The 144,179-nt window shown below is 35.2% G+C and overlaps 9 protein-coding genes across 12 annotated transcripts; 3 read left to right on the forward strand and 6 right to left on the reverse strand.

Moving 5' to 3' along the window:
* Positions 1 to 7,326: 7,326 nt before the first annotated feature.
* On the reverse strand, positions 7,327 to 8,152 carry LOC149954293 (uncharacterized). The gene is made up of 2 exons (XM_090169876.1): positions 8,116 to 8,152; positions 7,327 to 8,040 (listed from the first exon to the last, which is right to left on the reverse strand). Exons 1-2 carry the CDS (start codon positions 8,116 to 8,118, stop codon positions 7,327 to 7,329), a joined length of 717 nt encoding a protein of 238 aa, XP_090026002.1. The 5' UTR covers positions 8,119 to 8,152.
* A 3,212-nt stretch (positions 8,153 to 11,364) lies between these two features.
* On the forward strand, positions 11,365 to 103,517 carry LOC149954294 (uncharacterized). Of its 4 annotated transcripts, none has more exons than XM_090170320.1 (3): positions 11,365 to 11,404; positions 12,098 to 12,196; positions 12,253 to 13,073. In XM_090170320.1, exons 2-3 carry the CDS (start codon positions 12,146 to 12,148, stop codon positions 12,964 to 12,966), a joined length of 765 nt encoding a protein of 254 aa, XP_090026446.1. In that variant the 5' UTR covers positions 11,365 to 11,404; positions 12,098 to 12,145; the 3' UTR covers positions 12,967 to 13,073. The 4 variants fall into 4 exon arrangements, 3 of the variants coding, with proteins under 3 accessions (XP_090026446.1, XP_090026447.1, XP_090026445.1); XM_090170321.1 differs by lacking the exon at positions 11,365 to 11,404 and having other exon boundaries at positions 12,095 to 12,196; positions 12,253 to 12,740; positions 12,808 to 12,883; XR_016480105.1 differs by lacking the exons at positions 11,365 to 11,404; positions 12,253 to 13,073 and adding an exon at positions 103,412 to 103,517 and having other exon boundaries at positions 12,095 to 12,196.
* LOC149954295 (mite group 2 allergen-like Ixo r 2) lies at positions 18,516 to 19,266 on the forward strand. The gene is made up of 4 exons (XM_090170316.1): positions 18,516 to 18,600; positions 18,673 to 18,774; positions 18,843 to 19,021; positions 19,107 to 19,266. The coding sequence occupies exons 1-4, from the start codon at positions 18,531 to 18,533 to the stop codon at positions 19,194 to 19,196; spliced, it is 441 nt and encodes a 146-aa protein (XP_090026442.1). The 5' UTR covers positions 18,516 to 18,530; the 3' UTR covers positions 19,197 to 19,266.
* On the reverse strand, positions 48,621 to 52,105 carry LOC149954296 (uncharacterized). Its single transcript, XM_090169877.1, has 5 exons — positions 51,678 to 52,105; positions 51,198 to 51,627; positions 50,362 to 51,138; positions 49,887 to 50,146; positions 48,621 to 49,230 (listed from the first exon to the last, which is right to left on the reverse strand). The coding sequence occupies exons 1-5, from the start codon at positions 52,103 to 52,105 to the stop codon at positions 48,621 to 48,623; spliced, it is 2,505 nt and encodes an 834-aa protein (XP_090026003.1).
* On the reverse strand, positions 52,116 to 53,522 carry LOC149954297 (uncharacterized). The gene has a single exon (XM_090169879.1). The coding sequence runs from the start codon at positions 53,520 to 53,522 to the stop codon at positions 52,116 to 52,118; it is 1,407 nt and encodes a 468-aa protein (XP_090026005.1).
* LOC149954298 (zinc finger BED domain-containing protein 4-like) lies at positions 58,044 to 59,927 on the reverse strand. Its single transcript, XM_090169880.1, has one exon. It carries the CDS (start codon positions 59,925 to 59,927, stop codon positions 58,044 to 58,046), a length of 1,884 nt encoding a protein of 627 aa, XP_090026006.1.
* On the forward strand, positions 68,564 to 69,320 carry LOC149954299 (mite group 2 allergen Gly d 2.02-like). Its single transcript, XM_090170317.1, has 4 exons — positions 68,564 to 68,657; positions 68,730 to 68,831; positions 68,900 to 69,078; positions 69,164 to 69,320. The coding sequence occupies exons 1-4, from the start codon at positions 68,570 to 68,572 to the stop codon at positions 69,251 to 69,253; spliced, it is 459 nt and encodes a 152-aa protein (XP_090026443.1). The 5' UTR covers positions 68,564 to 68,569; the 3' UTR covers positions 69,254 to 69,320.
* LOC149954300 (mite group 2 allergen Tyr p 2-like) lies at positions 73,418 to 74,167 on the reverse strand. The gene is made up of 4 exons (XM_090170318.1): positions 74,074 to 74,167; positions 73,900 to 74,001; positions 73,660 to 73,831; positions 73,418 to 73,574 (listed from the first exon to the last, which is right to left on the reverse strand). Exons 1-3 carry the CDS (start codon positions 74,159 to 74,161, stop codon positions 73,668 to 73,670), a joined length of 354 nt encoding a protein of 117 aa, XP_090026444.1. The 5' UTR covers positions 74,162 to 74,167; the 3' UTR covers positions 73,418 to 73,574; positions 73,660 to 73,667.
* On the reverse strand, positions 97,320 to 98,163 carry LOC149954301 (uncharacterized). The gene is made up of 2 exons (XM_090169881.1): positions 98,103 to 98,163; positions 97,320 to 98,033 (listed from the first exon to the last, which is right to left on the reverse strand). Exons 1-2 carry the CDS (start codon positions 98,139 to 98,141, stop codon positions 97,320 to 97,322), a joined length of 753 nt encoding a protein of 250 aa, XP_090026007.1. The 5' UTR covers positions 98,142 to 98,163.
* Positions 103,518 to 144,179: the final 40,662 nt, after the last annotated feature.

The raw sequence follows: 144,179 nt of genomic DNA on the forward strand, positions 1-144,179 counted from the left end.
CCCCTAGGAGGGGTTATACAATCACCGTGTCTGTCTGTCTGTCTGTCTGTGTGTCTGCCCTGCGAACGCGTTCGCATTTTCCGTGCAAAGGTTAATCATTGCGTACGCAGTTTCTCGAAATCTCTGCGTTCGCAGTTTCTCGAAGGGTTGGCAAAACCACCGTGTGACGGTGAGCGTTAACGGATTCATTTGCGGTTTGGTTTGGATGGTGTTTTTTCGCTCACCGTCGTGACGGTTTGGTGTATTACGTTTTTGTAATGTTTATGCGTAGGTTGTGAATGTTGAGTTCGTGTTATGACGGTTGTGAGTGTTGAGTTTGCTGTGTTTGTGTTTTGATGGTTGTGTATGTTGAGTTCGTGTTATGTCGGTTGTGGGTGTAGAGATTGTGGTGTGTCTGTGTTATGATGGTTGTGGATGTTGAGTCTGTTGTGTTTATACGGGCGTTTTATCTCCAACTTCTTCTTAATGACTTTGGGACGGACCGAGTGCTGAGAAATTAATACCACTAGGGACAATTCTTCCGAGGAGAGGTATATTTTGGCTTGCCAACTTGTTTTGTTATGATGTTTCGTACAAACATGAATTCTAAATTTATTTTAATGTCTGTCCCTTCTTAGCCGTAACACTTACAACTTTTAGTTCGTAGAAAGGGTTTTTGATTGCACGGGACTACAATATTTTATTTCAAATTTATCACAAGCCAAAAATTTAATTTAATTCTTTTTATAAATAATATCATTGCAATTTTATTAGAAAATAATCGTTGCTATTTGAACTAAACATTATCACAGCTTAAACGGTTAATTATCTACCGTCGTAATTATCACAGCTTTAATGCATTAGGCATCTTTGCTACAAATTTTAAGCTTTGTTCATAACTTGCGTAGCGGACCGCAATTTTCCTCGAAATTCTCGCTAGGCACCTTGTCAAAATAAACTTTTCGGGTTTTCTTATTTGCGACCCGTCCCTGGCGTTAGTTGGTAACATGGGGCCGCCGAGTGCGGGGTCGGGCTTCTGTAAAATATAAATTCAGGTCTAAAAGAGATCCATTAGTAGTGGATATAGCTTAAGATGTTGGGAGAGAAATCCGGGAATAAAAGTGGCCTTTTCTACGTCTCTGGAAACTGCGAACACAATGAAAACACTTTGCCCCTGTTTGCCCCTAGACTGTACGGGCCCCATAGGCTGCACGGGCCCGGTAATTTGTACCAGCTTCCCCCTCTCTTGTCGCGCCTGTACGCAAAACGAGTATCGAGTTGGTGAAGCATCGGTGGCTTGGTCTTATAAAGCTGGTGCCTAACACAAAAATAGAACCATACTCGACTCCCGTCCGGCACGAATGTATTCTTTTCCACCCAAGACTAAGTTTATTTTTCGCTTATATTATATCGGTTCGTATTCTGTGAAAACAATGAAAACGCTTTGCCCCGGGTTGCCAACTATGAACATAGTACAAACATTTGATCCGTGACGTCAACTACGAAGAGCGTGACAGATTCGGAGAAGATTCAACTTCAATCATGTTTGAAGTGTATGCCAAAATAAGAGAAGGGTTGCAAAGGGTTTGCTATTAATACCGAGGGATCGGGATAGTCGGAAAAATCCGGAGAAATGCACCGAAAAATCCACAGATATTCATTTCCTGCAATGACTTTAAAGTTCTGACACAAAATCCGACAAAAACCCAATTCAACCAGATTAAATTCAAATTGTTTCTCCAAAATATTCCTTCAAAATTTGAAGGAAACAAACAAATGGGCACAAAAATTAAAACCTCATCCATTTCACCATATTAATAAAATAATATTATAAAACCCAATTAGATTTCTCATCTTTTTAAATACTTTGAAAAAATTCAAACTGAGTGAGAAATCCACTGGTTTGGTAAATCACTTCACTAGCTATGACGTGTCATATCCCCAGCACTTAAAAAATAATGAACCAACGCACCACCCTAAGACCAAGTCTTCCAGCGACTTTTCAGGTATCCGCGTTGTAGAGGGCAGTTTATTGAGAATTTAATGAAGGCGCGAATAGTAAAATACGTTTTGTAAAATGATCGCAAATGATCTAACGAATTCTTCGTAAAAGTGTAATTTTGTTGCATTAGCCAAACCAATAGGAGAATGCAAACGAAGAAATGAACTACAATACAGTTTATTTTTCCAATTGAAACGTATTACCCCTACTAACAAGCACTAGTGTAATGTGTAATAATAAACTTTTCAACTGCATTCTATCAACAGTTTACAGTTTAGTGTAGTTATAGTAAAACTACAAAGCCAATATGCGAAAGTTTAAAAATTTCATTTCCCAATTTAAAATATTTACCATATCCAACTTGGTAAAAAGCTTCAATGCAAATGCCAAATTTAATGGAATGTTTGAGCGGTTTGAGTCTATTTGATCGATTCCCAAATGATCGAACGGGTCCCATTTGATCGAATTTCCATTTGATCGAATTGCATTTGATCGAATGGCATTTGATCGAAAGCTACTGTAGGGTAAAACTACTAGTTTTTGGGAGTAAATCGAAAAGGCAACGGTGCATACGCGCCTATGGCGCGCGTACATCAACCTAACCTAACCTAACTTAACCTGACCCTATTTATATATATCAAAAACAACGGGCCGTTATCGTCGATGTCATAAAAAATTCCATCATATAGTGTATAAAGGTAAAATCTCTTCATCTTTGTGGCTTAATACAGTTAAAGCAATGAATTATTCCATCATTATTCCTTCTGCACTTAAGCAATGAATTATTCCATCATTATTCCTTCTGCACTTAAGCAATGAATTATTCCATCATTATTCCTTCTGCACTTCATATTGACATTCGGTAAAATAAAAACATACCAACTGGTACTATAAAAATTTTGAATTCGATCAAATAGTATTCGATCATTTGAAGGTTCGATCTTATGAAACAAATGACAAATGGGATTCGATCAAATGGAATTTCGATCAATTGCAACGTATAATGATCGACTGTCGATCACATATTTTTCGATCAAATGGACCAACACCGTTTGAACACGTATGAAAACGAAACATCGTTTAAAAATATAGTTTTTTTGGCATGTCGCGTACCTCTATTTACGTGATGATAAATATTTACGAGAATACATAGTGATTAAAACCAAATAACAAAACTTAGAGATGCGAATAAATAACGTTTCATACCACCCCGTCTTTATCATGGAATTTCTTTTCGACGATGTTTCTGGCCTCTGGAAGGAAGCCGCCTTGGATGATTCCATGTCCGCGGTCATCATACCAAACCCATGGAGAGCTTGGAAGATGACCCGAGAGGTCTTGACTATGTAGCTTTCTGGTATGGGTTGGTTGTAGGCGGACTGGATCCCTTGATAACCTTCTTATGGGGTACGAGCACTTGATACGGTTGCAGGTTCACTTCTGGTCGGTGTATGATGAGAGTGAGGGGTACCTTGTAGATCATGGGCTTATGCTGAACTACGGGACTGGGAAGGACGAAGATGGCCCGAGGCACCCTGAGGAGGGCGGGTTTGGTCTGGGCAATGGGTTTCGGAGCCTGGATGACGGTTGAAGGGGTATTGAGGACCACCAACTTATCCTTTAAGATATTCCCTTAGAAGCCGATGTTGGCGTGGGGAACATCATGCACTTCTGGTGAGCCTTTAGGCATCTTAATTGTTGGTTGGACCAAGATGGTTGAGAAATGTCGAAGACGGCAGCCGGCAATTCTAAGGCCTGTTCCTGAACAGTGTTCAAGGGTGGGGCCATGTCCAAGGGCATTGGAGCTGCGATCTCAACATCTTGCGGAGCTTAAACGTCGATGAATTTTTGGCACATAACTTGAAGACACATGAAACATAAATAACGAACATCACGGTATCATTACGATAAGGATATAAATTAATTTATTATTACCCTCGCTGCCAACGTCAGGAAAGAGATTAGCCCAATCCTTTTGTTCCTCTTACAATTTCTTCCGTATAACACTAAATTATGTCCACGAGTAGATAAATCGATGATTAGTAACTCAACTGTAATTGACACTTAATATTTATAATACTCTTTCGTTGGATTTTTATTTTAGGAATTGTTTAAATATATACAGAAAACATATAATTTCTGTCCATACATAATGCTTGTAGAGAGAACACACTGCATTCATTCCGTTCACATTAGGATATATAACCTAAGACCATTTACACCTGGACTGCAATGAAGGTAGGCGTTGTTGTTAGGGTAGTGTCGCCGCTACCCCAACGCCACCATCGTTCACTTCGCGCTCCTTTCGTTCATAGCGTCGCCCTCCTCTCCCGACATTTTACTCGGTCGCCCCGCGAGTCGTGACCAATTTTCGCCCGTTATGTACGGCGTCAAGGCTTAAGTGGAAACCACATGGCAAAGTTTATTGAAATTACAACTAAAACCTTTTGGGAACTTGTTGAAGGTATGTTTAATTATGAATTATTAATGTGACGACCACACGTAAAATCGTTTAGGCTGGTTGTTCGAGTATCGACTCTTCAAATCTTTCATTGTAAGGTCTAACCTACCACAAGCCTTGACGCACTTATCACATTTGGCACGTTCCCGTTTTACATTGGGAAACTTAATTAACTTAATATTGTCTTGAATATACCGCTAATCGTTTTTGCATGCACCATTAGAGCACCGAATAGCCGGCATTATTGTTGCCTAGGGCCCTAGGCTTAACCATTTAACGGCCGAGAAGTTGCAGACCACCGAAAAATGATTTAGACCCCCCGCTAGAAATGAAGAGGAACCCTGAGTCCGAGAAAAACAGCGGAAGAGAGCGCGAACCGTTCGCCTCTTAAAGAAGGGGGATAAAAAAGGGGGGTTGCATGTTTGTGGATTACTTTCGCGGATTTTCTCCAGTTGGTGGTGTTTTGTAGCGGACACTCTGAAATCGGAGTTATAACGTTGGCATTATAGGTGTAAAAGGTCTTAGATATAACATAATCCCTCATAAGTATGCCACTGTCCCTCATAAGTATGCCATTACCCGTCATAAGTATGCCACTGTCCCTCATAAAATTATTTATCAGATTGTTTCTTAAATAAATTTCTATCGAATAATTATTCTCGTTACCACGATTAGTCACTGATTAACGAGAACTAATAATTTCCTAAATTCTGTACATCGATTAAAGTCATATGAAACTGATAATGATATAATTGTAATCAGTGACGTAATAAATTTAGTCCAGTCGAAGCTAACTAAAGCTTTGATTGACTTTTAGTATTAACTTGGTTGTATATGACTACTTCTGTTCCACCAACTGAGGAGGTGCGCTAAATATGGCGTTTTTAGGGTGATGTCATTCATACTTCTTAAATTATTTAGAGCGTCCAAGAGTTTTGATCGCTGGGTGATTGAAATTATTCAAGCTATAAAGTTCTAATCGAACGTAAAGAGAGTCGATGGGTAAGTGGAGATTTCGGGCGATTTTAGAGAGTGGTGAAATATTAGAGTTGTAGAAAAAGCATTTCTTATTTCACTAGATTATTATTGTAACGATGGGGTGACGGAATGGTTCGTAAGAGGAGCCGGGTTCAATACCAGACTGGGACATTGGAAGAAAACTCTAAACAACTCCTTCCGCGATCAGTTTCTTAAAAAACTTGTTGAGGTTAACGATACTAGAGGGTTTACGGAGCTGTTGGCTCACGTGGCATGAAGGGCTTGGCACCACCCTCCTACGCATTGTTACCTGGCCACCTAGTTTAAAAGGAATTAAAATTCTTAAGGCGTAGCCAAGAATATTAGCCTAGCTGATTATTTGTATTATTCACAAGTGAGGGTTTTCGAAATTCATTTAGAGCGTGATAATTCCTCAATATGTTATAAAACGTCTTAGAATCCACCTTCATCTTCACTTAGTAGTTTTCAGGAATGGATTGAGTGTAGGCGGACTTGGAACCCTTACTTTAGAAGCTTCATTTGGCGAAGGGCCACGTGGCACTGTTGCAGGCTCACTTCCTTTGGGTGTACCGTAAAGCCAGATCTCATCATGATGAAAGAGCAGACTATAAATTGGCTTTTAGACTGGAACGCGAATATTTCCCATTACACTTGATGGAACAGATCTTTTTTTGAAGGACCTTGAATTTTTATGGATACAACAAATGTGAGTTATTTTCTTAGGGCTTCTACGTCCGCCCCCACTATAGGAAAACATTGGTTTATTAACAAAATAAATTATGTCATTATATTCCATGCACCACTGTCCACAAATTGCTACAACAAAGACACGCGTTGAAATTTAGTTGACAACGGCAAATAAATGCGGTGGGCTCTAATGGGCTGATCATAAACCGGGCTCTAGGTTAGAGCTCTTTCAGGACACCTCCCAAGCTGGCTTTCACTTCGCCAAAGGCTCCTTTCTCTTGACAAATTCCTGTGCCCTATGCTTCACTGTACTTAATATATTGAGTAAATGTAGTCATGTAAAAAATCTTCTTGTACGTCATACTTTGATTGCGAAACACGGAAAAGTAACTAGTAAAGGTTATCGATACATCTTTTAAATATGCAATCAATTAGATACAAGTTGCATGGTTTCCGAATAAAGCCTGGTTTTCACTGGGCTAAAAAACGGCGGTAATTGTTTTACGCAAATAAATTTCCGGCGGGTTTTCCAAGGCTTTTCCGCAACTGGTTTGTAACTGGCGGTTTCGATAGCGCATGGGCTGAGGATTGTATCTTTACTAACACACAGAATCAAAATGGACGCCATAGATAGCTCCACCGATTTTCTTTCATTTCTTTGTTTTTAAAACAACTATTTGCTTGGTCATATAAAAAAAAAAGCGCGAACCTCATCTATGAATAACTCCTGTTGACTACCATTAATTCTTTTTTGTTTAAAAGTCATCGTGAAAAACTTGACTAAATTACAATAACAATGTTTATAAACTAAACGCGTCGCTTTTAGGCCTAACATATTGAATCAAACCGAGAGTAGTTAGCTAGTGACGTCAACGCACGATCTACACTTGGTTGGTTAGCACGTTGCGTTGCGTTTTAAAAATTCGTTAAAACAGAACTTCCATTCCGCGCTTGTTCGCGGAATATCGCAAGCTTTCCGTAAAAAAAAATTTCCGCAAACGTCGCGTAAGGCCAATTCCGCTGTTTTTTAGCCCAGTGAAAACCAGGCTTAACACCCCTTTAATCCATCGACTCATCTCTTCATTTTAAAAATTGTAATTTTATTTTGTAGAGGTAGGCCTATTTACACGAACGTAAATATTTACAGTAATAAATACATATTAAAAAAAAACCACAAATAACGCTATAGGACAGATTTCTAAACAGCGCCGTGTAAAGTCTTCGAGACGCGAGCCACCTTGTTATTGAAGCTCTTCTCGATCACATCCTTGGCCACTTGGAAGGAAGCTGCCTTGGACGCCTCCATGTCCGCGATCATCTTGCCAAAGCCCTCAACAGCTTGGATCTTAGAATCCACCTTCGTGAAAACGGGACCAGAGGTTTTAGCTTTATAGATTTCAGGGATGGGTTGGGAGTAAGCAGACTTTGATCCCTTGACGACCTTCATTTGCGGGATAGCCACGTGATATTGTTGCAGATTCACTTCTGGTCTGTGAACGATGAGAGTGTGGGGCACCTTGTACACCATAGGTTTGTGCTGGACCACGGGACTGGGAATGACGAAGATGGCCTGAGGCACCCTGAAGAGGGCGGGCTTAGTTTGGACGATGGGTTTCGGTGCCTCGATGACCGGCGAAGGGATATTGAGGACTACTTTCTTCTCCTTCAAGATATTCCCCGAGAAGCCGATGTCGGCGTGGGGAACATCGTGCACTTCTGGGGCACCTTTAGGCATCTCGATTGTTGGTTGTACCAGAGACAAGGACGGTTGAGGGATGTCGAAAACGGCAGCTGGCAACTCTAAGGCTTGTTCCTTTACGGTGTTCAGGGGCGGGGCCAAGTCCAAGGGCATTGGAGCTGCGATCTCAACAGCATGCGGAGCTTCAACGTCGATGGATTTTTGGCACAGGATCTGAAGTCACATGAAACATCAATTTCGCACATCACGGTATCAATAAGATAAAGATTTAAATTCATTTATTATTACCATTGCTGCCAACGTCAGGAAAGAGATTAGCCCAAACATTTTGTTTACCGTGAAACTTCTTTCGAAATACTTAGTAAGTTATGTTAATGGGTGGAACGATGGATGATCAATGATTCCGATATGTTTGACACTGGATATTTATACTACTCTTTCGTTTGTTCTTTATTTCCAAGACTTTTTTAAATATAAACCGAAAACCTAAAATTTAGTTTTTGCGAAATAAATGTTTTTATTCCGTTATTATCGCTGTTTATATTTTGTTTTTTTATACTGACTTCTGATAATAAAGATTTTAAGTGCGTACACAAATGCTTGTAGAGAGAACACACTACACTAATCCTGTACATATTAGGATATACAGGGTGTCCCGCAAAAGGAAAATGATAAATAACTGAAAAACATTTGTTGAAAATTTTTAAATTTTTACGGAACATTCCTCGTGCAGGGGGGCAATAACTAGTGTAAATTTGAATGACCTTGATTTGGCTCCAAACAAAAAGTTGTTACTCACCATATTATTAGTTCAAATAGTTTTAATATTACAAAATTTGACCAATCAGAAGCCGATAAATTGAAGTTTTGCGATGAATAATAATGAATTCCTTCCGTGAAATTTCAATTAAAATGTTGAACAACACTAAGAACTCCGTCGTTTAACGAGCTCAATCATGTATCGTAGCTGACGGTCGCATAATTGAACCGTTGTTTTTTATTGGATTTAGTAACCTTAAATAATATTATTTTATTATCAAACACTGAATTCATTAACCTTCAATTTCGCGGCTTCTGATTGGCCAAATTTGGTGTTATCAAAAATATTTGAACCTAGGAGAAACAAACACAGCACCCCACACAAAAAAGACATCAAATTTATTTTTTGATGAACGTGCTGCAATACGTTATCTTCTAGGTAGGTGTGATATCGTTATTAAACCTGCTGATAAGGTAGGTGCTATTGTAGTTTGGAAGAAGGATCTTTACCTCGCCGAAGCCTTCCGTCAGCTTTCTGACCCTGTCTTCTATGAGGAGCTTCAAATTGATCCGACACCTGAGCATCAAAAGCAGATCATTTCTGAAATCAGTGAAATCTAGGAGCAACAAACACAGCAACCCACACAAGGAGAACGCAACCCGTCAAAAGTCATGGATTTTCTCGCGTACATTTTTCATTGGCTAGACGCTTTAGCGCCTGCTGCCGTCGGAAGGGGAAAATTCCGAAATTGTCTTCCCCCCGCCCGTAAGACGTTCAGCGTAAAGGCTCGTGACGCTCGTCCAATGAAATTCGTACACAACCCTTCGTTAGCGTGTTTAAAGGCTAGCTGCGTTCTCCTTGTGTTTGTTTCTCAAAGGTGAAATGATCAAGGAAACAGATCTTCCCCCAATGGCGATTTGTCTTATAGTAGAAAACCACCGGACCTCTGGTTTTTAAATTCTGCCTAAAATCCAAAATGGTATAGAGTACATTTCGAGTGTTCTAAACGGAGAAATGCAGCCTTTTGTGACTTCTCTTCCGAGATACATTAAAGATACTAGTGATGCTCTCCGCCGTTTCTCTTATTTCTCTTTCATTGGATATCAAATCTTTATACACGGTTATTCCCGACTCTGATGGACTTCGCGCCCTTCAGCATTTTTTTGACCAGAGAACCGACAAATACCCTACCACCGGAACTCTCGTTCGTCTCGCGGAGCTGGTGTTGACATTGAACACTTTCTCTTTTGATGGCAAGTTCTACAGACAGGTTAGCGGGGTTGCTATGGGAACTAAGATGGGTCCTAGTTTTGAGAATTTATTTGTTGGTTGGGTCGAGGAGCGCTTCTTTTCAGGTTATGCTGGTCCCATTCCGGAATTTTATGGTCGTTTCATCGATGACGTCACACAGTTTGCCTCTTGTAGTCGTCATGACCTTGACACGTTCCTTACTGCCTATTGTGCCATGCATCCTTCTCTGGAATTCACTCTTTTCGTCTCTGAAACTAAGGTTGTTTTTTTGGATTTACCTATTTCTGGTGATGGCGTTTCAACCCGTTGTATCGCGAGCCAACTGATTCACGTTCAAATCTTTTGCCGACTTCTTCCCATCCTCGGCACACCACTAATGCTATTCCTTATTCCCAGTTTCTCCGTTTACGTAGAATTTGCTCTTCAGATGACGACTTTAATAAAAAAGGCTGCCGAGATGCCGGACACTTTCTCTGCAAGGGGTTTCTCTGATACGGTCTCGCAGTTGGCCATTAACAGGGTTTCCACTGTTTCCCGGAATGAGGCCCTTGCCATCAACCCAAAGAAGTCTACAAATGAGAGGCCATCTGTAGTTCTAACGTACCATCCTCAGATGTGTCGGATCGAGACTGTCATTCGCAAACATTACCACCTTCTACAACTGGACCCCGACACAAGCAATATTTTTACTGAACCTCCAAGACTTAGCTACCGTCGTGATAATATCCCGCATTCTCTCCTCGTTGCTGGGCCAAGATTCTCGCGTGACTGATGAGGGTACTAAAGAATGCAACACTTGCGCGTTTGTGTCGTCTGACCTTACCGTCCGTGGTCCAAGGCGTGATTTCCCCATCAAGGGGTCTTTCAGCTGCACGACTGCCAATCTAATCTACGCTCTCAGCTGCAAGGTTTTCAATATTCTTCACATTGGTGAGACGCAGAGGCGGCTCGCTGATCGTTTCAGAAAACATCTCGACGACATTAGAAAGTCTGCAGATAATAACTACATCAATGATCACTTTAACAACACGCATACAATCAATGACGTCTCCATTCGCGTCTTGCGTACAACTAATTTATCCACCAAGCAGAGCAGAGGCGTACTGAAGAAAATCGTTTAATTTTTAATTTGGGTACTGAGTTTCCCTCCGGTTTAAATGATGAGTTGGTTTTTAGGTAGTTCGTTTTTCCTGTTAGGTTTTTCGCGTGCGGTCATCCCGGTGGCGTGTTTTTCCCGCTAGCGTTCGACATTTTAACGTTTTCGTCTCTTTCGATCGGCAGTGGTTTTTTGGTCGCTGGTTTGGAGTTTTGTTTGCAAGCATTTGATGGTTTTTTGGTCTCCGGCCCCTTTTTGGTATTTGCCTTCCCCCTTCTGTTTTACCCCGTTCCCCTTTTTAACATCAAACTTATTGTAAACATCCTCCTTTTTGACAGTCCTTTTTTGTAGGTTTATTATTGTGTGTCACGTGGTCATTTTCGCGTGTTTTAATTTTTAAATCATTCCTTTAATTAGTCTTAAATTTTAACTTCACCCTGAAGGCCTATCGGCCGAAGTACCACGTATCGGTTTAACTTATTAAATAAATATATTTTAGTTTCCCCAAACGTTGTTGGTCTTTTTTACCTCTTCAACCGTGTCCACACAAGTAGAACGCAACCCGTCAACAGTCGTGCAATTTCTTTCGTACAGTTTTCATTGGCTAGACGCTTTAGCGCCTGCTGCCGTCGGAAGGGGAAAATTCGGAAATTGTCTTCCCCCCGCCCGTAAAACGTTCAGCGTAAAGGCTCGTCCAATGAAATTTGTACACAACACTGCGTTAGCATGTTTAAGGCTAGCTGCGTTTTTCTTGTGTTTGTTGCTCCTAGTTTGGACTAATAATATGGCGTTCTAATTGGAACCAAATCCGTGAACCAAACGTTTATCAAAATAGTTTTTGACTGACCTTGAACCATGTCTTCAAAGTCATTCAATTTTACACTAATACATTTCCCCGTGCACGAGGAATGTTCCATAGAATATTAAAAAATTTCATTTTCCGGAACACCTTGTATATCTTAATATGAACAGGATGAGTGTAGTGTGTTCTCTCTACAAGCATTTGTGTACGAAAACCGGAATAAAATCATTTTTTTCGTAAAAAATGGAAATAATAAATTATAGGTTTGCGGTTTATATTTAAAAAAGTCTTGGAAAAAAGAACCAACGAAGGAGTAGTATAAATATGCAGTGTCAAACCCAACTATATCATTAATTTCCAGGCAATCTAGCCATTAACCGAACTTACTAGGTATAACGGAAAAAGTTGTATGAGGAACAAAATGATTGGGCTAATCTCTCTCCTGACGTTGACAGCAATGGTAATATTAAATAAAATAATATCTTTGTTCGTTATTGATCTTGCACGTGACTTCAGGTTCTGTGTCAAAAACCCATCGACGTTGAAGCTCCGCATGATGTTGAGATCGCAGCTCCAATGCCCTTGGACGTGGCCCCGCCCTTGAACACTGTTCAGGAACAGCCCTTAGAGTTGCCGGCTGCCATTTTCGACATTCCTCAACCGTCCTTGTCTCTGGTACAACCAACTATCGAGATGCCTAAAGGCGCCCCAGAAGTGCACGATGTTCCCCACGCCGAAATCGGCTTCTCGGGGAATATCTTGAAGGAGAAGAAAGTAGTCCTCAACATCCCTTCGCCGGTCATCGAGGCACCAAAACCCATCGTCCAAACTAAGCCCGCCCTCTTCAGGGTGCCTCAGGCCATCTTCGTCATTCCCAGTCCCGTGGTCCAGCACAAACCCATGGTGTACAAGGTGCCCCACACTCTTATCGTTCACAGACCAGAAGTGAACCTGCAAAAATATCACGTGGCTATCCCACAAATGAAGGTCGTCAAGGGATCAAAGTCTGCTTACTCCCAACCCATCCCTGAAATCTATAAAGCTAAAACCTCTGGTCCAGTTTCCACGAAGGTGGATTCTAAGATCCAAGCTGTTCAGGGCTTTGGTGAGATGATCGCGGACATGGAGGCGTCCAAGGCAGCTTCCTTCCAAGTGGCCAAGGATGTGATCGAGAAGAGCTTCAATAACAAGGTGGCTCGCGTCTCGAAGACTTTACACGGCGCTATTTAGAAATCGGTCCTGTAGCGTTATTTTTTTAAAATCTGTATTTATTACTGTTATATTTACGTTCATGTAAATAGGCCTACCTGTACAAAATAAAATTGCAATTTTTAAAATGAAGAGTTGAGTCGATGGTTTGACGGGGTGTTATTCTGAAACCGAGTTTCGCAATCAAAGTATGACGTACAAGAAGATTGTATACATTGCATTTATTTGTACTTATTGTATCCCAGTCCCGCGCTTCCATGTCTAACAACACTTAATATCTTTTTTTATTCGGGATTGTAACGTGCGGAACAAATTCATTCCGCTCGTCCACCTGATTAATTAGGGCGAGATATATGTAACGGCTACGCCAACGGGGGGATACGTGGGGACAGGGGTGGAGACACCCGTGGCGGAAGTAATCCGACCACCCGTTACACTTAATATCTAAGCCTACAATTGAAAATATACGATATAGCAGACTATATTTTCATTTCGTTAGCTCACGGTAGATGGCGGTAGCGTTACCCAGCGTCCATCGAGAATCTTCTCTCCTCTTAAGGGGGTGGAACTTTCTACGAGAAAGAAACTTATCCCCCACGCTTTTGTCAGGCATTTGCGCTTCCAGAATTTCCGGCTCTGTAGTAACTTCTCCTAATCTAATTCTGGCTACACGTATAATTTTTACTTTCACTTTTTTTTAATGTAATAAGAGCCCCCTTACCCCTATATTGTAGTTTCTTATAATGCATTTAGGTTTTTAATAATGTATTAGTCTTATAAATTTCCAAATTATCTTAAATTATGTTGAAAGTCTACAACTAGTCTTTAGGACTGCGAGATGCTGATAAAAGGTTTGGCTTGCTTTGACTAGACAACGATATTTCACTTCACAAATACTGCCAAACATTCGTCTACTATATTCTTGTAGAAAATCGGGTTTTGGTATGTCGATTTCTATTTTTTTACAGGTTCTGGAGAGCTATTTTTCTTAAATATCACCGACTGAAAAATGATATTTAATTCGTGGTAATTGTGTTTGAATTGGGAGTTCTAAACGCGCCTTAGATTTAGTTGAATGACGACAAGGTTTTGTTTTAAAGTTAAGTTATATTTATTTTGGCGTGGTCTTAAGGTTTGGACCACTCTAAAATACTTCGTTCTCAGAGCGAGAAAAGTTTTCAAAGTGAAGAATTTTTACAATACAATATAAAGGAAGCCTCGGTTTTGACGTCAATGACTCAGTGCAGGGGCTCCTCGGACGTGATGGAAAGTTTGGGAAATAGACCAAGCGAACGACCTAATCCCTTGATGGGTTGTTACATTTGACATGCAGTAACACGTATACAATGAATATATTCTTGGATGAGTTTTACAAAGGATTATTTCCAACGGTTATTTTCAAGTTAAAATACTAATATTTTACAAAGATTAGTTTAGAAAGCTTTTAGTTATATTTTACATTCTATGTTTTCCTATAAACTTATACAAAATTAGTTATTTTATCTTATTACTATACATAAAATAACATTTACGAAATTAACATTAACTTCTTTAATTAATAAAATATTATATAGATTTTTAACAATGCTACTGTAACAATCAAGAAAGAAAAAGGTTTCGTACTGCGACATTACTGGATTTACAAAGAAAAACAGCTGTCATTGGACTAGTGCCATATATTTGTCTAACCAAAGAATTTAGACCCCAGGAATGGAAACTGCAGCTCTATCTAGTATAATTTGCTTGTCTCTAGCCTCCAAAGGCAAACCTAGGTTGACGGTCTTATTTCCGGTTCTATTGATTCGCCTAGCCGGAAGCTCACCCGTCAACTCGAGAGCCGATTCGGTTTTTCTTTCGATTCCTGGGGTCTATATTCTTTGGTCTAACTCATGAGACTGTGGGGACCAGATAATTTTTTGGGGTTCTTGAATTTCATCTTCCGTGAATTGCCCATTTGCTCCCAAAAATGGAGGAATATTTAGTTTCACATTTTTGTTAATCGAATCTAGCAGGTCTTGTATCTTGAAACCCTTGTCTGCCATAACAGAGTCATTTTCAGAAAAATCCAGCGCAAGAAATCCACTTCTTCTTGTAATTTCTTTGTCAGATATTCAACCGGTGTGAAGACTCGACACAAATGTCACATAACCATTAGGGCTAATCCCCACTAATCCTTTAAAAGTGTTTGTAGACTTATAGTAAGATTATGTACCAGACTGTATGACAAAAGACTGAGAGCTTTCACATTTTATTTCCGTCGCGTTGATCAGCACCCGAGTTGATGGATAAGCTTCTTTAAACGAAGCAGGCATGTACTGATCGAAATACTCCCGAGTTGGCCAAAGAAATATTTGGGAAAGTTGTAAGTACATAAAGTTTATCCAAGTGATAAATGTGTTACTAATAGTTGACATGGATACTCCAAATCTCTTAGCCAAATCTCTTTCAAAAAGGCCGAGGTGAAGTTTCATTAATACCATAAGAAATTGGTTAGGGGTTGATAATTTTCTGTTCCGCCCTCTTTTAATACCTACGGATGTACTGTCGTTTGAAATTTTGTTTTATTTCCATGATTGCTTCGATGTGTAGTACCACAATTTTATGTTTTCACCATTTTCTCCTGGTTTAAAAAAACTGTGTAAAGAAATAAGTCTCGAATAAGTTGGCATTCCTGTGTTGAAATTTACATCATCGTTCCGTTCTCTCAAAGAGTCCATCCTAGTTATGGGCTTAAGTTCATTTGCTTAATCTTCATTCGTGGTCTGTAAAATTTTCAGTTTCACATCATTCACTAATGAGACTCCTTTTAATGAGAAAATTTCCTTCTTTAAGCTACTAATTTCATCATTTTGCTTTTCAATAGTGCGAGTTAAGTTTTTAATTTCTTCACCTAACTTCACACTAGCATCTTTCACAATTGAAATTTCTTCCTCTCTCTCTGTGATTGCAAGTGTTAAATTAGCGATTCTCCCATCGAGTAACTTGATTTGCGCTTCTCTTTCCTCCAACGCGGTATCTTTGAGCTTTATTTACTGTCTAAGTTCATCATCACTTTTTTCTGTCTAAATACTGACATCCACTTCCATCGGTGCATTTCTAACAAAATCACCTACTCTACGTTCTTCATCAGTGTTTTATTCTAACTTATTCTAATTGAAGATGCTTAAGTTGGGAATATAAAGATAGTTTAATACTGGAAATGATATGACTAAGATAATTACACAAGTGGTGACATTGGAGGCTGGATGAGAAGTGCTGTGTAATCCCCTTGCTCTTAAGGCATTCCTTTTCTACCCCCCTCTTCGGGTGGATGGATGCATGCTTTTTATGGTATTTTTACATATACAACAATCAGATTCTACATTACGTAAAACGACTATGCATGGTTCTTCGTCAATACTATTAGGGTCTTCCGAAGATATGACATCATGACATTTAGTCTATGATTTTAGAGTAGGTTCAGCGCGGTTAAGAGTTCTTCTTTTCTTTACCTCATTATCTGTATTCCATTTGAATACTGTTACTTACTGTAGGGGCAGCATAGTTCTTAAGATGTTTGTGGCCATTAGCCATGTTTGGCCAATAATCTTTTTCGGTGAAGTGTAAAGAGCAAACTTTATCAATTGGAAACTTTTGAAAAGATACCTAGAATAACTAGGCTTAGGTAGGATAATTGATTCAAATCAACTTTTAATTTATTTAAAATAACGTTCTTACTTTAGAAATCACTCCATCAGATACATTTTTGTATCCTCGCTGTGTACACTCAGGAACACAACAGTGGGTTGGCATTATTAATTGATATTAAGTTGTACTACTCTGACAATTATTAATCTACTATTACGCTCGTTCAAGAAGGACGACTGTTTAATGGCGGACGCGTTCCTAAAAGTCGACTTTCCCTCACAGCTAGTCCTAGTTCTCAAAAGTACCGCTAGAGGCGCTTAAATTTAAAAAAACTTCTATAAGAGACCTTGTAAAAAAATTATCTTGGTCGGAGTAGTGGCGTATTTATTTGATACAAACGCACTTTGCCTGGGCCTACTTGAAATTTTGGTAGGGGCCTCCAAAATTTAATACATGGGCTTCCAAATTATTTAATATCAGAAAATTTTGAAATTTAATTGTTGGCGAAATAAATTAGTTATTTATTAGTTTTCCAATATTCAATGCGAGTGATTCGCTTAACGACACCGCTGTTTTTATTCCTTTCCAAGGTACGAGTAACTTTTCTTTGACAGTAGTTTATTTCATAGTTTTAATTTCTGGCGAGCGCTACTATATCCAAATTGTATCTTACTTACTTTACTTACGTCGTTAGTGTTTCTATGTACATTCTGATGTAAGGGATGTACATTCGAACGTAAATTGATAGACTTGAATTCAGTCGTAGAAAAAAGTAAATAACCACTCATTTGTTAAGTGTTATTAGTTATAATTTTTCGTCGCGTAGTCGGCCAAACGAGCAGTCGGCCAAACGAGCAGTCGGTCAAATGAGCAGTCGGTCAAATGAGCAGTCGGTTAAATGAGCAGTCGGTCAAATGAGCAGTCGGTCAGATGAGTAGTCGGCCAAACGAGCAGTCGGCGGCCAAATGGACTGCTCATTTGGCCGAATAGAATTTCGGCTAAAAGAGTAGTCGGTCAAATGAGTAGTCGGCCAAACGAGCAGTCGGCCAAATGGACTGCTCATTTGGCCGACCAGAATTTCGGCTAAAAGAGTAGTCGGCCAAATGAGTAGTCAGCCTAATGAGTAGTAAGCCATATGGTCTGCTCATTTGGCCGACCGAAAAGTCGACCAAATGAGCTGTCCGCCAAATGGGCATTCGGACATATGAGCAGTCGCCCAAATGAAAAGTCGGTCAAATGAGGAGTCGGCCAAATGAGGAGTCGCCACAAATGCACCCCACCCGAATTCTCTTGTGGATGAGAGTTGCCTCTATATAACGATGGTGGCGTTGGGGTAGCGGCGACACTAGCTTAACAACAACGTCTACCTTCATTGCAGTCCAGGAGTAAATGATCTTAGAAAGAACAGACATGTAGTGCCACCTAAATGTTAAGTTGTCACCAGGTGGCGCTATCGTCTCAAATCTTGTAATTTTGAAATCCTCTAACCCAAAACAAAGCCCAATATGTGTTATATAGATAGATACGCTGTAGATTTTGGGCCACAAATTTGATCTGTCAGCACACTGTGCATACCTCGAGGAAAATTATTAACCAAGAAGTTAGCGTATGAGTTTGCCCGTTTAATCAGTGTAACTACATAGTGAGTCAATTTATTGACTATATGTAAATTGATTTTCTATATGGAAAGCGAAAAATAAAAATATTTAACCATGAACAAAACCTCAAATTTATATTGTAGGAAAGAAGAGTAAATCAGTAACAAGTTAGCAAGCCAAAATATACCTCTCCTCAGAAAAGATTCAAATTTTTGGTCAGTAAGACCTCGGGTATAAAAGAAGTCGTTAAACGTCTAGGAACAGCATTTTATCAGCGGTGGTATCCCCCCCCCCATTAGGTTTCTTTTTTGCCTAATTTATTGTTCAAAAGTGATCGCGAAAATGTCCTCTGTTAGTCTAATGGTCTTAGCAATCGTGGTGTCGATATTCGCCATGGTCAATGCCGAAGCCGTTCAATTCACTGATTGTGGTAAGTTGCTGCGGTTGTAAATCAGTTGTAGTGGGTTAAGATAGGGCAGTTAATACATTTATTTGTTCGTAGGAAACGGAAGTCTGATGAAGCTGGTCGTGACTCCTTGCGACAGCGAACCTTGCGTCTTCAAACACGGCTCCACCATCAAGCTTCAAGCTGTCATCCGTGCTCGTAATTTCGATTAATTTCTTTGGGCAACTTGACCACGCTTGAATCTTATCTCATTCGTTTCCTCGCAGTTTTCGGTGCTCGTTCGGCGACCACCTCCATAACCGGCAACTTGCGTGGTCGCGAGATGGCCTTCCCCAAGGACAACGAGGACATCTGCTTGGGCAAGATCAAACCCGCCTGTCCCGTCAAGCCAGGGAACATCTACACCTACACATCCACCTTCCACATCCACAAGATGATCCCCGCCGTGAGTGCCTTCAATCAGTTTCAAGCTATCCGTAATTAATTAATATTAATCGCTTAATCACGAGATTGTTTTGGCCATCTTGTAGCAACTGATGGAAGTCACCTACAAGGGTGTGAACGAAGTCGGGAAAAGTTTGGCTTGCGCTCGTCTCAAGGTTCGCATCACGAAGGCTTAAATGATTGATAGTGTTGTAAATATGTTTTATCATATATTGTATTTTAGTGTACAATAAAACTGTCATTTTTACCACTTAAATATTTGGGTTTCACTTGGCAAACCAAGTTACTGGTAATTTTCACTTTTGGTGTATGAAAGAAGAATTAAAGGTGTTGTCGACAGCGCAGGTTTGGCGACTGGCGCGTAGAGCCTCCGTTTCAAACTAAAAATATTGCCCCATAAGATTATCTTTAAATTCATTACTTACTGTCAAAATGTGCTATTCGCAGTGGTTCGTTGTTATGTGTTTATTAAATTGACTTGTCCTCCCATTTAAAAACACTTAGCGTCGCGGGCTTCGTGAGACACTAGGGTTCGATTTAAAAAAACACAGCCCAAAAAACCCCATGGGTTTTTTTTTGGGTATTACCCACTTTAAAAAACCCACTTAAAAACCCACATTCAAAGTTTTGAATTTTAAAAAACACGAGTGGAAAATTTTTAGATGTTTATTATTTTAGACATCTAAAAATATTCTTACAACTTGTTAAGAACTTAAAGACTAACTTACTAAGAGTAGGATTATTATTACTTTTATTATCTAAACAACCTTATATCTAAATCTTTATAGAATAATGGCACTGTGACGTCCTAGTACGTCACCCATGCTCTTCCTATAGATAAAAAATTTGCGACCAAATTGCTACTACTCTTAGACTCTTAGCCTATTACCAGTGTTTTGGTTTAGCGCGGAATTATCGATAGACTTTAACAAGTTTCATTGCCTTTTCACATGTAAAATTGAAAATTAAATTGTTTCTTGAAAATATAATATATTTTCAAGAAAAAATATATTTAATAAACATAATATATTTAATAAATATAATATATTTAATAAACATAATATATTTAATAAATATAATATATTTAAAAAACATAATATATTTAATAAACATAATATATTTAATAAACATAATATATTTAATAAACATAATATATTTAATAAACATAATATATTTAATAAACATAATATATTTAATAAACATAAAATATTTAATAAACATAAAATATTTAATAAACATAATATATGTAAGAAACATAATATATTTAATAAACATAATATATGTAAGAAACATAAAATATTTAATAAACATAATATATTTAAGAAACATAAAATATTTAATAAACATAATATACTTAATAAACATAATATATTTAATAAATATAATATATTTAATAAACATAATATATTTAATAAATATAATATATTTAATAAACATAATATATTTAATAAATATAATATATTTAATAAACATAATATATTTAATAAATATAATATATTTAATAAACATAATATATTTAATAAACATAATATATGTAAGAAACATAATATATTTAATAAACATAATATATTTAAGAAACATAATATATTTAATAAACATAAAATATTTAATAAACATAAAATATTTAATAAACATAATATACTTAATAAACATAATATATTTAATAAATATAATATATTTAATAAACATAATATATTTAATAAATATAATATATTTAATAAACATAATATATTTAATAAACATAATATATTTAATAAATATAATATATTTAATAAATATAATATATTTAATAAACATAAAATATTTAATAAACATAAAATATTTAATAAACATAATATATTTAAGAAACATAATATATTTAAGAAACATAATATATTTAAGAAACATAATATATTTAATAAATATAATATATTTAAAAAACATAATATATTTAATAAACATAATATATTTAATAAACATAATATATTTAATAAACATAATATATTTAATAAACATAATATATTTAATAAACATAATATATTTAATAAACATAAAATATTTAATAAACATAAAATATTTAATAAACATAATATATTTAATAAACATAAAATATTTAATAAACATAATATATGTAAGAAACAAAATATATTTAATAAACATAATATATGTAAGAAACATAATATATTTAATAAACATAAAATATTTAATAAACATAAAATATTTAATAAACATAATATATTTAATAAACATAAAATATTTAATAAACATAATATATGTAAGAAACATAATATATTTAATAAACATAATATATGTAAGAAACATAAAATATTTAATAAACATAATATATTTAAGAAACATAAAATATTTAATAAACATAATATACTTAATAAACATAATATATTTAATAAATATAATATATTTAATAAACATAATATATTTAATAAATATAATATATTTAATAAACATAATATATTTAATAAATATAATATATTTAATAAACATAATATATTTAATAAATATAATATATTTAATAAACATAATATATTTAATAAACATAATATATGTAAGAAACATAATATATTTAATAAACATAATATATTTAATAAACATAAAATATTTAATAAACATAAAATATTTAATAAACATAATATACTTAATAAACATAATATATTTAATAAATATAATATATTTAATAAACATAATATATTTAATAAATATAATATATTTAATAAACATAATATATTTAATAAATATAATATATTTAATAAACATAATATATTTAATAAATATAATATATTTAATAAACATAATATATTTAATAAATATAATATATTTAATAAATATAATATATTTAATAAACATAAAATATTTAATAAACATAAAATATTTAATAAACATAATATATTTAAGAAACATAATATATTTAAGAAACATAATATATTTAAGAAACATAATATATTTAAGAAACATAATATATTTAATAAACATAATATATTTAATAAACATAATATATTTAATAAACATAAAATATTTAATAAACATAAAATATTTAATAAACATAATATATTTAATAAACATAATATATTTAATAAACATAATATATTTAATAAACATAAAATATTTAATAAACATAAAATATTTAATAAACATAATATATTTAATAAACATAATATATTTAATAAACATAATATATGTAAGAAACATAATATATTTAATAAACATAATATATTTAAGAAACATAAAATATTTAATAAACATAATATACTTAATAAACATAATATATTTAATAAATATAATATATTTAATAAACATAATATATTTAATAAATATAATATATTTAATAAACATAATATATTTAATAAATATAATATATTTAATAAATATAATATATTTAATAAACATAAAATATTTAATAAACATAAAATATTTAATAAACATAATATATTTAAGAAACATAATATATTTAAGAAACATAATATATTTAAGAAACATAATATATTTAAGAAACATAATATATTTAATAAACATAATATATTTAATAAACATAATATATTTAATAAACATAAAATATTTAATAAACATAAAATATTTAATAAACATAATATATTTAATAAACATAATATATTTAATAAACATAATATATTTAATAAACATAAAATATTTAATAAACATAAAATATTTAATAAACATAATATATTTAATAAACATAATATATTTAATAAACATAATATATGTAAGAAACATAATATATTTAATAAACATAATATATTTAAGAAACATAAAATATTTAATAAACATAATATACTTAATAAACATAATATATTTAATAAATATAATATATTTAATAAACATAATATATTTAATAAATATAATATATTTAATAAACATAATTTATTTAATAAATATAATATATTTAATAAACATAATATATTTAATAAATATAATATATTTAATAAATATAATATGTTTAATAAACATAAAATATTTAATAAACATAAAATATTTAATAAACATAAAATATTTAATAAACATAATATATTTAAGAAACATAATATATTTAATAAACATAATATATTTAAGAAACATAATATATTTAATAAACATAAAATATTTAATAAACATAAAATATTTAATAAACATAATATATTTAATAAACATAATATATTTAATAAACATAATATATTTAATAAACATAATATATGTAAGAAACATAATATATTTAATAAACATAATATATTTAAGAAACATAATATATTTAATAAACATAAAATATTTAATAAACATAAAATATTTAATAAACATAATATACTTAATAAACATAATATATTTAATAAATATAATATATTTAATAAACATAATATATTTAATAAATATAATATATTTAATAAACATAATATATTTAATAAATATAATATATTTAATAAACATAATATATTTAATAAATATAATATATTTAATAAATATAATATATTTAATAAACATAAAATATTTAATAAACATAAAATATTTAATAAACATAATATATTTAAGAAACATAATATATTTAATAAACATAATATATTTAAGAAACATAATATATTTAAGAAACATAATATATTTAATAAACATAAAATATTTAATAAACATAAAATATTTAATAAAAATAATATATTTAATAAACATAATATATTTAATAAACATAATATATGTAAGAAACATAATATATTTAATAAACATAATATATTTAAGAAACATAATATATTTAATAAACATAAAATATTTAATAAACATAAAATATTTAATAAACATAATATACTTAATAAACATAATATATTTAATAAATATAATATATTTAATAAACATAATATATTTAATAAATATAATATATTTAATAAACATAATATATTTAATAAATATAATATATTTAATAAACATAATATATTTAATAAATATAATATATTTAATAAATATAATATATTTAATAAACATAAAATATTTAATAAACATAAAATATTTAATAAACATAATATACTTAATAAACATAATATATTTAATAAATATAATATATTTAATAAACATAATATATTTAATAAATATAATATATTTAATAAACATAATATATTTAATAAATATAATATATTTAATAAACATAATATATTTAATAAATATAATATATTTAATAAATATAATATATTTAATAAACATAAAATATTTAATAAACATAAAATATTTAATAAACATAATATATTTAAGAAACATAATATATTTAATAAACATAATATATTTAAGAAACATAATATATTTAAGAAACATAATATATTTAATAAACATAAAATATTTAATAAACATAAAATATTTAATAAAAATAATATATTTAATAAACATAATATATTTAATAAACATAATATATGTAAGAAACATAATATACTTAATAAACATAATATATTTAAGAAACATAATATATTTAATAAACATAAAATATTTAATAAACATAAAATATTTAATAAACATAATATACTTAATAAACATAATATATTTAATAAATATAATATATTTAATAAACATAATATATTTAATAAATATAATATATTTAATAAACATAATATATTTAATAAATATAATATATTTAATAAACATAATATATTTAATAAATATAATATATTTAATAAATATAATATATTTAATAAACATAAAATATTTAATAAACATAAAATATTTAATAAACATAATATATTTAAGAAACATAATATATTTAATAAACATAAAATATTTAATAAACATAAAATATTTAATAAACATAATATATTTAATAAACATAATATATTTAATAAACATAATATATTTAATAAACATAATATATGTAAGAAACATAATATATTTAATAAACATAATATATTTAAGAAACATAATATATTTAATAAACATAAAATATTTAAGAAACATAAAATATTTAATAAACATAATATACTTAATAAACATAATATATTTAATAAATATAATATATTTAATAAACATAATATATTTAATAAATATAATATATTTAATAAACATAATATATTTAATAAATATAATATATTTAATAAACATAATATATTTAATAAATATAATATATTTAATAAATATAATATATTTAATAAACATAAAATATTTAATAAACATAATATATTTAAGAAACATAATATATTTAATAAACATAATATATTTAAGAAACATAATATATTTAATAAACATAATATATTTAAGAAACATAATATATTTAAGAAACATAATTTATTTAATAAACATAATATATTTAATAAACATAATATATTTAATAAACATAATATATTTAATAAACATAAAATATTTAATAAACATAAAATATTTAATAAACATAATATATTTAATAAACATAATATATTTAATAAACATAATATATGTAAGAAACATAATATATTTAATAAACATAATATATTTAAGAAACATAAAATATTTAATAAACATAATATACTTAATAAACATAATATATTTAATAAATATAATATATTTAATAAACATAATATATTTAATAAATATAATATATTTAATAAACATAATATATTTAATAAATATAATATATTTAATAAACATAATATATTTAATAAATATAATATATTTAATAAATATAATATATTTAATAAACATAAAATATTTAATAAACATAAAATATTTAATAAACATAAAATATTTAATAAACATAATATATTTAAGAAACATAATATATTTAATAAACATAATATATTTAAGAAACATAATATATTTAATAAACATAAAATATTTAATAAACATAAAATATTTAATAAACATAATATATTTAATAAACATAATATATTTAATAAACATAATATATTTAATAAACATAATATATGTAAGAAACATAATATATTTAATAAACATAATATATGTAAGAAACATAATATATTTAATAAACATAATATATTTAATAAACATAATATATTTAATAAACATAATATACTTAATAAACATAAAATATTTAATAAACATAATATATTTAATAAACATAATATATTTAATAAATATAATATATTTAAAAAACATAATATATTTAATAAACATAATATATTTAATAAATATAATATATTTAAAAAATATAATATATTTAATAAATATAATATATTTAATAAACATAATATATTTAATAAATATAATATATTTAATAAACATAATATATTTAATAAATATAATATATTTAATAAATATAATATATTTAATAAACATAAAATATTTAATAAACATAAAATATTTAATAAACATAATATATTTAAGAAACATAATATATTTAATAAACATAATATATTTAAGAAACATAATATATTTAAGAAACATAATATATTTAATAAACATAAAATATTTAATAAACATAAAATATTTAATAAAAATAATATATTTAATAAACATAATATATTTAATAAACATAATATATTTAATAAACATAATATATGTAAGAAACATAATATATTTAATAAACATAAAATATTTAATAAACATAATATATTTAAGAAACATAAAATATTTAATAAACATAAAATATTTAATAAACATAATATACTTAATAAACATAATATATTTAATAAATATAATATATTTAATAAACATAATATATTTAATAAACATAATATATTTAATAAATATAATATATTTAATAAACATAATATATTTAATAAATATAATATATTTAATAAACATAATATATTTAATAAATATAATATATTTAATAAATATAATATATTTAATAAACATAAAATATTTAATAAACATAAAATATTTAATAAACATAATATATTTAAGAAACATAATATATTTAATAAACATAATATATTTAAGAAACATAATATATTTAAGAAACATAATATATTTAATAAACATAAAATATTTAATAAACATAAAATATTTAATAAACATAATATATTTAATAAACATAATATATTTAATAAACATAATATATTTAATAAACATAATATATGTAAGAAACATAATATATTTAATAAACATAATATATTTAAGAAACATAATATATTTAATAAACATAAAATATTTAATAAACATAAAATATTTAATAAACATAATATACTTAATAAACATAATATACTTAATAAACATAATATATTTAATAAACATAATATATTTAATAAATATAATATATTTAATAAACATAATATATTTAATAAATATAATATATTTAATAAACATAATATATTTAATAAACATAATATATTTAATAAATATAATATATTTAATAAATATAATATATTTAATAAACATAAAATATTTAATAAACATAATATATTTAAGAAACATAATATATTTAATAAACATAATATATTTAATAAACATAATATATTTAAGAAACATAATATATTTAAGAAACATAATATATTTAATAAACATAAAATATTTAATAAACATAAAATATTTAATAAACATAAAATATTTAATAAACATAATATATTTAATAAACATAATATATTTAATAAACATAATATATTTAATAAACATAATATATGTAAGAAACATAATATATTTAATAAACATAATATATTTCAGAAACATAATATATTTAATAAACATAAAATATTTAATAAACATAAAATATTTAATAAACATAATATACTTAATAAACATAATATATTTAATAAATATAATATATTTAATAAACATAATATATTTAATAAATATAATATATTTAATAAACATAATATATTTAATAAATATAATATATTTAATAAATATAATATATTTAATAAACATAATATATTTAATAAATATAATATATTTAATAAACATAAAATATTTAATAAACATAAAATATTTAATAAACATAATATATTTAAGAAACATAATATATTTAATAAACATAATATATTTAAGAAACATAATATATTTAATATTTTTAAAATAAAAAACCCGAAAAAACCCGAAAAAACCCAAAAAAACCCACTGGGCTGGGTATTTAAAAAAAACCCGGGTTTTTTTAAACCCTGAAGGGTCGCGGTCTTCATGAGACACCCTGGCTGTCCACAACTAATAAGGTTCAAATTGACGTGTTAGTCACAACATTAACCAAGTCTTCCATAATGAGAAAGAAAAATGGATAATTTAGACTGAAGAGTTGTGCATATTCTATTTTAATGACTCTTATATTCCTTCAAATTTGCATAATTTGTAGATTGTGTGTTGCTTAAGAATGTTTCCTATCACTTCGAACTACTGTTAGTTACTTGAAAAATATTTTTTTTCTACCGAGTGTTGAAATTATTACTATTCAAAATAATAACCTTTAGCTTAAGAACGGCATAATTAATTGCTATAAATTTTATGTATATAAATTAAAATTAGAGTTTCTAAATTATTTTAAGAAATCTAATTTTAAACGTTGGGAAAACGTTAACACCAGATGTCGTTACTACTACACTTCAAATAATTTATCGTTGTTGGGCTAGCCTCCGTTAAGGCACCCATTGAAAGGCATTAAAAGTCGCTCGTTAACTTGGGACTAAGGTGGTGCCTTGGGTATTAGCCTAGCTGATTATTATTAGGTGGGTCTATGGTCTATAAAAATTAAACAGTGGACCTCCGCGATGCACTAGCTCGTGTTTTCTCTAAGCCTCAGTTACTTTCGTAACTACTGCAATGAAACGGAAAACTGCGATGTTAAGTGTGGTTAGTCATGTGTTTAGAAACGTATCTTCATTACTTTTCACCCTTGTATTTACGAATTCGAATCCTTGGTCCGTCAAACGTTTTAGGACTTAATTTATATGTTTAAATGGGGTAGTTTATATAAATTTACCAATTTTATCCATGAAAGTTTAATCGGTAAAGACAATTTCCTTTTTATTTGCCACTGTTGTTATGTTGGTAATAAAATATTGAGAACTTTAACTGTTTCATTATCGGGGAAACGAACCTCCTTCTAGTCAAATAATACGATCGTCTTTAGTATGATCAAGAATTGATAGGGTGTCTTCATTTGATCGGCCCAGGCATTTTTCTCAAAAACTATACCTTCTAGAAATGTCCGCTTACCCTCGAGCAAGTATAAGAATGGCATTTTCCGATTCGGACTTGTCAAAATATTATGTCTAGAGTGTCCTTAAGCACCATAAATTTCACCCATTTCGTACCACGCTCCACCAAGCACTTCACGATGGTGATCAGCGCCTTAGGTTGGATTTCGGTAACTGGTTCAGTACCGTGGCGGATGCCAACGAAGATTTCCTCCGTTTGATGCTGGCGTCCGACGAGTGTTCCTTTGGAAGGGACGGCCCATTTAACCGCCAGAATAACCATATGTGGAGCGATGTAAATCCGCACAGGGGATTTCCACATCACAATCAAGTCCGCTTAAACGTCTGGGCAGGTCTACTACGTCATTGGGCCATTTTTTTCTTCCGAATCGGCTTAATGGGGTGAGTTACTTGGCGTTTCTACGAAATGAAGTAGCAGAAGCATTGGTTCTTGCATGACGATACACCTCCTCACCAGGAACGACATGTGGTGCAATACCTCAACACCGAGTTTCCTGAGCGTTGAATTGGGAAGAATGGTCCAGTGCGATGGCCTCCTAGGTCCTCAGATTTGACACCGCTGGACTTTTACCTGTGGGGATTCGTCAAGGAGGAAGTATACAAGACGCCAGTCACTAGCGAAGACGACTTGCGCGTGAGAATCATTGCAGCGTTCCAACTTGTTACCTCAGATATGGTCCGTGGTTCGTTCCAGAATATGCTTCATTGCGTACGGATTTGTATAGCAGCGAACGGTGGCATTATGAACCGTATTTGTAAAAATCTTTAATATAATAATTTCACTTGTTATAACACTTAATTTGTAAAAGTAAAACAATGAGTTGGCTCAAAACATGTTTATTTTTCACAGATAATCATGAAAGAAATATCTACAGAGGGTATTTGTATTTTTCGCGCTTACGAAATACTTGCCGCATCTTTAACGCTCATTTTATTTCAAATTAAACATCTTAATCAGTCGAGAAAACGTTTAAAATAAATTACGAAGTAATGACGACCCAGTTAAAAACCAGACCAACATAAGTGTATGCGCACGATGTATACAACTCGATAAAAAGATATATATATATATTATAACGCATTCAAGCAATAAACTAGTTCAAATACTTAGAAATCAAGCAATAGAAAATATAATATCAAGAAGCGCAACACCTTACCATTCACAAATACGATTTTTCACGTTATTATAATGAAACCGGATAAGCTTTTGGGCATGACTTACGCTCTTAAAGGTTCCTCTAAGACTGGACGATTTTGCGGGTAAAAGGAAATAAACTTAAAAAATAGTAGATACAAATATAAGACAGAAAAAACCAACAATACCAAAGATTAGACAAACAAGATTAAATCAACATAATTTCATTCGTAAAAAAACCAGATTAGGCCTTCATAAATTCACTCATAAAAAATTCAAGACTTTATTACCTATTATGCTTACGATGAGTGTCTTATTTTCAGTGAAGCTAAGCTGCTATCGGTGGTTCTGTGATAGAGCGCTCGACTGCCAAGCCAGATGGCCTGGGTTCGAAACCTGGGTGGCGCATTTGTTTTTAATCAATAGAGAAAACGCTAAATTAGAATTTCTTCGATGCAATAATTTCAATTTCAATTCTATTTCAATTAAACCAAAATTTCGTACTGTATTAAATACGCTTCCGATAAAGCTGAAAGTCTAATTTTCAATGAAGCGTAACAAGTGTCGGTGTTTCTGTGGTAGAACGTCCGCCTGTTCAAATCCCGCTCGATACGACCGCAAATTGACACTAAGACGAATATCGTGAACAATTGGTAGAAACTCTGCCATTGGATGTTGAGAAGTTGCCATAACACTCAGCACTCGATCCGTCCCAAAAGTCAAGAATAAGAAGAAGTTGGAGAAAAAAAGCGCATACATACATACACACAAAACACAAACACAACCGTCATAACACAAACACAACATTCCCACCCAACACATAAACATTACAAAAAATATCAAATCAAACTGAGTTAAAACTGCCGCGACGGTGAGTGTTAACGAAAAGCAACAACCAAACTAAACCCAACCACAAATTTATCCATTAACGCTCACCGTCACACGGTGGTTTTGCCAACCTTTCGACTTCGTTCCCTAATTCCAAGCAATTGCGAACGCGGATTTCGAGATAATGCGTACGCAATGATTACACTTTGCTACACAAATGCGTACGCGTTCGCAGGACACACACACAGACACCCTGACAGACAGACACACAGACACACAGACACGGTGATTGTAAAACCCCTCCTAGGTTACAACTACCCTCGGAGAGGTAAAAAGACCAATTCTTGGTATGATGTTTTACGAAAACTATTAATTTCGATACTTAAACAAATCTTATCAAACATTATCGTCTTAGCTTTCTTTTATATATTTTTATCAGATAATTCACTGTTGGCGAGCTTTTAAAGTAAACACGGGCGAAACAATCATTTTAACCGTAATTATCCATTCGTTCGGACGCAGTGTTACGGTTTACCACGCTATTAGTAAAATATTGGAAAACTACTGTAGTACTGTTTAATTTTCGGAAAAAAACAAGCCCGTGGAGCAATGATCACGAAATCGAATTTTGAGGTTTTTATCATTTGTACTTAATATAATTAACTAGCCGAGAAGCTCACCCTACAGGCGGGCCCTAAGCTAGTTGTAAGCCCCCCTACCCCTCTTTCCCATGCGATAATTTCCATGGTACCCTTTTCCCCATAGTCGAACCACCCCAGTAAGACACTCCTCCCCCTTTTCCCCGTGCCAGAATTACCGGGGTACCCTTTTCCCCCCGAAAATATAACAAAAAACTCGCCTTTCTCTCGTCCCAAACTCCACAGTAAGGCACCCCTCTCCCTTTTCCCCATGCCAGAATAACAAGGGTACCCTTTACCCCTCGCTAAAATAACTTAAAAACTCGACTTTATCTCTCGTCCCAAACCCCCCTCCCAGTAAGGCACCCCTCCCCCTTTTTCCTATGCGATAATTACCGTGGTACCCTTTTCCCCACAAAAATTACTCAAAAACTCACCTTTCTCGCTCTTCCAAACCCCCCAGTAAGGCACACCTCCCCCTTTTCCCCATGCCAGAATTACCGGGGTACCGTTTTCCCCCGAAAAAATAACAAAAACCTTGCCTTTCTCTCTCGTCGCAAAACCCCCTGTACCCGTGTAAACCCCCTGTATCCAATGGCAGATTTGCCCCCCCCCTCATGACGAACAGAAACAAATACGCTAGTCCCTGAGCCCCGATTCCCCTCTGGCCCACGTTGTTTATGGTTGTAGAAATTGTTTTTGGTTTCGTTTAAATTTGTTTAAGTTTTATTTTTTGTAACCTTGGTTTATATTGTCTGTACACCTATAATTATTATATTTTCTTCTGATGTAACGCGTAGGCGCGAGGAATGGAAAGGGCCCAAGTCCATTTGTTTACCCCCATTTCTAGCCGACGTTACTGGTCGCAATTGGGCCGTGACTAAGTGAGGAATTATGGGTGCCCCAAAGTCTGTACTGCAGAAGCGCAGGGAAAGAGACCGGAAAGAATGTTTTCGTTTCAGTTAGCGTTTTTTAAAGCTGAAGCGAAGAGCGAGCGAGCGTAAAATGTAGAATAAAAATTTGGCGTGTAAAACTTTAAACTGTATATTCCCTTTTTGCTTAACTATTCATAGTTGTAATCAAATCCCCAGCGCGGACTTACATCACTCCACATATGGTTATACTGGCCGTTAAATGGGCCGTCCCTTCCAAAGGAACACTCGTTGGACGCCAGGATCAAACGGAGAAAATCTTCGTTGGCATCCGCCATGGTACTGAACCAATTACCGAAATCTAACCTAGGCGCTGATCACCATCTTGAAGTGTTTGGTAGAGCATGGCACGAAATGGGTGAAATTTATGGTGGTTAAGGACACTCCAGACATAATCCAAATCGGAGCATGGCTCGAGGGTAAGCGACATATTTCTAGAAGGTATAGTTTTTGAGAAAATGCCTGGGCCGATCAAATGAAGACACCCTATAAAGAGATATAAATAGATAAATTCTTCTATCAACTAAAGACGATCGAATTATTTGACTAGAAGGAGGTTCGTTTCCCCGATAATGAAACAGAAAAAGTTCTCAATTTTTTTATTGCCAACATAACAACAGCGGCAAATAAAAAGGAAATTGTCTTTACCGATTAAACTTTCATGGATAAAATTGGTAAATTTATCTAAACTACCCCATTTAAACATATAAATTAAGTCCTAAAACGTTTGACGGACCAAGGATTCGAATTCGTAACTACAAGGGTGAAAAGTATTGAAGATACGTTTCTAAACACATGACTAACCACACTTAACATCGCAGTTTTCCGTTTCATTGCAGTAGTTACGAAAGTAACCGAGGCTTAGAGAAAACACGAGCTAGTGCATCGCGGAGGTCCACTGTTTGATTTTTATAGACCATAGACCCACCTAAAAATAATCAGCTAGGCTAATACCCAAGGCACCACCTTAGCCCCAAGTTAACGAGCGACTTTTAATGCCTTTCAATAGGTGCCTTAACGGAGGCTAGCCAAACAAAGATAAATTATTTGAAGTGTAGTAGTAGCGACATCTGGTGTTAACGTTTTCCCAACGTTTAAAATTAGATTTCTTAAAATAATTTAGAAACTCTAATTTTAATTTATATACATGAAATTTATTGCAATAAATTACGCCGTTCTTAAGCTAAAGGTTATTATTTTGAACAGTAATAATTTCAACACTCGGTAGAAAAAAATACTTTTCAAGTAACTAACAGGAGTTCGAAGTGATAGGAAACATTCTTAAGCAACACACAATCTACAAATTATGCAAATTTGAAGGAATATAAGAGGCATTAAAATTGAATATGCCCAACTCTTCAGTCTAAATTATCCATTTTTCTTTCTCATTATGGAAGACTTTGTTAATGTTGTGACTAACACGTCAATTTGAACCTTATTAGTTGTGGACAGCCAGGGTGTCTCATGAAGACCGCGACGCTCAGTGTTTTTAAATGGGAGGACAAGTCAATTTAATTAACGGCCAAAACACAAAACGACGAACCACTGCGAATAGTACATTTTGACGGTAAGTAAGGAATTGAAAGATAATTTTATGGGGCAATATTTTATGGACTGACGTAATTAGCCTTTCTCAATGTGGGTTTGAATTAAAGCTAGACAAATTTAAAAATCAGTAAAGAATTATAAGGTTGGAATACAAACTAGTAAATAGTAAGTAATGTACTATAGAGACAGATACTTCATGGTTTAAAATAAACTTTTATTAAAAAGAATATTGGGGAAGCTTTTCGAGCCCACTCGCTCCTTTTCAACCCAGATAGAAATGGCGAAAAATCCAAATACAAACAGATAGCAAAATCCGCGTACAGTTATTTTTGTTGAACGTGCTCTTCCGTTTTTATGGCCTAAAAACCTTTTAAAACTGCTCCAATTATTCACTTTCACCTTTCCCCGTTTAGGTTCATACCCCCTCTGTCAGCAATAAAAATGCTTTCTTTGAAGGTCCGTCTGAACCAATGTTTTTCTTTTTCCAACACTCTCGCTTCTTCCCGCTTGATGGCGTGTCCGTCGCTGCCAGAACTCCACATGTGTTCGGCTATCCCGTTCTCCCTATTGCCCTCTTTTACACAATTCTTATGCTCTTTAATCCTTACATTTAAATACCACTTCGATTCACCTATATATTTTCTCCGCATTTGCAACCGATCTCATATTATTAAGAATTCTTATGAATTAGTCGAAACATTAAGAAGAATAAAAGTGGAAGATAATTATGAATTAGGTAGTTTAGATATTATAAAATTATATACCAGGATCCCGATTAATAAAGCGTTAAAAATATTAGAATGTAAATTAAAACATGAAACAAATTTAAAATCACAGACGAATTTAAGTGTGGATACAATCATAGAACTCTGTCGCTTATGTTTAGAAAACTCTTTCTTCAGGTTTGAAAATAAGTATTTTAAACAATTGAATGGGCTAGCAATGGGCAGTCCCTTATCGCCGGTAATAGCCAATTTATTTTTAGAAAATTTAGAGGAAGATATTTTTACGGATCCGCAGCTTAAACTTAACGAAAAAATATTTTTTTTTGGAAAAGATTTATGGACGATATATTAAGAATGACACGCTTTTGGGGCTAATGAATAATTTGGACGATGCCATTAAATTTACCTATGAGACAGAAAAGGATAAGAAGTTACCGTTCTTAGATATTTTAATAATTAGGGAAGGTGACAAACTAAAAAGTAGAATGTACCAAAAACCAACTCATGCACAATCTTTTATACATTTTAAATCTTACCATCTCAGGAGTGTAAAGGTAGGAATAGTGAAATCGTTAAAACTTCGGATTGAAACCATTTCGGATTCGCCCATAGAAGATAAAGCGCTATATAAAACACAATTATTGAATTGTAATTATCCTAAAAAACTAGTAGAAGACATTTTTGCGACAAATCTTGTAAAAAATTATAAAAACTACACGGTAACGAGAAATGATAAAATATTATGGTTACCTTATATAAAATCAATAACCGAAAAAACCAACCGCCAAATAAAACCATTAGGAATAAAACTTGTTAGCTCTAACCAAGGTTCATTGGGTTAACTCTTAATTAAAAATAAACCGGATAAAAAATTTGATAAAATGACTGGAATTGTATATGAGATCGGTTGCAAATGCGGAAAAAATATATAGGTGAATCGAAGTGGTATTTAAATGTAAGGATTAAAGAGCATAAGAATTGTGTAAAAGAGGGCAATAGGGAGAACGGGATAGCCGAACACATGTGGAGTTCTGGCGGCGACGGACACGCCATCAAGCGGGAAGAAGCGAGAGTGTTGGAAAAAGAAAAAAATTGGTTCAGACGGACCTTCAAAGAAAGCATTTTTATTGCTGACAGAGGGGGTATGAACCTAAATGGGGGAAAGATGAAAGTGGGTAATTAGAGCAGTTTTAAAAGGTTTTTAGGCCATAAAAACGGATGAGCGCGTTCAACAAAAATAACTGTACGCGGATTTTGCTATCTGTTAGTATTTGGATTTTTCGCCATTTCTATCTGGGTTGAAAAAGGAGTGAGTAGGCTCGAAAAGTTTCCCCAATATTCTTTTTAATAAAAGTTTATTTTAAACCATGAAGTATCTGTCTCTATAGTACATTACTTACTATTTGCTAGTTTAAATTAACCATGGTTAAATTTTGCGTTTACTCTTGGAATACAAACACTCGCGCAATCTATTTCCAAGTAATTCCAGAAGAACCTTACGAAGGAGTATCTAGCTTCTGTCCATTTTTAGTTTGAAACGGAGGCTCTACGCGCCAGTCGCCAAACCTGCGCTGTCGACAACACCTTTAGTTCTTCTTTCATACACCAAAAGTGAAAATTACCAGTAACTTGGTTTGCCAAGTGAAACCCAAATATTTAAGTGGTAAAAATGACAGTTTTATTGTACATTAAAATACAATACATGATAAACATATTTACAACACTATCAATTATTTAAGCCTTCGTGATGCGAACCTTGAGACGAGCGCAAGCCAAACTTTTCCCGACTTAGTTCACACCCTGGTAGGTGACTTCCATCAGTTGCTACAAGATGGCCAAAACAATCTCGTGATTAAGCGATTAATATTAATTAATTACGGATAGCTTGAAACTGATTGAAGGCACTCACGGCGTGGATCATCTTGTGGATGTGGAAGGTGGATGTGTAGGTGTAGATGTTCCCTGGCTTGACGGGACAGGCGGGTTTGATCTTGCCCAAGCAGATCAATTTACATATAGTCAATAAATTGACTCACTATGTATTTACACTGATTAAACGGGCAAACTCATACGCTAACTTCTTGGTTAATAATTTTCCTCGAGGTATGCACAGTGTGCTGACAGATCAAATTTGTGGCCCAAAATCTACAGCGTATCTATCTATATAACACATATTGGGCTTTGTTTTGGTTAGAGGATTTCAAAATTACAAGATTTGAGACGATAGCGCCACCTGGTGACAACTTAACATTTAGGTGGCACTACATGTCTGTTCTTTCTAAGATCATTTACTCCTGGACTGCAATGAAGAAAGACGTTGTTGTTAAGCTAGTGTCGCCGCTACCCCAACGCCACCATCGTTATATAGAGGCAACTCTCGTCCACAAGAGAATTCGGGTGGGGTGCATTTGTGCCGACTCCTCATTTGACCGACTTTTCATTTGGCTGACTGCTCATATGTCGGAATTTACAAATTTTGGCCAACAGCTCATTCGGCCAAATGAGCAGACCATATGGCCTACTACTCATTAGGCCGACTACTCTCTTAGCCGAAATTTTGGTCGGCCAAATGAGCTCGTTTGGCCGACTGCTCGTTTGGCTGACTACTCATTTGTACGACTGCTCGTTTGGCCGACAACTCGTTTGGCCGACTGCTCATTTGGAATTTGAACGATACTAAGTGAGTTTGGCTACGTACTGTCCTTTATATCCCGTTTTTGAGGCCCAGCTTGGTTAAAAAGAACGAGGCGGGGGGGCGGATTTGATTTTATTAAAGTGGAGGAGCATACCGGGGGCCCCAGCGGTTGGAATTGAAAAAACACTAAAAAAAATCTCGACATATTCATTCTTGGTATAATATAGTCCTACTGAAAATAAGATTTTTACTGACAGTGACTCGCTGTTAGGTTTTAGAAATTGTTGGTACCGTATGATGCGCGATGTGGCGATGAATCAAACTACTTTAGACGTAACTAAAAGATACATAATATTAAATGAGTACAAATAATATTTAATTAACTAATCCCTTACCCCTAGAGTAGAAGCGGTATGGATGGCCTTTCCGGGGCCCCCAAACTGGCTGGAGGCCCTGGGCTGTAGCCCACTTAGCCCATGCCTTAAGACGGCCCTGCTCTACTCTAGGGACATGTGTCAGATTTATAGCCCGGTGTACCCGGTAAGATTTAAACCACTCCACCGGAGGTCTGTCATCATTATGCCCTACGCCAGCGTCCACACGCCCGGACAGGCGGCAAAACCAGCATGGGTAGCAGAGCCCCACTACTGATGGTCGCGCCCTTGACGCAAGCCACTCAACCCAGCAGAAGGTGCAGCAATGGGTCGACCAGCCCCCACTTCGCACACAGCAGTGGGAATAAGAATGGATGCTCTGGCCAATCCCTTTGGAAGGAGCGCCTAAAGGGGAACGGCGGGCACACAGCAGCCCGCATAACCCGGCACAGCTTACACCGGAAATCCCGGTGGAACTCCAAAAGGCCGGGAGATGGGTCCGCCGTGCCCTCATACGGAGGCCCGCAGCCCCACAGTTGGCAAATCAATCCGCCGAGACGGCCAGTTTGCCCGGCCCCTCTCCGTTAGCCTGGGCCGAAGCCCAGTTACCAGCCCACACCGGACCGAAGTCGATGGTGGAGATAGGACCATTTGGACGGAGCTAACATCTCCCAGTGCGCCACCGCCCGTGCTGGGTTACAAACGCCGGACCCCGACTCCCCGGTAAAGCCACCAGTTATTGCACACTCCGACCCTCGTGGGGCGCTCTACTCTAGGGATAAGGGATTAGTTAATTAAATATTATTTATACTCATTTATTATTATATATCTTTTAGTTACGTCTAAAGTAGTTTGTCTCATCGCCACATCGCGCATCATACGGTACCAACAATTTCTAAAACCTAACAGCGAGTCACTGTCAGTAAAAATCTTATTTTCAGTGGGACTATGTTATACCAAGAATGTATTTATTTATACTCAGGGAGAATGAATATGTCGAGATTTTTTTTAGCGTTTTTTCAATTCCAACCGTTGGGGCCCCCGGTATGCTGCTCCGCTTTAATCAAATCAAATAATACTGCAATCTCATTGGTTCTTAAAAATTACGTTTTTCGACGCGATTAACGCTGCTGCGAGGACGCAAAAAATAAGACCGCCTCCTTCCCCCCCCCCCCTAGCGTGACGGTGTTAGGGCCTCAACGTGTCCGTCGATGGTCTCGACATATTCATTCTCCCTGAGTATAAAATACATTCTTGGTTATACATTTGAAATTAAAAGCTTTGGTTTGATTATTGTGTAGTTGAATTTAGACAACGGACATACAAAGGCTGACCGTTGGGGATCGCAACAGGGGCGTAGGAACCAGGGGGGGGGGGCAATAACATTAGTTGCCCCTCCCAGCAAAATTCTAGGGAGGGGAAACTAATGTTATTGCCCCCTCCAACTTTTTGGTCTGTTGAAATCTTCAAATGGCTCAAATGCTCATTTTAAACGCATATAAAGCTTGTAGAACCACAACTGTGTTTAATTTTCAGTCTTTTCCCACCAATTCACATATAAGTAAAAATTACACATGCACTCGGAGACGCTACACTCCATTAAAAATTCAAAACCGTTCTTTAGGCCCTTTTTCTTTGCTCTTTGCCCCCTCCAACTTCTAGAATGTTCCTACGCCCCTGGATCGCAAAGGTCTTAAGAAATAATTTAGCCCATGGCCCCAAAAGGTCTCAATCGAATGAATTCGACGAATATACGGCGCTAGTCCAATGACATCTGCTTTCCATTGTATATCCATTCCATTTATGTCGCGGTACGAAACCTTTCTCTGTCTTGATTTTGACAATAGTATATAGTAAACGAATATTTGGCGGTATTTGGACAGTTAATTATCGAGGACTGACTGACTTGAAATAAACTGGTCTCCAGCCACTTGATACAGTAGCGGTGCCAGGATTTTTGGGGAGGTAGACCAACCATTGAGAGCCCCCCCCCCCCACAATTTTTTCCAATCCGTCCACGTGTATTACTTATTTTTTTAAGCAAGTGGTGCAATTTTTGGGTAAAATGGTTACGCGACGAAAAAATTAGAACTAATAACACTTAATAAATGAGTGGTTATTTACTTTTTCTACAACTGAATTAAAGTCTATCAATTTACGTTCATTCCTTCGGTACTTCGCATGTAGATCCCTTCCATCTGAATGTACATAGGTACACTAACAAGGAGACTACCCGAGGTGTAACTCATAGATTTTGTTTACATTCAGGGATTAAGTAGACCATCATGTAACTTAAAAAACCCCAAAGGGAAAAAATGCGATGGGCTTTAGTTTTACCATGGCAACCGAAAACGCTTTTTCAAACTAAAATATTATATTTCTCTATGTATATTAACATTGCAAAATCGAAGTTTCTAAGGGTCCCCCCCTTATGAAATTATTGAAATTGTTTTTAAACAACGATGGTTAATTTTGGGTAAATATCTAATTTTGGGTAAATATCTAGTTTTGGGTAAATATCTAATTTTGGGTAAATATCTAATTTTGGGTAAATATCTAATTTTGGGTAAATATCTAATTTTGGGTAAATATCTAATTTTGGGTAAATATCTAATTTGGGGTAAATATCTAATTTTGGGTAAATATTTCATTTTGGGTAAATATCTAATTTGGGGTAAATATCTAATTTTGGGTAAATATCTAATTTTGGGTAAATATGTAAATTTGGGTTTTTAAAATCGGTTATTTAAATTTGGATAAGTATTTAAATTTGAATTATAATTTGGGTAAGTACTTAAATTTGTGTAAATATTTAAATTCAGGTAAATATCTGAATTTGGTAAATATTTAAATTCAGGTAAATATCTGAATTTGGTTAATATTTAAATTTTGGTAAATATTTAAATTTAAATATTTAAATTGGATTGAGGTAAGTATTTAAATTTAATCCAATTCACAGTACCTGGTAAATCTAAACAAATTTAGACATTAGATATGAATTTACCCAAATTACCGATTTGAATTTACCCAAATTTATTCGGCTTATCGACCAGAATAACCCTTAAGGCTCATTTTTATCCAAATCTATAAGGTAGGGTAGAAAATTAAAAAAAAAATTGTTCGATATAAAATCATATTTTCGTTACTTACTAAGTAAGCAAATTTCACAAGAAAGAGTGTACCAATTTTGTAAGCTTATTAGAAATCTAATTTCTGCAATCACCCAATTCTATTCACCTTTTTTCTTTTGCATATCCAACTGGTGTATAGTAGACGAATATTTGGCAGTATTTGCACAATGAATTATAAAGGACTGCCTGAGTTCAAATAAGCCGCTCTCTGCAGCCAATTGATATCATCCCACAATCGAATGAATTCGACGAATATACGGCGCTAGTCCAATGACATCTGCTTTCCATTGTATATCCATTCCATTTATGTCGCGGTACGAAACCTTTCTCTGTCTTGATTTTGACAATAGTAGATAATAGACGAATATTTGGCGGTATTTGGACAGTTAATTATCGAGGACTGACTGACTTGAAATAAACTAGCTGGTCTCCAGTATTTGTGAAGTGAAATATCGTTGTCTAGTGAAAGTAAAAAATGATACGTGAAACATTAGCCTAATACTCTGGTACCTAATATGATAAATTGCATTTTCTAGAGAGAATAAATGACTGCGGGGTTTGTCTCAAGCATCGCTCATATTCCAGTTCATAACTTAAAAAATAGGTCTATCTATAAGACTACAAAAAAAAGGCCACCAGGTACTATATTCCATTTAGGGCGATACCACTAGGTAGATTCTACTAAGGGCAATGTCCCTTCGTACAATGTCCCTAAATAAGATGTCATTAGGTACGATGTCAGTTAGGGCGTTTTCAATTAATACCATCCTCACTAATACCTGTCCCTTCTTAGCCGCAGTAAAATGCCCAGGTGTACCTATATATCCCCTTTTTTCTCAACGTAGCTGAGCTTTTTCCGATAATATCTTAATATGAACAGGATGAGTGTAGTGTGTTCTCTCTACAAGCATTTGTGTACGCACTTAAAATATTTATTATCAGAAAACCGGAATAAAATAATTTTTTCGCAAAAAATGGAAATAATAAATTATAGGCTTGCGGTTTATATTTAAAAAAGTCTTGGAAAAAAAGAACCAACGAAGGAGTAGTATAAATATGCAGTGTCAAACCCAACTTTGTCATTAATTTCCAGTCGATCTACTCATCAGAACAACTTTCTAGGTATAACGGAAAAAGTTGATACGAGGAACAAAATGATTGGGCTAATCTCTTTCCTGACGTTGGCAGCGATGGTAAAATAATATAAAATAATATCTTAATGAAACCGTGATGTTCGTTATTGATGTTTCATGTGGCTTCAGATCCTGTGCCAAAAATCCATGGACGTTGAAGCTCCGCATGATGTTGAGGTCGCAGCTCCAATGCCCTTGGACGTGGCCCCGCCCTTGAAAACTGTTCAGGAACAGCCCTTAGAGTTGCCGGCTGCCATTTTCGACATCCCTCAACCGTCCTTGTCTCTGGTTCAACCAACTATCGAGATGCCTAAAGGCGCCCCAGAAGTGCATGATGTTCCCCACGCTGACATCGGATTCTCAGGGAATATCTTGAAGGAGAAGAAAGTAGTCCTCAACATCCCTTCGCCGGTCATCGAGGCACCAAAGCCCATCGTCCAAACTAAGCCCGCCCTCTTCAGGGTGCCTCAGGCCATCTTCGTCATTCCCAGTCCCGTGGTCCAGCACAAACCCATGGTTTACAAGGTGCCCCACACTCTCATCGTTCACAGGCCAGAAGTGAACCTGCAACAATATCACGTGGCTATTCCGCAAATGAAGGTCGTCAAGGGATCAAAGTCTGCTTACTCCCAACCCATCCCTGAAATCTATAAAGCTAAAACCTCTAGTCCCGTTTTCACGAAGGTGGATTCTAAGATCCAAGCTGTTCAGGGCTTTGGTGAGATGATCGCGGACATGGAGGCGTCCAAGGCAGCTTCCTTCCAAGTGGCCAAGGATGTGATCGAGAAGAGCTTCAATAACAAGGTGGCTCGCGTCTCGAAGACTTTACACGGCGCTATTTAGCAATCTGTCCTGTAGCGTTGTTATTTTTTTAAATCTGTATTTATTACTGTAAATATTTACGTTCATGTAAATAGGCCTACCTGTACAAAATAAAATTGCAATTTTTAAAATGAAGAGTTGAGACTATGGGTGGACGGTGTGTTATTCGGAATCCATGCGGCATCTTATTGATTTTACATTTAAAGGATGTATCAGTAACCTTGTTACTACTTACGGTTCCGGGTTTCGCAAATAAAGTATTGTATGCAAGAAGATTATATACATCACTACATTTGCTCTTTGTAGCAGAGTTAATCAATATATTAAGTTCAGAAAGAAGCCTACGACAAAGTTACAATTTATTCAGGACCAGCAACTGTTGCATTACCAACACTGCTGCTTCCGAGGGAAGATCCTAATATTCCCCTTAAAAACCTCTACTGTCAGAGGTACGCTAGACGTACGATTTCATGGAAATGATCAACAGGATCCAGTGGAATTTTCGATGAATCTGTTTTAAAAATTTGGAGATAATTTACTGATAATTTATTGACATTTCGTATTCAGTATAAAACCAGATGTCCAAATGGTCCTTATTAGAGAATTAATAATCAGCAACCTCAAGATGGGTAATGTTTCCATCGTTAATGTACTGGCTGATAAACCAAAATTAAGATTTGAAGAATTGTTGGACTACTGGGAGCTGTTTGAAAACCCTAGCGTTCAGTACCAAAATGAAGTGGAGGAACGTCGAACGAGTTTTGTATTCTTCTAGTAAATATCTAATTTTGAATTTGGCCAGGTTTACTTACCGGGGGCTGAACGAATTAAAATATACACTCCAATTAAAGTGTTAAGTACTGACAGAGTAAAATTATTTCTTGTTCAAAACAAAAGCTGACTGTGCAGAAGGGAATTGCATAGTTGCTCTTAGGAATCGCGCATCTGGAGCAGGGTGGACACTTGCAATGACAGCCAAATAACTAAAAGAAAAAGGTGTGTTAACAATTTAACTAGTGAAGGTTATTTATTTTTAGAGAAACTATAATTTCATAAATTGCTGCGTTTATTGCAAATTATACTCGGTCGAGAAACTTCCGTGTGGCCTAAAAACTTGGATCAAGAAGTTTATTTCCCTTGACATTCAGAAGTTGAGATTTCAAAGTAGAATTCACATAAAATTAAGTGAAATTAATTCGTGGTATCTTATAGATAAACCTATTTTTAAGTTATGGGAGGGTAGAAAGTGAACTGGAATATGAGCGATGCATGAGACAAACCCCGCAATCATTTATTCTCTTTAGAAAATGCAATTTATCATATTAGAAGAATTTATCAAAAAATGGTAATTTAATGACCTAAATTAAGTACCAGAGTATTAGGCTTATGTTTCACGTATAATTTTTACTTTTTTAATGTAATAAGAGTCCCTTACTCCTATATTGTAGTTTCTTATAATGCATTTAGGTTTTCTAATAAGCTTACGAAATTGGTACACTCTTTCTTGTGAAATTTGCCTACTTAGTATGTAACGAAAAAATAGCGCGCTCGCGTCCCAACAATATGATTTTATATCGAACAATTTTGTTTGAATTTTCTACCCTACCTTATAGATTTGGATAAAAATTAGCCTTAAGGGTTATTCTGGTCGATAAGCCGAATAAATTTGGGTAAAAATCTAAATTCAAATGGGTAATTTGGGTAAATTCATATCTAATGTCTAAATTTGTTTAGATTTACCAGGTACTGGAATTGGATGAAATTTAAATACTTACCTTAATCCAATTTAAATATTTAAATTTAAATATTTATCAAAATTTAAATATTTACTAAATTCAGATATTTACCTGAATTTAAGTATTTACACAAATTTAAGTACTTACCCAAATTTTTATTCAAATATAAGTACTCACCCAAATTATTACTCATATTTAAATACTTATCGAAATTTAAATAACCGATTTTAAATACCCAAATTTACATATTTACCCAAAATTAGATATTTACCCAAAATTAGATATTTACCCAAAATTAGATATTTACCCAAAATTAGATATTTACCCAAAATTAGATATTTACCCAAAATTAGATATTTAGCCAAAATTAGATATTTACCCAAAATTAGATATTTAGCCAAAATTAGATATTTACCCAAAATTAGATATTTACCCAAAATTAGATATTTACCCAAAATTAGATATTTACCCAAAATTAGATATTTACCCAAAATTAGATATTTACTCAAAATTAGATATTTTTCCAAATTTAACCATCGTTGTTTAAAAACAATTTCAATAATTTCATAAGGGGGGGGGGGCTTAGAAACTTCGATTTTGCAATGTTAATATACATAGAGAAATATAATATTTTAGTTTGCAAAAACGTTTTCGGTTGCCATGGTAAAACTAAAGCCCATCGCATTTTCTCCCTTTGGGGTTTTTTAAGTTACATGATGGTCTACTTAATCCGTGAATGTAAACAAAATCTATGAGTTACACCTCGGGTAGTCTCCTTGTTAGTGTACCTATGTACATACTGATGTAAGGGATGTACATGCGAAGTACCGAAGGAATGAACGTAAATTCAGTCGTAGAAAAAAGTAAATAACCACTAATTTATTAAGTGTTATTAGTTCTAATTTTTTCGTCGCGTAACCATTTTACCCAAAAATTGCACCACTTGCTTAAAAAATTAAGTAATACACGTGGACGGATTTGAAAAAACCGTGGGGGGGGGGGGGGTGTCCCAATGGTTGGTCTACCTGCCCAAAAATCCTGGCACCGCTACTGTATCAAAAGGCTGGAGACCAGTTTATTTCAAGTCAGTCAGTCCTCGATAATTAACTGTTCAAATACTGCCAAATATTCGTCTACTATATACTATTGTCAAAATCAAGACAGAGAAAGGTTTCGTACCGTTGCCGCGACATAAATGGAAAGGATATTAACTATTTTTCCCCCTTCAGAACCAGAGCTATCTAGAAAGCGATTCAGTTACCAGTAATTTGGATCTTGATTCTTGTGAAGTTCTTATAGCTGAGGTAGACTCGGTGACTTTCAATCCTACAAATAGTAGTCAGGCTTCAACTGAATTCATCAATAACTTGCATGACAAAATTGATGCACTACAAATCGAAGTAGGTTACCTAAATCAAGCTGTCAACATTGGTTTTTCAATGCAAGAAAATGTAAAGGTACTATAAACTCAAAATATAGGTCCAATTAGGAAAACTAATGTATGTTGCATTATATGAAGGCATATGAAGCTATAATACCAACGATGGACGCAGATTCTGATGAAATTCCCATTGAAGTCCAGAACGGGGATTCTAATGTAGCTTGTGATGAAATTAAAATTGAGGACCAAAATAAAGCTTTAAATTTAGAATCTGATGGCCAACATGAATTGAAATTTCACGAGAATAACACATTTCTAACTGTTCGTATTATATATACCTGCGTAATAATGAAATACATACAGTTAAATATTTTTCTTAGTATTTCAGACCTTTCGTGATTTGAAAATTTCTATAATGGATCATATTCCGGATGACTATGTTTTCACTGCGCTTGATGGTGTATTTACAATTTCAAAGCTCAATGTTGAAAATGGTCTCATAGAAAAGTCTTGCCGAATAAATCAGGATCTGACACTTGGAAAAATCATTATACATGGGAAATCCCTACAGGACAGCCATGAACAAATGAAATCACTACCGCAAATGCACAGTGCTGAAGACATACCTAATTTTCTGAAATCTTTTAATTCGTATAACATTTGCTCCGGAATATATTCTGAATATTTAATGACCAATTTTCAAAATCAAGTTAAGAAGCAAGGATAATTAAATATGTTTGATAATGGGTTGCATTCCAATAATTGCCAAGTAGTAAATGTTAAGAAAACTAGTATTCAGAAAAATAACATGGAGAGCAGTGGCTTGTGTGAATCTTGTTATAAATATCGCCAAACCCTACTTAAAGGTATATTACGAATGAAACAAAAGTCAACCAAACCTGGTGAGAAAAGACACAGTTGCATGTCTAGAGGACAGCTTCAACAAAAGTTAAAGACCCAAACTCAAACAGCAAAATATCTTAGGAAGAAAATTAAGAAAGTGAGCGATAAAATGCGAAGGGATAACAAAGTATGTGGACAAAACTTAAAAGAAAAAGACAGCCAGTTATTTCGCTCTCTACTTGAAAAGAATCTAATCAATCTGCCAAAGAATTCCTTTAAGCGACTCTTTGTTGAACAACAGCTTGCAGTGTTAAATTTAAAGAACAAGAAACAGCGTCGTTGGAACCCACAAATTATTAAGTGGTGTATACATTTATATAAACAATCAGCCCGTGCATATAATACTATGGCATCAAGTGGAATTTTTGAACTACCATCAAAGAGAACCCTTTACAATCACTCTTCGCATATTGGATTGACATCTGGCTTTACAACCGAGGGTATACTTCAGGCTAAGCAAGCATTGATTGCGAGCTGCAAAGAAAGTCATCAACAGTATGTATCTATCATTTTAGATGAAATTAAAATTAAAGAGGATATTATATACCGTGCAAACACTGGAGAGTTAGTAGGATTCAGTAATCTAGATGATACTAGCAACGAAATTTTGGAAATTAAAAACCAAAATGAACAATTACCAGAAGTTGCAACACATGTTTTGCAGCTGATGATTCGGAGCGTAACTGGACATTTTAAATTTCCCCTAGCTTTTTTCCCATGCAAAGACATGTCTAGTGATATTCTCCATTCCAAATTACTAGAGGCGATTTCGAAGCTTGAATTTCAGGGAATCAAAGTTGTCTGTGTAATTGCTGATGGTGCCTAGTACCAATCGTAAAGTTTTCCGCAACTTTGTAGAAGATGGATTTTGTTGTGATGAAGAAAGGGGAATATTTTGAACTGAAAAAATCTAAAGGTCTATCTCTAACTGAATTCGGTTAATGTAACAACGCGTAATGACGAATGCGAGATACAATTAATACAAACTTTATTTACAAAAAGAGGAAAATAAAATGTTACAAAAGGGGTCTACAAATTAATTCGCCGCGACTGGTTTTATTAACGTACAATAATACTAGTTGCAGTTTTCATTCCGAGTTCGCGGGAGAGAATTTTGGGCGCTGTTGGCCCGTTGCTGTTTTAGCGTTATTCTGCCTTTTTTCTCTCCAATTTAACAAAAGGTAGCTCGTAAAAGATGCTTTACAAAAGGTGGGGCAATATTTCCAAGAAAAGCGAAAAGGAAAAAAACCCAAGCCGGACTGAACGCTACTGAAGCTACTTCGGGTGGTAAAGGGGAACGAGTGTCCGATCGTCACCGTCGGCTAAAGAACGTGCCCGCGAAAACCGGCGTTGGAAAATGCACGCTTGTAAAATACAAGGTGTAGGTTTTCGTCGCAAACGTGTAAAGGGTGATATATGTATATAGATTCACAAATCAAATTTAAAAAAGAAAAATAGTAAAAAAGGGGGGGTTTGTTTTAACAGATTCCGGCCCATTGGACTGTTATAAGTCCAATCAAAATAAACATTAAATTTCCAAAAGGTATAATAACTGAATAGGACGGCGCAGTTTTGTGCCGTTGGCTAGTCTTATTATGCAAGATCGCACTTGTCCGTCACGACCTCTAAATGTTTGATCGATGATGCCTATCTTCTAAGCCAGCCTGGGCATCTTTGGTTCTTCAATTTGCACGACGTGACCGATTTCTAATGGCTTAGTAGGAATGTTTGTAGTTCTGAAGTGGGCACTGCGTAGCTCTAAAAGATAGTCCGTTTTCCATCTTTTCCAAAACCCTTCGGTGAGGGTTTGTTGATATCTACACCGAAGCAGCAAATCTCCTCTGGTTGAATTCGGCACGTTGTTCTGCCTTGCCGACCTAGTTGGCAGACTGGTCAAACGATCTCCGACCAAGAAATGTGCGGGTGATAATGGATAGGGTTCACCTGGATCTTCTGACACGTCGGTCAAAGGGCGAGAGTTAATTGTTGCTTCTGCCTCAATTAGTGTCGTCTCGAGTTCTTCGTAGGTAAGACGCGCGCGACCTAGAACTTTACGGAGTGCGGATTTTACGGACCTGATAAGGCGTTCGTAAAACCCGCCCCACCAGGCCGCTCTATCAGCTATGAAAATCCATGATATTTGCGAGTTAGCTAAATGCTGCGTGAATTTTGGATTGTTGGCTTGCTGCCAAAGCTCGCGTAATTCATGGTCGGCGCGTTTGAAGGTCTTCGAGTTATCCGAAACGATTCTTTGCACCGTTCCTCTGTGATTCACGAATCGTCGGAAAGCTAAAAGGAAATTTTCTGTTGTCTGATCGCTCACTAACTCAAGGTGTACCGCACGGGTTACCGCACATGTAAATATGACGATGTAACACTTCGACTCGTCGCGCGTATATAGCGGACCTGCGAAGTCCAAACCCGTAGTGTTGAAAACCGGAGCCGGTCTGACTCAATTATCCGGCAGTGGCGCCATCACGGTGTCCGAGGGCTTCACCCGGAAGTAATTGCAGATGACGCACCGTTTAAGATTTATTGTGACCGTCAAACGACCTTTTATCAGCCAGAATTTTTCGCGTATAGCGACTAGGGTTTGATTTGTTCCTCCGTGCATAACTTTCTCGTGGGCGGCGCGTACGATTAAGTCGGCCAGATGATGCGTTGGGGAGAGAATCCAGGGATGACGTTCTTCGTAGGAAAGCTCGCTCTTCTGCAGTCTTCCTCCACCCCCGGTATGTATTTTTACGGTACGGGGGTATATAAATCCATGTAATCTTAGAATGGGCGATTGCTTAGGAATGCCTTTGCCGTCTTTTAGCTGGCGAGTTCTCCAGTTCTCTTGTTATTTTTGAATTTGAGATTATGAATTAGTCTTAACGCAAAGGCGGTGCTTCGATACAGTCTTCGCAATGAGCTATACATCTTGATGGGTAGTATTTCTTCCGGAGCTACTGTTATTAGGTGCGTGGTTTTACGCAATTCGTCCGCGACGTTATTTAATTCGGCGTCTTCAACCTCATCAGGAAGAAGTTCCGACTCTCTGTGGTTCCTCAAGAACGGAGGACCTTCCCACCAGAGTTTGTTAGCCATTCGGTCGAGAATCTTAAGACCACGCGTTGGGAGATCGGCGGGATTTTCAATGCCTTTGAAGTGATGCCAACTTGCCAGTTCGGATACGTTCTGTGATTGACAAGTTTTGCGCCTAGCAGCGCTCCCATTAGCTCAAGGCGTGGGATGGTTAGGGACTTGACTGGTGCTACACGCGATTTTGATGTAATGAAGCTTGTTTTTATCTCTCCCTTCGCCGACTGGAGCCTAAAGTACACCGCGGCTGCGTAAGCGCGCGGGCTTGCGTCGGTGAAACAGTGTATTTCCAGGGAGCTATCTGATTCAACCTTGCCTTCGAAATGGAATCGTGGAACTTTGATTTGCGTCAAGTCTTTGAGCTCTGCACACCAAACGTTGAATGTTTTTGCCAACTCTTCGGACAGTTCTGTATCCCATGTTATATGTTTTTTCTTTTCTTTCCATAGCTGCTGGAAAAACATCTTTCCTCGAATCGTGTATGGCGTGATTAGCCCTAGGGGATCGAAAATCCGAGCCACTGATTTGTGGACCCATCGTTTTGTGTTCCGTGGCTCTTGAATAAATTGGAGTAGAGGACTTATGTTGAATGTCCACAAGTCGTCTGAGCTATTCCACGCCAGACCCAGTACTTTGGCTTCGGAAAAGGCGGTCATGCTCGGACCATATCCGATTTCTGGGTTGTCGTCCGAGATGAGACGCTGTAAATTCGTCGAATTGGATTTCCATTTTCGTAGTTGCATGCCAGCGGAACTCATTATCTCTTGACAGTCTTTGATTAACTGATATGCTTTGTTATCGTTGGCGGCTCCAGAGACCATGTCGTCTACGTACATTGAATCGTCCAGGATACGGCTCGAGTCCGGTTTTGTCGTCTCGAACTTTTTGGCGTGCAATCGTATTACGGCCGCCAATAGGAATGGAGAGCATTTGACTCCGAAAGGGACGCTCGTAAAACGGTAAAGTTCCAAGTTGGAGCCTGTTTCCGGCTTGTCCAAATCGACCCAAAGGAAGCGCAATACATGCCTGTCCTCTTCTCGAATGCGGATTTGGAGAAAGGCTTTGGCAATGTCTTCGGTGAACGCCACCTTGTTTTCGCCGAATGAAGGAGGATGTCATATAACTCTGGATTGAGGTTCGGTCCGACCTCCAGGTATTCATTTAAGGATGGAACTCCGACGGCGTGGGCGGAAGCGTCGTAGACGATTCGCGTTCGCGTGGTTTCGCTGTTTTCGCGTACAACTGTACTGAATGGCATATGATAGATGAGATGAGATGACTTGGCTCTTGGTAGGACCTTTTCGATGATTTCCGAATTGAGCTGTTCCTTGAAGATCGAGTTGTATTCCTGAAGGAGAGGCTTGTTTCGCAAAAGTCTCTTGTATTGATTTTGCGAACGAATGGAAGCGATCTGAAGGTGGTCACCGAGCTCCGAAACGTTAGAGTTGAAAGGTAGGGCTGTTGTATAGCGCTCGTTTTTGTATACGGTGTTTTTCTCGAAGTTTTTAAGAATTTGGTTGTCAGTGTTGACATCTTGGTCTTGGTCTTTTACGCCGAAAGACTCGTAATTCCAAAAGCTTTCGAGACGGTTTGATAAATCGTCTTCTTGACCTCTACAGATACTCGCATGATTGTGACTGTATTAATTGCTATAGTTGATGAACTGACAGCCGTTGGACCTTGTACAGTCCAACCGAAAATTGTTTCCATTCCAATTAGCGTAGATCCAAAGCGTTCGATTTTGCCATTTAAAACCAAAACTTTTCCAAGGTAATCAGCGCCAATAAGAACATCGATAGAAGGCGAGTCTCGTCTCGTCTTCTCGAGTCCTACTGCATCTGCCATCAATAGTCCTCTCTTTTGGAATTGCTGCGCTAGTTCCGAGTCCGGAACTGCGAACACTGATCCGCAGATTTCAGGGATCTCATAGGCTTCCAGGCTTACATTTTGATAGGGATCGTGGCGACTCTTCAATTTGAGGAGTACCTTTCTTCTCTTGCTTCTTACGGCGTTGCGAGCGCCGAAACTATGCAGGTCGAGCGTTTCTTCGCCCATCACCTCAAGTTCAAGTTGTTTTGAGACGCTCTCTTTGACAAATGCCACGTGGCTTCCAGAATCTAGAAGGCAGCGCACGGGACGCGATGGCAACTGCTGTCTGGAGGAGGATTGACCCTGCGCAAACTGCGGCCGCACTGGCTGCTACTTTTAAACCGGTGGTTTCCGGCTCGCTGGGTTTTGTTGGAGTGGGATCTGGTGGCTTGTCACAGATCAAATGGTGATGCTTATGACCGCACTTACGGCAGTTCATGGATCTAGGATGGTAGTCTCTTAATTGATGGCCTTCCCGTAGACATAGAAAACAGCGCCTTTTCGTTATTAGGGCGTTCTTTTTATCTTCCAGGGACATCTTGTCGCAGCTAGATGTTAAATGCTCGGTGGCGTCGCAAAATAAACAGGGAAGCCGCGTAAATCCGGTAGTTAGCGCACCTGAACTGGATATGTGTTTCGGTGACGGGCGTTGACTGCGACTGCTGGTTTGGCCGGGTAAGCTCGATCTTTCGGATTCCGATTTCCCAAGTATTTTAGCGCGCTCTCGGCTAGTGATTTCCTTTTGAAGGAAAGCTAATAAATCTTCTACTTTAAGGTGATTGACGTCTGCATACGCTCTGCTGAAGGCTAAGTTTATCTCCGCTGGGAGCCGGTTCGTTATAATTGGGCATAAAAGGCTGCCGTAGGTGTCGTTTAGGAGGCCTAATGACTTTAAACTTCTTATCTGGATTCTACATGTGTCATGTAATTTTCTTAGGTCTGCCACGTCGTTAGCCTCTTTAACTTCAGGTAGCTTTAGTAGGTTTTCCATGTGTTTCCCAATTAAAATAGCTGGGCTGCCGAACTCATCCCTCAATATTTTGATAGCTTCATCGTAATTCGCTTCCGTTGCTGGCAACTCTTCTATTGCCCTAGCGGCATCCCCTTCCAAGAGATAAACTAAATACTGGTACTTTACCACTTTGTCGTAATTACAGTTGTTATGAATTTGATTTTCGTACGTGCTCCAGAAGGTTTGCCAGTCACTCGATTTTCCGTTGTAATGTTTGATTTGTAACTTTGGAAGTTTGACTGTCGGCCGTTGGGTATGTTGAACGGGAGGTAGAAACGCCATCGTCGCTTGGTTCTTTTCCGTGGTGAACCGGGTGGCCCGTATCATTATTACCGTAAGGTCGTCCATGTATTCCTGAGTGGTTAATAATTCCTTTTTAAGGTCTTTTTCATCCGTGATGTGTCCCTCGATTTGTTCGAAAATTGTCCGGAGCTCTGGCTCTTTTCTCTCTAGCACCTTCAAATTTGCTTCGATGACACCCGCGTCCGGATTTTCTTTGTTTAATTCAGCATCTAGGTTGTCTTTCACTTTTGTAGTTGCTTGCTTCGTACTCTTTCTTCGTGCCCTTAATCTGGTTAAATCGTCCTCCATCGTTGTAATATAAAGTTCCGTATAGTATCCGAATGTTCTAACTCGCCGTTGTTAATGTTCCCGGGTTTCGGCACCAAATTTCCCCTAGCTTTTTTCCCATGCAAAGACATGTCTAGTGATATTCTCCATTCCATATTACTAGAGGCGATTTCGAAGCTTGAATTTCAGGGAATCAAAGTTGTCTGTGTAATTGCTGATGGTGCTAGTACCAATCGTAAAGTTTTCCGCAACTTTGTAGAAGATGGATTTTGTTGTGATGAAGAACGGCTTATTTATTTCATATGTGACCCACCTCATCTCATCAAAACTGCGATAAACGCATTTAGTAACAGTAACTTTCACTCTAAATCAAAGAGACTGTGTAAAAATGGCCAAGAAATAGTTTGGACAACCATTGTGAAACTTTTTGAAAAGGATTTTCCAAAACTATCAAGTTGGTGCCAAAACTTTCCAGACACCATGTTTATCTAGATTCGCACTCCAGAATGCGAGTTAATCTTACAGCTCAAATATTTAGCGAAACAGTTGCCAATGCTCTAAATTTTGAATTTGGAAGTCAGTATTCTGAGACTATTAATTTTATCAAAACTATGAATAAGTTTTTTGACATAATGAATACTAGAAATTTTAACCAAGGTATTTATAAACGAAATACAAATTTACTCTCATTTAAAAGCGAAAACGACAGCAGATTATTTTGCTAGAAGGTAGTTTTGTCAATTATTTTCTCGACTGGCCAAAAAGAAGTTGACTCATGTGATAACTAAGGGGAATATTTTGAACTGAAAAAATCTAAAGGTCTATCTCTAACTGAATTCGGTTAATGTAACAACGCGTAATGACGAATGTGAGATACAATTCATACAAACTTTATTTACAAAAAGAGGAAACTAAAATGTTACAAAAGGGGTTTACAAATTAATTCGCCGCGACTGGTTTTATTAACGTACAATAATACTAGTGGCAGTTTTCATTCCGAGTTCGCGGGAGATAATTTTGGGCGCTGTTGGCCTGTTGCTGTTTTAGCGTTATTCTGCCTTGTTTCTCTCCAATTTAACAAAAGGTAGCTCGTAAAAGATGCTTTACAAAAGGGGGGGCAATATTTCCAAGAAAAGCGAAAAGGAAAAAAACCCAAGCCGGACTGAACGCTACTGAAGCTACTTCGGGTGGTAAAGGGGTATGGAACGCCAAATGTGTCACAATTTGCCCAAATTATGCGCGTTGGAAAATTCGGCGCGCAAAATCGCGTTCTCCAATCCGGGCACAGAAAACAAGTTTTTAACCAATCAAATGCGTAAAATTTTTGCGTGCAAAAATATTTCGATGCGTGTCAAAATATTTCGGAGGGTTATTTAAAAATACCGAGTCTTTTTAACGCGCAAGGCCTGTAAGCCAATGAATTTTAACTTTACATATCAAAATTTGAATTCAACCAATTAGGTTTGAATTGAACGTAAAGGCGGAGTTTAGCGATAGTAGAAAACATTTCAGCACGCCAAAACCTTTAGCGCGCAAAATTGGTTCCTTGCGGGTTAATTTCTTCAATGTCATTTGCACTTTCCCATTGGTTGATATTTGTAAACGAGCACGCTATTGGCTTATTTAGGACACGCCCAATTTTTGAAATTAAAATTTTGGCAGGTGCGCAAGATTTTAACGCGCTAAATTTTCACCCGTTAATAATATTTTTGGCGAGTGCAAAATCTTACATTTTGCATTTCATAACGCGACCAAAGCAAAATTTAACGCGTTATATTTCGTTTCGACGCGCAAAAAAATCGCGGTCATCAAAATATTTCGACGCGCTGAAAAAAAAACAACGCGCCAATTCCAGAAGCCGCGCATCAAAACTCGCTTCCGGCGTGCAAGAAACTCGCTTCTGGCGCGCAAGAAACTCTCTTCCGGTGCGCAAGAAAATCGCTTCCGGCACGTAGTAAAATGTGGAATTTATTTTAGAGATTCGAAAAATAAAGCGCGAAAATAAAGATTCTCTTTAGTAGTTGTTTAGATAGTTATATAAAAGATGTCGCTTATTTTTCTTTTAACCTAATAACTTAAAAAACAGTGTCTGATTATTAAGATATATTTCAAACTTTCAATAAAAATCATTATGAAACCATAAAAATACTAAAAGTACGGAAAAACTTGTACTTAATTCGTGAATGACCTTTAAAAGCTGAAGGGGATCGTACGAAGCACTAAATGTGGTAAGGGCCTTTCGCTAATAAAAAAAAGTTCAAAATCAAATTTCATGGGAATATTACCTCCTGTCAATTTTGAGGGAAAAATTGACCAAAAGTTAACTAATAATAGCTAGAATAATAAAACAAAAATATTGCGAACAAAATAATCATATTTTTGAGAATATAAAATTATTACAAATGAAAAACACAAGGTAATATTTTTAAAGGGACTACCTCACGACCATTATTATAGAAAAATAATTTTTAGAGACTCGTTTTTAACGCCTAAAAAGTGGGTACATGTCACTTCTTTAAAACCAAAATACACAAGAACAAAATTGAATACAATAAAAGCCCACATCAAGTACAGTCTTTTGAGACCAAAAAATATTTTTTTAAAAAATAAGGTATTTTGGGTATCGGCAATCAAACTTTTGTTAATAAAAAACACCTTAAAGGTTATATTCCCTTTAAGGGGGAAGATTACTATGGTCATTGCCTACTTTATCTTTAGTTCGTGTAGTACTCTTCTATCTTTGTGTTGAAACTTAATTATAAACAACTAATAATAACTAAAATAAATTTGGCAATCTGAAATTGAATAACCCCGGAACTAAACAAATTGAGAATTTCCCGATAATTCAGTCAGGAAGGACGTTAGATCCCGTTAACTACTGATCTTGGAATTACCAAAACTATTTTGAGCACTATATGTTCGATCAGTCGGATGAAATATATAATTACAGAATGGATACATATTTAAATTAAAACGTTCTATTAGAACTAGAAACTGATTGACTGACCGGTTAAAATACTAAAGATTACTGCCTTTAGGGAAATATCAGAAATGTTTTATCTTTTGAAGAAAATAATTTGGGAACTTCGAATACCGATTGCTTCTCTACATAAAAGACTACTGTTAGAAGCAATGTTATTCCTACGAAACGTGCCCAAGGCCAGACGACCAAAAGTATAACAGGAAATTCGCAAGAGAAAGTGGAAACAAGGAATTTCTCGGAACAAAAGGAGAGAGTTCTCCGATAAGACGGGTGGAGGGGGGAGTCGAAACTCCATGTTCGCACGGAGAAGCTAGGGTAACCTAGGGGGGTTAGCTCACCCTCCCATGTGAATAGCGGTGACCGTTCGGACGAGGAATTTTTCTCTCCGTTTTCCCAGAATTTTGAAATTCCGGAAACCGTTCGCACGTTCTTTTTCTGCACCGATTTTACAACACACAGCTATTTCAATTTTCTGGTGCTCTAATCACGATATTATCTTTAATCATGATTAAATCGGATTTAATCAATATAATCATGATTAAATCGGATTTAATCAATATAATCATGATTAAATCGGATCTAATCAATATAATCATGATTAAATCGGATCTAATCAATATAATCATGATTAAATTGGATTTAATCAATATAATCATGATTAAATCGGATCTAATCAATATAATCATGATTAAATCGGATTTAATCAATATAATCATGATTAAATCGGATTTAATCAATATGATCAATATAATCATGAATAATCACGATTTTATCATTCAATCAAGATCAAGATCTAATCAAAATAATCACTATTCAATCATTCAATCAAGATCAAGATCTAATCAAAATAATCACTATTCAATCATTCAATCAAGATCAAGATCTAATCAAAATAATCACTATTCAATCATTCAATCAAGATCAAGATCTAATCAAAATAGGGCCCCGCGAATCTTCGATTTACTATTCCACTTCGAATATTTTCGCGAATAATTCGATTCGATTCGAAGATTAAAGCTATTACGAAGATTCGACATTTGTTTTATCATTTCCGAATATAGAATCGAATCAATTTGATTCGGAGTAGTCGAATTGAATAGCGAATCTAGTTCGATTCGGGAATTTAGTACGAAGCGAATATTCGCTTCGAAAACCCGAATAATTAAGAGTCGAATCGAATCGAACCCGATTAAATATTTGATTTTACTACGCAGCTATTACGACTTCAAACGAGAGGTGTGTTTTTTTAAAGCAAATGGCGGCTTTTTTCCGGGTTAAAGTAAATATTACTCGTTGGTTTTTTGTCGTCTCCTAAGGTTTTCCATTTTTTGCCGTTGGCGACTTTTGATTTTAGATATACACGGCGCTACGAGCGCGCGTGTTTAGTGGTTTTTGTCAAGAATTGTAGGGGTCATCGTTTAAGGTTGCTTTGGAGGTAATATTCCCTCTCATAAAGAAATAATCGGTTTTAATAATTTTAAGTAATCGAATCAAATTGTTTTATTTATTGTTAATATCTCATTACAATAGAAAAAATTGAAAGTATTTGTAATATAAAGTTATATTTTGTTATGTAACAACAACTCTTGATTTTTTCGCGCCCAAATGAGTGTTTCAGCATTGTAGTTGGAAAGAGAATATCGAAGATCGGTGATTACTTGAGAGCCCACAGAGTTTACCCTTTCTGCTGCGCAATTGGTAGCTTGAATAGCCAATAATTGGCGAGCGGCTTTGGATAGTAGAGGATAAATGTGACATTTGTGTTTCCAGTAGTAAAGTGGGTCGCCACCGCGATCAAACACAGGTTCCTTGACGTAGTCTTCAATCTCATTATGTAATTGTTTTGAAGAATCATTTTGCTTCGTCGATATGTTTTGTTGACTTCCATGAACTTTGTGGAATAAGGCGTCTAGTAATGATCGATCCGCAGTGATATTTTCACCAGTGTCGCTGTTCGGCAACTCGATATCTTGACCTGAAATTTCAGGTGATTGTAATATATTACCATTGTCTTCGTTGTTCCCAACAAGGTCGTTCAAGTGACGTTTTACATCCACAGTTTGCAGGTCGGAAAATAAAGAGTTTTTAAATCGTGGGTCTACAAATGTCGCGGCAAGCAAGTGCTCGTTAGTTAGATCGAAACGGTCGTTTAACTGCTTCAACATTTCGTCCCTGAAGGTTTTAACTCCTTTGGCCGATGCTTTTTTTACTTCATCTTTCAGAGTGGTTATTAGCGGAATAATTAAACTGACCGTGACCGATGTGTCGGCGCTGAAAATTGTCGTCGCTTCCGCCATTATCTTTAGAATTGGCAAAGACGATTCCAAAGTGTCTTTCAATTGTTGAGTTAAAGCCGATGGTGGACTCTTTGCGCAGTTTTTCTTTTCCGTACATTCCACAAGCGCTAGAGATACAGCAACTTCATTTTCCTTCAACCAAAGTAGTAGATTGTACGTACTATTGAATCTAGTTACCACGTCTAGTGGGGGCGAAGATTCCGCCAATTCGATGTCAACTTGATGCTTGATTAGTGATCTTGCGCCTACTGTAGATGAGTGAAAGAAAGCACCAATTCGATGAGCATGCTTAATCAAATGTTTTATCATTATTTGAACAGCCAACGCCCCGTTAATCGAAAGTTGTAGTTTGTGAGCGACACAACCTAGCCATTTTACTCCCAAAAGTCTAGCAGTACAAGGCATGGAGTTAGTCGTGTCTGTTGTAGCGTAAAAAACTTGAGACAAGGGTATATTGTAGAGGTCAAGTTGTTTCCTTATAATATTTTCCGTAGCCGCCGAAGTATGGTCTGCGTCGCGAATTTCTAAGTTTGACACTGATAGGCATTTGGAGTACAATGACCAATCCTGCTCGCATATGTAATGACCAGTAATTACCAAATAGTTACTGCCGTTTTTGCTTTTCCAGTGATCGAAAGTTATAGATATGCGTGAAATATCAACATGACTTTTCAGCGTTAACTGCAGTTTCTTTTCCAGGTCCATTCTCATGTCCTCTAGTCTTCGAGACAGGGTTGTAGGATGTGGGGGACTGTAATGGTTGTTAGTTAGTTCGGCACACAATTGTTTAAAACCGGAACCAGCGACAGCTTCAAAAGGTCTACCGTCAGCGACGACGTAGTTCAGAACGGCTTTATCATATTTTTCTTTGTGTTCAAGTGGCAATGTCTTGGTTTTCTTTCTCTGCATTTCACTTGAAGTTGAAGGTAGACACAGTGGACGTTTTTCTGGATATTTTGCCAATGGCGAAACGTCTTTTTTAGCCGATTCTTTTTTCGCTTCCTTGTATTGCTCTGGGTGTTTTCTTAACAAATGGCTCCATAAATGAGATGTTGTCCCACTAGATTGGGACGATAACGTCTGTTGACAAGACTTACAACGATGCTCATTACCACTTTGAATAAAATATATCTTCACTGTCGACATAATTACGAGTGATATAGCTATAGCCTTACAATTGTGTTACGCGATTCACAATTTCAATGGCGACTTGCCAGCATTAAAAAAATCATTTTTAATTGAGGTTTTTTCATAAACCGGTAGGTTGCGACCTACAAAATAAATTTGTATTTTGTGGGGGTTGTAAAGACTCAAATGATAAACTTGGCAGTTAAAAAGAAGACTCTGAAACAGTAAACATTACTCTAGTATATTTTTTTTAAATCAATAAATGACGTAAGCACGTTTGATAAGATTCGATTCGATTCGTTACCGAATTATTGGATGATTCGATTCGCGCTTCGAAATTCACTGCCGGTTCGAAATTCAATTCGAAGAAAACATTTCGTAGCTCGAGGATTCGATTCGTATTCGATTATTCCGAATTCATAAATATTCGATTCGGGCACTTTTTACATTCGATTCAATATTCGATTCGATATTCGTGATTTTCGAATAGGACCGATTCGCAGGGCCCTAAATCAAAATAATCACTATTCAATCATTCAATCAAGATCAAGATCTAATCAAAATAATCACGATTTAATCATTCAATCAATATCAAGAAAATCACGATTTAATCATTCAATAAATATCAAGATAATCACGATTTAATCATTCAATCAAGATCAAGATCTAATCAAAATATTCACGATTTAATCATTCAATTAAGATCAAGATCTAATCAAAATAATCACGATTTAATCATTCAATTAATTAAAATCAAGATCTAATCAAAATAATAACGATTAAATTATTCGAAACATTTCAATCATTTTAATAACGATCTAATCTTTAATCATGATTAAATCAGATTTACTCAAAGAAGGTACCATAAAGCGTTCGCACGTGCATAAGTTCTCGGAACTGGACTTCCCGTAATCCGTCAATTGTTCGCACCGAAGAAAATTATTGGTATCTCCGAAAAAGGTTATTTTTTGACCCCTTGTAAATTATATGCAAAGATTATAAGCTATAGAGTAGTATCAGTGCGACGTCACGCTACGTCATCCATGCTTTTTTCTATAGAGAAAAAAAAACCGCCAAAAAAGGCGGCCATGGTCAAAGCTACGGAGTGACATTACCGCATTCCAGGGGTCAGTCACTTCGAAAAATTGTGTACAAGATTCCAAATCAAGGAATCGTGATCCATGATTCTTAGATTCTACTGTGATTCTGGAAAAACGATTTTCGAACTTTGAATCCGCGATTCCTATATACTCCTGGTTGATTCTCTATATTTCATTAGATTCCACTTCCTATTCCGTTATTTCGACTATAGATTCCACGATTCTTTAACTTACTCTTTGATTCTTAGATTCTACAACGTTCCAGTAGTAATATATATTATTTGAAATCGATTTTTAAACTATTAAATTAAAAGCAAACCGGCTTCATATTTTGGTATTTTGTAGTCGGTTTATCGTTTTATGTAAATTTTCTATTTTTGCTAATAATGTGAGCTTTTCAAAATTTAATCTAGAAAAACTCTTTCTAAATTTGCAGTGTGGGGTAAGTGTAATAAATGTTAAATTTTCGTAAAATAATTTATGGTTTTTAAACAACTTTTTATAATTTTTATTTAAATTTACTAAATAAAGGTAATGTTAAGCTTTAGCTATCTTTATACGCATCTGGGTACTTTAGTTTAAAAACCTCGTAACATTAATAATTAAGATCCGAGAAAATCAACTTTGAAACTGATTTCTATATGATATATATTATAGCTCTAGTTCACAATACAGATGTATTATAAGTTTCATATTTATTATACGTTTATTGTTAAAATGCGCAATTAAATATAGAGGTCGGGGATGGTTAACTTTTATTCAATAGATAAAGCTCTCAAAATTATTCGGAAAATGTTTTGATCAAGTAATTTATATTTCTGTATTATCCGATTAATTTTTTGATAAATTTGTAATATTAATCAGAAAAACGACGTTTTTTTCGATAAAAAGCTCAAATTTTACGAATAATACATGTTTTTTAATCATTTTCCGAAATATTAACCGGTAAATTTCTTTGTTTACATTTTTTTCCCGAAAAAAATCAATTTGAACATGGCTAATGATTAACCGTCCCCGACCTCTAATTAAATAGTTTAAAGATTTCATTTGTTTTGTTTTTTTTTAGTCTAGTCTGTATTGTCACAAAAAACACATTCGTGTCCATGGAATTTAAAAAGTGGACACTCGACGGAAATATGTTCTATATATGTCCTAGTAATTTTACAAGTTTACATTTTAAGGCGGTGAAATGTGAATTTTTAAAACCTTTAGCCTAAAAGTATCGCGGAATAATTTCAAATACATATTTTTATAGGTATTTGACTAAGGCACAACCCTCTATGTTTTAAATGTAGTTAGTAATTAAGGAAATAGTTAATTTCAACTGGATACGTTAAGAAATATAGTCGAAATAAATTCGGACGTTCCTTCGTTTTTTTCATGTTGAAAGATGCGAAAAAGGCTTGAAACGATTTTAATTAAAGTTCCTCCATCTCTTTGTTCAGATATTGAGGGTTCTTGAGCATTGTTTTTAGTATTAAACCGTGATAAGAACCGCGTAGGATCAGAAATGTAATTTGAACTAATTTCAACATTTTCCCCTCCCCTTTTACCCGCATTGTTCCACCCCGATTGTACGAGATTGTTCTTTAAACAACTGCCTATAAAACGATACCTTCAATTTCATCATGTGATGTTCCTTTTAAGAGATATGGGAACATTTTGGTTCAAAAGGGGTGAAAATTCGAGAAAAAGCCGAGAGTATTTAAATTTTTGCCACCTTTCCGCCCCTTTTGCCCAACTCTGAACATAATTGGTTGTTCCTTAGTCAAGTACCTATAAAACGATATATTTTAAATTATTGTACATTGCTCCTATCAAACGCTACGGAGACGTTTAGGTTAGAGGGGGTAAAAATTCAAATTTCGACCCCCCTTGAAAACTCCACTGGTTTAAAATAAAATAGAAACCTCTGAAAAATAATACTAGGACACATAGAATATATTTCCGTGGGTGGAGTTTCTACTTTTTGAATTAAATGTGACCACACGAAGATATTATTTTAGAGCTACGAAAAAAATATAGCTTATTGGGACACCATATTTCACCTCTGGATGTAATTTCATAGTGATTGGTCAAGGATTTCACGTGATCACCATCCCCCCCATTTTGGGGGTAAGTGTGATCAGTAACAGAGTTAAATTAAATAATTAATATTTAAATAAATATTTACTCGATATTAATTTTTTTGCGTAGTTGTGTAGGATAAAGTGCCCATATTAATGGTGCCAATTCTTAAGAGTATGCTATTTTGAGTTTAGGAATAATTTCAAGTAAACTCCCAAAAAAAATATTTTGATCACACATACCTCCATTGACCCTATCTCAAAATATTTCAGATAAAAAACTAAAAATATTTCAATAGGGGTAAAACAACAATTACTTTCTAATTATATCTGGAGCCATTTTAAATATGTTTTAGTATAAATAAAGGTTAATGTATTCCGAGGGGCAGATCACTTTTTTACCAGGTGTCCTAATAATCATGATTAAAAATTTAATCATGATTTAATCATTTTTAATCTTTGTACTGCCAAAGCTACAGATTTAATTTTAATCATGATTTAATCATACGAGGGTGTCCTAATAATCATTGGAGTGAGCTGCCCCTCGATGTATTCTTTCAAAAACTTTCAAAATTAAACAAATTCGCATAATTTGCGTAGCGAATTATGATTGAATCCTAGTGTGAAAATAATGTAAAATTTTGAATAAAATAAACAATTAGACTTGCTACTGAGAAAAACTTACACTATAGTAAAATAAAAACTAAGCATACCATTTTTATCGATTCTGTAAATCTGTTTTATTGAACTTTCCACATTAATAGAACGCGCGCATACGATTTCAACTTTCAGTAAAATTGCGCGAGCTAGTGTAGATTGAAATTTTAGGTAAACCGTCAGCCCGTCCTCCGAAAACTTAAGAATTTCATAAATGTATTTATTAAAATTGCATTGTAGAAAGATCTATTGAATAAATGTGGGTTTTGTTTACAACGGCGCGTGTAATATGAAAACGTTTGCTGACCTCTTGATGGCGCTTTTAATTGCTATAAAATCTCACGCCTTAAAACGCCAAGCAGTTGCAATTGGCCAAAGTATGAAATCAGTTACCAACTTTATGTTTTAAATTCTATCATATAAAATTTCTTAAACTAAAATTAAATTTAGATTTAAACTTCGACCAAATCTGGGTTTAGCAGAACGCGTTGGTTTTGACATGGAGATAAAGTAGGTCCATCGTGAAATTTTGGCGAGGTATTCCATGGAAATTAAATTTAAAAAAAGTTTAATTGCCGATACCCAAAATACCTTATTTTTAAAAAAAATATTTTTTGGTCTCAAAAGACTGTACTTGATGTGGGCTTTTATTGTATTCAAATTTGTTCTTGTGTATTTTGGTTTTAAAGAAGTGACATGTACCCACTTTTTAAGCGTTAAAAACGAGTCTCTAAAAATTATTTTTCTATAATAATGGTCGTGAGGTAGTCCCTTTAAAAATATTACCTTGTGTTTTTCATTTGTAATAATTTTATATTCTCAAAAATATGATTATTTTGTTCGCAATATTTTTGTTTTATTATTCTAGCTATTATTAGTTAACTTTTGGTCAATTTTTCCCTCAAAATTGACAGGAGGTAATATTCCCATGAAATTTGATTTTGAACTTTTTTTATTAGCGAAAGGCCCTTACCACATTTAGTGCTTCGTACGATCCCCTTCAGCTTTTAAAGGTCATTCACGAATTAAGTACAAGTTTTTCCGTACTTTTAGTATTTTTATGGTTTCATAATGATTTTTATTGAAAGTTTGAAATATATCTTAATTATCAGACACTGTTTTTTAAGTTATTAGGTTAAAAGAAAAATAAGCGACATCTTGTATATAACTATCTAAACAACTACTAAAGAGAATCTTTATTTTCGCGCTTTATTTTTCGAATCTCTAAAATAAATTCCACATTTTACTACGTGCCGGAAGCGATTTTCTTGCGCACCGGAAGAGAGTTTCTTGCGCGCCAGAATCGAGTTTCTTGCGCGCCGGAAGCGAGTTTCTTGCACGCCGGAAGCGAGTTTTGACGCGCGGCTTCTGGAATTGGCGCGTTGTTTTTTTTTTCAGCGCGTCGAAATATTTTGATGACCGCGACGTTTTTGCGCGTCGAAACGAAATATAACGCGTTAAATTTTGCTTTTGTCGCGTTATGAAATGCAAAATGTAAGATTTTGCACTCGCCATAAATATTATTAACGGGTTAAAATCTTGCGCACCTGCCAAAATTTTAATTTCAAAAATTGGGCGTGTCCTAAATAAGCCAATAGCGTGCTCGTTTACAAATATCAACCAATGGGAAAGTGCAAATGACATTGAAGAAATTAACCCGCAAGAAACCAATTTTGCGCGCTAAAAGTTTTGGCGTGCTGAAATGTTTTATACTATCGCTAAACTCCGCCTTTACGTTCAATTCAAACCTAATTGGTTGAATTCAAATTTTGATATGTAAAGTTAAAATTCATTGGCTTACAGGCCTTGCGCGTTAAAAAGACTCGGTATTTTTAAATAACCCTCCGAAATATTTTGACACGCATCGAAATATTTTTGCACGTACGAAAAAAATCAAAATTGATCACATTTTGATCAATTTGAACCAAATGGGTGAAAATGAACCGATATGGCTAAAATTTGAAAAAAAAATTGAAAAAAATAAAAATAATACAAACATTGAAAAACAAATTTCAAAATTGATTAAAATAATTTTTTTTTCAAAATTGAAAAATATATATATAAAATTGAAAAAATATTCATCAAAAACAGTATAGTTTAGATCAAAATTCATAGGAATTTACGGAAATTTATAAGTTGTGTAAAATTGGATTAATGTATAGATAAATTGTGATTTTTTGAAAAACAAAGTATTTATTTTGGTCAATTTGATCAAACTTGACCAAAATTGGAAAATTATAGATCTAAATTAGCCCAATTTTAAAGTTTTGTAAAAATTATATAAAAGTAAACTAAATTCGACCAACTATCTCAAAATTGTTTGAAATATATTTTTTTCCAAAATTGAAAAATGTAAATAACACTGAAAAAAATTATAAAAATCAATAATTTCGATCAAAAACGATCAAAATTGTTAGGAATTGATGGAAATTTATTTATATAGATAAATTGCTTTTTTTAAATTATTTTCCAAATTTGGAAAATAATAGATCAAAATTAGCAAAATTTTTAAATTATTATTATTATTATTATTATTATTGATTATTTTAAGAAACAGTGTAATACAAAATTGTTTTATTCGTTGTTATTAAACGTTTCTTGGTTTTTCTAATCATTTGTTTTCCTATATTTTACCTTTTTAAGTACGTTATATTTACACAAACATGATTATATACAGTACTATAATACTATATAGGAAAGAAATTAGTTCGTCATTTCCGTTTTCTACCAATCAACATGATTTTTTACTAACAATTGTGAATTTAATTAAAAGTAACTTATTCGATGGTTTACTCAAGTATAATTGAAATATTTACGCGTTTACCCAATTTTATTTGAAATAATTAATAATTTTTCCCAATTTTACTTGGAGAAACTAATATTTATTGGTTTTACCCAAATTTGTTCGCTTTCATCCGTATTTAATTGTAGACATGCAAAATTACTTATAAAAGCAAAACATCGTCAAAATCGCTGTCTTTTGGCGACTATTCTTTATTTTAGCGAAATCTCTTTATTTTACCCAATTTTAGTATTTTTTTATTTTTCTCCCAATTTGAGTTAATTTTAGCGTAATTTCTTTATTTCACCCAATTAAATGAATTTAACCCAATTTGATTTGATATAATTAATTTTTAATGAATTTCACCCAATTTGATTTGATATAATTAATTTTTAATGAATTTCACCCAATTTTATTACTAATAACTTATTTTCAAAGGTTTACCCAATTTAATCCAAATATTTAATTTTTAAAAGGTTTTCACCAAATTTAATGAATTTAACCCAATTTGATTTGATATAAATAATTTTTAATGAATTTCATTTATTTTTTTATTTATTATTTATCAAGTAAATAATATTTTAGAACTTTTAGAATCAAAACAACTACGGATATAGATTGGAAATTTATGCGGTTTTTGGTCGAAACTACTGATTTTTTTTATACTTTATTTTTTTACAAAATTTAAATATTTTGCTAATTTAGATCTATTATTTTCCAAATTTGGAAAATAATTTAAAAAAAAGGAATTTATCTATATAAATAAATTTCCATCAATTCCTATCACTTTCGATCGTTTTGGATCGAAACTATTGATTTTGATAATTTTTTTTGTGTTTTTAACATTTATCAATTTTGAAAAAAAAATATTTCAAACAACTTTGAGATAGTTGGTCGAATTTAGTTTATTTTTATATAATTTTTACAAAACTTGAAAATTGGGCTAATTTAGATCTATTATTTTTCAATTTTGGTCAAGTTTGATCAAATTGACCAAACTAAATACTTTGTTTTTCCAAAAATCGCTAGTTATCTATACATTAATCCAATAGGCGATACTATAAAGTAAATTTGGTCTTAACCAACTTGTAAAATGGGAAAACAAAATCACGTGAGTACCTTTTCACAGCCAACTTCGATTAGTAATTCGTGTTCATAGTTGGCCGTGCGACGGTAAAGAGAAAAAATATTCCTTCCAGATACTGCAGACAGCTAATTAACTTACATTTTTCTATTACAAAATGTTTGAAATAAAAATAATAAATAGATAATTTAAACGAATAGGTCAAAATTTAAACCACCATTAGAAAATAAAATGAATAATAATTTGTATTTCTTAGGATAGATGGCGCTGCAGTTCTCCACACAGTCACGTGATTACCATCTTTTCAGCCACCCTGGACTTTATAGTTCCGCCTATTTTACACAATTTATAAATTTCCGTCAATTCCTATGAATTTTGATCGAAACTACTGTTTTGGATCAATATTTTTTAAATTTTTTGAAAAAAAATTATTTTAATAAATTCTGTCTGTATTTTTTATTTTTTTTTCGCATTTTTTCCAATTTTAGCCATATCGTTTCATTTTCACCCATTTGGTTCAAATTGATCAAAATGTGATTAATTTTGATTTTTTTTCGTAATTTTTTATAAATGTTTCATAATTTTGGTATTTTAAAATTTTTTTAAATTTTTAAAAATTTTCCACAGGGGGGGGGGGGGCCTAGGAATCGGTCAAAATCCCATGTTATTTTTTACTGGCGGATTGTTTGCCGTTGAGCTATTGCCTTTGATATCGCTAGAATGAAAATCAAAGAAATCACAAGGATCTCTTACAAGGAGAGTTATATTTTTGGCATGCCAACTTGTTTGATTAAGTTTTTTTAAGCTTAAATATTATTTCCCTAAAAAAATGGTCGCCCAAACCCTCCCAGTCTGAAAGACCTCGGGTATAAAAGAAGTCGTTAAACATCTAGGAACAGCATTTTATCAGCGGTGGTCTTCCCCATTAGGTTCTTTTTTGCCTAATTATTTGTTCAAAAGTGATCGCGAAAATGTCTTCTGTTAGTCTAATGGTCTTAGCCCTCGTGGTGTCGATATTCGCCATGGCCAATGCCGGAGCCGTTCAATTCACTGATTGTGGTAAGTTGCTGCGGTTGTAAATCAGTTGTAGTCGGTTAAGATAGGGCAGTTAATACATTTATTTGTTCGTAGGAAACGGAAGTCTGATGAAGCTGGTCGTGACTCATTGCAACAGCGAACCCTGCGTCTTCAAACACGGCTCCACCATCCAGATCCAAGCTGTCATCCGTGCTCGTAATTTCGATTCATTTCTTTGGGCAACTTGACCACGCTTGGTTCTTATCTCATTCGTTTCCTCGCAGTTTTCGGTGCTCGTTCGGCGACCACCTCCATTACCGGCAACTTGCGTGGTCGCGAGATGGCCTTCCCCAAGGACAAGGAGGACATCTGCTTGGGCAAGATCAAACCCGCCTGTCCCGTCAAGCCAGGGAACATCTACACCTACACATCCACCTTCCACATCCACAAGATGATCCCCGCCGTGAGTGCCTTCAATCAGTTTCAAGTTATCCGTAACTAACTAATATTAATCGCTTAATCACGAGATTGTTTTGGCCATCTTGTAGCAACTGATGGAAGTCACCTACAAGGGTGTGAACGAAGTCGGGAAAAGTTTGGCTTGCGCTCGTCTCAAGGTTCGCATCACGAAGGCTTAAATGATTGATAGTGTTGTAAATATGTTTTATCATATATTGTATTTTAGTGTACAATAAAACTGTCATTTTTACCATTTAAATATTTGGGTTTCACTTGGCAAACCAAGTTACTGGTAATTTTCACTTTTGGTGTATGAAAGAAGAACTAAAGGTGTTGTCGACAGCGCAGATTTGGCGACTGGCGCGTAGAGCCTCCGTTTCAAACTAAAAATGAACAGAAGCTAGATACTCCTTCGTAAGGTTCTTCTGGAATTACTAGAGTGTGGGTATTCCAACCATATAACTCTTTACTGATTTTTAAATTTGTCTTGCTTTAATTCAAACCCACATTGAGAAAGGCTAATTGCGTCAGTCCATAAAATATTGCCCCATAAGATTCTCTTTAAATTCATTACTTACCGTCAAAATGTACTATTTCGCCGTGGTTCGTCGTTTTGTGTTTGTGCCGTTAATTAAATTTACTTGTCCTCCCATTTAAAAACACTGAGCGTCGCGGTCTTCATGAGACACCCTGGCTGTCCACAACTAATAAGGTTCAAATTGACGTGTTAGTCACAACATTAACAAAGTCTTCGGTAATGAGAAAGAAAATGGATAATTTAGACTGAAGAGTTGGGCATATTCGATTACAATGACTCTTATATTCCTTCAAATTAGTATAATTTGTAGATTGTGTGTTGCTTAAGAATGTTTCCTATCACTTCGAACTACTGTTAGTTACTTGAAAAGTATTTTTTCTACCGAGTGTTGAAATTATTACTATTCCAAATAATAACCTTTAGCTTAAGAAAGGCGTAATTTATTGCTATAGATTTTATGTATATAAATCATGGATAGTAGATTTTAGAGGATCGGTAAAAAGCCTGGTTTTTAGCCCCCTTTAACCAATCACACTAATGAAGTCGTCCAAGGTTATTTGAAAAAACAAGTATCTCTAAGAGTGGACGATACTGTTCGAAAAAAGATAAACACGAAGTACATTTTTACGCCAAAAGGTATTTTTTCACGTTTTTATAGATTAAATATGATATACTAAATATCAGTTGATAGTTTTTATTGAATTAAAAATTACTAAACGGTGTGGTTATATGCCGGATTAATAATATTGATTAATTAGGCATTTTAGAATTTTCCGAATGAGACCCGAATGTTCGATAGGCCATATCTTATCAGCCGTTCGACGTAGCCGGATAACAATGACACTTTCTAAATATGAATCGACCCATGTGAATCCAAAAATTCAGGTTTCAGGGGCGTAACATCATTATTAAAAAAGTTGTCAAAAACGGTATTTGAGGTTTCCGGCGGATATGGAAATGCTACACGTGCTCGAGGCGACCGAGAAATAATATCTTATTGTTGAGGAAAAAAACAACTTTCGTCGTTTCATTGCGGGTAACACAATAAGCATATATATATATATATATATATATATATATATATATATATATATATATATATATATATATATATTGATTTAACGAGTTGTTGGAACGGTGTGGTTATATGACGGATTAATAATATTGATTAATTAGGCATTTTAGAATTTTCCGAATGAGACCCGAATGAAAAAATAACAAGTTGGTACTACAAAAATGTTTTGCGCCTTATGTTATTGTAATGACTGTCTGTGAAATGAGCAAATTCATTGTTTTACTTTTAAAATTTAGCGTTAGAACAAGTGCAATTATTATAATAAGGAATTACACTAAGATTTTTACAAATACGGTTCAACAAGGCCACCGTCCGCTGCTATACAAATCCGTACGCGACGAAGCATATTCTGGAACGAACCACGGACCATATCTGGAGTAACGAGTTGGAACGCTGCAATGATTCTCTGGCGCAATAATAATAATCAGCTGGGCTAATACCCAAGGCACCACCTTAGCCCCAAGTTAACGAGCGACTTTTAATGCCTTTCTATATGTGCCTTAACGGAGGCTAGCCAAACAAAGATAAATTATTTGAAGTGTAGTAGTAGCGACATCTGGTGTTAACGTTTTCCCAACGTTTAAAATGATTTCTTAAAATAATTTTGAAATACTAAATTTTAATTTATACATGGACAGTAAATTAAGAGGACAGGTTTTCGATACCCTTCCACAGTGCATTTTATTTCTCCCCGCGTATCAATCAGCTCCAGAGACTCCGAGGGAGTCTTGAAAGGTCGTTTGTACGGTTTTTACCACGTCATCTTAAAATTTCAAAATGGCAATCTAACGCGGTTGATTTTGTTACGTAATTTTTCGCGCTTTATATTTTAGTAATTTTTAATTTTGGTTTTTTAATTCAATAAAAACTATCAACTGATATTTAGTATATCATATTTAATCTATAAAAACGTGAAAAAAATACCTTTTGGCGTAAAAATGTACTTCGTGTTTATCTTTTTTCGAACAGTATCGTCCACTCATAAGGAGACGACCCGAGGTGGTTCTCACCGATTTGGTTCAAAGTTGGGGGATTGTTAGACCTAGATGTAACCAAGGTTCGTAAAAAATGCTTCTCGCACTATATATGGATGTAACATGAAACCCGTTAAAGGGAAAAGTTACGCTGGGCTTCCGTTTTGCCATGGCAACCAAAAATGTTTTTGACAACATAAAATAAGAAAAAGTCTATGTAAAATAACATGCGAAAATGACAAATTCTAAGGGTCCACCTGTGCAAAACTTCAATAAATCAAAAAAAAATAATTAAAAAAAAAACAAAATAGTAAATTTAACAATTTTGGATTACTTTGGACAAATAGGTGGGAATAAAAACCATTTTGGTTGAACTCGAGCGAATTTGAATAAATACGTCGAAATTTAAGGTATAATACAAAATATTTGTAAAACTTATGCCGTGATAACTGCCATATATGTTCGCCGATATATCTTAAAATTTCTACATTACATTATCTGAACGATGTAAACAGATTTTTAGATTTCGATAGAAAAACAACGCCTAAAATTTCGACGTATTTATTCAAATTCGCTCGAGTTCAACCAAAATGGTTTTTATTCCCCCCTATTTGTCCAAAGTAATCCAAAATTGTTAAATTTACTATTTGGTTTTTTTTTTAATTATTTTTTTTGATTTATTGAAGTTTTGCACAGGGGGACCCTTAAAATTTGTCATTTTCGCATGTTATTTTACTTTTTCTTATTTTATGTTGGCAAAAACATTTTTGGTTGCCATGGCAAAACGGAAGCCCAGCGTAACTTTTCCCTTTAACGGGTTTCATGTTACATCTGGGTCTAACAATCCCCCAACTTTGAACCAAATCGGTGAGAACCACCTCGGGTCGTCTCCTCGTTAAAGATACTTGTTTTTTCAAATAACCTTGGACGACTTCATTATTGTGATTGGTTTACGGGGGCTAAAAACCAGGCTTTTTACCGATCCTCTAAAATCTACTATCCATGATTTATATACATAAAATCTATAGCAATAAATTACGCCGTTCTTAAGCTAAAGGAATAGTAATAATTTCAACACTCGGTAGAAAAAAATACTTTTCAAGTAACTAACAGTAGTTCGAAGTGATAGGAAACATTCTTAAGCAACACACGAACTACAAATTATACTAATTTGAAGGAATATAAGAGTCATTATAATCGAATATGCCCAACTCTTCAGTCTAAATTATCCATTTTCTTTCTCATTACCGAAGACTTTGTTAATGTTGTGACTAACACGTCAATTTGAACCTTATTAGTTGTGGACAGCCAGGGTGTCTCATGAAGACCGCGACGCTCAGTGTTTTTAAATGGGAGGACAAGTAAATTTAATTAACGGCACAAACACAAAACGACGAACCACGGCGAAATAGTACATTTTGACGGTAAGTAATGAATTTAAAGAGAATCTTATGGGGCAATATTTTATGGACTGACGCAATTAGCCTTTCTCAATGTGGGTTTGAATTAAAGCAAGACAAATTTAAAAATCAGTAAAGAGTTATATGGTTGGAATACCCACACTCTAGTAATTCCAGAAGAACCTTACGAAGGAGTATCTAGCTTCTGTTCATTTTTAGTTTGAAACGGAGGCTCTACGCGCCAGTCGCCAAATCTGCGCTGTCGACAACACCTTTAGTTCTTCTTTCATACACCAAAAGTGAAAATTACCAGTAACTTGGTTTGCCAAGTGAAACCCAAATATTTAAATGGTAAAAATGACAGTTTTATTGTACACTAAAATACAATATATGATAAAACATATTTACAACACTATCAATCATTTAAGCCTTCGTGATGCGAACCTTGAGACGAGCGCAAGCCAAACTTTTCCCGACTTCGTTCACACCCTTGTAGGTGACTTCCATCAGTTGCTACAAGATGGCCAAAACAATCTCGTGATTAAGCGATTAATATTAGTTAGTTACGGATAACTTGAAACTGATTGAAGGCACTCACGGCGGGGATCATCTTGTGGATGTGGATGTGTAGGTGTAGATGTTCCCTGGCTTGACGGGACAGGCGGGTTTGATCTTGCCCAAGCAGATGTCCTCCTTGTCCTTGGGGAAGGCCATCTCGCGACCACGCAAGTTGCCGGTAATGGAGGTGGTCGCCGAACGAGCACCGAAAACTGCGAGGAAACGAATGAGATAAGAACCAAGCGTGGTCAAGTTGCCCAAAGAAATGAATCGAAATTACGAGCACGGATGACAGCTTGGATCTGGATGGTGGAGCCGTGTTTGAAGACGCAGGGTTCGCTGTTGCAATGAGTCACGACCAGCTTCATCAGACTTCCGTTTCCTACGAACAAATAAATGTATTAACTGCCCTATCTTAACCGACTACAACTGATTTACAACCGCAGCAACTTACCACAATCAGTGAATTGAACGGCTCCGGCATTGGCCATGGCGAATATCGACACCACGAGGGCTAAGACCATTAGACTAACAGAAGACATTTTCGCGATCACTTTTGAACAATTAATTAGGCAAAAAAGAACCTAATGGGGAAGACCACCGCTGATAAAATGCTGTTCCTAGATGTTTAACGACTTCTTTTATACCCGAGGTCTTTCAGACTGGGAGGGTTTGGGCGACCATTTTTTTAGGGAAATAATATTTAAGCTTAAAAAAACTTAATCAAACAAGTTGGCATGCCAAAAATATAACTCTCCTTGTAAGAGATCCTTGTGATTTCTTTGATTTTCATTCTAGCGATATCAAAGGCAATAGCTCAACGGCAAACAATCCGCCAGTAAAAAATAACATGGGATTTTGACCGATTCCTAGGCCCCCCCCCCCCCTCCCCTGTGGAAAATTTTTAAAAATTTAAAAAAATTTTAAAATACCAAAATTATGAAACATTTATAAAAAATTACGAAAAAAAATCAAAATTAATCACATTTTGATCAATTTGAACCAAATGGGTGAAAATGAAACGATATGGCTAAAATTGGAAAAAATGCGAAAAAAAAATAAAAAATACAGACAGAATTTATTAAAATAATTTTTTTTCAAAAAATTTAAAAAATATTGATCCAAAACAGTAGTTTCGATCAAAATTCATAGGAATTGACGGAAATTTATAAATTGTGTAAAATAGGCGGAACTATAAAGTCCAGGGTGGCTGAAAAGATGGTAATCACGTGACTGTGTGGAGAACTGCAGCGCCATCTATCCTAAGAAATACAAATTATTATTCATTTTATTTTCTAATGGTGGTTTAAATTTTGACCTATTCGTTTAAATTATCTATTTATTATTTTTATTTCAAACATTTTGTAATAGAAAAATGTAAGTTAATTAGCTGTCTGCAGTATCTGGAAGGAATATTTTTTCTCTTTACCGTCGCACGGCCAACTATGAACACGAATTACTAATCGAAGTTGGCTGTGAAAAGGTACTCACGTGATTTTGTTTTCCCATTTTACAAGTTGGTTAAGACCAAATTTACTTTATAGTATCGCCTATTGGATTAATGTATAGATAACTAGCGATTTTTGGAAAAACAAAGTATTTAGTTTGGTCAATTTGATCAAACTTGACCAAAATTGAAAAATAATAGATCTAAATTAGCCCAATTTTCAAGTTTTGTAAAAATTATATAAAAATAAACTAAATTCGACCAACTATCTCAAAGTTGTTTGAAATATTTTTTTTTCAAAATTGATAAATGTTAAAAACACAAAAAAAATTATCAAAATCAATAGTTTCGATCCAAAACGATCGAAAGTGATAGGAATTGATGGAAATTTATTTATATAGATAAATTCCTTTTTTTTAAATTATTTTCCAAATTTGGAAAATAATAGATCTAAATTAGCAAAATATTTAAATTTTGTAAAAAAATAAAGTATAAAAAAAATCAGTAGTTTCGACCAAAAACCGCATAAATTTCCAATCTATATCCGTAGTTGTTTTGATTCTAAAAGTTCTAAAATATTATTTACTTGATAAATAATAAATAAAAAAATAAATGAAATTCATTAAAAATTATTTATATCAAATCAAATTGGGTTAAATTCATTAAATTTGGTGAAAACCTTTTAAAAATTAAATATTTGGATTAAATTGGGTAAACCTTTGAAAATAAGTTATTAGTAATAAAATTGGGTGAAATTCATTAAAAATTAATTATATCAAATCAAATTGGGTGAAATTCATTAAAAATTAATTATATCAAATCAAATTGGGTTAAATTCATTTAATTGGGTGAAATAAAGAAATTACGCTAAAATTAACTCAAATTGGGAGAAAAATAAAAAAATACTAAAATTGGGTAAAATAAAGAGATTTCGCTAAAATAAAGAATAGTCGCCAAAAGACAGCGATTTTGACGATGTTTTGCTTTTATAAGTAATTTTGCATGTCTACAATTAAATACGGATGAAAGCGAACAAATTTGGGTAAAACCAATAAATATTAGTTTCTCCAAGTAAAATTGGGAAAAATTATTAATTATTTCAAATAAAATTGGGTAAACGCGTAAATATTTCAATTATACTTGAGTAAACCATCGAATAAGTTACTTTTAATTAAATTCACAATTGTTAGTAAAAAATCATGTTGATTGGTAGAAAACGGAAATGACGAACTAATTTCTTTCCTATATAGTATTATAGTACTGTATATAATCATGTTTGTGTAAATATAACGTACTTAAAAAGGTAAAATATAGGAAAACAAATGATTAGAAAAACCAAGAAACGTTTAATAACAACGAATAAAACAATTTTGTATTACACTGTTTCTTAAAATAATCAATAATAATAATAATAATAATAATAATTTAAAAATTTTGCTAATTTTGATCTATTATTTTCCAAATTTGGAAAATAATTTAAAAAAAGCAATTTATCTATATAAATAAATTTCCATCAATTCCTAACAATTTTGATCGTTTTTGATCGAAATTATTGATTTTTATAATTTTTTTCAGTGTTATTTACATTTTTCAATTTTGGAAAAAAATATATTTCAAACAATTTTGAGATAGTTGGTCGAATTTAGTTTACTTTTATATAATTTTTACAAAACTTTAAAATTGGGCTAATTTAGATCTATAATTTTCCAATTTTGGTCAAGTTTGATCAAATTGACCAAAATAAATACTTTGTTTTTCAAAAAATCACAATTTATCTATACATTAATCCAATTTTACACAACTTATAAATTTCCGTAAATTCCTATGAATTTTGATCTAAACTATACTGTTTTTGATGAATATTTTTTCAATTTTATATATATATTTTTCAATTTTGAAAAAAAAATTATTTTAATCAATTTTGAAATTTGTTTTTCAATGTTTGTATTATTTTTATTTTTTTCAATTTTTTTTTCAAATTTTAGCCATATCGGTTCATTTTCACCCATTTGGTTCAAATTGATCAAAATGTGATCAATTTTGATTTTTTTCGTCAAATTTTATCAATTTTTTATAATTTTGGTATTTTAATTTTTTTTTAAATTTTTAAAATTTTTCACAGGGGGGGGGGGGGGGATTGGAATCGGTCAAAATCCCTTGTTATTTTCTATGGGAAAATTTAAATTTTATGTTGGCAAAAACATTTTTCGTTGCCATGGCAAAACCGTTGCCCATTGAATAAATTTCCTTTAGTATTTTTCAAGTTACATCACGGATAGTGTATTCTAAAGAGGATGGGTAAAGGGTTTTTAAATTAAGCATCGATAACGGTCTTAAGCTGGCAGCCGCTTCCCGTGGCGCCCTCTATTGCCTATGGGTTTTTCAAGGACGTTTAGGATAGAAGCAGAAAAACAAGATGTCGCGGTGTTTTAAGTCATTGGAAAATGAAAAATTTGTTAAACAAAAAGAAAAATGAAAAATACGTTGAACACTTTTACGCTGAAAGGTTAGTTTTCATTTTCAATACTTATATTCATTTAAAATATTTAATATTTATAAATAAATATATTCTAAAAGTAATTAAAATGGTAAATTTTTATAAGCGTTGGCTATGTTAACCCACACAATGTTACAATTGATTGATTTCAGCCCACCTGAACCAGAAGAACGATGTATTGTACAAGAATACATTGATTGTGAAATTAAATGTGACAATCTGGAAATTCAACCTTTGACTATCAACGAAATTATACCTGCTAGGGAAGCAATTGTGTTTGTGAGACCATCAAAGACCGTGGCTAAACATGCTAAGAAAATTTCAAACGACATACACCAAACTAACGGTATAACAATTGCCTAATATTAAGAATGAATTGTAATTTGTCAATCAATTAAGTTAATCTGTTTTTGGTTCACATTAGAATTATCAAAAGAGGAATTCCTTCGAATTCTCCATGAAAGTTTGGATAAATTATCGCAGCTCTCTAACACGGATGATTTCCCAATATGGGCCTCAATTTCCGAGGAATTGAAGATAATCATCTTTTCCAAAAGTCCATTTTGGAATGATGGCTTTTTACAATTTTCAAATTTCATTTCCCAAATAAAAATACCATTTTGGAAAAATGGTCAGAAATTCCTATCTAATGTTGAAAGCTTAAATTGTGCCATAGAATTTTTAAATTCTATTTTACCACCTGTAAGTATATTACCTATGATAATAATTTTTAAGTTTGAATCAATACTTCATGGTATACGTATAACTTTAGATATTTTCCTGCACGTCGAGAAACTTTAAAAAATATATTGCTACAGAATTAAACCGAAACATCTTAAATGGACTTCATGTATACGTGGTGAAAAAAAAACTCAACAAAAAAGACAGATGTGGATCCCAATATACAAACCATGGTGGAACAAATCTCAAGTAAAAAAGAAGAATTGAAACAATTACAAATTTTGTATTACGTGGCTGGTTCGACTGTTCACGCAATTTCCAAAAAAATCCATGCTAAATATGACATAATAACAAGTTTGGCACTCAAAGGGCCAGCAGAGGAAATAAAGTTATACACCAACAAGGAACTGCCAAGTTTGGAAATAACTAACAAGGAGATTTCAATTTTATGTTGTCAAAAACATTTTTCGTTGCCATGGCAAAACCGTTACCCATTGAATAAATTACTTTTAGGATTTTTCAAGTTACACGAAGGTCTACCAATCCACCGAGTTTGAACGAAAACGGTGTGTAACACCTCGGGTCGTCTCCTTGTAAGTGGGTTTCAGATAACACCAGAGGAGGATTGTTATACGTAAATAAAGAAACTTTTGAACTTTTTAAAGAAATTAATGCGATGGTTGAGCCATTTAACAATGGAAAAGCGTTGTTAGAAAACAATAAGAACAGAAGAACTATAGCAAAGGAAGAGATTTTTAATAACAAAGGTGTAGTTTTAAAGTGGTTCACACAGAGGAAAAACGCTGTTTTTTTAACAGCAAGGTAGTGGCGTCCGTAGATGCCAGTAATGTGCTGTTTTTATAACAGTGAATCGACATTGTTAAAATTACAGAGAAAATGACAGTTTATTTTTAAACAACCTCGCTGTTTTTGCAACAGCATTTTGGTAGATTTTTAACATCAAATGCAGTATAATAAACGGTTACATATACTGTTCCAATGGTGTTTGCTGCGGTTTGCTTAACTGTCGATTACTGGTTTTTTTTAAAAATAACTCGCTGTTGTTACAACAGCTTTTTGGTACATTTTTAACATCAAATTCAGAATAATAAACGGTTGCATATATTGTTTGAATGGTGTTTGCTACTGTTTGGTTAACTGTCGATTACTGTTTTTTTTTGTAAACACCACGCTGTTTTTGCAACAACATTTGGGTAGATTTTTAACATCAACAACAGTATAATAAACGGTTACATATACTGTTCCAATGTTGTTTGCTGCGGTTTGCTTAACTGTAGATTACTGTTTTTTTTTTAAAAATAACTCGCTGTTGTTACAACAGCTTTTTGGTACATTTTTAACATCAAATTCAGAATAATAAACGATTGCATATATGGTTCCAATGATGTTTGCTGCTGTTTGGTTAACTGTCGATAACTGGTTTTTTTTTAAATACATCGCTGTTGTTACAACTGTTTTTTGGTACATTTGTAACATCATATGCCGTATAATAAACGGTTGAATATACTGTTCCTATGGTGTTTGCTGCTGTATGGTTAACTGTCGGTTACTGTTTTGTTTTCTAAATACCTTGCTGTTTTTATAACAGCTTTATGCTGGATTTTAACATCACCTGCAGTTCAATAAACCGTTGCATATACTGTTTCAATGGTGTATACTATTCTAATGGTGTTAGCTGGTGTTTAGTTAACTGTCAATTACTGTTTTTTTAAATACCGATAGCTAGAGGTCGGGGACGGTTAATCATTATCCATGTTTAAATTGATTTTTTTCGGGGAAAAAATGTAAACAAAGAAATTTACCGGTTAATATTTCGGATAATACAGAAATATAAATTACTTGATCAAAACGTTTTACGATTAATTTTGAGATCTTTATCTATTGAATAAAAGTTAACCATCCCCGACCTCTACCGATAGCTTCATTATTTACAATGCTCACTTTTTCTTGGATAGAGGTCGGGGACGGTTAATCATTATCCATGATTAAATTGATTTTTTTCGGGAAAAAGATGTAAACAAAGAAATTTTCCGGTTAATATTTCGGAAATTAATTAAAAAACATGTCTTATTCGGAAAATTTTAGCTTTTTATCGAAAAAAACATCATTTTTCCGTTTAATTTTACAAATTTATCAAAAAATAATCGGATAATTCAGAAATATAAATTACTTGATCAAAACGTTTTACGAATAATTTTGAGAGCTTTATCTATTGAATAAAAGTTAACCATCCCCCCCTCTATTCTTGGAGCTGTTTGCTGTTTTAAGAACAGTAGATTGTTACTATTGTAACTAATTAGGCAATGTTTATTGCACGTTGTCTGCTGTTTTCAAAACAGTTTATTGCCCAATTAACGATAACTACCGTTCTTAAAACTGTTGAATGCAAATTTGTTACTACTGACCATTACAGTAAGCAGCCCCTCTAAAACAGTCTGCAGACTGTTTTAGAGGGGCTGCTTTTAAATAGTTATATTATAAATAAGAAAAAATCTAGCGTTTTTAAAAATTCAAAAATAAAAACAGAACAGTCGTTTTGAAATTTTATTAGATTTTCTTACAAAAATTTAGTCATCTTCTAAATTTCTGGAAATTAGAATAAAGTATATTAGTGATTTTATCAGATAATTATGACATGTTTATGTTTAACACACTTTTCATTGGTTGAGTCGTAGTTAACTATTATTATTATTAGAGAAAGACCTATGGGTTGTTGGAGGTGGCTTTTTAAATCCCTTGCATTATTCATTCGGTTTTTATTTATTTATTTGAAATAAAAGAATATGGTTACGAAGCTAGTTATAGCTTGTGTGTAGCCTTACAGGAAACATTCTGTGACCATAGGGTACCAGAAAGATATATACAAAAGGATATTTACATACAAATAGTGAACCCAAAAGTTGCGACACTAAGACGGAGATAACAATGAGCGCGTGACACAGTCAAGGGCACTTGGGGGCAGTGAGTTCCACCTTTCGACAGCACGAAACGCAAGGTGCCAACGGCGGACATTAGTCTTGACACGTGGCTTAAAAATCTTAGCGCGATGGCCCAGTGTCTTGTGGAGAGTAGAGAACTGGAAGAGAGTTGAGGCGGTTAGCGCAGATTCACCAGACCACACGCTCCAGATTTGCACAACCTCGTTAATTGCGTGGCGAAGTAGCTGGGCATCAAGGCCAAGGCACGTATCCCGTTCGTCTGGTGGTAGAGTGGCAAGACCTTTAGTTAATTTGGTGAAGCGATTACGCGCCTTCGTTAGTCGAGTTTGGTCGCCTAGCAGCGGCGGGAGGCGTAGTTAATTTGCTCAAGCACCAAGGAGTTGTATAGCGTGCGGATAAGTTTCAGTGAGCGAAATAAAAACGTTCTACGTGTCAGGCCGGTGATTAAGTTTTTTGACAACACGTGTTGTGTGGTTAAGGAGGGATCTATCCATAGTCCCAAATCGCGAATGGGAGCGTCAGGCTTAAGAAGGGGGGAGCCATCTACGCGATAACGCTCGCGGGGGTTGTTGGTGCCCAGATGGTTGACACCACTTTTCTTGACGTTAAATGACATTCCGTGATTATCCACCCATGTTGAAACACTGGCCAGGTCTTTCTTTAGCTGGGCTCATTCCAAATCAGTCACTACCGCATATTTTAAAATCATAGTTGAATATATTAACAACATGCAATTGTGAGAAGTTTATAACACTTCCCAAAAATACTGTTTACAATTAAAGCGTAACTTTACCTCTGAAGGAATTCCAATGCGCATTTGCACTCTTCCGGGTACTCTATGTTCATCGTGTAATACCAAGTCTATCGAAGCAAAACTTTATTTACGTCCGAAAGTAGGTAACGAGAGCGACTATGAACCACGGCGATCGGTTTTATACGTCTCTTCCAGTTTCCAAAATAGAATTTATCATCTCTCCGACCTAAGCCGAGAGCCCGACACGGCAGTCTGACAGTGTCCCGTGAACAAAGTTCAATGCTTGCACTCGATGTCAACTTCCCGAAAGATTTATCTCAAAAATGAAACAACAAATAACGCCGTAGGCCTATGACGCACCCTATAAAATATTTCCAAGGTTTAAAAGATAGCTATTCAACGGCAAAAGTAAAAGAATTAAATTAAGTTGTCACTGCATCACTGATGTTCCGGGCGGTACATTTGTACTTTTTTAAAACAATTTTAGATTTTGAATACGTATTTAGTACATTTTGTAAATTTATGATAGAAAAGTAAAATTTTTGACACGTATTAAGTACATTTTTAGGAAACTTTGTACAGTTGCAATTATCAAAAACAAGGATCGTGTAAACTAAATAAAGTTTTTTCATTCAAACCACACCAACACTGTAATACTTGGTTATAAAGCATGAACTCGTCGGTCTCTTGAAGCCTAGTCTAAGCTATCTGTTTAATTAGTGCTGATTTTTCTATCATTCCGCGAAGTAAGGTTCGCTGTTAGGTAAATCTGCATCGATATTTATTCCATTAACGTTTCGTGCCACCTAGTAGTGATTTTTGGAACCTGCGGAAATCTATAGGGGCACCTAAAAATTTAAATACATAAATATCGTGCGGTTATTTAATAAATCTTGTGCCGAATATTGAAATATCGCGCCAAGATTTAATAAATATCGCGCTGACATTTTAAATGCTAGGTGTTTTTTTGAGAAATGTTATAGTTACAGTAATTTTTTACTAACCAATAAAGCTCGTGACTTATTTGAAATAGTTTTTAAATCGCGCTCTTTTATTTTATCGTATGCCTATTTTATTTAGGCAACGTTATATTTAGTTTGAAGTAACGTGCTGTTGCTTTGGCTGCGAGGTACTCTTTCGCTTGAAGTTCAATTTGAGGCAACGTACTGTTTCGTTTGAGGCTCAATTTGAGGCAACGTACTGTTTTGTTTAAGGCAACAAACTGTTTTGTTCTAGCAACATACTGTTTCGTTTAAGGCAACGTTTGGTGTATCTTGTAGCAATTTACTGTTCCAAAGGGAGTAGTGTAATGTTTATTTTTATACCATTATATTGTTATTTTCCTAAAAGGTTACTGTTATTATTACAGCAACTATTTTTTCTCTCAAAAAACACTAACGCATTGTGAATTTAACTGCAAGTTACAATAAAGTATCGCAAACCACAAACTATTGTGTTTTGAGAACCCATAACTTTTAAAATAACACTTTGTAGAAGTACTTTTGAGTGCTACATACTGTGATTGCATAAAACAGCATAATGTTGTATAAAATACTGTTAATGTTGTATATTTTCCAAAACAGCAGCATGCTTTTATTTAAACCGTAGTATTTACTATTGTTTTGACAGTAAGGGATGAGTGTGTTCAATGTATTGGAAGGCTCAAACTATCCAAGCTGTGAAGAAATAAGAAAATCACTTTTATTGAAATTAATTGAGAGTTTCCTTAAATTAAGAGGCATGTTTATGCCTCTATTTAAGGGCCAAGCATTTTTCAATAGTCAAGAGAAAAAGGTTTGAAGAAAAACTGTGACAGCACAGGTAGAAACTAGATGACCAGGGTGATATATATTTAGTTTAAACCTTACAAAGTTTCTAATGTTTAACAATGATATTTCAAAAAAGGGAATATCTACTTCCAAAATGTTTTTCTTTATTGCATTAAATAGTTCCTAAACCATGATAAAACAAAGTGAGATTTTAAAATGAAATAAATATTTTTTTTACTTGTGTTCTAACTCTTTGTATTGCCAGTAGTCGGAGCCTTAATAATCCCATCTAAATCTTTAAAATTGTAAAAATTTTGACTAAAATGTAACACATCGGGGTTAGTGTTCCCACCGCAAGATGACCGATGTTTCCCAAATTCCTGCTCAATACAATCTTGATTAATATGATTAGTCAGTACAAATTTTGCACCTTTTTGCAAAAGAAATCTTACTAATGCTGACATGGATTTAGCTGTCATAATAAGACCTTCTACGGTCTCTCGGGTCAATGTCATTTTTTTCATTTGAGCTGCGGTTAGCTTTTCAGGTCTTGAGTTGTTAAAACAAAACCCCCCTTTTTTTTACTATTTTTCTTTCTAAATTTGATTTGTGAATCTATATACATATATCACCCTTTACACGTTTGCGACGAAAACCTACACCTTGTATTTTACAAGCGTGCATTTTCCAACGCCGGTTTTCGCGGGCACGTTCTTTAGCCGACGGTGACGATCGGACACTCGTTCCCCTTTACCACCCGAAGTAGCTTCAGTAGCGTTCAGTCCGGCTTGGGTTTTTTTCCTTTTCGCTTTTCTTGGAAATATTGCCCCACCTTTTGTAAAGCATCTTTTACGAGCTACCTTTTGTTAAATTGGAGAGAAAAAAAGGCAGAATAACGCTAAAACAGCAACGGACCAACAGCGCCCAAAATTCTCTCCCGCGAACTCGGAATGAAAACTGCAACTAGTATTATTGTACGTTAATAAAACCAGTCGCGGCGAATTAATTTGTAGACCCCTTTTGTAACATTTTAGTTTCCTCTTTTTGTAAATAAAGTTTGTATTAATTGTATCTCGCATTCGTCATTACGCGTTGTTACATTAACCGAATTCAGTTAGAGATAGACCTTTAGATTTTTTCAGTTCAAAATATTCCCCTTAGGTATCACATGAGTCAACTTCTTTTTGGCCAGTCGAGAAAATAATTGACAAAACTACCTTCTAGCAAAATAATCTGCTGTCGTTTTCGCTTTTAAATGGGAGCAAATTTGGATTTCGATTATAAATACCTTCGTTAAAATTTCTAGTATTCATTATGTCAAAAAACTTATTCATAGTTTTGATAAAATTAATAGTCTCAGAATACTGACTTCCAAATTCAAAATTTAGAGCATTGGCAACTGTTTCGCTAAATATTTGAGCTGCAAGATTAACTCGCATTCTGGAGTGCGAATCTAGATAAACATGGTGTCTGGTAAGTTTTGGCACCAACTTGATAGTTTTGGAAAATCCTTTTCAAAAAGTTTCACAATGGTTGTCCAAACTATTTCTTGGCCATTTTTACACAGTCTCTTTGATTTAGAGTGAAAGTAACTGTTACTAAATGCGTTTATCACAGTTTTGATGAGATGAGGTGGGTCACATATGAAATAAATAAGCCGTTCTTCATCACAACAAAATCCATCTTCTACAAAGTTGCGGAAAACTTTACGATTGGTACTAGCACCATCAGCAATTACACAGACAACTTTGATTCCCTGAAATTCAAGCTTTGAAATCGCCTCTAGTAATATGGAATGGAGAATATCACTAGACATGTCTTTGCATGGGAAAAAAGCTAGGGGAAATTTGGTGCCGAAACCCGGGAACATTAACAACGGCGAGTTAGAACATTCGGATACTATACGGAACTTTATATTACAACGATGGAGGACGATTTAACCAGATTAAAGGCACGAAGAAAGAGTACGAAGCAAGCAACTACAAAGGTGAAAGACAACCTAGATGCTGAATTAAACAAAGAAAATCCGGACGCGGGTGTCATCGAAGCAAATTTGAAGGTGCTAGAGAGAAAAGAGCCAGAGCTCCGGACAATTTTCGAACAAATCGAGGGACACATCACGGATGAAAAAGAACTTAAAAAGGAATTATTAACCAGTCAGGAATACATGGACGACCTTACGGTAATAATGATACGGGCCACCCGGTTCACCACGGAAAAGAACCAAGCGACGATGGCGTTTCTACCTCCCGTTCAACATACCCAACGGCCGACAGTCAAACTTCCAAAGTTACAAATCAAACATTACAACGGAAAATCGAGTGACTGGCAAACCTTCTGGAGCACGTACGAAAATCAAATTCATAACAACTGTAATTACGACAAAGTGGTAAAGTACCAGTATTTAGTTTCTCTCTTGGAAGGGGATGCCGCTAGGGCAATAGAAGAGTTGCCAGCAACGGAAGCGAATTACGATGAAGCTATCAAAATATTGAGGGATGAGTTCGGCAGCCCAGCTATTTTAATTGGGAAACACATGGAAAACCTACTAAAGCTACCTGAAGTTAAAGAGGCTAACGACGTGGCAGACACATGTAGAATCCAGATAAGAAGTTTAAAGTCATTAGGCCTCCTAAACGACACCTTCGGCAGCATTTTATGCCCAATTATAACGAACCGGCTCCCAGCGGAGATAAACTTAGCATTCAGCAGAGCGTATGCAGACGTCAATCACCTTAAAGTAGAAGATTTATTAGCTTTCCTTCAAAAGGAAATCACTAGCCGAGAGCGCGCTAAAATACTTGGGAAATCGGAATCCGAAAGATCGAGCTTACCCGGCCAAACCAGCAGTCGCAGTCAACGCCCGTCACCGAAACCCATATCCAGTGCAGGTGCGCTAACTACCGGATTTACGCGGCTTCCCTGTTTATTTTGCGACGCCACCGAGCATTTAACATCTAGCTGCGACAAGATGTCCCTGGAAGATAAAAAGAACGCCCTAATAACGAAAAGGCGCTGTTTTCTATGTCTACGGGAAGGCCATCAATTAAGAGACTACCATCCTAGATCCATGAACTGCCGTAAGTGCGGTCATAAGCATCACCATTTGATCTGTGACAAGCCACCAGATCAAACTCCAACAAAACCCAGCGAGCCGGAAACTACCGGTTTAAAAGTACCAGCCAGTGCGGCCGCAGTTTGCGCAGGGTCAATCCTCCTCCAGACAGCAGCGCTGCCTTCTAGATTCTGGAAGCCACGTGGCATTTGTCAAAGAGAGCGTCTCAAAACAACTTGAACTTGAGGTGATGGGCGAAGAAACGCTCGACCTGCATAGTTTCGGCGCTCGCAACGCCGTAAGAAGCAAGAGAAGAAAGGTACTCCTCAAATTGAAGAGTCGCCACGATCCCTATCAAAATGTAAGCCTGGAAGCCTATGAGATCCCTGAAATCTGCGGATCAGTGTTCGCAGTTCCGGACTCGGAACTAGCGCAGCAATTCCAAAAGAGAGGACTATTGATGGCAGATGCAGTAGGACTCGAGAAGACGAGACGAGACTCGTCTTCTATCGATGTTCTTATTGGCGCTGATTACCTTGGAAAAGTTTTGGTTTTAAATGGCAAAATCGAACGCTTTGGATCTACGCTAATTGGAATGGAAACAATTTTCGGTTGGACTGTACAAGGTCCAACGGCTGTCAGTTCATCAACTATAGCAATTAATACAGTCACAATCATGCGAGTATCTGTAGAGGTCAAGAAGACGATTTATCAAACCGTCTCGAAAGCTTTTGGAATTACGAGTCTTTCGGCGTAAAAGACCAAGACCAAGATGTCAACACTGACAACCAAATTCTTAAAAACTTCGAGAAAAACACCGTATACAAAAACGAGCGCTATACAACAGCCCTACCTTTCAACTCTAACGTTTCGGAGCTCGGTGACCACCTTCAGATCGCTTCCATTCGTTCGCAAAATCAATACAAGAGACTTTTGCGAAACAAGCCTCTCCTTCAGGAATACAACTCGATCTTCAAGGAACAGCTCAATTCGGAAATCATCGAAAAGGTCCTACCAAGAGCCAAGTCATCTCATCTCATCTATCATATGCCATTCAGTACAGTTGTACGCGAAAACAGCGAAACCACGCGAACGCGAATCGTCTACGACGCTTCCGCCCACGCCGTCGGAGTTCCATCCTTAAATGAATGCCTGGAGGTCGGACCGAACCTCAATCCAGAGTTATATGACATCCTCCTTCGATTCGGCGAAAACAAGGTGGCGTTCACCGAAGACATTGCCAAAGCCTTTCTCCAAATCCGCATTCGAGAAGAGGACAGGCATGTATTGCGCTTCCTTTGGGTCGATTTGGACAAGCCGGAAACAGGCTCCAACTTGGAACTTTACCGTTTTACGAGCGTCCCTTTCGGAGTCAAATGCTCTCCATTCCTATTGGCGGCCGTAATACGATTGCACGCCAAAAAGTTCGAGACGACAAAACCGGACTCGAGCCGTATCCTGGACGATTCAATGTACGTAGACGACATGGTCTCTGGAGCCGCCAACGATAACAAAGCATATCAGTTAATCAAAGACTGTCAAGAGATAATGAGTTCCGCTGGCATGCAACTACGAAAATGGAAATCCAATTCGACGAATTTACAGCGTCTCATCTCGGACGACAACCCAGAAATCGGATATGGTCCGAGCATGACCGCCTTTTCCGAAGCCAAAGTACTGGGTCTGGCGTGGAATAGCTCAGACGACTTGTGGACATTCAACATAAGTCCTCTACTCCAATTTATTCAAGAGCCACGGAACACAAAACGATGGGTCCACAAATCAGTGGCTCGGATTTTCGATCCCCTAGGGCTAATCACGCCATACACGATTCGAGGAAAGATGTTTTTCCAGCAGCTATGGAAAGAAAAGAAAAAACATATAACATGGGATACAGAACTGTCCGAAGAGTTGGCAAAAACATTCAACGTTTGGTGTGCAGAGCTCAAAGACTTGACGCAAATCAAAGTTCCACGATTCCATTTCGAAGGCAAGGTTGAATCAGATAGCTCCCTGGAAATACACTGTTTCACCGACGCAAGCCCGCGCGCTTACGCAGCCGCGGTGTACTTTAGGCTCCAGTCGGCGAAGGGAGAGATAAAAACAAGCTTCATTACATCAAAATCGCGTGTAGCACCAGTCAAGTCCCTAACCATCCCACGCCTTGAGCTAATGGGAGCGCTGCTAGGCGCAAAACTTGTCAATCACAGAACGTATCCGAACTGGCAAGTTGGCATCACTTCAAAGGCATTGAAAATCCCGCCGATCTCCCAACGCGTGGTCTTAAGATTCTCGACCGAATGGCTAACAAACTCTGGTGGGAAGGTCCTCCGTTCTTGAGGAACCACAGAGAGTCGGAACTTCTTCCTGATGAGGTTGAAGACGCCGAATTAAATAACGTCGCGGACGAATTGCGTAAAACCACGCACCCAATAACAGTAGCTCCGGAAGAAATACTACCCATCAAGATGTATAGCTCATTGCGAAGACTGTATCGAAGCACCGCCTTTGCGTTAAGACTAATTCATAATCTCAAATTCAAAAATAACAAGAGAACTGGAGAACTCGCCAGCTAAAAGACGGCAAAGGCATTCCTAAGCAATCGCCCATTCTAAGATTACATCCTAAATTGGATGACAATGGAGTTCTCTGCCTTGGAGGAAGACTTAGATTAATGGATTTATATACCCCCGTACCGTAAAAATACATACCGGGGGTGGAGGAAGACTGCAGAAGAGCGAGCTTTCCTACGAAGAACGTCATCCCTGGATTCTCTCCCCAACGCATCATCTGGCCGACTTAATCGTACGCGCCGCCCACGAGAAAGTTATGCACGGAGGAACAAATCAAACCCTAGTCGCTATACGCGAAAAATTCTGGCTGATAAAAGGTCGTTTGACGGTCACAATAAATCTTAAACGGTGCGTCATCTGCAATTACTTCCGGGTGAAGCCCTCGGACACCGTGATGGCGCCACTGCCGGATAATTGAGTCAGACCGGCTCCGGTTTTCAACACTACGGGTTTGGACTTCGCAGGTCCGCTATATACGCGCGACGAGTCGAAGTGTTACATCGTCATATTTACATGTGCGGTAACCCGTGCGGTACACCTTGAGTTAGTGAGCGATCAGACAACAGAAAATTTCCTTTTAGCTTTCCGACGATTCGTGAATCACAGAGGAACGGTGCAAAGAATCGTTTCGGATAACTCGAAGACCTTCAAACGCGCCGACCATGAATTACGCGAGCTTTGGCAGCAAGCCAACAATCCAAAATTCACGCAGCATTTAGCTAACTCGCAAATATCATGGATTTTCATAGCTGATAGAGCGGCCTGGTGGGGCGGGTTTTACGAACGCCTTATCAGGTCCGTAAAATCCGCACTCCGTAAAGTTCTAGGTCGCGCGCGTCTTACCTACGAAGAACTCGAGACGACACTAATTGAGGCAGAAGCAACAATTAACTCTCGCCCTTTGACCGACGTGTCAGAAGATCCAGGTGAACCCTATCCATTATCACCCGCACATTTCTTGGTCGGAGATCGTTTGACCAGTCTGCCAACTAGGTCGGCAAGGCAGAACAACGTGCCGAATTCAACCAGAGGAGATTTGCTGCTTCGGTGTAGATATCAACAAACCCTCACCGAAGGGTTTTGGAAAAGATGGAAAACGGACTATCTTTTAGAGCTACGCAGTGCCCACTTCAGAACTACAAACATTCCTACTAAGCCATTAGAAATCGGTCACGTCGTGCAAATTGAAGAACCAAAGATGCCCAGGCTGGCTTAGAAGATAGGCATCATCGATCAAACATTTAGAGGTCGTGACGGACAAGTGCGATCTTGCATAATAAGACTAGCCAACGGCACAAAACTGCGCCGTCCTATTCAGTTATTATACCTTTTGGAAATTTAATGTTTATTTTGATTGGACTTATAACAGTCCAATGGGCCGGAATCTGTTAAAACAAACCCCCCCTTTTTTACTATTTTTCTTTTTTAAATTTGATTTGTGAATCTATATACATATATCACCCTTTACACGTTTGCGACGAAAACCTACACCTTGTATTTTACAAGCGTGCATTTTCCAACGCCGGTTTTCGCGGGCACGTTCTTTAGCCGACGGTGACGATCGGACACTCGTTCCCCTTTACCACCCGAAGTAGCTTCAGTAGCGTTCAGTCCGGCTTGGGTTTTTTTCCTTTTCGCTTTTCTTGGAAATATTGCCCCACCTTTTGTAAAGCATCTTTTACGAGCTACCTTTTGTTAAATTGGAGAGAAAAAAGGCAGAATAACGCTAAAACAGCAACGGGCCAACAGCGCCCAAAATTCTCTCCCGCGAACTCGGAATGAAAACTGCAACTAGTATTATTGTACGTTAATAAAACCAGTCGCGGCGAATTAATTTGTAGACCCCTTTTGTAACATTTTATTTTCCTCTTTTTGTAAATAAAGTTTGTATTAATTGTATCTCGCATTCGTCATTACGCGTTGTTACATTAACCGAATTCAGTTAGAGATAGACCTTTAGATTTTTTCAGTTCAAAATATTCCCCTTTCTTCATCACAACAAAATCCATCTTCTACAAAGTTGCGGAAAACTTTACGATTGGTACTAGGCACCATCAGCAATTACACAGACAACTTTGATTCCCTGAAATTCAAGCTTCGAAATCGCCTCTAGTAATTTGGAATGGAGAATATCACTAGACATGTCTTTGCATGGGAAAAAAGCTAGGGGAAATTTAAAATGTCCAGTTACGCTCCGAATCATCAGCTGCAAAACATGTGTTGCAACTTCTGGTAATTGTTCATTTTGGTTTTTAATTTCCAAAATTTCGTTGCTAGTATCATCTAGATTACTGAATCCTACTAACTCTCCAGTGTTTGCACGGTATATAATATCCTCTTTAATTTTAATTTCATCTAAAATGATAGATACATACTGTTGATGACTTTCTTTGCAGCTCGCAATCAATGCTTGCTTAGCCTGAAGTATACCCTCGGTTGTAAAGCCAGATGTCAATCCAATATGCGAAGAGTGATTGTAAAGGGTTCTCTTTGATGGTAGTTCAAAAATTCCACTTGATGCCATAGTATTATATGCACGGGCTGATTGTTTATATAAATGTATACACCACTTAATAATTTGTGGGTTCCAACGACGCTGTTTCTTGTTCTTTAAATTTAACACTGCAAGCTGTTGTTCAACAAAGAGTCGCTTAAAGGAATTCTTTGGCAGATTGATTAGATTCTTTTCAAGTAGAGAGCGAAATAACTGGCTGTCTTTTTCTTTTAAGTTTTGTCCACATACTTTGTTATCCCTTCGCATTTTATCGCTCACTTTCTTAATTTTCTTCCTAAGATATTTTGCTGTTTGAGTTTGGGTCTTTAACTTTTGTTGAAGCTGTCCTCTAGACATGCAACTGTGTCTTTTCTCACCAGGTTTGGTTGACTTTTGTTTCATTCGTAATATACCTTTAAGTAGGGTTTGGCGATATTTATAACAAGATTCACACAAGCCACTGCTCTCCATGTTATTTTTCTGAATACTAGTTTTCTTAACATTTACTACTTGGCAATTATTGAAATGCAACCCATTATCAAACATATTTAATTATCCTTGCTTCTTAACTTGATTTTGAAAATTGGTCATTAAATATTCAGAATATATTCCGGAGCAAATGTTATACGAATTAAAAGATTTCAGAAAATTAGGTATGTCTTCAGCACTGTGCATTTGCGGTAGTGATTTCATTTGTTCATGGCTGTCCTGTAGGGATTTCCCATGTATAATGATTTTTCCAAGTGTCAGATCCTGATTTATTCGGCAAGACTTTTCTATGAGACCATTTTCAACATTGAGCTTTGAAATTGTAAATACACCATCAAGCGCAGTGAAAACATAGTCATCCGGAATATGATCCATTATAGAAATTTTCAAATCACGAAAGGTCTGAAATACTAAGAAAAATATTTAACTGTATGTATTTCATTATTACGCAGGTATATATAATACGAACAGTTAGAAATGTGTTATTCTCGTGAAATTTCAATTCATGTTGGCCATCAGATTCTAAATTTAAAGCTTTATTTTGGTCCTCAATTTTAATTTCATCACAAGCTACATTAGAATCCCCGTTCTGGACTTCAATGGGAATTTCATCAGAATCTGCGTCCATCGTTGGTATTATAGCTTCATATGCCTTCATATAATGCAACATACATTAGTTTTCCTAATTGGACCTATATTTTGAGTTTATAGTACCTTTACATTTTCTTGCATTGAAAAACCAATGTTGACAGCTTGATTTAGGTAACCTACTTCGATTTGTAGTGCATCAATTTTGTCATGCAAGTTATTGATGAATTCAGTTGAAGCCTGACTACTATTTGTAGGATTGAAAGTCACCGAGTCTACCTCAGCTATAAGAACTTCACAAGAATCAAGATCCAAATTACTGGTAACTGAATCGCTTTCTAGATAGCTCTGGTTCTGAAGGGGGAAAAATAGTTAATATCCTTTCCATTTATGTCGCGGCAACGGTACGAAACCTTTCTCTGTCTTGATTTTGACAATAGTATATAGTAGACGAATATTTGGCAGTATTTGAACAGTTAATTATCGAGGACTGACTGACTTGAAATAAACTGGTCTCCAGCCTTTTGATACAGTAGCGGTGCCAGGATTTTTGGGCAGGTAGACCAACCATTGGGACACCCCCCCCCACGGTTTTTTCAAATCCGTCCACGTGTATTACTTAATTTTTTAAGCAAGTGGTGCAATTTTTGGGTAAAATGGTTACGCGACGAAAAAATTAGAACTAATAACACTTAATAAATTAGTGGTTATTTACTTTTTTCTACGACTGAATTTACGTTCATTCCTTCGGTACTTCGCATGTACATCCCTTACATCAGTATGTACATAGATACACTAACAAGGAGACTACCCGAGGTGTAACTCATAGATTTTGTTTACATTCACGGATTAAGTAGACCATCATGTAACTTAAAAAACCCCAAAGGGAGAAAATGCGATGGGCTTTAGTTTTACCATGGCAACCGAAAACGTTTTTGCAAACTAAAATATTATATTTCTCTATGTATATTAACATTGCAAAATCGAAGTTTCTAAGCCCCCCCCCCCTTATGAAATTATTGAAATTGTTTTTAAACAACGATGGTTAAATTTGGAAAAATATCTAATTTTGAGTAAATATCTAATTTTGGGTAAATATCTAATTTTGGGTAAATATCTAATTTTGGGTAAATATCTAATTTTGGGTAAATATCTAATTTTGGGTAAATATCTAATTTTGGCTAAATATATAATTTTGGGTAAATATCTAATTTTGGCTAAATATCTAATTTTGGGTAAATATCTAATTTTGGGTAAATATCTAATTTTGGTTAAATATCTAATTTTGGGTAAATATCTAATTTTGGGTAAATATCTAATTTTGGGTAAATATGTAAATTTGGGTATTTAAAATCGGTTATTTAAATTTCGATAAGTATTTAAATATGAGTAATAATTTGGGTGAGTACTTATATTTGAATAAAAATTTGGTTAAGTACTTAAATTTGTGTAAATACTTAAATTCAGGTAAATATCTGAATTTAGTAAATATTTAAATTTTGATAAATATTTAAATTTAAATATTTAAATTGGATTAAGGTAAGTATTTAAATTTCATCCAATTCCAGTACCTGGTAAATCTAAACAAATTTAGACATTAGATATGAATTTACCCAAATTACCCATTTGAATTTAGATTTTTACCCAAATTTATTCGGCTTATCGACCAGAATAACCCTTAAGGCTAATTTTTATCCAAATCTATAAGATAGGGTAGAAAATTCAAACAAAAATTGTTCGATATAAAATCATATTGTTGGGACGCGAGCGCGCTATTTTTTCGTTACATACTAAGTAGGCAAATTTCACAAGAAAGAGTGTACCAATTTCGTAAGCTTATTAGAAAACTAATTTCTGCAATCGCTCAATTCTATTCACCTTTTTTTCTTTTGCATATCCAACTGGTGTATAGTAGACGAATATTTGTTAGTATTTGCACAATGAATTATAAAGGACTGCCTGAGTTCAAATAATCCACTCTCTTCAGCCAATTGATATCATCCCACAATCGAATGAATTTGACGAATATACGGCGCTAGTCCAATGACATCTGGTTTTCATTGTATATCCATTCCATTTATGTCACGGTACGAAACCTTTCTCTGTCTTGATTTCGACAATAGTATATAGTAGACGAATATTTGGCAGTATTGGAACAGTTAATTATCGAGGACTGACTGACTTGAAATAAACTGGTCTCCAGCCACTTGATATCAAAGAAGTACGCCACGACTCCGACCAAGATAATGTTTTTACCAGCGCTCTTATAATCTCCGGTCATCACAGTCACGTGGGTTAGATAAATATATGGCACTAGTCCAATTACAGCAGCTTTTCATTGTAAATCCAGTAATGTCGCAGCACGAAACCTTTTTCTTTCTTGATTGTTACAGTAGCATAGAGTAGACGAATGTTTGGCAGTATTTTTGAAGTGAAATATCGTTGTCTAGTCAAAGCAAGCCAAACCTTTTATCAGCATCTCGCAGTCCTAAAGACTAGTTGTAGACTTTCAACATAATTTAAGATAATTTGGAAATTTATAAGACTAATACATTATTAAAAACCTAAATGCATTATAAGAAACTACAATATAGGGGTAAGGGACTCTTATTACATTAAAAAAGTAAAAACTATACGTGAAACATAAGCCTAATACTCTGGTACTTAATTTAGGTCATTAAATTACCATTTTTTGATAAATTCTTCTAATATGATAAATTGCATTTTCTAAAGAGAATAAATGATTGCGGGGTTTGTCTCATGCATCGCTCATATTCCAGTTCACTTTCTACCCTCCCATAACTTAAAAAATAGGTCTATCTATAAGATACCACGAATTAATTTCACTTAATTTTATGTGAATTCTACCTTGAAATCTCAACTTCTGAATGTCAAGGGAATTAAACTTCTTGATCCAAGTTTTTAGGCCACACGGAAGTTTCTCGACCGAGTATAATTTGCAATAAACGCAGCAATTTATGAAATTATAGTTTCTCTAAAAATAAATAACCTTCATTAGTTAAATTGTTAACACACCTTTTTCTTTTACTTATTTGGCTGTCATTGCAAGTGTCCACCCTGCTCCAGATGCGCGATTCCTAAGAGCAACTATGCAATTCCCTTCTGCACAGTCAGCTTTTGTTTTGAACAAGAAATAATTTTACTCTATCAGTACTTAACTCTTTAATTGGAGTGTATATTTTAATTCGTTCAGCCCCCTGTAAGTAAACCAGGCCAAATTCTAAATTAGATATTTACTAGAAGAATACAAAACTCGTTCGACGTTCCTTCACTTCATTTTGGCACTGAACGCTAGGGTTTTCAAACAGCTCCCAGTAGTTCAACAATTCATTAAAACTTAATTTTGGTTTATCAGCCAGTACATTAACGATGAAAACATTACCATCTTGAGGTTGCTGATAATTAACTCTCTAATAAGGACAATTTCGATATCTGGTTTTATACTTAATACCATATGTAACATAATCACTCATAAGTATGCCATAAAAGCATTTTCGTTAATGAAACCTTGTTAACGGGATATGACGTAAATTATGTCACTTACAACTCCGTGACGAAATACGCGTCATCAACTTTACTGATGGGAAACCGAAGTTAGTGAGAATTCCTCGCGCGTTTCTGGCTTTCCCATGTTAAGTTAAGCTCGTGCCTTGCGATCACGTGATTTCATTTCCATGGTAACCTTTTCAATAGCGCAAGGATTATAAGCATTTTTGCATCCGCTCAATGTATGTTCCGCGTGAAACAATGTCTCATTGAATTTTTTTCAATGGAAATATTATACAGAGGCCTGCTTATGAGTAATTATGTTACATATGTTAATACGAAATGACCATAAATTATCAATAAGAACATTTTAACCTTCAAAGTTTTGAAACAGATTCATCGAAAATTCCACTGGATCCTGTTGATCATTTCCATGAAATCGTACGTCTAGCGTACCTCTGACAGTAGAGGTTTTTAAGGGGAATATTAGGATCTTCCCTCGGAAGCAGCAGTGTTGGTAATGCAACAGTTGCTGGTCCTGAAGAAATTGTAACTTTGTCGTAGGCTTCTTTCTGAACTTAATATATTGATTAACTCTGCTACAAAGAGCAAATGTAGTCATGTATATAATCTTCTTGCATACAATACTTTATTTGCGAAACCCGGAACCGTAAGTAGTAACAAGGTTACTGATACATCCTTTAAATGTAAAATCAATAAGATGCCGCATGGATTCCGAATAACACACCGTCCACCCATAGTCTCAACTCTTCATTTTAAAAATTGCAATTTTATTTTGTACAGGTAGGCCTATTTACATGAACGTAAATATTTACAGTAATAAATACAGATTTAAAAACAAATAACAACGCTACAGGACAGATTGCTAAATAGCACCGTGTAAAGTCTTTGATACGTGAGCCACCTTGTTATTGAAGTTCTTCTCGATCACATCCTTGGCCACTTGGAAGGAAGCTGCCTTGGACGCCTCCATGTCCGCGATCATCTTACCAAAGCCCTGAACAGCTTGGATCTTAGAATCCACCTTCGTGAAAACGGGACCAGAGCTTATAGCTTTATAGATTTCAGGGATGGGTTGGGAGTAAGCAGACTTTGATCCCTTGACGACCTTCATTTGCGGAATAGCCACGTGATATTGTTGCAGGTTCACTTCTGGCCTGTGAACGATGAGAGTGTGGGGCACCTTGTACACCATGGGTTTGTGCTGGACCACGGGACTGGGAATGACGAAGATGGCCTGAGGCACCCTGAAGAGAGCGGGCTTAGTTTGGACGATGGGTTTTGGTGCCTCGATGACCGGCGAAGGGATGTTGAGGACTACTTTCTTCTCCTTCAAGATATTCCCTGAGATGCCGATGTCGGCGTGGGGAACATCGTGCACTTCTGGGGCGCCTTTAGGCATATCGATTGTTGGTTGTACCAGAGACAAAGATGGTCGAGGGATGTCGAAAACGGCAGCCGGCAACTCTAAGGCCTGTTCCTGAACAGTGTTCAAGGGTGGGGCCATGTCCAAGGGCATTGGAGCTGCGATCTCAACATCATGCGGAGCTTTAACGTCGATGGATTTTTGACACAGAACCTGAAGTCACGTAAAACATCAATAACGAACATCGCGTCATCATAAAGATCTTATTTATTTTCATATTACCATCACTGCCAACGTCAAGAAAGAGATTAGCCCAATCATATTGTTCCTCGTACAATTTTTTCCATTATACTTAGAAAGATGAGCTGACGAGTAGATTGACAGGAGGTTAATGACATAATTGGGTTTGACACTGCATATTTATACTACTCCTTCGTTGGTTCTTTTTTCCAAGACTTTTTTAAATAAAAACCGCAAACCTTTAATTTATTATTTCCATTTTTTGCGAAAAAAATGAGTTTATTCCGGTATTCTGATATTAATGAAAAATGATAAATAACTAAAAAACGTTTTTTGAAATTTTTTATTATTCTATGGGACATTCCTCGTTTAATAGTGTAAAATTGAATGACCTTGAAGACATGGTTCAAGGTCATTCAAAAACAAGTTAGAGAAACCTTTGGTTTACGGATTTGGTTCCAATTAGAACGCCATATTATTAGTTCAAACTAGGAGCAACAAACACAAGGAGAATGCAGCCAGCCTTTAAACATGCTAACGCAGTGTTGTGTACAAATTTCATTGGACGCTGAACGTTTTACGGGCGGGGGGGTGACAATTTTCGAATTATCTCTTTCTGATTGAATCAGGCGCTAAAGCGTCTAACCAATGAAAACTGTACGCAAGAAAATGCACGACTGTTGACGGGTTGCGTTCTCTTGGTGTGGGGTGCTGTGTTTGTTGCTCCTAGGTTCAAATATTTTTGATATGATCAAATTTGACCAATCAGAAGCCGAGAAATTGAAGGTTAATGAATTCCTTGTTTGATAATAAAATAATATTATTTAATGTTACTAAATCAAATAAAAAACAATGGTTCAATTATGCCACCGTCGGCTACGATACATGCTTGAGCTCGTTAAACGACGGAGTTCATAGTGTTGTTCAACATTTTGATTAAAATTTCACGGAAGGAATTAATTATTATTTATCGCAAAACGTCAATTTATCGGCTTCTGATTGGTCAAATTTTGAACTAATAATATGGTGAGTAACAACTTTTAATTAGGAGCCAAATCAAGGTCATTCAAATTTACACTAGTTATTGTCCCCCTGCACGAGGAATGTTCCGTAAAAATTTAAAATTTTTCAACAAATGTTTTTCAGTTATTTATCATTTTCCTTTTGCGGGACACCCTATATTTCATAATATGTACTGGATTAGTGTAGTGTGTTCTCTCTACAAGCATTTGTGTAAGCACTTAAAATCTTTATTATCAGAAGTCAGTATAAAAAAACAAACTATAAACCGCGATAAAACCGGAATAAAAACATTTATTTCGCAAAAAATAAATTTTAGGTTTTCGGTTTATACATGTATTTAAAAAAGTCTTGGAAATAAAGAACAAATGAAGGAGTAGTATAAATATCCAGTGTCAAACATTTCGGCATCATTGATCATCCATCGACACACCCATTGGCACTATTTCCTAAGTATAACGTAAGATGTTTAACGAGAAACAAATGTTTGGGCTAATCTCTTTCCTGGCGTTGGCAGCAATGGTAATAATAAATGAATTTAAATTCTTATTTTAATGATACCGTAATGTGTGAAATTGATGTTTCATGCGGCTTCAGATCCTGTGCCAAAAGTCCATCGACGTTGAAGCTCCGCATGATGTTGAGATCGCAGCTCCAATGCCCTTGGACGTGGCCCCGCCCCTGAACACCGTTCAGGAACAAGCCTTAAAGTTGCCAGCTGCCGTTTTCGACATCCCTCAACCGTCCTTGTCTCTGGTACAACCAACAATCGAGATGCCTAAAGGCGCCCCAGATGTGAACGATGTTCCCCACGCCGACATCGGCTTCTCGGGGAATATCTTGAAGGAGAAGAAAGTAGTCCTCAATATCCCTTCGCCGGTCATCGAGGCACCGAAACCCATCGTCGAAACTAAGCCCGCCCTCTTCAGGGTGCCTCAGGCCATCTTCGTCATTCCCAGTCCCGTGGTCCAGCACAAACCCATGGTGTACAAGGTGCCCCACACTCTCATCGTTCACAGACCAGAAGTGAATCTGCAACAATATCACGTGGCTATCCCGCAAATGAAGGTCGTCAAGGGATCAAAGTCTGCTTACTCCCAACCCATCCCTGAAATCTATAAAGCTAAAACCTCTGGTCCCGTTTTCACGAAGGTGGATTCTAAGATCCAAGCTGTTCAGGGCTTTGGTAAGATGATCGCGGACATGGAGGCGTCCAAGGCAGCTTCCTTCCAAGTGGCCAAGGATGTGATCGAGAAGAACTTCAATAACAAGGTGGCTCACGTATCAAAGACTTTACACGGTGCTATTTAGCCATCTGTCCTGTAGCGTTATTTGTTTTTAAATCTGTATTTATTACTGTAAATATTTACGTTCATGTAAATAGGCCTACCTCTACAAAATAAAATAGCAATTTTTAAAATGAAGAAATGAGTCGATGGATTAAAGGGGTGTTAATAGGAAACCATGCAACTTGTATCTAATTGATTGTATAATTACAAGTTACTTTTCCGTGTTTCGCAATCAAAGTATGACGTTCAAGAAAATTATTTACATGACTACATTTACTCAATATATTAAGTACAGTGAAGCATAGGGCACCGGAATTTGCCAAAAGAAAGTAGCCTCTGACGATGTGAAAGCCAGCCCGGGAGGTGTCTTGAAAGAGCTCTAACCTAGAGCCTGGTTTAAGATCACTCCATTAGAGCCCACCGCCTTTAAATGCCGTTGTCAACTAAATTTCAACGCGTGTCTTTGTTGTAGCAATTTGTGGACAGTGGTACATGGAATAAAATTACAAAATTTTTTTTGTTTAAAAACCAATGTTTCCTTATAGTGGGGGCGGAAGTACAAGCCCTAAGAAAATAACTCTCATTTGTTGTACCCATAAATATTCAAGGTCCTTGAAAAAAAGATCTTTTCCATCAAGTGTAATTGGAAATATTCGCGTTCCAGTCTGAGAGCCAATTTATAGTCTGCCCTCTCATCAGCTCTGGCTTACGGTACACCCAAAGGAAGTGAGCCTGCAACAGTGCCACGTGGCCGTTCGCCAAATTAAGCTTGTAAAGTAAGGGTTCCAAACCGCTGCACTCAATCCATCACTGAAAAATACTAAGTGAAGACGAAGGCGGATTCTAAGACGTTTTATAACTTGTTGAGGAATTTCCACGCTCTAAATTAATTTTGAAACCCGTCACTTGTGAATAATACAAATAATCAGCTAGGCTAATACACTTGGCACCACCTTAAGACTTAATTCCTTTTTAAACAGGTGGCCAGATAACAATGCGTATCAGGGTGGTGTCAAGGCCTTCATGCCACGTGAGCCAACAGCTCCGTAAACTCTCTTGTAGCGTTAACCTCAATACGTTTTTAAAGAACCTGATCACGGAAGGAGTTGCGAACCATTCCGTCACCCCATCGTTACAATAACAATCTAGTACAATAAGAAATGATTCGTATCTAATCTCCTTTTCTTTTTTCTACAAAACTAAAATGATGAAATCTACTCTACTCGCTGGTTTACGATTTAAAACAAAGGCTTAGTGCTCCCTTTTGGTTCTAAAGATGATATTTTTGGAATATCGCCCGAAATCGCCGCTTACCCATTGACTCTCTTTAAGTTCGATTAGAAATGTATGGCTTTTTTTTTGACATCCACACATCGGTATCGACCCAAGGCCTTGGACACCAGCACACAATCAGGGCGAGATATGTGTAACGGCCACGTCAACGGGGGGATACGTGGGGACAGGGGTGAGGACACCCGTGGCGGAAATATTCCGACCACCCGTTTGGGGATTGGTGGTCGTCCTCACACGGCCATCCACAAACTCTGCCTCCCGGACGCCTGGGATTACAGGAGTCAGCCATAACTCCCGGCGAAATTTATGGCTTGAATAATTTCAATCACCCAGCGATCAAAACTCTTGGACGCTCTCATTTTTTAAGAGGTATCAATGACATCACCCAAAAAACGCCATTTTTGTAACATTGTGCACGGGATATGACGTAAATTATTTCATTTCCAACTCCGTAACGGCCAAATGAAGGCGGCATATACTTAATAGATTTGAAACGGAAGTTGACGAAGCTGTTTTTGAAAACGTGCCGAATTCCTCCCATGTGTCTGACTTTCACAATCTATATATTGTAGCTCGTGCCTGGCGATCGCAAGATTTTGTTTCCATGGTAACGTTTTCGAAAGCAGAAGGAATGGAATACTTATGAGTGACAGTGGCCTAATTATCAGGGATAGTGCCCTGCTTACGAGGGACAGTGGAATACTTACGAGGGACAATGGCACACTTAAGAGGGATAGTGGCCTACTTACGAGGGACAGTGGAATACTTACGAGGGACAGTGGCACACTTATGAGGGACAGTGTCACACTTATGAGGGATAGTGGCCTACTTACGAGGGACAGTGGAATACTTATGAGGGACAGTGGCACACTTATGAGGGACAGTGTCACACTTATGAGGGATAGTGGCCTACTTACGAGGGACAGTGGAATACTTACGAGGGACAGTGGCACACTTATGAGGGATAGTGGCCTACTTACGAGGGACAGTGGAATACTTACGAGGGACAGTGGCACACTTATGAGGGATAGTGGCCTACTTACGAGGGACAGTGGAATACTTACGAGGGACAGTGGCACACTTATGAGGGACAGTGTCACACTTATGAGGGATAGTGGCCTACTTACGAGGGACAGTGGAATACTTACGAGGGACAGTGGCACACTTATGAGGGACAGTGTCACACTTATGAGGGATAGTGGCCTACTTACGAGGGACAGTGGAATACTTACGAGGGACAGTGGCACACTTATGAGGGACAGTGTCACACTTATGAGGGATAGTGGCCTGCTTACGAGGGACAGTGGCACACTTATGAGGGACAGTGTCACACTTATGAGGGACAGTGGAATACTTACGAGGGACTGTGACCTAATTATCAGGGATAGTGCCCTGCTTACGAGGGATAGTGGAATACTTACGAGGGACAGTAGCATACTTAAGAGGGACAGTGACATACTTATGAGGGATTATGTTATGTATCCTAATCTTTTCTTTATATATTTAAACAATTCCTTAAATAAAGATCCAACAAAAAATAGTATAAATATACAGTGTCAAGTACAGTCGAGTTACTAATCATCGATTGACATCATTTATTGAGTGCTATACGGAAGAAATTGTACGGTAAACAAACTTATTGGGTTAATCTTTTTCCTAAAGGTGGCAGCGATGGTAAAATTAAATAAATTTTTATCCTTATTTTAATGATACCGTGATTTTCGTTAATAATTTTTCATGTGGGTTCAGGTTCTGTGCCAGAAATCCATCGAAGTTGAAACTCCGCATGCTGTATAGATCGCAGCTCCAATGCCTTTCGACAATGCCCCACCCTCGAACACTGCTCAGTAACAAGCCTTAGCGCGGGTATTATGGTATTCTATTTGCTTGACTATTTCGCGTACCCGACTGTCATGACGGTCCACAAGGACGGCGAAGGACATGCCACATTCCTCACCGTCACTTTCGGCAATTATAATAGGTTGGGACTTGCCTTGGAAACTTTTCAAATTAAAGGGAATATGAACTACATTGAAAAATCGTCTGCTAAGACTTGCTACTACCGGTTTTTTAACATAACTTGTGCCAATCAGCCCTAGATTCTGTTAAATTAGTGACATAAATGTAAAATTCGTTGATCCACCATTAGTAAGGAAATTCATACTCCCTTTAATTCGTTAAAAGAATCCTCACATGTTATATCATTACTTAATTTTGAATACTTTTAAGCACTTTTTTGTATATTTCCACATTGTAATATTATTTATTATTATTATATATTATTGTTAATATTCTAGATATAAAACAAAAAACGTATTTACCAAATAGGGATTTTTAGACTTGCTTGATCTATTGTTTCGATGTTTGTTTAAGGGGGAACCTTATGAATGTTTAGTAACGTTTTCTGCCACCAGATGGGGTAAAGACTACTTCATAATCGTGCTTTATTGTTAAATAGTCTCCAACTAAATAAGTAAATAAATAAATAACTAAATAAATAAATAAATAAATAAATAAATAAATAAATAATTTTCTGTTTACTTTTGTATTTTAAAATTTAAATAAACGCTTACCTGCGTCGACAGGTAGGCTTAAACAAAAAAAAAATAAAAAATAAATAAATTCGTCTCTAGCTCTCGTAGCGAACAGACGTGTTTTTTGTTAGCTCCGCTTACTGTGAAAATTTAAACGGTAAAGTGTTAAGCCTAACGCGTTTTTACCCTCGGCTATGTCGAAAATAATTGACTCTTCGAGAGTCTACCCTTCGAGAACGGACCCACCGGACAAGAATCCGACTAATCCACCAGAACCGCCAACGATGACAAGAGACCATGCCGTCGTTTTCAACACAATACCAGAAATAACAGCAATCAAATACGCTATCGCCATAAACAATGTGATTGGTAAGTATAACACCATCCACTGCGGCCGCATATCCAGAGGTCGAGCTTTAGCCTACCTTCGAACCACAGAAATGGCGGAAGAATTAGCCATGACTGGGTTTGAAATCAATAATATGCAGATTAATGTAGAGCGTCTCACAAAATCATCAGAAAAATGTATTATTTCAAACGTTATGCCCGAAATTTCAAATGAATTTCTAAAACCGTTAATCACAAAATATGCGAAATTGACATCGGATATCACCAAAATTTCTAATAATCCAACGGGCGAAGATGAAGCTCTACTAGGATACCCAATAATAACTTTTAAAAGACAGTTTTTTAAATAAATAAATAAATAAATAAATAAATTAATTAATAAATAAATAAATAAATAAATCGCGTCTTGCTCTCGTCGAGGTAAGACGTGCCTTTTTTCTCTCCGTGTTTCCCGAGTTTTTATCTGCCGCATAAAGGTTTTTCATCTTTTCTCGTGCCAGTTTTCGTTCTACACAGTAAGTTTTAACTTTCTATACAATTTCTTATTGAATTTTAACCCTTGGATGCGACTATGTCGCACTCCATCAAAGAGAATGGTGACGTCCGCCAAGGAAAGGACCCGCCGGACAAGCCAAGGCAACAATATATAAGACCGAAGGCCCCTGCTATGACTCGTGAACATGCAGTTGTCTTCAACTCCGAACCAGAAATATCTTCCATCGATTACGCCATAGCTATCAATGACGTAATCGGTAAGTCAAATACAATTTACTTCGGCCGTATCTCTCGAGGACGTGCCCTAGCTTATCTTAGAACCCCCGAAATGGCTGAGCAAGTAGCCATGACGGGTTTTGAAATTAATAACACCCAAGTAAATGTCGAGCGTTTAACGAAGTCATCTGAAAAAATAATAATATCCAATGTCATGCCCGAAATCCCCAACGAGTATCTCAAGTCTCAATTAACTAGATTTTCCAAAGTTCCGTCAGACATAACGGACATTTACATACAACCTACCACAGAAAAGGAACCAAGACTAGGAGGACCTCTTTTTACGTTAAAAAGGCAGGTCTATTTACTATTAGAAAAAGATCTACCAGCAAGCACCAATTTTAAATTTCAAGGCCAATCTCATACTATTTATTTCGAAAAAGCCACTACAAAACACTGCACCTATTGCGATAAACGGGGACATAATATCGAAAATTGTTACAAAAAAAAAGGCCGTAGACAATGAAAAAATAGCCAACGAAAAAATAGACTCAGAAGAAAGGGGGATTGAAGAAACTAGACCAAAAAATGTAGAAAATCAGATTTCCGAAACTAATACCTACGCAGCTGTTGCAGACCCAGAAATGAACACATCACAGGAAAAAATTAAGTCTCCGTCTCATGCAAATTATACAGAAGATTTCCCCTTTTCGAGAACCATACATCTACTCCTAAAAACACCAATTTGGGAAACAACAGTATAAATTGGGCAGACACCCCTGTTCCAAATAGAGGCCAAGGTAATTTAATAGACCAACTGAATCTAAATACTCCTACTAGTACAGAACCAACGAAGACATCACAAACAAATAATAAACGCCCAGCACCCGAAAACCAAACACCACCAGGAACAATAAATCTTGACGACAACACGCTAAAAAAACAAAGAACACAACCAACATCTATAAATGCTAACCAAAGTAAATTATCGCCATAGAAATTTCAGGAAATCCTAGAAGGAGTAAAATTCAAAAAAGTCCCAAAACAATTTGCAGCAAAATATACGACAAATTTTAAGGAATTAGTTGACCAAATAAAAAAGAAACTTTCCACCGAAAAAGATCAAGCGGAAAAAACAAGGTTAAAAACGCTAATAGAAAATTTACAAAAAAAATAAAACCAAAAGTAAATTAAAGAAAGTAAGCTTTAAAATGGGAGTTAAAATAATGAGCCATAATACCAGAGGCTTAAATAAAACCAATAAATTTATAAAAGAATGTAATATAATTAGCCAGATATCCGCAACGTTAGTCTTCTGGCAAGAAACGCTGCTATTCAACAACCCGGCTCCTGGAGCATTGGAAAATAAATATACCTACAATTTTAGTGGTCTCACGAACCACCAGGGAGGAGTCGCCGCATTACACCAAAATAAATACGTATTACAAAATAATGTAAGAATCGAAACCCAAGATATCGTCAAGGGCTTTCTACAATGTACATTTTTAACTTATACAAACATAAATTTTAAAATCTTTATTTACAATATTTACATCCCACAATCTAATTCCGCAGCTTTACAAGTTTTAGAGAAAATAATTGATCACGTGGAAATAAATAATGCTGTAAATATAATTCTATTGGGAGATTTTAATTGCACCGTTGATTTTAAATTGGATAGGTTGAATACTGGGGAGAAGCGATTCCCAGTCAAAACCAAATTAATACAAATAATTAAAAAGTATAAGTTTATGGATGTGTATCGGACATTAAACCCCGACGGCACAGACATGACTTGGCAACGAGAGTCTGATCCAAGTAAAAAAGCTCGCCTAGACCGTTTCTACGTCACTCGCCACGCTTTGGCCGTTGGTGGTGAACTACGAAGTGGTCCTCGGCAATTATATATCTGATCATTTACCAATAATCCTCGAACTAAATATAAAATCTGGCAGCGACTACAGAAACATTAGTGACACTTGGTGCTTTAACAACTTTCTGTTAAAGGACACTAAGTTTAACAATATCTTCAACCGTTTCTGGAATAACAATTTGGCGGATTCTAGGCAACTCGAGCGAGACCCATCTACCTGGTGGGAGAAAACAAAATACAAAATTAAGTGTATTACCAAAGAGTATACTTACCACTCAAGAACAAATATATTAAACGAGACCAAGCAAATTTCGAAAAAATTAATAAACGAACCCAATTTAGCTGAAAAGGAAAAAACTGAATTATTAAAAAAGCTCGAGGAATTAGAAAATAAAAAAGTAGATGGTATTATTACCAGGATCAAGATTGACAACGCGGTCGCGATGAAATACCCATCTAAATAATTATTGAGAGAGGAAATGAATAAAGCTGTAAACAGTATTTCAAGTATAAAAAAAGCAGACGGAATTGAAACGTCTAGCAAGGGAGAACTTTTTAAAGAAATAGTAGACTACTATTCCAATTTTTTCGCTGACGAAGAGACTACTGATTGTCAGGAATATTTAAATATACTTCCCAAGCTCAGTCAGGAGGATACGAAGGAATGTAGTAGTTCGCTAACGAAACTCGAAGTAAACCAAGTAACAAGTCGCCAGGGAAGGACGGTCTTAAGCCTGGTTTTCACTTGGCGGTTTTTGGGCGAAAAAGCCCGACGTCGACGGAAAATGGGCGAAAATTTCCGTCGACGCCGGGCGGAAATTCCGTCGGTTTTCGGTTTTGATTGCGATTTTCATTTCTATTTTTTTCGCTCAGTTGGGCGATTTCGCTCTTTTTCAACCAATCAAAAACCATTTTCGAAAGGTGACTGTGACGTCAGGGGGATGGTTAATTTCCTGCTTCTTGCATCCGGAACTCGGCCACGTGCTTTTCTGTGTTTTGGAACGTGTTTTTTTTTCTTGATACCCTTGTTGCATTCTTTTCCAGTATGTTTCTTTCACACAAACCGATCTTTCATAACTCATATTTCTTTGAACACGATAGATCATGTAAAAAAACATTAAATTTAAAATGCTTACCTGCGCTTTAATCAATAGTTCACTATTATGATCAGATAAATCATCCATTTTTAGGCCTCGGCTTAAATCTCCACTATCAGACGAAAACCGACGAACTCGCTGCCAGAAAGAAATCACTTTATTTCCGCCCTAAAAAAACGCCAAGTGAAAATGCTAAAACGCCGACAGTGAGCGAAACGTCGAAAACCATATCGCCGACGTCAAACTTTCTGTCGGTGATTTTCCGCCAAGTGAAAACCAGGCTTTACTCTTTCAATTCCAGCGAAAATTTAGCCATAATTTCTCTAGACCAAGCTAAGGCTTTCGACCGAGTCAAGCATACCTACCTGTTCAGCATTTTAAATCACGTCGGGCTTGGAAAAATTATTACCAATTACGTCATCGCGGTATATTCTACCGCTGAAGCTAGAATAAAAATTCAAAACACATTATCAGCAAAATTTCGGGTGGCCAAAGGAATCCGTCAGGGCGATCCGCTCTCGAGCTTCCTTTTTAATCTTTCTATAGAACCTTTCTTATGTCATCTGAGGAAAAACCTAGCGGAATATTCTATAAACCTACCCTTTATCCATCGTCCCTTAACAGTCATCTCGTTAAGGGAAAGGTTTCTTAGTCTATGCTTTTACCTCAACTAAAATTGAAGGATTAGCAAGAGCAAATGGTTTTAAACATTGAATTGCATGCAGGTAAATTTCAAACTCATGACTGCTAACGTCACTTCGGGATAGCATGCAATTACGGATAATAAATTTCTTAGTGTAGACGTCGATGATAATTGGTACGCGTTGTGCTTCAACGAACAACTGGCAGAACTTACTCGTAAACATCAGTCGCACCGCGCTTCTCTGAAAGGTAGGGTGAGTTTTTGGGGTTTTTATAATTTCAAAAAAATTTTATATACATTTTTCTTAAGGCCAGATAATGAAGCGTTGCAAGTTTTATTTTCTCTCAAAATAATACCACTTTTAGTTTGACTTACACGGTAATAGATAAAAATAAATAGATCCGCTTTGGAAACAGCAAATCGGGGATTTACAAAGAAACCATAGCTGTATGGCGCAAGTTGGACTCGGGCTCATCTCAAAATTTTAAACGACAGTGTTTGAAACGGCTCGTCTGAGACTAGTGTTAAGCTTTATTTTTCATGTGGTCTCATTAATTTTACATTTTTTCCTCGTCTCGTCTTGAGCTCAATTCTCTTAAGTTAACGAATTTGGGCTTGTCTTGGGCTCTTCTTACCAAAACAATGCGTATAAGACTCGTCTCAGACTTTTGCTCGGAATAAATATTAGGGGCTCACTCGTTTCGAGTTCTTGACTCAATACAAAATTTATGGCACAGTGCAAAAAAATTATGACTAAGTACAAAATAAATGGTTGCATGTTTTTGTAGTGGTTTTTTGAGTAATGCGGATTTTTGGTACCTATACGTAAGCATTAATGCTTTTTAACACACATCCTCCTAGAAAATAGACAGCTTACCATAATACTCTTCCAATTTTAGAGGTCGCAAAATGTGATTTTTTAATTAAACACTAAGTATTATTTGCTTAACCCAGAATACCTCATTCAAAAATTGGAATTGAAAACAGTATGAATGCTGCTTTATTAAAATAAGTTCACACGATTTTTAATAAAGGAAGGATACGCAACAATCAAATTGCAAGCGTTCAGCCATTAACTTGCGTCCTACGGCATTTCAACCATTGCTGTAGTTTCGTCCATAGGATTTTAGTTTCCCCTTACAATTGTCAGTGTAACCTGGTTTATCTCGTACTTACCGATACATAACCTTCTTCATCCAAATTAAGAGACTAAAAATATTTACTTTATGCTTTAAACATATAGTTTTCACCGAAGGGAGGGGCCTATGGTCTCCATGGAAACCGGGATAGGGGTCAAAAACTCAAAACATTTCGCCGATAGCTACTAAATAGGTATCCATTTTGTTGGTTAACTCATTGAAGCGACAAAACGGATGAAAATTAGATTTATATGCTTTAAAGTTTTTAAAATAATATCGTTATGGGCCTTAAGCAAAACCAGATAAGATTTTAAACCCGGGTTATTGAAATAAATAGCAAATGACGACAGGAATATCTACGAAAAGAGGTTGGCAAAGTTTATCAAATTAGGCCTTTGTGGTGATCCCTTCGGTATCGAATAAAATGACAATATTCGGTCTCTCTTTCTGATTGAACTAATCGAACAATTTTTAACAAGGCAGGTAACCATTTTAACGTGAAACTAAATTCTTAATCATTTTAAAATAATTAAAATCCGCAAACAGACGATTGAAACTATTAACCCTCGCATATTAGTAAGAAATCTACACCAGCAAAATGGCGGCCTTGTACGGTTCATTCTTGCTCAAATTACAAATATTACATATTTATTCTTGGTGCATATATCCATGGGCCAAATAATGATAAATCCAGGACATGCCTTTGGTACCTTCATACGTACTAAATCGGTCGTCCACCAAAAGTAACGGGCGGCCATTTTAGTAGGAGGGGAAAAGGTGCAAATAAAAAAATTGGGAGCAAAATCAAGCAGAAATTTCCGGTTTCCCGAACGCCATCTTGTGTTGACTAAGGGCAGGCGCTCACTGCTCTTCGTAACGTCTCCGTCCTAGCTTCCACAAGCCTTTGCTTCGTAACGGAGACAATGTCTTGTGGAAGGCAGGACGGATACGAAACGGAGAGCCAGTGGGCGCCTAGCCTAAGTCGAAATTCGGAAATAAGTGGCGGTTGTAATTCGAAAATCCGCATGAGTCATGTCCTGGATTTATCATTATTTGGCCCATGATATATCTATGCTTGGACCTGCGTTATTGATGACGTAGGGATGCAAACTATGCATAAGGTAAAATATTTGCGCAAAGGCCTCATGACTCGCGTCATTCAATTTAACAGCCAATAAAATTTGGTTCACTCAATTATTTTTAATAAAATTTAGAAATATATTTTGAGACGCGAAATAATCCAAACCGGTTTCAAGCTCGTGCGTGTTCACTTGGACTCGTCTCGGGATCGGATCATTAAAAACTCTAATGATAGGTCTCAAAACAATTAAGGGTTAATTAGAAAATATATTTCTTGGTCTCGGCTCGTACTCAAAATAGTCTACGTTTTTTCGAATGGTATCAGCCGAGGCTCGAGATTTAATGAAATTTAGAAGGAACTCGGGCTCAAAAACTCGAATATATAAGGACTCGGTCTCAATCTCACAAATTGGCTCAAAATTGAGACGAGCCCGTGCAGCTATGCTTGAAACTCGTATTCTCAATATTTTAATGAGATTTATTTTCGCTCTACAAATATAATTAGGTAACTGATTGCCCCAAATCTCCTTCTATTTCCCAAGACTTCTTAACATTCCCAGTGGTTTTCTGATTTAAATTTTTTTAAGATTTCATTAAATTACAGGAATTTTAACTGTTTACCAAATATTTCAACGATTGTTAAATTTCTTTTTGATTCCAAATGATTTTTAATTTCTTAAATAATCTTTGATTTTAATGTATTCACGGTTAGTTTTAAATTAATTTTTTTAAGATTTAAAAATATTTTTGGTTAATTTAATGATTTTCTGACTTTAAGAAATCAAGTACTGGATTTTTTGAATACTTTTTCATATTATTTTGACCGATGTTTAAGTCTTTACTTGTCACTATCAATGCTCTCTTATTGTTCTCGAAGGAGACTGAAATTTACGAAGCGCATTTCTTAACAGTAACCCGTCAGATACATTTTCTAAAAAGCTGTCGCTATTGACTTATATTTTCTCTCAAAAATATTCTTTATAAGATAATAGCAATTGTTCATAAACTGAAAAATTTAAATAACTTAAGCCACCGCGCTTCTTAAAAACCATCTGTTTAAAAATAATGCACCGGTAATGACCACAAAATTTCTTTAAATACTGTCATTCTGCTAGATGCCATTTAAGAGTTGGCAAAAGTCAATCGCCACTCGAACTCTCAGTTCGATTATTTGATATTTACAAGACACAATGCTCACTTTATTTTGTAAGTTCAAGCTAGGAGCAAAAAACACAAGGCGAACGCAGCTAGTCTTTAAACACGTTAACGCAGTGTTGCGTACAAATTTCATTGGAAGAACTTTTACGCTGAACGTACGCAATATTTGTGATTGTCAGACCTCTCGACCACGCTCCGCCAAATTCTGTCCAATTTTAACGGGCAAATATTGATTTCTACATCTACACTGGAAAGGTCACATAAAGAACTTTCATTAAATAATTTCGTTACAGAAATCTGTCGCATAACGAGGAGTATCGGGTTCAATCAAATCAGTCCAGAAAGGAACCAACTATACGTCGTCATGAATTCCATTTACGCAATTTTCGTAGTCGTCGCTATCTGTTTCTTTGGGAAATCAACTACTGAAATCTCAGATGATCAAATTCAGGAAATTGTGGACGCATTAAAAAAGACAGCATGTAGTATGTATTTAGACTTTTTTCAATTTAATTCTAACAAGTTACATCAAAGAGTAAAAAATAAGACACAAATTTTACTAATATTTTCATTTTATTTGAGCTTCTCGGTAGAGCCCCAGTTCAGTTAGACTCTTCTTGTAAACATTTTTACCTCTCCGAGTGAGCTTGTTCACGGAGAGGTATTGCCTTCGCCGTGTCTATCACGGTGTTCGCAATTGAGGTCACTGGGCAAAGTGTGAGCACGGTGTTCGCCATGACGTCACGGGCAAAGTATTGTGTGCGCATTTTCCAAGCTATAGTCGTAAAAAACGCAACTTTTTATACTGCTCTAATTACGTGATCTGAGATACGAGAGCGATATTGCAGTCGCGTTGGGTGTATTCGTATACGGTGATGTGCTATTGATGATTACTGTTTATTGACGATATAGGCAAAATGAAATGGCTTCCACGAATTGTTACCAATGTCAAAGCGTCGGTTGGGATTCTCACCCGGGTCACCTGCATGGTAGACTTGTGTTAAGCCTTTGAATAACCGTACCTTGTTACACATTAGAGAAATTCAGGAAAAGTTGCGTTTTTGCTACGCTAGTTACGTTTTTGCTACGCGTGTTGCGTTTTTGCTACGCGTGTTGCGTTTTTGCTACGCGTGTTGCGTTTTTGCTACGCGTGTTGCGTTTTTGCTACGCGTGTTGCGTTTTTGCTACGCCAGTTGCGTTTTTGCTACGCGTGTTGCGTTTTTGCTACGCGTGTTGCGTTTTTGCTACGCGTGTTGCGTTTTTGCTACGCGTGTTGCGTTTTTGCTACGCGTGTTGCGTTTTTGCTACGCCAGTTACGTTTTTGCTACGTGTGTTGCGTTTTTGCTACGCCAGTTATGTTTTTGCTACGCGTGTTGCGTTTTTGCTACGCCAGTTACGTTTTTGCTACGCGTGTTGCGTTTTTGCTACGCGTGTTGCGTTTTTGCTACGCCAGTTACGTTTTTGCTACGTGTGTTGCGTTTTTGCTACGCCAGTTATGTTTTTGCTACGCGTGTTGCGGTTTTGCTACGCGTGTTGCGTTTTTGCTACGCGTGTTGCGTTTTTGCTACGCCAGTTACGTTTTTGCTACGCGTGTTGCGTTTTTGCTACGCGTGTTGCGTTTTTGCTACGCGTGTTGCGTTTTTGCTACGCGTGTTGCGTTTTTGCTACGCCAGTTGCGTTTTTGCTACGCGTGTAGCGTTTTTGCTACGCGTGTTGCGTTTTTGCTACGCGTGTTGCGTTTTTGCTACGCGTGTTGCGTTTTTGCTACGCGTGTTGCGTTTTTGCTACGCGTGTTGCGTTTTTGCTACGCCAGTTACGTTTTTGCTACGCGTGTTGCGTTTTTGCTACGCGTGTTGCGTTTTTGCTACGCGTGTTGCGTTTTTGCTACGCGTGTTGCGTTTTTGCTACGCCAGTTACGTTTTTGCTACGCGTGTTGCGTTTTTTCTACGCCAGTTACGTTTTTGCTACGCGTGTTGCGTTTTTGCTACGCCAGTTACGTTTTTGCTACGCGTGTTGCGGTTTTGCTACGCCAGTTACGTTTTTGCTACGCGTGTTGCGTTTTTGCTACGCCAGTTACGTTTTTGCTACGCGTGTTGCGTTTTTGCTACGCGTGTTGCGTTTTTGCTGTGCGTGTTGCGTTTTTGCTACGCGTGTTGCGTTTTTGCTACGCCAGTTATGTTTTTGCTACGCGTGATGCGTTTTTGCTACGCGTGTTGCGTTTTTGCTACGCCAGTTACGTTTTTGCTACGCCAGTTACGTTTTTGCTACGCGTGTTGCGTTTTTGCTACGCGTGTTGCGTTTTTGCTACGCGTGTTGTGTTTTTGCTACGCCAGTTACGTTTTTGCTACGTGTGTTGCGTTTTTGCTACAGCGTTTACCTTTCTTACGTACAAATCAGATCTAATTCATTAAAACCCCCGGGCGAAGCCGGGTATTAAAGCTAGTAAATAAATAAATAAATAAATTAAAGGACAAACTTACATATTACACATAATATATTTTAAATTCTTAACAATGAAGCTCTTATTTCTAGTTATTTTTTACATTTGAGCTTGAGGTTTTAGATATTGAGCTAGTAGCGAAAAATTGTGAAGATTTGTTCTGAATTTGGTTTTTATATTCCTTGGATATCGATTGGTATATTGCTAAATGTATTGCATTTTCAGTTTAAGATATACCTACATTTTGATTAAATATATTTTTATTAATTATTAGTATTTTTCCAATGATGGTGTTCTGTTTATTTTGCGTATCCACTAGCTCAATTCCAGAGCGATTTTAATATATTATATTCCATTGTCGATAATGACTGCTTTTTATTAATAAAACGATTTTTTAGCGCCCAAGAAAATTTACAAACGAACACCGGAAAGTTTCGATAATACAGTTACCTGTTTCCAAAGATATTATTTAAAAGAAAAGTCGTCTGTATTTTAACTGCAACGTCTAAAAATATGGGCAACTTCGTTAATCGGACTTCTAAGTTCATGTTTGTGCAACTTATCCGTCTGTTGAAACAGTTTTCTTTTGGGCATCGTTTCATCAGCCGAGTAAAGAGATGAATACACGTCGCTGTGTAAGCAAACGATACTTTAGTTTGGAAATCTTCCACTCAGGGAGATTGGCGCTGCAGACAAGGCGAAATGATAGCATATGCTTTCGTTTGCTATTGTGGAACAGGCTCAGGGGATGGATAAGTTCCTTTCTTTAACTGACTAGTGGAACCTTTTTACATTAAAATATCGTATATATTCAATATATAAGACGTAAAATAAACTACAGTAGCTTGGATTGAATTTTCCGATAGTCCAATTGGAAGGAGACGCGAAATTCTTTAAATTAACTGCTAGTGAAAGCCAACTACCATCCATACTCAAGTCAAATCAAGTCAACTTGATTCGCATTTACCCAGCCGACAAGTTTGAGCTTACTCAATGCTTATGTACCATTGGGTAGAATTGAATTGGATTTTAATTATTTTAATACCATTCGGTTAAATTACATTCAATCGAAACGTTTCTGTACCGTTGGGTAGAATCCTATTGTATCTATTACCTATTCGACCGGACCGTATTCGACTGACCATCCCATTCGATCAAAACGTTTCTAAACCATTGTCTAGAATCCCATTGCATCCAGTGGCGTAACTAGGGTAAATGTCACCTATAGCAAGCACAGAAATCGCGCCCAGTCTGCAAGGGCGCATTTAAGGAGGGTTTGGAGAAAGGAGATAAATGAATAGTATAAGCAAAAGAATAGATTATTTTATTACCACTTGTATTGATGTCAGACCAACATTTGATATTTCTTAACGTTTACTGAAGATATACACTTCTTTGTGAATTTTTCATATTACTTTTTTTGATTTTTTTTCCATTTTGCGCCCTTCTCAAAGTGGCGCCCATGGCATGTGCCATGTCTACCATACCCTAGTTACGCCACTGATTGCATCTTTTAACAATTCGACCGAACCCCATTTGAAGACCATCCCATTCGATCGAAACGTTTTTGTTCCATTCAGCAGAATCCCATTCAACCGAAAATCCCTTTCGATCGAAACAATAAAGGAAAAAATCGCATAAAGACGAAATTCTAAACTTCCTTAATACTTGTTGAGGTTAACGGTAATAGTTAGGGTAGGGAGCTGTTGGCTCGCGTGGCATGCAGGGCTTTCCACCACTCTCCTACGCATTGTAACCCGGCCACCTGAATTAATGGCTTCAAAAGTCACTTGATGACTTAGGCCTAAGGTGGTGCCTTGGGTATTAGCCTAGCTGATTATTATTATTATTTATTATTATTAAAATACCAGAGGAATAAAATTTGCTTTGTTTTATTAACCAATAAATGATGTTGCTTTTACAAATCCTAGTACAATAAATATATTATTTTCACAAGTGTATGTTTAAGCCTACAATTTCAAAAAGTTCGATTTTCTAACCTAACCTAACATAAAAATTTTTTACTTACGCAATAATTCATGTTTTTATTTACTAATTTTATAATCTGATAGCGTAATGATAGAACAATTTTAAACTGTTTTAACCTAACATAGCCTAACCTACCCTAACGTAAACATTTACCAAACCTAACCCAACTCAATATTTTATTTGGTCCATTGGGAATTCGATCCAATGGTATGTAAAACAACTTTTCGAATTAATGGGATTCTATTCCAATGGGATCGATGAATTAGGAGTGATTCTACCAAATGGGACAATATATTTTTCACCTATTCAATGGGAATTCGAGCCCATGGTGATATACCCAATGGTAATAAACCTACTCACCCATGGCGCGACAGTCTAGAAAGGAGTAAAAAATTCGAATTCTTCATACTGTTGCGAGGTGGAAGTGCGGCGCTTGTATCAGAAGCACTTCCAAATCGATAAACCTTCACGGCAGTTGACAGACACTCAAGAGAAACTGGAAAAATACAACCCACGGGACCTGCTACTGCAGAAGGAGACGTTCCAGAAGACGTAGAGAAACAAGTGTTTATTATCTTCGAGGATGATCCTACGACAAGTACTAGGCAAGTTGGACGTCAATTGCGAGTCAACCATGTTCTTCTCGGGCATATCCTTCGAGGACACCAGTATCACCCATTCCATTTACAAAAGGTTCAATCTTTAAACGAGGCCGATTATCCAAGACGAGTCGGATTTTAACAGTGGTTTCAGGAGCAGATTAACGACGTCAATTGGTTAAGTACGCTCCTAGTGTCTGACGAGGCTAATTTTTCCTGTGACGAAATCTTTAATGTACATAATCGTCATAAGTGGTAGCAAGAAAATCCGCACGCGACTACCGTTAGGTCACATCAAGTGCAGTTTAGTCTCAACGGCTGGTGCGGAATTGTTGGCAACCATTTAACTGGACCGTATTTTTAACCACCAAGACTAACTGGTGAGTCCACTAGCAGTAAGACAACGAATATGGTTTAGGAACGACGGAGCACCCCTCATTTTAGCCTTCGGGTTAGAGCTCATCTTGATGCCGAGTTTCCTCAGAGGTGGATATATTGAGGCCGAGCTGTTGCATGGCAGCTAGATCTCTTGACTTGAACCCATGGTATTTCTATTTTTGGGGCCAAATCAAGGACATGGTATACAAGACTGAAGTTCGAGACGTTGAAGACTTACGTAAACGCATAATTGACGCGCAATCCGAAACACGCCAGAAATCTTTGGTTGTGTTCGAGAATCTTTCCGAAGACGCGTCCAAGCTTGCCTACTCGCCAATGGGGGCCATTTAAAAAAACTTTGGTAAATACAATGACCAATGTAATGTTTGTTAGGTAGCATTACATGTAAACTCTGAGAAACCATAAAACAAATATTTTTTTACGGTGTCTCTTGGTAAATTAAATCACCTTGTCATTATTTTAAATCGTAACGATAGCATACTTCTAGATGCGAGCGCTTAATAGGCTTTTGCTAGTAGACATTTTTATTCACTTATCTCATAAGACATTTTTACTCCTTGCTACCCAACTTTTAGTTCTAGGGAAATCTTGAAAAATCCACAAAATTGACGCCCTACGACAACGCATTATTGTTCTCTGTGAAACTATTCGCGACCGAAACGGGTCTAGATGACTCAACGGTGTCGAACCGTATAAGGGGTCTATTTACGTCAACCGTCTACCAAAGTTTCTAACTTGCTAGTTCTAAAGTGCATTAAATTTGAACTCTGACTAGTAGTTCCACCGGACGCCGTTAGGCAGCGCAACCATAGTTTTCGGTCGCAAATTCGTAACACGCCTCGAATCTTCAAAAGGGTTCAAGAATGATTGGCGTGTGCCCCCAGGTGATAATTTTTTTTAATTTTTTGTCATTCAGTTAAATTTGTATTTATTGAATTTCTTTATTGTTCTTCAAATGCCAAGAGTAACTTTCTTTCAATTGACGTGGTCACTATGAAACACTACGTAACCAATGTAATAATCTGATACGTAATGCCAGAAATAACTATATCAGAAACAAACTTGAGTCTAGCAGTGTGTCAGAATTTATAGCCCGGTGTACCTAGTAACAGGGACCATACCACCGGAGGCCTATCATCATAGTGCCCTACGTCACCGTCCACCTAGCCCGGACAGGTGACAAATCCAACATGGGTAGCAGAACCCTACTACTGATGGTCGCACCTTTGACGCAAGCCACTCAACCCAGCAGAAGGTGCAGCAATGGGTGGACCAATCCCCACTTCGCACACAGCAGTGGGATTTAGAATGGATGCTATAGCAACTCCAGCCGACACCCTACCTACGTAGGTAAGGAGCCAAACCCTTTGGAGAGAGCTTCTTAAGGGGAACGACGAGCACACAACAGTCCAAGTAACCCGGCACAGCTGGCACCGGATATCTCGGTGGGCCCCAAAAGGCCGGGAAACAGGACCGCCGTGCCCGCATATGGAGGCCCGCCGCCCCACAGCAGGCTACCCAATTCGCCGAGGCGACCAGTTTGCCTGGACCCTCTCCGTTAGCCTGAACTGAAGTTCAGTATCCAGCCCTTACCTGACCAAAGTCGGAGGTGGAGATAGGACCATTTGATCAGAGCTAACATCTCCCAGTGCGCCACCGCCCTTATGGGTTACAAGAGCCGGACCCCGACTCCCCGGTAAAGCCACCAGTTATTGTACACTCTAACCCATTTAGGGCCACTTGAGTCTAGCAAATCACTTAAAGATAAATGGAAAGTTATCAACACGATTATCGGTAAAGGTAAAAACAATTCCCAGCAAACTCAAATTCTACTATCGCCAGATGACGTTAATAATCACTTCGCAACGGCCGTAAAATATTCTACCGCTAACGGCCCTTTAGGTCACATAGAAGCTAACCCCAGCACCTGCGCTCTGTTCCCCACGGACTCAAATGAAATTAATCAAATCATTAAAACGCTTCCCCAGAATAGTGCTCCCGGAATAGATAGTTTCCACCCCAAACCAATAAAGCATATAAGTACGTACATCTTAGCGCCTTTAGTCTTCCTTATAAATTTATCTTTTAATACTGGTACCTATCCTGACAGATTAAAAGAACCGTTATTACCCCTGTATTTAAGAAAGGTGACCCAAATATTCCTAACAACTATAGACCAAAATCGGTCGTGTCCTTCTTCGCCAAAATTATAGACACTTGCTATTTTACTCGTCTTAATGCTTTCTGTACCAAACATAATTTAATCTCGGATCATCAATTCGGCTTTAGATATGGCCGGAACACAGAACAAGCAACTGCTAGAGTTTATAAATTTATTTTAAACGCTATAGACACGTCAAAATACTGTCTAGGGCTTTTTATAGACCTTGAAAAAGCCTTCGATAGTGTCCCCCACCAACGTCTCTTCGACAAGTTGAAACGATTAGGAATTAGAGGTACCTCATTAGAATGGCTTCAGAGTTACCTAGCGAATAGATCCTTCGCGACCAAAATAAATAACTCCATTTCTCAAAATAAGGTACTTACCACAGGGGTCCCTCAGGGGTCGGTTCTTTCCCCCCTACTTTTTAACCTATTTATCAACGACTTAGTAAATTCCACCCCCTATGGTTTCTTCACATTATACGCGGATGACGCACTATTATTATTAGAAAATTACAATTTAGAGCTACTAGTGGAATCAGCTAGCCGTATTCTTGGCTTAATTAATAACTGGTTGCTGGGAAATGGTCTGAAACTAAACGAGAATAAAACAGAATATAGAATTTTTTCAAATATACGCAAATCTGTAAATAATATAATATGTAAAATCCAATTATCAGGTCAGATTATTAATAGAGTTACCCATTATAAATACCTTGGGGTCTGGTTTGACGAGAATTTGAATTGGAATATGCACGTTAACGAAGTTTGTAAAAAATTGCCGAATGCATCATATATAATATATAAGTATAAGGGCGTATTTCCTAGATCCACACTATTCCAGTTGTACTTTAGTTTTTTCCACTGCAGATTAATATACGGTCTAACGTCATGGGGTAATACCGCAAATTATAACATAAGTCGAATAAAGTACTACAGACACGTGCCCTACGTAATATCTTCAACGTCCAATGGTGCTCCCCATCGGACATACTATATAAAAGGAGTGGGATCCTAAACATGGCACAATTGTGCTGGTTTGTAAACATTACATTTATTTTTAAGACTGTGCATAGCGATGTTAAAAATTTATTTACTTTTAATAACATTAAAACTGCAAATAGGAGAAAATATGCACTTGCTCTACCCCAATGCAAAACAGAAAAAAAAATACTATCAATTTTCTACACGGTGTAAATTTTTTTAACTCAATCTATAATAACATAAAAGAAATTACCAGCTATGTATGCCTAAAAAAATACTTAAACAAATATAAAACGGAAGAAGACCAGGTTTAATCTACCTTGTGTTTGCTATCTGAAGATATTTCGCTCCCCAATTGTCCTGTTTACGCTCTCTAGGACCCCCTACTCCAATTAGCACCATTCCTAATTTAAACTGTTTTAAATTTCAAATTTTATATATATATTTTGCTTTTTATTTTTCTCTCTTTTTGTTTTTACAAAATTTACTATCGAATGTTAAATTTTTATTGCTTTTTCTTTGTTTTTGTTGTTTTCTACATTTGTTCTATTCTTGAGAATTAAAATCGCTCTCCCATTATAGTTAAGTAACAAAGAGGGAAAAAAACTAATTAAAAAGGGCTATAAGTCGCTGCTGACTTGGCCCTTCATAACAATGTATTAGAAAACACTATGATAATAAACTGAATTGAATTGAATTGAATTGAATTGAGTACCTGGTTATTGTTAATTTCTACACGTAGAATCTTCTTTCAATTAATAACGAACTTTTGATACTAGTGATCATTTTCTTATCTTTTCCGATAATAAACCAAATGCTTAGTAAATGGAAACAATTGGGTCTAAGGAATAATAGAAACTGCACATTTGCGCGTTTTTCTAAGTGTTGGAGACCGATTTTGGTCGGCCAATTTCTCGGATACGGGTCAATTTAGGAAAACGTTCCTTAGGACCTTTTTCACTCCATCTTACCCAAAGAACACGCCTGTAAATTTGTGCCAGACTTCTCTGAAACAACAAGTATCTTTAAATTAAAATTTTTGTTTATTTATAAAATTAAAGACAGTTTGTTTCAATTCAGAAATTATGTTTTTATTATTGATGCTTGCATGTTTGCTAAATCACAACACATTCTAACAGTATTTTCAATTATGGGTACTTGGTCACATTAAACTTTTTCAAGAATATCAATGGATACGAACACTGGCTATTTCATAGGTTTACTTAGCATCATCTTCAGTAAACTGGTTTTCACGTGAGAACGGTGGCATAACAAGTACATAATTCTTCTCTTTTAATGCAGATACAATACTGGGAAACCTTCGTCAGCGAGGTATAAGTCAGCTTCCTTTCCTAAATTCAAAATTCCTCGTTCCTTTGTTATGTAGCAGCCTCCAGCACGGTCACCATATACATTTGAGATCAAAGAAATCAATCCAAACGGCGTGATTGCAATTCAATATTTAACAGTGAATGTATTTTTATAAGTTTAGTACATTAACACACGTTGCTCAACTGTTGGTGGGGTTTCTGTGTTTATTTCGATTTAGTCAAATTTGACCCTACAGTTAGAGTGCTTTTCTTTAGAGGCATCTGGCAGAGTGGTACCTCGACTTGACTTACAGCATATGAAATTCCCAACTTTAGTTTCATTGAAAACTCAACTATTTCCTTTAGTTTCATTTCTATTACGCTTTTAATCTCTAGAAAACCCATTAAATCTTCATCGTCCTCAAATTTATCTTTGCCTGAACATTTGACTTTTATTTGTTTCTGTGCATTCGTCTGTCTAGGTTGATTGCAATACTTCACAAACCGTTATGTTAGTGGTGATGACTCGTTAGAAGTGATAGAACAGAATAAAATTGGAGTTTAAGAGTAATTACATTCCACATTTGATCACTAATGCAGCAGTTTCCACCAATGATATTTTAAATTTGATGAATCCATAATTTCCATTTTACTTTCATCATTATTAAATTAAATATATGCACTAGTATCAAGACCTATTTTGTAAATGAATTTCCTTTTCAAGAGCGTTAACTCTGTTTTGTCAAGAGTGGTTAAAAAATTAACTGTTGGGAAAAATAGTTGGTACGTAGTCTAAGTGATAAGAATGATCATGTTTAAGGGGTTTTCCCTTGAGCTCTTCGGTTTCTCCTTCTATAAAAACTTGTAGAGGTTAACGGTAATAGTTAGGGTAGGGAGCTGTTGGCTCGCGTGGCATGCAGGGCTTGATACCACCCTCCTACGCATTGTAACCCGGCCACTTGAATTAAACGCTTTAAAAGTCGCTTGACGACTTAGGTGGTGCCTTGGGTATTAGCCTAGCTAATTATTATTATTATTATTATTATTATTATTATTATTATTATTATTATAGGCCTACCACCAGCGAAATGCAGTCTATAAACATTTGGAAATTTCAAAGTTTATTCAGAAATACTATAAAACCTTTTAAAAATATATTCATGCTTAGAAATTAACATTTAACAGTACTAAAATGAATGTTTACCAGCAAATGCTTAACTTACGTGACTTGAGTACTCCTCACAGCGTTGACCCAAAGTTCTTTTCGACCTGGAAAACGATTATCGTAAGGAAAAGAGTAAAACTGTGTTCTAGGAGGACAATTGCCATAGTAATTTTTACATCCACCTACTGAACAATTAAATCTACTCTAGTTGAAAAGTACATACCACATACATAAGATAAAATCTGACAACTTAGGAAAAAATTTAAAAAGCTGTCTGCTATTTTTCACAACTTTAGTTAACAACTATTACAAAAGATGACGTGAAAGTTTCTACGCACGAAGCCTATTGTTTGAATTATCTGAATTGTTGCAATGTGTATAAATAATGAACCGATGAGTGGTTGGTCATTTAACCTTTAGCCCCTATTTAATTCATTAGTGGTATTATCTCTCTCTCTCTCTCTCTCTCTCTCTCTCTCTCTCTCTCTCGCCTTATAGTTTTTAAACATAATCCCTAAGGCACTTGAGGAAAGTGGTAATTCTTCAGAACTGAGTGCCTTAATAAGAACCCAACTACGAGAATAGCAAAAGGTATATATATTATATAAAATGTAACATCACCCTTTTGAAAATCAGCCTTTATAATAATCCTATAAAGAGTAGCTTGCACGTAAATACTTCGCATCCAATCACGTGGATTTTTTCGAGAGTCTAGCAACAATCGAATGTATTTCAATTGGGGAATCTGCTCCGCCTGTTTCGCGAAAATAATTGCAATATTGTGATTAAAATCCATGTTTGATAACTATTAGGTGACTCAAAGGGACGCTTTTGAAATTCTAAAACTGGTTCAAGTTTTTTTAAATTTTCCCAAGGACGAGAAATAGCTTAAATAGTAATTCAGTGCACAGCGCGACCAGGTGACAAAGATGAAAATTTTACACGAACAATAGGGACTTGGCAGCATGACGTCACGCCGTACCTTTGGCCATGGCCGCCATGCTGGTATACCTTTTTCTAATTGGAAAAAGCATGGGTGACGTATTATCTACGTCATGCTGCCAAGTCCCTATTATCAAAATTAGAGTATTAAAAGGGTGAAAATTAGTAAGATCCATCAGAATTTTTAAGTCATTTTAAGTATTGGCTCTGATTATCGTAAATGCACATGCAGAATTAAAAATATTATTAATAAGGATCGTTTTTCATTTCATATATATATATATAATATATATATATAATATATATAACAACTTGCTGGTTAATTTGTAACTGTTTTGTTGCACATTTAACAATATTACATTCTATTCTATTATATTATATTATATATATATATATATATATATATATATATATATATATATATATATATATATATATTTATATTTATATTTATAAGAACTTATTGTTTACCGGTTTCTCTTACTGTAATACAACGGACCTTCTTATATTTCAGGACTATGCAATTTGTAACCAATTCCTACAATCGGAGGAGCTGAAAAAGTTGGCAACGAGGGAGCCACTTAAAGCCGCGTGTAAAAACTCCGATTCATCAACAGAGGTAAAAATCCATATTTCGATCGTGTGTTGTCGTTAAACGGGACTAGCTTATATATTTTGAAAAATGTTAATATCATTCTGAATTTGGGGTCATTCCATTCGATTTCAACCAATCATGTCACCATGGGTCAATCGATTTTTATATAAATTTTAAACACGGATAGATTTGCTTAAATTACGGAAATAACCAAGTTTTTAGCTAAAAATATTAAAAAGATTAATAATTACAGTTTAACCGAAATCCCCCATTTTTGGTATAGCTTACCCCTTTAGCCCCTCTAATGAGAACCTCCCCCCAAAAAAATGTACATTTTGAAATCCAATAACCTGTTACCAATTAATTTAGTCCTCCGACTATGAAAAGCTTTCCGGGGTAAAAGTTCGAAAAACTTTGTATTTTTGGTTTTTATCTTTTGAAATAAAAGCGCGTCAAAAAAGCAAAAGCGAAAAGCCTGAAATTTATCGTAATTGAAAACGGGGCTTTACCGTGGCAGTGAAACTGCGTGATTGGGGGTTCGTAACGTTTCTGGTAGATCTAATGGAAATATGGGAACACACGGCATACGAAAAGATAGGGGAACTATTCGTTTACGCTATTAGGAAAGACATACAGACCAAAAATTCCAAAGGAGCCTGGTAGCTTTTGGCCATAAGCCACCATGGATCCAAATGACCCTCGCAATGTTGCCCGAAGCCTTTACAAAGAAATGGCCGATACTAATTTTCCCATGCAAACTATTTTTGCAAACTTTACCCAAGTTTTGATATTTTAAGAAATAGCCCATAGTTTGAAAATCAGATACTAATTTGCGCTAGATTTTTGCAAAATTTTATCAGATATTGATAATTTCAATTCTATTTACCTCAGATATCATAGTTTGCAAATATATTTTATTTACTATGATATCTGAGAGCTATGTATAATTTAAAACACCAATAATCGTGAAAAGTTTGCAAAAACCTTGCGCAAAATAGTATATTTTTGCAAACTATGTTATCTGTGGTAATTAGAATTGAAAATATCAATATCGATGAAAAGTTTGCAAAAACCTTGCTCAAAATAGTATATTTATCTGAGATAAATAGAATTGAAAATATCAATATCTGATAAAATTTTGCAAAAATCTAGCGCAAATTAGTATTTGATTTGCAAACTATTGGCAATTTCTGAAAATATCAAAACTTGCAAAAAGAGTTTGCTTGCGAAAATAAGTATGTCCTTCTCGGCTAAGAACGGCCTGTTCACGCAGTCCAACACAACCCTCGGGGCCCAGTGCCAAAGTAATTTATACGCAACGCCCAAAATGAACTCTACGACATGGGGATGATACAAAAGGGGAAAACCTTAAGTGGAATCATTTGAAAAAAAACCCATCGAAACGGAATATTAAGAAAACTATTGTAACTTAAAATTTACTAGATATATTTAAAAACTGTTATTAATGTTTAGTCAAATGGCTTCCCCCGCTAATCCGTTATATGGCTTTGCAAATAGTCGTCACACGCACCCCGCAAGTAGGCAAAAATCGGGGGCTAGGCTATTTTAAAAAATATGAGTCGTCTTTTTCAGTTGTACATAGAGGGCCATGAACAACCTCAATTTTCCGCGCTATAAGGTATTAAAATTACTCTCTGTTGATGTTATAAATCAACATGACCAGATGTGTTCAAACTGAAAAAGAGAAGGATTATCCAAAAAAAACAGCGTGGAGATTTTCCAATTGCACATTGAACTATTTAAGGTAAGTTCAACTGGAAGATCAATACGTTTTAACTCTAATGTAAATATTTAAATATTTGGCTCGTTACAGGCTTGTCCGTTGGAGAAGTTAACCTAAAATGAAATTTCACTTAATTAATTGTCTAGAATAATTAAATCACTTAAAATTATTAATGGCACGTAATATTTTACCTTTTTTTCGCTATTATATACAATAAAAAACGCGTTGGAACCTGGCCACCAGTTACTTGATCACGCACAAGCAACAATGCTTATGTGGTCGAAGGTGGTGCCTTGGGTATTAGCTCTATTTAAAAAACCCCTTGACCACAATCTGAATTTTTGTTGTCCACCCCATTTTATCGCTTTAGATATTTCTGGCGCTAGTGAATTATTGCTCAAACTGATAAAAAGAATGCCTTGAGGTTATATTCAACTTAAAGCATACTGTAAAAAGTGTCCTCTCCTCAAATTTCTTGTTTTTGGTGTCGTTTAGTTTCCTGTGGCATATGGGTAATGCTTGGAAACTATGGAGGGGGATCTCATGACCAGGGGGCGCAATCACCAAAACAAATTATTTAGTTTTATTCGATTTTCTCATCATGCATATAACCGAATTCAGATAAATATGGTACCTTTCGACAGAATTTCCTAAGCCGCACCAGTTTAATGACTTTAAAATACTTGGCGGGAAATTGTAATTTTGACATAACTTTTAAATATCTTATAATTTAAATAAATAATTTTCATTAACACACCACCAAATAAAAAAAAATGTTTAGGACACTATCAAAAATTAACGTAAAATATTACGTCAACCCAAAAAATAAATACCTTTTTAATTTTTGCTAAATATTTTCTTATATTTTCAAGTTCTTCTGTGTATGAAATGTTGAGACCCAATACTTTGTGCAAGGACCAAATAAAGCTCGAAAAAAAGCGTTTTTCACTATTTCCCATTTTTTAAATTTGTGCAATTTTTTAAATTGTTTTTTTTTATATTTACAATTATTTATTTATTTTTTAAATTTCCTATTTTTAAAATTCCTACTTTTTAAATTTCCTACTTTTTAAATTTCCTACTTTTTAAATTTCCTACTTTTTAAATTTCCAATTTTTTTAAATTTCCTACTTTTTAAATTTCCTACTTTTTAAATTTCCAACTTTTTTAATTTCCAATTTTTTTAAATTTCCTACTTTTTAAATTTCATATTTTTGAGAAAGACATGAGCAAATTAAAATAAAATTCTAAAATTTTCCCTCTTTTTTTTCAAAGCCCAAACCAAATAAATATAAAATATGGGGTCAAACTAAACAAAGCTATAAAATGAATGAATGCTTTGGTGAGTTGTAAAGATTTGAATTATTTTGAAACAATCTTATATGAAAATATCTGAAAGTTAATCTAATTGTACACTTGGTAGCCAAGTAAGGAGCCGCTGCTGTACCATAAGTGACCATTAGGAGTTGGTCGTCTTCTAGACGCTTGGACACGTCGGATCACTAAATGACCCGTTGTCAATCAATATCATATGGATGCCTATATACCTACCGGTACATCTTCGCTATGTCCGACGTCACTTCAAAGGGAAAGGACGGAAACCTAAAAGAAGACTGACCAAATCATCCGGCAGCTTGGGCCCCACAGCAGTATGTTGTTGAGCGATAGTCCACCTTCTGATTCCGCCTAAGAGTCGAAGATGACACACAACTTTGTCGTTGTACTTGACTCCCTAATAACGGCGTGATGAGGTAAGTAATAGGTGGTTCTGGGTGCTTGCTGTGGCGTTACAAGATCCATGAGTTGTAATGTAATCGTCCGTGAAGACGCGTTGTTGCTCATGGAGGCGTTGATCTACAAAAAAAAATTCTCGATAGCCAAGAACCCTCACACAGCTGCTTTCCAAGCTCGTTAGGATTAACTTTAAACGGAAGACAAACCATGAAGCGTTCGGTCTGTTTCCGGGAATACGTCTCCTTAGACTTGCGCTCGCAGAGCTTTGTAAAGAAGCAAATTTTAAAGAAATTAACTTTCGCATAATAAAAAATTCAGTCTTTATGCCGTAATCATTATTTTTTGTATATAGAAAACCTAACGTGAGCCAAATGTTGACTTTAATATTTTTTATTATTGGTATATAAAGTCAATTATTTTTCTCTTCTGCTTTAGTATGGGTTATGCTGCTGTAAGGAACTATTTCCTTTCAATAAATATATTTTTTGTGGTTTAATACCATTGCTATTCAATTGTAATCTCTTCGCTATCTCATTAGAACCGAGTTATGTTAGTTAGACTTAGTAGTGCATAAAAGTAGAATTGGAAATAGAATATAGTGTCTCTACGTTACAAATTGGTGCCTATAGGCGGGAGATTGCTGAAGAGGTTACCCGACGGAAACTGAAATAATGGACAACTTGGAAAAATATAAGTGGGAACGAGAAAGTAAATAGAGCTCGATGAAGAAATCCATATTGAAGATTCCGAATGTCAAGACAAGGAATTAGAACGAATTATTGATCAACTGAAGCTAAAAGAGAAGTACATGAAAGAATTAGACGACCTCGTAGAAGCTGAAATAAATGACGAAAAGATGTTCGATCAAGAAATTACTGACAGCCAAGAAATCAGCTCAGACTCGAGGAAATCCACGACTTAGAGACATCAAAACGTACAACCAAAGAGTGAGGTGGAAGTCCTCTAAACAAGAAATTCCTGATCCATCATCAACACAGTTAGATAGAGGTCAATCAAATCGAATAAACAGCAAGTATCCAACAATAACCATAGATAATTACGACGGCGATGCAAGTGGCTGGCAAGATATTTGGTCTGCTATACTCCTACAAACAGCATACGCCATTGCGGAATTCGACTCTCACGAACAAGGTGTCCGACGCCTTTTAGATTGTGGATGTTATCGAACATTCATTAGGGAATCGGTTTCAAGATTTTTCAATCTACCAAAAGTGGCGTGGAAACCATTTTCATTCATTCCTTCAAAAGAAACGAAACGGTTCCACAACATCGAAGAAGAGTTCGCTTGAATCTGAAAAGTCTAGATCACTCTGAAATGTTCTTTAACGAAGCTATCAAAACTGCTTAAGTAACCAGCGCAATTATTGAAGTTTCAAGTCATTCAATAAAGACACGGATGAAAGTTGAAGGTCTTCGCTTCAGCAGATCAAACTGTAAACGCTCAGAATCGTAAAGAAATTTCCATACTTATTGGAGCAGAATACTATTGAAGAATTGTCAATGGAGATGTCAAACGCCTGTCAAAATCGTTAACTGCATTCAAAACTATCTTGTTTTGGACTGTTCATGGACCCACAGCGATTTCATCAATGAACGTGGGAATATCACAGATGTGTGTTAGCATGGCAACTTATTAACAAATTCACGAAGAAGTCTAACTTACTAAATAATTGAAATCATTTTGGGATATCGAATCCCTAGGAATCGTTGACTGCACGCATAAAGATCCCCCTGAAGCAGAGATTTGAAATTTCGAATCAAGCATTACTCGAAAGGAAAATGGCCGATATTAGGTTATATTGCCGTGGAAGAATCATAGTGAAACATTGGGTGGCAACTAAAACATCGAAAACTAATCCGAAAACTAATTTTGAAGTTTCAAAGAGATCCGTTGTATTATGATTACTTGAAACGAGGAATCGTAGAAAGAGTACCAGAATAATACGGCAACACTGAAGTTTACTCCATGTACCAACCGCATAGAGGTGCGATGAAAAATGATAGAATTTCAACGAAATTGCGAATCGTCTTTGTCTTATCTTCCAAGGCTGAACTATCCTTCTTTAAGTGAGTGTTTACAAACTGGTCCCAATTTGAATGCTGATCTTCTGGCACTACTCATCCGCGTACGAAGATACTTGTTGACATCGCAAAGGCGTATCTACGAATTTGTTTTGTAGAAAAAGATAAAGACGTTGTAAGGTTTCTTTGCTTCACCGGAAACTTTCACAACCCTAAAGATGTCAAATACACGTACATCGCGTTACGAATAACACAAGTTCTGTTTGAAGTGAGTGCCACTCCATATCTCTAACGACCACAATAAAGAATCCTCTATTTCAATACAAGGACCGATATTCACAAGCCTGTGAACTATTGGATAGCTGCCTGTAGTTTTATGAATTGGTGGGAGGAACAGATAAATTGGATAATGCCTATAAAGTCACTCTCTAAAGACTCTAAGCCAAGCAGATACTAATCGCTTCGAAAGCTTAAATACAATTTTTCAGACTTATAATATCGATGGAGACCAACATTCCCTCCAGAGAAAATTACCATAGACTCTACAGACGTTGTCGAACCAACAACCTCTCTCCTCAAAGTCCTTGGTATAGTGTGAATGTCCGAAGAAGATGTATTCCAATTTGGTGTTTCAGCCATACTCAAATTTCTGCATAACAAAGAACATACCAAAAGATTTTTTCTTCAAACAGGATAACGCATCAACGGTACTATTTGTCTCCTATCACCCTTCGTAATTCGTATTAAATGCCTTTTCAAGAAATATGCGGGAATGAGGAAGAAATGGAACTAATATGGAATTATCCAAGTCAAAATCCCTAGATGCTACTGTTCACAAAAAAAGCCTCAAAGACTCTTTCAGGAACTTCATTACATTACAGACGCAAGGAAAAGGGCATATGGAGTAGTTGTCTATCTCAGATCCTCGTACTCAAATGGTCTATTAGAATTCAGAATCGTTGCCTCTAAAACCTGAGTTGGTCCACAGTAGAAATTATCCATACCGAAGTTAGAACTCATGATGGCCCTCGTTGGAACCCGTTTCATGAAATCTGTCGCAGTTTGTTTTAAAAATGATCAACCTACTCAACAATTCTGGTCCAATAGCACACTTACTTACTTTTGGAATAGAAATTAGGTCATGAACCGGAAGCCGTTCGTCTTCAATCGTATTGCCGAAATACAGTGTCAGTCTCATATTCCTGAAAAAAAAAAACACACACACAATTCGGCCGATATTCTAAGCAGAGGGATCAATGCTGAGATTGTGTTAACAAGTGAAAATGGTGGCATGGTCCAACTTTTTGATTCAATAACAATGCTGAATGGCAAAAGAAAACTCAATCCCTTGAATTTGCCGATGAACCAAAATATCTCAAAATACGACGTCGGAAAACACATTCAGTTCCTTGAACTGCCTTCTACGAATAGCAGCTTGGGTTTTCACACACGGTCACATCCTACGTAAAGTCGCTTTGCTATGAGAGGCGTCTCTTACGAAAAAACACGAAATATTATTTTTGGCTTAAGAGCGTTCACAGGTTCCCGTTGATACAGGGCGCTACCTGCACTGCCAGTCAGCTCACGCTGGTTTTTAAGACGAGTTTTTGACTACGCAAAAATTAAATGCGCAATTCTTTCAATATTTGGATGAGTTTATTAAAGTTTTAAATATACCAGGCCCGTTTGTACAGCGAAGAATTGTTTGTCAGCGAAAACAAAAAACTTTCGTTTATAATTTTTCAAATTTCCGAAATAAAAAGACCGGTAAATATAAAAAACATAGGCATATTTTTATTTACATTAATATTCTTACTGGCAAATTTTAGTTCCATTTCGTGGCCTGGAAGTGTAAACTTTGACAAACTAATAATTAAATCAACCGAATACCTAACCACTAATCACAGGCTATGTGCTAAACATTTTATTGACAATTGTTTTATGAACATAAAAAAGAAGAATAGACTGATAGGTTCCTCTGTTCCTACAATTTTTTAGGATAGTGACAAACGTACCCTAGAAAGTGATAACGAAGGTAAAGAAATTACTTGCAGGGGTAGTTAATATTGCTTCTTATAATAAACCAAAAATATAGTTTACGGAGATGCAATGTGTAAGATCGGGCTAGAAGATATCAGGGCAAAAGAAAAAAATATTGATAGAGCACAATTACAGTTTAACAGCACCATTTCATTAGAAATTTCAGAAAATGGTAATTAAAATGTGAGATCCTCAATGCTAAATGATAATCACTGAACATTTATTGATGATATATTGCAGTGGCTGTAGTTAATTCATATGGAAAAGAACATTTGATTTACAACAGAGCCATTGCCTGCTAAAAGAATTCATACTGACCATAATTATTGTAATCTGCCAAATCAAAATCATGCAATTTATTTTATTAAAAGCTTTTTCCTCTTTATTTTAGTGATACCAGATATAGGAGCAGAAATGGTCGATATTTGATATAAGAGCGAAAATAAGTCTGAGCAAGTTTCAGGATTGAAAACAAAAAAATAAGCAACACTGCTTAAGAAACTAAATAAGCAAAAAGTTCATATTCACAGAATGAGGAAGCAATTGAGAAGTTTAAAAGAAAACGGGCAGATAGTCAAAATATTTCCAATATTTCTTATCCAATGTTGTAGAAATGGACTCCCTCCCTCTTAGATCACTGCCCTCTACCAACAAAACGAATGCTTGAGAAAATGCTGGCTCGCATTGAAATTGCCCCTGGTTTAAACCTCTAAGCCCTGCAAGCCATGAAAATGAAATTTCAAAACCAGAAAACATGTGTGAGAGTTATAGTACTTTCATTTGAGGAAATTAGTTTGAAAGAGAAACTCACATATGATCATTCAAATGACATCATAGAAGGCTATGTAGAACAAAGCAATATGCAAATCAACCACTGGTTTTCATGGTTAAAGGTTTGAAGCTGAAATGGAAGCAACCCATAGGCTACTTCCTTACTTAAAGTCAAGGCTATTGTTTGCGACCAAGGAAGTGGGAATAAAAATTGTACAAAAATCTGAGAAATTTCCGTGGGGAAACCGTTTATTGAAATTGATGAGGAAAAAATTAATTTTTTCTTTGAGCCTCCCTATCTATTGAAAAGTGTCAGAAATAATTTTAAAAGATATCCATTTATGGTGGAAGGCAGAGTGGTTTCATGGAAAGACATGTATTGTTTTAATTTAGACAAAGAAATTGGAAAGTTCCGAAGTGCGCATAAATTGAAACGAAAGCATATCGCTTTACCAGCGTTTTCAAATATGAAAGTTAGTTTGGCAGCGCAAGTATTCAGCAAAAGAATTACTAATTTTATGCAAGCAGCATTTTCATTAGGGTTAGGGGATCTTACCATGCGTAGTACTTACACTGCGGAGTTCCTACTACACATGAATGATCTTTTTAATTGTTTCAATAGTAGGACATAAAACAATGCTACGCTATGCAAAATAGCCATGTATGATACACAGAGATGGGCAAAAAATCATTTGTTGACTAACGAATAAAATAAATCTTTTTTAGTGGTTGTTTATAAATAACGTTGCAAATAATTTAATCGAATAAAAGTATTTGAAATAAATATACTGAAATATTATTTAAAACAGTTAGATTATAAATAAAAAGTCCAAAATATCTGTTTTATCTAATCATTTCATATAAATTTATTTTGAAAATAAAATAGGACTTAAATATTTGGTCATCAACTATTTTCGGTTTCCATAGTTTACAAATAGATGGTCGAAAATAACTTGAGAGGGCTAAACCCAAGTAAAATCGCGGAAAGTATTGCCATATTTTTAAGCTAAAGACAGTGACGTAAGACCAACATTCAAACATTAAGGCCGCGTTACTTTATACAGAGACTTTTTGATAATCTTGCCTAAGACCTCTAGTGGCAGATTTCGAAAGTTTGTCAGAAGAATATTTTCTCAGTGACGGTAATGGTTTTTCACAGCGTTACGGTTTTTTAGTGTAAATTTAAAAACGAGTTTAAGGTAATTGAATATTCGCGACAGAAACTGTTCTAGGTGGCGCTTCGGCGCCGACGTTCCCTCGACACTTCTTGTGTTTGTAGCGTTCTGCTATAATCAAAATTGCGTAAATCTGGGAGTCGATTCTGTTCCATGTTGTATTATAATAGCAAAACAAATAATTCCAAAGGGATAAAATATATTTTATTTAAGACTTTGATTGTTAAAAGAGGGTCGTATCCAGAGTTTTCTGTTCAAATAATAGCTCTACGGTTTCGAAAAATTTAAAAAATTAAATATTATCATTTGGGGGCATGTAAACTATCCATTTTCACTCAAACCACGGAAAAAATACTAAGTTTTATAAGCCTCGGCCGTTTGCACCTTTCGTCGGCTGTTAAATATTAAAATCGCACTCATTAATAACTTAATCTTAAATATAAATTGAACCTTAAACTTAATCTTAAATATAAATTGAACCTTAAACTTAATCTTAAATATAAATTGAACCTTAAACTTAATCTTATATATAAATTGAACCTTAAACTTAATCTTAAATATAAATTGAACCTTAAACTTAATCTTAAATATAAATTGAACCTTAAACTTAATCTTAAATATAAATTGAACCTTAAACTTAATCTTAAATATAAATTGAACCTTAAACTTAATCTTAAATATAAATTGAACCTTAAACTTAATCTTAAATATAAATTGAACCTTAAACTTTATCTTAAATATAAATTGAACCTTAAACTTTATCTTAAATATAAATTGAACCTTAAATTTAAAATATGAAACACTAAAACTAATAATTCTAAACAATTGTAACCCTTAATAATATTCCCAACATTTGTAAAAACCCTTCTATATATGTATATTTCCAGTGTATTATTGTATTTTTTATTTTATTTTATTGTATTTGAAAACCTTCCACGCTCTCTGGATAAAACTCCGAAAACTCCAAAATTTTCACTGCTAGTGGTCATATCAATTTGCACACACAATTTTCTTGTTTACAATTAGTTAATTAATTCAATAATATGAACGGGGATTAATTCTGGTGTCAAAGACTTTTAAGGTTGACGACGACCATTTTATTTGAACAGAAAGAAAAAAATCACGCAAACGTTTACTCGACTAATCATAAGTAACTTAATAACAATAAGTATGGCATTAAGTAAAATGGCGACTATTGAAATCCAAAAAAAAAATACATTATTAACCAAGGATGAAAATATATTACTGAGGTCAGTTCAAGCTCAAGTCGAATTTGATCGAGAGACCCAGTGTCGAAAAAAGGATCCGTTATGAAATTTGTATTAAATAATATCTGATACTTATTGTTGTTACGTTGCTTATGGACCAGCCAAACAAAAATAAGAAAACTGGTTATTCCTTATTTGCATTAAAGAAAATATTTGAATTTTTTTAATTTTTTTATTCGCCAAAATATACGTCTGAAAATATTTTGTTAAAAACTATTTATCAAATGAATGTATATTAAATATTCGTAAAACATTATTTATCTGATAATAGTCGGAAATATCTTTTTTAAAAGTATTTACTAAATAACGTCCCCACAAAATATTTGATTATTTGGCAAATAAATATATTTAAAGTAATTGGCTCTGTCAATCGACGAATAAATATGATCGAATATTTTGTTATTTAGTAATTTATTTAAATAAAATTTTATTCAAATAATGCCCATCTCTGATGATACATCAATCCATAGTGAGAAATTGCGATGGTTAAAACACGTGGAAACCCCAAAACTGCAAATATAAAAAATTGCCTTCTGTTGAAAGATTGTAACTTTACATTCAATCACTGCTCTTTTTGTGGAAAGACCTATATAAAATTTTGGATTTAAGTTTTCATTAACTGGAAGGTTAAGCCAAAATTTTCTTGAGAACTATTTTGGTTTTATCCTTCAAAAAGGAGGGAATAGAGACCATCCAAATCCTCAACAAGTCCGGGCTGCATATAGAGCTGCGTCAGTAAACAACCTTTTAAAGCCTCCAGATTCCAATTGCATTTACGATTTAGATGATTTCATCTTAAATATTGATACCTTTAAAACTCCAGCTCTAGGACCAGATGAAGATTTATCAAATTTTAAAATTCCCAAAGTTCTGCAAGGCCAAGGACATTTCTCTGAAGAAGACTTGGAAATTTGTAAATCAACTGAAAGCATAAACCTACCAAAGCAAACGGTATTAAGTTAAATTTCAGAGTATATAGTACACCGATGCTTTTCACATCACCAATGTGCATCTTGTCTTGGTCAGCTCAAAAATGAAAATCCAATGATTGATTGTGGACCTGAACTGTCTCCCATGAAGCGTGCCCTTCAAAAATCTCTTATAAATTTTAACGTTACCGGAGTAGGAAGAGACGCCTCTCAGCATAGCGAAGCGACTTTACCCTCTCTGGTAACAAGAACCATCGCCGAAGCAGTAAGAACTTAGAAACCGCTGATATTGAAGCGGACGAAATATTTTGGGTTAGACCAATCCAATCAGAAGTGTATCCTAAAGAATTCAATTGTCTTAACTCAAAACAAAAGATATAAAATTTGTAATGAGAGTTGGAGAAAGGATGCAACAAGCTCAGATGAATTTCAAAACGTCTCATCCAATGATTTTACCTGGAAAATTTCACTTCACCAATCTCTAAATACTCAATAGTCACAAGAAGATATTCCACATGGGATTATCTATAGCGCACTGACTCATTCGAAAAGGTCGTCAAATCGTAAAAATATATTTCATAAAGTGTTCGACCGGCAGACGACTTAAATCGAAAGTCGTGCGATGCTATTTATTATGATGTAACCAGTAAGCTTAAAATGTGTTGCAGGTTTCCCTAGCGCCAGCAAATAAAGACGGATGAAGTGGTATACTGGTCTCAAAGTGTCTAGTGGTATGACCATAAATTCTAGTGTGTTCAAACCAAACACAATCCACCAAACACGATCCACACGCAATACGCTACTAATATGTAAAATTATATAATAAGAGATTATCATTCATCATTTCTAGGTTAAGTTAGAAGAAACCACCTATGGACTATGAGAAGGATGATAAAATACGCGAAAAAGTAGATAAGTCCATAATTAAAAGGGATAATATAGCTAAATCCTAAACAAATTTGAAGAAAATTAAAAACTTACTAATAACTCGTACCGATAGGTCTTCGAGCAACGCGAAACTCGGATCAAATAGATCTTCGAGTAATAAACTAAATTAAAAATAAATAAAATAGCCAGAAATTCCAACGGTAGACCGGTTTCGTTCTATTTGGAACTCATCAGTACAGTGCGGGAAATCTGGCTGGCGACTATCAAATCGAAAAGAGAAACTAAGCCTAAACATTAAAAATTTCAAAACGCGTTGCGTATAGCAACGGAAAGCCGAAAAGGGGGGAGTGTGGTGGAGAATAGTATATACGATAAGTTAAGTTAGAAGAAACCACCTATGGACTATGAGAAGGATGATAAAATACGCGAAAAAGTAGATAAGTCCATAATTAAAAGGGATAATATAGCTAAATCCTAAACAAATTTGAAGAAAATTAAAAACTTACTAATAACTCGTACCGATAGGTCTTCGAGCAACGCGAAACTCGGATCAAATAGATCTTCGAGTAATAAACTAAATTAAAAATAAATAAAATAGCCAGAAATTCCAACGGTAGACCGGTTTCGTTCTATTTGGAACTCATCAGTACCGTGCGGGAAATCTGGCTGGCGACTATCAAATCGAAAAGAGAAACTAAGCCTAAACATTAAAAATTTCAAAACGCGTTGCGTATAGCAACGGAAAGCCGAAAAGGGGGGAGTGTGGTGGAGAATAGTATATACGATAAGTTAAGTTAGAAGAAACCACCTATGGACTATGAGAAGGATGATAAAATACGCGAAAAAGTAGATAAGTCCATAATTAAAAGGGATAATATAGCTAAATCCTAAATAAATTTGAAGAAAATTAAAAACTTACTAATAACTCGTACCGATAGGTCTTCGAGCAACGCGAAACTCGGATCAAATAGATCTTCGAGTAATAAACTAAATTAAAAATAAATAAAATAGCCAGAAATTCCAACGGTAGACCGGTTTCGTTCTATTTGGAACTCATCAGTACCGTGCGGGAAATCTGGCTGGCGACTATCAAATCGAAAAGAGAAACTAAGCCTAAACATTAAAAATTTCAAAACGCGTTGCGTATAGCAACGGAAAGCCGAAAAGGGGGGAGTGTGGTGGAGAATAGTATATACGATAAGTTAAGTTAGAAGAAACCACCTATGGACTATGAGAAGGATGATAAAATACGCGAAAAAGTAGATAAGTCCATAATTAAAAGGGATAATATAGCTAAATCCTAAACAAAATTGAAGAAAATTAAAAACTTACTAATAACTCGTACCGATAGGTCTTCGAGCAACGCGAAACTCGGATCAAATAGATCTTCGAGTAATAAACTAAATTAAAAATAAATAAAATAGCCAGAAATTCCAACGGTAGACCGGTTTCGTTCTATTCGGAACTCATCAGTACCGTGCGGGAAATCTGGCTGGCGACTATCAAATCGAAAAGAGAAACTAAGCCTAAACATTAAAAATTTCAAAACGCGTTGCGTATAGCAACGGAAAGCCGAAAAGGGGGGAGTGTGGTGGAGAATAGTATATACGATAAGTTAAGTTAGAAGAAACCACCTATGGACTATGAGAAGGATGATAAAATACGCGAAAAAGTAGATAAGTCCATAATTAAAAGGGATAATATAGCTAAATCCTAAACAAATTTGAAGAAAATTAAAAACTTACTAATAACTCGTACCGATAGGTCTTCGAGCAACGCGAAACTCGGATCAAATAGATCTTCGAGTAATAAACTAAATTAAAAATAAATAAAATAGCCAGAAATTCCAACGGTAGACCGGTTTCGTTCTATTCGGAACTCATCAGTACCGTGCGGGAAATCTGGCTGGCGACTATCAAATCGAAAAGAGAAACTAAGCCTAAACATTAAAAATTTCAAAACGCGTTGCGTATAGCAACGGAAAGCCGAAAAGGGGGGAGTGTGGTGGAGAATAGTATATACGATAAGTTAAGTTAGAAGAAACCACCTATGGACTATGAGAAGGATGATAAAATACGCGAAAAAGTAGATAAGTCCATAATTAAAAGGGATAATATAGCTAAATCCTAAACAAATTTGAAGAAAATTAAAAACTTACTAATAACTCGTACCGATAGGTCTTCGAGCAACGCGAAACTCGGATCAAATAGATCTTCGAGTAATAAACTAAATTAAAAATAAATAAAATAGCCAGAAATTCCAACGGTAGACCGGTTTCGTTCTATTTGGAACTCATCAGTACCGTGCGGGAAATCTGGCTGGCGACTATCAAATCGAAAAGAGAAACTAAGCCTAAACATTAAAAATTTCAAAACGCGTTGCGTATAGCAACGGAAAGCCGAAAAGGGGGGAGTGTGGTGGAGAATAGTATATACGATAAGTTAAGTTAGAAGAAACCACCTATGGACTATGAGAAGGATGATAAAATACGCGAAAAAGTAGATAAGTCCATAATTAAAAGGGATAATATAGCTAAATCCTAAACAAAATTGAAGAAAATTAAAAACTTACTAATAACTCGTACCGATAGGTCTTCGAGCAACGCGAAACTCGGATCAAATAGATCTTCGAGTAATAAACTAAATTAAAAATAAATAAAATAGCCAGAAATTCCAACGGTAGACCGGTTTCGTTCTATTTGGAACTCATCAGTACCGTGCGGGAAATCTGGCTGGCGACTATCAAATCGAAAAGAGAAACTAAGCCTAAACATTAAAAATTTCAAAACGCGTTGCGTATAGCAACGGAAAGCCGAAAAGGGGGGAGTGTGGTGGAGAATAGTATATACGATAAGTTAAGTTAGAAGAAACCACCTATGGACTATGAGAAGGATGATAAAATACGCGAAAAAGTAGATAAGTCCATAATTAAAAGGGATAATATAGCTAAATCCTAAACAAAATTGAAGAAAATTAAAAACTTACTAATAACTCGTACCGATAGGTCTTCGAGCAACGCGAAACTCGGATCAAATAGATCTTCGAGTAATAAACTAAATTAAAAATAAATAAAATAGCCAGAAATTCCAACGGTAGACCGGTTTCGTTCTATTTGGAACTCATCAGTACCGTGCGGGAAATCTGGCTGGCGACTATCAAATCGAAAAGAGAAACTAAGCCTAAACATTAAAAATTTCAAAACGCGTTGCGTATAGCAACGGAAAGCCGAAAAGGGGGGAGTGTGGTGGAGAATAGTATATACGATAAGTTAAGTTAGAAGAAACCACCTATGGACTATGAGAAGGATGATAAAATACGCGAAAAAGTAGATAAGTCCATAATTAAAAGGGATAATATAGCTAAATCCTAAACTAAATAATAACAATAATAATTATACAGTTCTTTCAACGGTGGAATGACAAGTACTACTAATTGTTTAGTTTTTCCCAACTGTCTTTTAGGTCACCGAAGTCTTATGACGAATTGTTTTGAAGAACAGCTCCGATGGCGAAGCTGAGGATCCCAAATTTATGCCCTTGAACTCTTTTGCACTAGACCTCTTTCCCTGGGGAAAACGTCCAAAAACGTAACTAAAGTCCTATCCCGGACTATGTTCAACCGGAGATCCCTCACATTTTTGGCGCAACAGCCTTTTTTGTTGGAAATTGTTTTGAATTCGGAAGATCTGTTCAAAGGTTAAAGATACTTGAAGCTTTGCAGTAGGGAAGAAAAAATATTGGCTGTAGAATACTTGTAGAAGCGAAGCCGAAGAGATTAAACTTAAAAAACGGTATGGAAACCAGGTAGTGGCCACAGTCATGATCCCACGCGGTGACCATGCTTTGGCCCCGAGGCACTTTTAACGAAGCGACGAGATGATCGTCTTTCAATTAGCTTTGGCACTTTCACATAAAAAGAATTGACACGTGCGCTATTGACGACCAAGAGGTAAGGAAAGAGGGAATAATCTGGATTTCTTTGTCACGCACGACGAAGTCAACACGTGCCGCGCACAAACACTTGAATAGAAATAGTTATACCATAATTTATTTTTAAAATTGAATACTTTCAATAAAAATTAAGCGTCACAGCCGCCACTCAAGAGACAGCACCTTTACCACTAGAACGTATGACCCAAGCAGGGTGTAGATTTGGCGGGTTCGATCTACGTCAAATCAAAGGATGGAGCAGATATGGAAAAATCGTTTGTAGCACTATTTACTTGTGCCGTCTGCCGAGTTGTCGATTTCGAGCTAGTGACTAATTTAAGTACTAAAATCTTCTTATTGGCCTTAAAACGGTTCATTGGAAGACGAGGAATCTGCGAAGTTGTATTTTCCGATTATGCCCAAACGTTCGAAAGATAAAATGGAGAAATGAAAGATCTTTGTAAGAAGATTTATATCGTGATTTATATCACGATTTGTATCACGCAGGGTGACCAGACTTCCTATATTTCCTATATTTTCCTATATTTTTGATGCCTTCCTATAAATTCCTATAATTTTACCTTTTTTCCTATAAATTCCTATAATTTTACCTTTTCCATCCATGCTACATCTTGCTATTATTTTTGTTTTTAAAATTTATCTTAATTTCCCGCTAAATTGTAAAAAGAAAACCAATTAAGTACACGGGCTTGTCATAGATGGCACCGCCAACTAGATTTCATTTTTCGTTTTTGGTTGTTGAAACTACTTTGCTCTTGTACGGCCCATTTTTATCGTATTATCGGCTGCTGCTATACTTTTTGTAGTCCAAGGATCGGTTTTTAAGCTTTCTTGATGCAGCAAGATAATGGTGTGTTTTTATTTAATTTAATGGAGTGAATAGTTCAAATTTCTTTAGTTTTTTTTTAAATTTGAAGATAACACTTTTAAAGATGCCTGGAGGTCGGTCAAAATTTAAATTAGGTTGGCTTGTTGAAATTGATAGTAATGGTGATTGTTTGAACAAATGGTGCAAGGAAGTTGGGAGTGATGTATATTCAGCATACTGCATAGCATGCAGAAAAACATTTTCATGTTCTAACTCAGGTATAGATCAAGTTCTTCAACATGCTAAAGGGAAAGGCCATTTACGTGCCATGAAAGACATGAATAGCTGTCAAGAAATTCTTCCTATAAACTCAGGTACTAAAGGAAAAGTTAATCTGGGATTATACATTCACAGTTATGCTGTTATACGAGCTGATATTTACTGGGCTTTACATTTAGCTTTTGCAAATCAAACTTTCCGATCTTGTGACGATAATGCAAATCTTTTTCGTGCAATGTTTCCTGATAGTCAAATTGCAAAAGATATCTCAATGGCACGTACTAAATGCACGTATTTTATAACAGACGGAATTGCACCATTTTTTTTGGCGGAGCTTCTAAATGAAGTAAATAAGTCTAAAAGCCCATTTGTTATTCATTTTGATGAAAGTACTCAATGTCAGGTAAAAAAGCAATTAGACTTGCATATACGATATTGAAGTTCAATTAGAGAGGAAGTAGTTTACCAGTTTTACAAGTCTATAATGTTTGGCCACGCAAAGGGATTGGATGTTGCAAACTATTGCATCTAGTCTTGAAGCTGATGGTTTTGAGCTGAACTTACTAGTGTCATTAGGAAGTTATGGTCCAAATGTGAACAAAACTATATGGCGTTCTATTAATGGAAAATTAAAAGAAAGTGGTTATCCAGGGCTATTGGACATAGGGACATGTAATATTCATATTGTCCACAATGCGTTTAGAAAAGGTCTTCAGAATGGTCTTATTTGTAAATCAGACCAGTTAATTATAGATTTACACACGTTTTTTCATGACTCACCATCTAGAAGAGAAGATCTCTTTGAGAAACAATATCAACTTAATGTGCCAAATATTCTTCCGCAGAAGCATTCGTTAACAAGGTGGTTAAGCATAGGACCAGCAGTTTCAAATCTACTAGAACAATTTGATGTTTACTTGAAATATTTTAAAGATTTGACAAAGAAGCCAGAAAAAGATCAACCAAAGAGCAAATCGTTTTCTAGAATTTTAACTCAACTAGTCCAATAACCACTTGAGATGAAACTTGAACTTTATTTCCTAAAAGATTTCATTCCATTGTTTCAAGGTTTCCTGGAAGTTTTTCAACAAAAACACCTCAAATACATATTCTCTACGAACGCTTACAAGAACTTATAACAGTTTTCATATTGCGGATATCTAAGAAATCAGTGTTTGACAAGGAATATCATGAAATTACAGAAATTCCTTTTCGGGATCCAGCCCATCAAATTGAATTAGAAAAAATTGACATTGGAACCAACACTAGAAAATTCCTAACTGAATTTTTCCCGAAAGAATAACACAAGATTCATCTTTTGAAAATGAGAGAATTTTTTCTACATGTCTTACAACATTTCATAAAAACATTACCACTTTCGAACAAAATCCTAAGATGTACCAGGGCAATAAATCCATCAAATGATCCAGAAATGCAAGAGAACAATGTTCGAAAACTGATCATGATAATAGGTGAATCAATACTCAAATTAGCAGACCTGAATGGAAATTGTACAGTTTGGATGACAAATTGAGACGACAAATTTGTTCAGTGTCAAATAGGCCTGACCACTATTGGAAAATGGTGTTTGACCAAAAAAATTGTACAGGGAATAAAAAGTTTATAGCCTTAGAAGAGCTTTCTAAAACAATCTTAGTTTTACCTCACGGAAATGCAGATGTCGAACGAGGGTTTTCAGAAAACTCTTACATTGTTACCG

Source organism: Leiobunum rupestre, chromosome 3 (assembly GCF_980474605.1).
Source record: "Leiobunum rupestre chromosome 3, qqLeiRupe1.1.hap1, whole genome shotgun sequence".
NCBI classification, from domain to species: Eukaryota; Metazoa; Arthropoda; class Arachnida; order Opiliones; family Sclerosomatidae; genus Leiobunum; species Leiobunum rupestre.

Coding starts and splice junctions, on each gene's coding strand:
- LOC149954294 (XM_090170320.1), top strand. CDS start 12,146: ATGAGGAACAAAATGATTGGGCTAATCTCTCTCCTGACGTTGACAGCA. Junction 12,197..12,252: donor TCCTGACGTTGACAGCAATG/GTAATATTAAAT, acceptor ACGTGACTTCAG/GTTCTGTGTCAAAAACCCAT.
- LOC149954295 (XM_090170316.1), top strand. CDS start 18,531: ATGGTCTTAGCAATCGTGGTGTCGATATTCGCCATGGTCAATGCCGAA. Junction 18,601..18,672: donor CGTTCAATTCACTGATTGTG/GTAAGTTGCTGC, acceptor ATTTGTTCGTAG/GAAACGGAAGTCTGATGAAG. Junction 18,775..18,842: donor TCAAGCTGTCATCCGTGCTC/GTAATTTCGATT, acceptor GTTTCCTCGCAG/TTTTCGGTGCTCGTTCGGCG.
- LOC149954296 (XM_090169877.1), bottom strand. CDS start 52,105: ATGGGCGAAGAAACGCTCGACCTGCATAGTTTCGGCGCTCGCAACGCC. Junction 51,139..51,197: donor CCTTAAATGAATACCTGGAG/GTCGGACCGAAC, acceptor GGCGAAAACAAG/GTGGCGTTCACCGAAGACAT. Junction 50,147..50,361: donor GATTCCATTTCGAAGGCAAG/GTTGAATCAGAT, acceptor TGTCAATCACAG/AACGTATCCGAACTGGCAAG.
- LOC149954297 (XM_090169879.1), bottom strand. CDS start 53,522: ATGGAGGACGATTTAACCAGATTAAGGGCACGAAGAAAGAGTACGAAG.
- LOC149954298 (XM_090169880.1), bottom strand. CDS start 59,927: ATGTCGACAGTGAAGATATATTTTATTCAAAGTGGTAATGAGCATCGT.
- LOC149954299 (XM_090170317.1), top strand. CDS start 68,570: ATGTCTTCTGTTAGTCTAATGGTCTTAGCCCTCGTGGTGTCGATATTC. Junction 68,658..68,729: donor CGTTCAATTCACTGATTGTG/GTAAGTTGCTGC, acceptor ATTTGTTCGTAG/GAAACGGAAGTCTGATGAAG. Junction 69,079..69,163: donor TCCACAAGATGATCCCCGCC/GTGAGTGCCTTC, acceptor GCCATCTTGTAG/CAACTGATGGAAGTCACCTA.
- LOC149954300 (XM_090170318.1), bottom strand. CDS start 74,161: ATGTCTTCTGTTAGTCTAATGGTCTTAGCCCTCGTGGTGTCGATATTC. Junction 74,002..74,073: donor CGTTCAATTCACTGATTGTG/GTAAGTTGCTGC, acceptor ATTTGTTCGTAG/GAAACGGAAGTCTGATGAAG. Junction 73,832..73,899: donor CCAAGCTGTCATCCGTGCTC/GTAATTTCGATT, acceptor GTTTCCTCGCAG/TTTTCGGTGCTCGTTCGGCG.
- LOC149954301 (XM_090169881.1), bottom strand. CDS start 98,141: ATGATTGGGCTAATCTCTTTCTTGACGTTGGCAGTGATG. Junction 98,034..98,102: donor TCTTGACGTTGGCAGTGATG/GTAATATGAAAA, acceptor ACGTGACTTCAG/GTTCTGTGTCAAAAATCCAT.